At 36.8% G+C, this 144,179-nt stretch overlaps 4 protein-coding genes across 4 annotated transcripts; 3 read left to right on the plus strand and 1 right to left on the minus strand.

Moving 5' to 3' along the window:
• The first annotated feature begins 32,472 nt into the window (after positions 1–32,472).
• Positions 32,473–45,645, plus strand: LOC126812055 (tartrate-resistant acid phosphatase type 5). Its single transcript, XM_056098910.1, has 6 exons — positions 32,473–32,539; positions 35,644–35,861; positions 39,458–39,582; positions 40,132–40,293; positions 42,865–43,012; positions 44,529–45,645. The coding sequence occupies exons 1-6, from the start codon at positions 32,491–32,493 to the stop codon at positions 44,775–44,777; spliced, it is 951 nt and encodes a 316-aa protein (XP_055954885.1). The 5' UTR covers positions 32,473–32,490; the 3' UTR covers positions 44,778–45,645.
• Positions 45,646–48,800: 3,155 nt separating this feature from the next.
• On the plus strand, positions 48,801–61,634 carry LOC130010762 (tartrate-resistant acid phosphatase type 5-like). The gene is made up of 6 exons (XM_056098772.1): positions 48,801–48,956; positions 54,226–54,443; positions 56,689–56,813; positions 58,068–58,229; positions 58,747–58,894; positions 60,436–61,634. Exons 1-6 carry the CDS (start codon positions 48,908–48,910, stop codon positions 60,682–60,684), a joined length of 951 nt encoding a protein of 316 aa, XP_055954747.1. The 5' UTR covers positions 48,801–48,907; the 3' UTR covers positions 60,685–61,634.
• Positions 61,635–63,075: 1,441 nt separating this feature from the next.
• Positions 63,076–64,431, plus strand: LOC126812046 (L-rhamnonate dehydratase). Its single transcript, XM_050538217.2, has one exon. The coding sequence runs from the start codon at positions 63,109–63,111 to the stop codon at positions 64,399–64,401; it is 1,293 nt and encodes a 430-aa protein (XP_050394174.2). The 5' UTR covers positions 63,076–63,108; the 3' UTR covers positions 64,402–64,431.
• A 63,656-nt stretch (positions 64,432–128,087) lies between these two features.
• Positions 128,088–131,757, minus strand: LOC126812049 (RYamide receptor). Its single transcript, XM_050538221.2, has 2 exons — positions 130,990–131,757; positions 128,088–129,999 (listed from the first exon to the last, which is right to left on the minus strand). The coding sequence occupies exons 1-2, from the start codon at positions 131,719–131,721 to the stop codon at positions 129,652–129,654; spliced, it is 1,080 nt and encodes a 359-aa protein (XP_050394178.1). The 5' UTR covers positions 131,722–131,757; the 3' UTR covers positions 128,088–129,651.
• Between the last annotated feature and the right edge of the window lie 12,422 nt (positions 131,758–144,179).

Here is a 144,179-nt window from a genome sequence, read left to right on the forward strand (position 1 = left end):
TGTCTGACTCATTACCACAACAAAACATCAATCAAGCTTTCCTCAAATTTAAAACCAAAATCAAATAATTTGCACGTTTTATTTATTTCCTTTTTATTGCTAGCCATATTTGCATACCACTCATGATGTTAATTTATTTTGCCATCCCTAGTTGAATTAGAACCCAATTTCTTATCTGTTAAATACATTTCAAAGAAATTTGTCAAGAGAACTTATCATGAACTGTTGGAATATCTGAACAAACTTCATGTTAGATTAGCATAGCTCTTAGTTGCCACCTTATTCATAATCCAGAACTTTAAAATATTGATTGAAACTGGAGGAAGAAAGTGTAAGTTTATGTCTTATGGCTGATATTCAGTCGTTATTTTGAAGTATGCAAATATGGTATGCTAGAGTACTGTTATTTGGTAATATGCCAGTGAAGACAATGGATGACCCAGACAAAGCATTTCATCCACCTCAGGCCAGTTGTTCAATGTGGTAGTGGGTCAGGCAAGGCTCACGGTTTTAATTTTATTCGCTTTTTATTTATTTTACATTTTTTTTAAGAAGTCTAGTTTGAAATATTTCTAACATTGAGTATTAGGTTTGTGGTGGCTGGTGTTCTATGTTGCTAAAGTCTGTGTGTTTTCACTTGCATATTGCCAAATAAATGTTGCCAGCTCCAAATGTAGAGTTGTCATCTTAAATAGTTTAGGTCAGCGTTTTAGCTTTTAATTACTTAATTTTGTTTGACAAGTTGAAGAAATTTAAATAGTTTAATATTAGTTCAACTATGATTTTATTCATTTCCCTTAACCCTCAGGAAGTCAAATGGTATTAAATGGTTGTTTCCCCATTGGGCTTCATTTTTGGGGAGAAGAAATATATAAATGGCAATGCTTGCAATCTTAAATGCCAATACAAAAGGTTGAAATTTAATTGTATAATTCATTAAAATTATTAATACACCGTTATGGGTACACATTATGTGCAATTCATGCCAAACAATATTATATACAGCTACTGTACCGCATATAGATGTGCCACATTAATTACCACATGCATAATAATGTAAGTCTTATGCTGCATTTGAAATACTGGGCTATTGCTGTTTGAGATATTTTATATTGTTTTTTTGCTAAATTTACATTTTTCAAGATTAAAGAGCACATAAAGTGAACATATATAAGTGATGTTTGCTTGAATCCAGTGTAATTATATGACCAGCTCATCTCTTTTTATTCACACCACAATTCATTAATGTGTTTAATTATTATTTCTATTTTCTATGTCTCGTATAAATCAACTCAAAACCATTTTCTGTGGTTGCTGAACTCGAAGCCTCTTCTTCAGAGCATTCAATGTTCGTGTTGAAATATAGAAAGCTCTATGTTTATTATTTTAGGTCTTGTTACAGGACTAACAAACAATCTGTTGTTTTATTAAATGGATTAAGAATCGGCAAGTTGTTAATGAGCTGTACACATTTCAAATAATGTAATATACCCTTGTGAAAGTTATGGGATATCTCCCTAGTCATGAATAGATTTGTTCAAAATTTAGATCATCAAGTACAAACTACTATTATGCTTATAATTTGTGTGCTCTTTACATTTTGTAACATCATTTATTCAAATGATGTTTTTTAAGGGGATAAAGTAATCCTTCACATATCTAACAAATCATATATTGTATCTGACAGATCTCATAATAAGATATATTTCAAAAGAACTACCAGTACATAAGAATGATATATAACTTGGATCATATCCTTCTTCTGAAAGCAGTATTTTAAACTTGACAACTCCTTGAAATTCAACATCCCAGCCTTGTACACATTGGTTAAAAATAGTAAAATTATATATAATAAATACTTGATAAATATGATGTACATATGCTTAATACTGGAGACCATAGAAAACAATATCCAGTGATTAAAATAAATGAAGAAGTACCATAGTAAAAATATCAGAGAAAGTGGAATGGTATATGTTAGAATATAGAAATAAAAAATAAAACTTGCCCTCCATAATACTCAATATTTGAAATGTTATAATATTCTGTTGAATTGAATTAGATTCTTATTTGCATATTATTAACAATTTTTTTTGTAGATACCGGTAATAATTATATAAGCTAACAAAAGGAGATTTATAACCACATTGTTATATTTAGTCCACTGTATTCATTTGGATATTATTATGCAATTGTTATTTTGTTATCTCATACCTATAGCTTTTAATTCGTACGTTATTTATTATGGATATTTAAAATGAGAATAGTTTTTGTTTTGATAAATTGTATATAGTTTGTGAATTGGATAGCAAATGATAAGTATACAATTTTTCTTTTGAGTTGCCCTTGTGCCAAATCTTTGCAATTAATGCTTAGAATTTCCAATCTACTCATACTGGTCGGTAATTTTATTTTTCCTGTGCATTTTAAGATTAAGTTTTAGTCCTTTTGTGTGAACTGTTCAATGGACGTCATATTATTCTGGTCACAATTGTTTTGTATGTTCTTACTTGGTTTTAGTCTGGTTACTGATTACATTATGAATTTATTGTGAAGACCAAGATACATGTGTCATTTCTTTTTCTGTAACTTGAGGAAATTTCCCCCAAAGTGGGTTTAGGTGTAGCTTGTTTTTGATACAGGATGTGCACTTGTTGAATAGGTTGTTGACACTTTGAACTTTTTAAATACATGAAATGTAGTATTAGGTGTTCTAAATTGAGGGATTGGTTCTATTCTTTTACAATAAGTTGCTTTTTTGAAAATTGAGTGTAGATTATTGGATACATTGAGTGAAAAGTAAGAGGTTTGGTCTATACAGCCAATATTTGTATTTGATGTGTTTTTAATACATTAAGACCTAATAGTGATTCCAGTGATACATTTGCTTGATTAAAATCGAATACACAGCATTTAATTTAGAAGTTAGTCATCTATAATTTTATATATGGGGATTGGTTTTGAATGGATTGAAAATGGCATATCAGATTATGTGCAAGTGGTTATTGGAATAATAATATGTGTAGCATAAAGCTTTCATACTTAAAAAATAAAATATATAGACTATAATACCTAGCCAGCCTTAAAGGGCAGTCAAATAAAACAGTATGCACATTTACCCGTTGAGACATCTATGTGGCTGATGTCTGAACAATGAAATCAGTAGTGTGAGAACAAACAAGCGTATATATATATGCCACCCTTTGAAATGGTATGAACTTGGTAACCAAATATTAGAAGTATAGAAATCATTAGCAAGTACAAAAGTCTGGTATTATTTAACAGTACGAACATCTATAATGTACACATTAATACTGAAGGATTAAGGTGTTTTAACAGATGTTTAATATAGTAATTATAAATATACAATATAAATAATGTGTTATTTACTCAAATAGTATAGGCTATTCAAATACAGTAGAGGATTAATTAATCAGTAATTCATAGACAATAGAAAGATCGTGATATTTTATATTCGAGAAATCACTACGCAATTATTTTATGGTAAATACTTTAATTTCTTTAATATTGTGTTCCTAAATTATTGACTAGTCATCTTTGGCACATTTGCATAAAACAACACTATACATTTATCTAACGTGAGATATTTCCAGTATTATTCATTATATTAGCCATCGTTCTATTTATCCTTAAAACTGCACTACTAAGAAGATTACTTAAATTTTAAGTTATTTTCCTGTAGTATTATCAACTAGTAGATATGTTAGAAATTTGACAATAAAAAAAGAAAAATAGACAACTTTTATTGCAAGAGTTTACTATTCATACTTAAAATATTGCGAACTATTATATCGGATAATGAGAATGTCATGTAGGTTACATGTAGCTATATAACTTATTCATATACAGTAGAAAGTATTTTTTTAGAATGTAGATGACCACTAATAGTTATTCAGATAGAGTACTTTAAAAAGATCACCTGATTCAGCTAGGTACTATGTTAATAATGAACGTAAGAACTGGTTATACTGTAATTAATGTGTACTGATTGTATGTGTATGTCCCTATGTATGTTGTTTTATTGTGTTGTGTTTTGTCAACTGACGTTTTAGCTGAAAATGTTGGTTCATATACATATAAACGATTATACACTTAATGATATTTATACTGTATAATGATATATATTGAAATACCAGGAAGCTGTAGTTGTCTTATTGAATCTATATGTATGTCTAGCATTGAATATGTAATTAAGTACTGTAATCAGCATAGTATGATTGCCATAATATATCATAAACTCCAATAAAGGTTTCATAATCTTAATCATTTATTTCTGTTTTGAATTTTTTGCTGGAAATGATAGGACATTGCATAGTGTGCTTTGACAAGTTTTACATTAAGGAATTGCTTCTAGTTTTCAGTTGGAAAATTGTTCCTCTTTCACCAGGTTGAGAGAGCACATTATTGCAAGGTGGGGACTTAGAAAAAATTACAGCCAATCATGCATTTCATTAATATGCCTTTTAACAGTGGATTGGCGTGAGATTGAGCTCAGGCTTGCAGTGATGACAAATAATATAGTGCCACCCTTAAGATCGTATCTCGCATAGCCCCCTCACTTTCTCTAGAACTTCAAATAACAAAACATATGAATTTGGTTAGTGGTCAGTAATGAGTTAAATAGCACCTACGTACAATTTAACAAGTGTTTACCGGTAATTTGATTCAGGTCCTAATAATGCATCATGTAAAATACATAACATATAATACAGAATAGAGATAGATGCACATAGGTTAGCATGTGTGTTTACTCAAAGATCCACTACCTACTGGGGATACTTGGTTAACTGTGTCCATTATGTTTTCAAATTAAAGAGAATAAACTCTAACTAAACCAAAGGTTGACCATATCACTACCATGGAAGCATACATTAAACATCAAGATGAAGGAGACTATCATATGATAAGATAACTCTTGTCAAAGTTCCACGCTTTAAGTATAACCAGTGATTGTATTCGATAATAATATAATGGTCATTATGTTTCAAATAGGTTAATTGTCAATATTGAAAAGGGTTAAATTAAAACATTTTGAGACATTTTTTAATTCTTCTCAGAAAGGATGCTATTAACTGGAATTGTAAAGGAAAAGTCTGGATCTGGTCCACTTACTATTCTGAAGAATTGAATGCTTTGTAAGCTAAAACAAATATTGTATTGCCTGGTCCAATAGCTATAAGACAGAGGCACCTATATCCAATGGCTTAAACATTGGATAGAGAAATTATTAATACATATATATTGACAGAACTTGACCAACTTGGGCTCTTGTTACTATTTTTATGTAGCTCGAAAAAACATTCATTCATTGATAGGCTACAAGTTTTATTTCCATAAATATTGTTCTATTATAGTTTCTAGAGAAAACCGAGATTCTTCGTTAATACGCAATCTCCAACCTGAAGAAAAGAATCGCCAAAATTATATCCAAGAATTGATTAATACTGAACAGACATATATTGATGACATCTCATTTGTGAGAGAGGTAGGTTTAACTATCAATCAAAAACGTATGCCAGCATGTCTTCCATGTCAGGTGGAGCCACGGCGGCTAAGTGGGTAAGATGCTGGCCCGCTAACCTGGAGGTCGCGTGTTTAATCCCTGCATTGGCTAGTCAAATTCATCGGGATTTTCCAACGTGGTTTCCCCTTGTCAGTGGTGCAGGATGGAATGCCTGACAAGGACTGCTGTCTAGTCGTTCGGATGGTACGGAAAACCGAGGTCATGTGTATATATATTGGCGTGCACATGAAAGATCCCTTGGCAGTTGCAATTCGATATAAGAGTAAGTCATAGTTCCGCTGCCCGGGCAAAATTTCCCTCATAGCAAACTGTATGGCGTATGCACATCTTGATTAGCCCAGTCAGAGCAGAACAGTACGACCTTAAACACCATTTCATTTCATATCATTTCTTCCATGTGAGGTGTGTCTCTACAACAAGTACCATTAGTTCATAACTTAAAGATACATTATGGGAAATTATATAAAGAGCTGGCAGTTCTCACTGTAGTAGTTAAAAACTAGATAATGTAAAGGGAATTTGCTGAAAATTTCAGTCGAATTGACCAACTTTGAACTGAGAATTAAGCAATTGAATTTTAGGCCTAGCCTTCCTCATCATTACTAAATTTGGTATGATAAAAAAACATTTTTTTTATTTAATCATCGATGGGCGTTGAGCAGCAGATCGGATTCCAATCCAGTAAATATCGTAGGCTAGCGATGACATCAAGCTATGGTCTGGATAAGTTAATTAATGTCTAGTTAATAATTTAGATAACATTTCAGGCCTAAAGAAAGACCTGCAATAGGCAGATTTACCTCTTGCATAATGTATGTTTAAGAAAAGAAACGCTTGGGTCAAGTTAATTTTGGGCTCTTGCTCGATTATTTTAGACATTAAAATTAATGTAATCTCTGTATATAATTAGGTGTTCCAGTATCCATTGGTAGATGCTAAAGTTCTAACACCAGAAGAATCTCAACAATTGTTTGTAAATTTACAAGATCTGATTATAAGTAGTACAAAGCTCATCAAGTAAGTGGTTAATTGTACTATTGATGTAGAACTTGTATACACACTGTTTTAATTATCAGTTATTGTTTGTAAGTCGTTCAGGGGGTTGGAAGGTCAAATGGTTAGCATGTGCACGTTTTATCATTGAGTCAACTGGCGATGTTTTGATTCCCCGGTTTTACATGACAAGGAGTAGGGTCGCCTGTCCAACTTCGTGGGTTTTCTCCAGTTTCCTCCCACTGCTAAAGACTCATACGTGCAAGTGGATTATTGATTTAAAATTGAACCATATGTTAGTCTCGAAATGACCTTGTTTGTATTGCGTGGCCGTTAAACTCCCATTTCTCTCTCTCCCTCTCGCGTGAGTCGTTCCTCATTCCAATGAACTTAAATTCTAACTGATTTTAAGCAATTGATCAAGCTAAGCATTGACATGCTTTTTGAGTATTTAAAAAGAAAAAGGCATTTGTAGATGATAAAGCCAATTGTATATGTTCCAGATCTTTACGTGTAAGAAGAAAGATGAGTGGTAAAGGTAAAGCAATACATATGATTGGTGATATATTGTGTGAAAATGTAAGTATATGTTGGTTAATTCTTGACTACTTTAGTATAAATTATGGACCTTTTTTATTGATATCTAGGGGGTTGGATGGCTAAATGGTTAGCACGTGTGCACTGCATCATAGAGTCTGTCATTGAGTCAACTGGCGTGGTTTCGATTCCCCGGTTGTACGTGACAAGGAGTAGGGTTGCCTGTCCCATTTTGGTGGTTTCTCCGGATCCTGTGGTTTCCTCCCTCTGCTAAAGACCCCTACGCGCAAGCGAATTATTGAAATAAAATTTTTTAAAAAAACCATATGTTAGTCTCGATATGACCTAGTTTGTGTCGAGTGGACGTTAAATCCCATTTCTCTCTCTCTGAATAATAAATTAGCTGACTTGGATGGAGGTTTTGATTCTAATTAAACTGGTAACGCTATTATTTCTCTTTATTCCAGCTACCACACATGACGCCATATGTACGTTACTGTAGTTGTCAACTAACAGCAGCAGCTCTACTCCAACATAAATGTGATACTAGTCCTGATTTTAATGAAGTGCATAGGGTAAGTCAAATAATGTATTGTCAATTCTTTAAATGACATCTAGCAGCACGGTTAACTATTTATATAACAAAACACAACACAAGGTATATATGGATATAACTACTTCTCGATTACGTTTTCAAGTTAACGTGACCTGTATGTGTTACGAAACGTTGTTATTAAATAATTGAGAAGTAGTTGTATTGATATATACCTTGTATTGTGTTTTGTTATGAATAATGTAGTGTCATCGATATTAAACTGGCTAGATCTCTTTGATTTGGGTGAGGGGGTTGGGTGGCCGAATGGTTAGCGCAGGCACGCTGTATCATAAGGACTGTCCTGTCTTCGTGTTCCGGACAATAATTCTCCGTTTCTATAGGGCTGAGATTTCAGCTGATAAGCAATTGTACAGCAGATGTTTAGCTTCTATAATTGTCAAATAGTAGTCAATTGTTTCTGTGGGCCTGTTAAAGGCTCAATACCACTCTTTTTGTAACTGAATAATATGTCCCAATCTTTATTCTGGTCAACAAATTGTACTATTTTACAATATTCCAATTAATTGATGATACAAATTTCATCTTAACACACCTAATTTAAAAAATTGGAAAAATTCAACTAAATGATTTGAAAAGCTTTTCAAATGTGACTTGGATTTAAAAATATTTTTGAACCCTCTGGACAAGTAAAATAGGATTTAATGGATAATTTACACAACAGGTAGGACACTAACACATTTAGTACTTAGAATAAGGCTATTTTTTATTTTCTGGATCTGTCAAGCCAGCAAGAGTGTTATTGTCCCTTTAATTATAAATATTGTATCGGAATTATAACATTGATACTGTTTGATATTTATCTCTCAACATTTTTATACTAGTACCATTAAATCTTTAATGACTTTACATCGATTTTAATTTCAGAAATGTATGCTGGATCCAAGAACTAAAAATATGCCTTTAAGTAGTTTCTTACTGAAACCCATGCAAAGAATTACCAAATATCCGTTAATGATAAAAGAGGTACAGTATATATAGAGAATCTCCTACAAGTCTTTTTTGATATCAAAAAATATCAACATAAGTCAATAAAGTAAAAAGAAACGAGTCTTTGCTGAGTTTTTTTTTTTTTACTTTATCAACAAGTGTTGATATTTTTTTATATCAAAACAGACGAGTACGAGATTTATTTATCACCCAATCCTTTCTTACATGCACAAATAGAGAAATATAATTCTTTGCTATAGATTTCACTTTTACTGAACCTGATTTCATTACAGCATAGTGATACATTATTTTTTGACAGCAATTTACCTATTGCAAAGTCCTATATATTGACCCAGTGTTTCCTTCAAGGTCAATTAAATAAAAATAATTTCTTTTTAATAAAAAAAGAAGTTATGTTTTATTAAAAAAAAAAGGGACTCCTTTAAAATAGAAGAAAGTAGTTCCTTCTTAATTGACCAATCAAATTCATGTAAAGCGATATCTCCAAAGGAGATATCGTAATAGATTATGAAATTTATCACACAAGCGATATCTACTGTAGAATGTATTATTGGGTGATAAAAATCAGTGTTCAATATTTTATAGTCTATGAGAATTTAATTTGTATATGCCGACAATCAAACATAGTCAAACACCTACTGTAGGTTTCTTGTTCCTTATCCTTGCATTAAATCTTTCTTAAGAGTCTTGGCAACAGTTAACAAGAAAATTGCTCAGTTTTTTATCAGTCAGAATAAGAAAGAAAACAAAATAGTTTATTTTCGAGGAATTTTGTTGAGAACACTGTTATCATTTTAAAAATACATGTGGGTTTAAACAGTATTTATTTTGAAGATATTATACACTGGACCTGCTTGATTTGTCCACCGATAGATGAGCCGGTTTCTACTACGGCATACGGAGGTCAGGTTACCGTATCGAAGCAATTCAAGTGACCCGGCTGATAAACAATGTGGCGTCGGATAATGTTATAACATTAAACCGGTTACATGACATGTTTTAATCAAAAACAGTATTCTTGATGAAAGTGCCCGCAAAATAAGCAGAAAATTATTATTAGTAATATTGAGAAAAAATAAATGACATATGAACTTCTGGTTTTACGAAGCTCAAATTCAACTTCAAAACATTTGGTTTAATTTTAACGCTTTAAAATTAGTGTTTTATGGCATTCCTAAATAATGTGAATTTTATCTCGTTGACATGTTCACCATCTTGCGCCGGTGTACGCCGCAGCCGAACTTTTGTTGACTTCCAGTGACGTCAAGTGACCTTGCGCAAAAACTGCCAAACTGTGGTCAGCCGGTATTGACAAATCAAGCAGGGCCAATATAAAAGCATAGGCTACAAAAACAAGCCAAAGAGGCTTATATTAATTTGCTTCATGTTGTGTCTAATAGGAAAGAATGATAAAAAAAATTCTCACTCCTGTATCATTGTAATCTACAAATGATTTTATTGTATTTTATATAGATATTAAAATATACGCCTGATAGTCATGCTGATCATCAGAATTTAGTTGATGCTTTGGCGAGAGCAGAGGAGTTGTGTAGTCAGGTTAATGAAGGTGTGAGAGAAAAAGATAACTCAGATAGATTAGAATGGATACAGAAACATGTCCATGCTGATAGTTTGCCGGAGGTAAACCCATATACATATATTGTCCCCCTTTATTGTAGTTACACTTATTTATCAAGCAAGAAGATTGAATTGAAATGAAATGGGGTTTAATGTCCTACTGTTCTGCTCCGACAGGGCTAATGAAGACGGGCATACGACATACAGTGTGCTATGTGGGAAGATTTGCTTGGGCAGCAGCACTATGGTCTACTCTTATATCGAATTCCAACTGCCAAGGGATCTTTCATGTGCATGACAATGAATACGTGGGACCTCAGATTTTCATACCATCCAAACGACTATACAGCTGTCTTTGCCAGGCCCTCCCTCCACCACAGACATGGGGAAACCACGTCGGAAAATCCTGATGAACTTTCTCGGCAAGGATATTGAAGGATCCTATCTTAAAGATGTGTTCGTTTTGGATAATTATGTCATATTGTTTACCCCTAAATCTTCATGGTGTCACGGAATATTCTGATGGAACTGTTTATTGTCAATGTTTAGACTAAAGACCTTAGCCATACCAATCAGCTGCTAAAAAAAACAAACTTATAAGCAACACTAAGCATATCACACACATTGAGCCCAATAAATTAAATATAAGCATGAAAAATTGAAAAAGATTGTGAAAGAATAAAACCTATTAATAAAAGTTAATTGTTTGCCTTTTTTTTCTATTTCAGAAAATTACATTTAATTCTGTCACGAATAGTGTTGGTCCCAGAAAAATATTACATTCAGGTGTTCTTTATAAGGTTGGCTAATTTATCTATTACCAATCAGATTAAATACACATCTATATTTCGATTCGTTTTTTTTATACCTTCGATGGCCTACACTACATGAAGATCTGGCCGGTTGTACTGGAAGGTCGCGTCAGGGGTCATACGAGTGGCTTTTGACTCTATGATGTCAGATATTGATTAATCAATCAGCGTTGACATTTCTAGTGGTTAACCCACAGTTCCGGGTATCGCACGTCAAGAAGTCGTCATATCAGATGGTTTCATTGGCTAATCGCTCACACTATCCAGAACACAGGTTATATAACAACTCTTCCAGATCCTAGTGTAGTAAAGACAAATAAAACGAAACTTTGAACTATAAAAAACGAAACGAAACAGGATCTATGTTTTAATCAGATTGATCTATTACAGTACAAATAAAATAGCTTCAAGTAAAAAAAGTTTAGAAGCAACACAACTATTTGTGGAATTAGCCTGTTCGAAAATTGATAATATATTTTTCCAGAATCTTAAAGATATTCTAAAAGATTCAAATACTTTTTACATGTCTTTAGCAATATCTAATTATCTCTTGTATTCTAATTTCAGGTTAAAAGCAATAAAGAATTAATGTGTTTTTTATTTAACGATTTCTTACTGTTAACACAACCTTCCAAATCTATAGGAAATAACGCTTCTACTCTCATGTTATATAGTTCCAAGAGCAGTATTTACTTTAAAATATATAAAATCGTAAGTACTTTCATAGTAATATTATCTTAATTTTTTAAACAATGACCACACAACTTGCAATTGTCCTATTCAACTCATTATCATATGTGCAATACAGTGTGGACTCTTTCTGAAATGAAATGAAATGGGGTTTAACGTCCTACTGTTCTGTTCGGAACTGGGCTAATGAAGAGGGGCATACGCCATACAGTGTGCTATGAGGGAAATTTAGCCCGGACAGCGGTACTACGGTCTACTCTTATATCGAATTCCAACTTTCAAGGGATCTTTTACGTGCACGCCAATGTGTACATGGGACCTCGGTTTTTTGTCCCATCCGAATGACTAGACAGCTGTCCTTGTCAGGCCCTCCTTCCTGCATCACTGACAAGGGGGAAACCACGCCGGAAAATCTGGATGAACTTTGTCGGCCAATGCAGGGATCGAACACCCGACCTCCAGGCTAGCGAGCCAGCGTCTTATCCACTTAGCCATCGTGATCCCCCGACTCTTTCTGATACTACTCTATTGTTTTATAGACTTTCTGCCTTTGATTATCTGTCATTGAGTGAACTGGCGTGGCTTCGATTCGCTGGTTGTACATGATAGAGTAAGGTCGCCTGTCCAACCTCATGGGTTTTCTCCGGGTCCTCCAGTTTCCTGCCGCTGCCAAAGACCCCTACACGCAAGCGAGTTATTGAAATAAAATTGAACCATATGTTAGTTCCGAAATGACATACTTTGTGTCAAGTGAACGCTAATCCCCATTTCTCCCTCAATCTCTCGCCTTTGATTATCGCTTAGAATTTGTTATTATAAACGATTCCGAGCGTAGATAAATGTTGTTCGAGAAAGAAAGATTAACTGACTTGATTGATATTGAACATAAAACTATGCTCTATTGTCATTTTTTTCAGCCAATGTTGTTATCTGATATTACATTACGTAAACCGACAGAAGAAGAGGCAGAACCGTGTCACTTTCAGATATGTCATACAGATCGTATATACAACTTAAGGACAATGACAGAGACAGAAAGGTCAGTGCTCTGTATTAATATATTTCATCAAAGATAAATTAGTCCCGAAATGACCTAGTTTGTGTCGAGTGGACGTTAAACCCCATTTCTCTCTCTCTCAAAGATAAATAATAATAACAAAATATTGTTCTTCATCTGAATATCTCCACATAATTGCTTGTTAGTAAATTGGGAGTCATGGTGGTTAAGTGGATAAGATGCTGGCTCGCTAGTCTGGAGGTCGCCTGTACAATTCTTGTATTGGGATTTTCCGACGTGGTTTCCCCCTGTAATTGGTGCAGGACTGAGAGTCTGGCAAGGAAAGCTGTCTAGTCATTTGGATGGGACAAAAAAACGAGGTCCCGTGTACACATTGGCGTGCACATAAAAGATCCCTTGGCAGTTGGAATTAGATAAAAGAGTAGACCGTAGTGCTGCTGTCCGGGCAAAATTTCCTTCATAGCACACTGTATGGCGTATGCCCGTCTTCATTAGCCCAGTCGGAGCAGAACAGTAGGACGTTAAACCCCATTTCATTTCATTTATTCATAAATTTTGTGGAAATAAGGGTTTGGTTATGAATTTAAGGAATCCTTATGTTGGTTCAAATGCTCTCAAAATTATTTGAGACATTATTAAACAGTAAATATTCAAATGGAATAAATGAACAATACACGGTATACCTGTATCTAAATATTAAATTATAATTTTTATTTAAAAGGGATTTATGGGTGAAACAATTGGAAATGGCAATACAACAACACAGAAAAACAGTACAGAAAAAAATAGAGAGGGCTCACTCAAGTAAGTTACTTGATTATAACTTTTATAAATTGATTAAATACGGCTATTTTATCATCCTTAATCTGAACAATCTGATTCAAATACAGATCTATATTTCGTTTTGTTTTTTTATACTTTCAATGGCCTACATGACCAGTTGTTGACTTTTCTAGGAATTTACCCACAGTTCCGTGCAGAGCACGCCGAGAACTTGAAATAACAGAACATTTCATTGGCGAATTTCTCAGATTAACTAGAGCGCCTATTATATGAAGATCTGACCAGTTGTTGACGTTTCTAGGAATTTACCCACAGTTCCGTGTAGAGCACATCAAGAACTTGCCGTAACAGACCATTTCATTGGCTAATTCCTCACATTAACTAGAGCGCCTATTATATAACAACTCTTCCAGATCCTAGTGTAGTGAAGACAAGTAAAATGAAATTTTGAACTATAAAAAAAAAAACGAAACTAAACAGGATCTGTGTTTTAATTGGATTGGAATCTGAAAAAAGATTAATGTATTGATCAGATCTGGAAAGAATTAATTACATATATCGGACAAAATGTCCGGCATTCTTATAAATTTATGATATACTTTATTTGTGCAGGATATGTGTTAATAAAAACACTGAAAAAAGACAAATTGTTGCCAAACAACTTGACGGACACCAGAAAAAATATGCCAAATTTCATGCCAGACATTTTCAGTTACACATTGCTTATTTCGTGGCTTCAAGCTAATATAGGGATAGACCAGGGATGGGATTTCGCTTGTATATTCCAGACATGTCCGCGCTATTATACGAACGTCCTAAATTGTCCAACCAGGAATATGCCCAATTGGACATCAAGACATGGTGAATAATATTCAAAAATCCAAAATTAATATTAAGATCCTACAAGAATACTGACTGTGATACTGGGGCATGTGCTGATTGATATGAATAGTTGTGACACACAGTACTAATGTTGCCATATCGTTGCGTTTCTGGCAAACTGACGAATCGGATATATTTAAGTATTGATAATTATGCGTTTGAAATGTGCCTTCTGTTGTTATTTCTGTAACCATCCAATAATAACATTGCGTTCGGTGTCCTGATGTATAAAAATGAAATATTAAATCACAAATGAATGTTATTATTTGATGTCCACAGACATAACAACAGAACGCAAATTTCAAACACATAATTCTCAATACTTAAGTATATCAGATTCGTCGGTTTGCCAGAAGAGCGACAATATGTTTATAGATAATAAGCCCTGTTAAAAGACCTTTTGAATACATAGGGATTGGTTATTTAAGCTTAATGTTTCTTCCTTCCATTGTTAATATATGTGACTTTTACTAGCCTCAATGAGAACAAAGACTGTGGGTAGATTATTGGTGATTATATTAGAAGGTATAGGTCTTCAATCAGCTCATGATACTGGTAAGACTGTCTTGCGTGCCTGTGTTACCTAGAAACAATCTGATCATTTCATCACCATTCTTCTCACCCTTTATTAGTTTCTTGTGTTTTACTGAATGATATTCACTAGTTATTTACTCATATCATGGTACCAGGTCGAGTTAGTACAGTATATATCATAGCTTGATTTATAAGAATCATGTATTCAAGGTTTCTTTAGTAGAATATTTACTAGTATTATAACATATAAATCTTATCTTGTACTACCCATCGAACCATTGACCGACGACGGTACAGCATGTAGTGTAACATCTCCTCTTATTATTATAGACCCACTTCTAGTTTCATTGTGTAAAACAGTTAAGGGCGTTGCCATGTCTAACCTATGGTAACTTCGCAATTAGTTTTAGATTATTTTTAAAATTAGTGCGAATCTTAGACATGGCAATGCCCTTAAAAGTGTTTTAAAGGCTAATCTTGGTCTCAGTTGTTAGTTAAAATTTAATCTGTTGCAAATACATCAATTAATGAGCATTTGAATATCGGTGCATACCGATCATAGACACAGATCATTGGAATTAGATTTATAGACTTTGTGACACACTGAATATATCAATTACAAATAAATTTGACGTGTCTGGAAAATTTGAACCATTGAGGTCGGTAATATTAGTTTTTTCATCTTTTAATTGAGATTATACAGGGAGAGTGGGGGGGGGGGTTCTTTTGCTGGTGAATTTAAACAAGAAATGGGAATTTAGCAATTTGATGAATTAGATTAAATCATCTGAACTGAAAACTGCCAGAGACTGTCAATTACATAGTGTTTATTTCTAAAAGTTAGAGGAAACTGAAAATGAATGTTTTTGTCTTGCATGGTAGAATCACTTTCTAAATGAATTGCGTTGGAATGAAGAGATCTACTAATTATCCTGCACAAAAATGATTAAAACATCCTAGCTGTATATATACCAGTACAGTATATATTTGAGTTTGTTTATGTTTTTATTTTACGATCATCAATGGTATGATATAGTTTTGTTAATCTAGCCTTGTAACTGCTGACAAACGTACTGGGCCCTTATTCACAAAAACTTAAACTAAGATACAATCCAAATTTTAAGAAATACTGCAATTCAATTGGCTGACCAATATGCAAATTGGATATATGCAAATTGATTTTACTGGTCAGCCAATCGAATTGCAGTATTTCTTAAAATTTCGATTGTATCTTAGTTTCAGTTTTCGTGAATAAGGGCCCAGAATACATAGAACCCTTTGAACAAACTATGGCATTGCCCAGATTAATAAAATTCCACCTTAACATCCGGTGAGCTGCTGGCAATTGATATATCATTAAAGTATCGTTTAAAGTATGCATTATACATGTAAATGCAGTAGATATATTTGGAGACTTGCTGATAGCAGCTGAAGCGCTAGATTATCGAACCTTTGCAGTATATATTTTATCTACAAAGAAATCCTGTATATTAAATGTTTTAGTCAAGCTTGTTTCTAGAGTATTGGCATGGATTTATGCGAGTCTGATTTAATAGGGGCTGTCCCAGATTGCACAGGATACTGTAAATAAAAGTGGGTTTAAATATGTAAATTAAATACTTTAGTTACTGTATCTGAAAATTTCAAATCTAAATACTGAACCATACAGACATGAACGCTAATTGTTTTGGTAAAAAAGGATATAAACCAATTGAAGAAATTCATTCTGCAATTGTATGAATGACTTGATAATCGTGACAATCTCTCACCTCTGTAAGTTTCAACAAGTATATATTAGACATTGTTATCCAGGCATCTACACATTTTGAATCTTGGGTAGTAATGGCTAACGCCTCATGGAAACTGAAAGATTGTGTTTATTTGAAAAAAAGAATTGCAAAGTACAAATCTGTGAACAATTCGTCAATAGGCAGACAAAGTGACTTATCGTCAATAGGTTACGGTAGGAAGATAAGTCACTTCGTCTGCCTATTGACGAATTACACAGAACTATGGTAAAGGTTGCACAAGTCTTTCACCGCAATTGAAATAATTTTGTTCACTAAAATATATCTGGAACTGCTCCATTAAAAGACACTATCTGATTTCACCACTATGTAGATAAAATATATTATTGTAGTTAACCTTGACCTTGCATGTACATGTTAGTTTATTTGAGTTTTTATTTTCTCAACCTTGGTAGTGAGGCGAACACCGGGGGTAGGCCGTTTACTTGTGGTTATTATAGAAGGATTTAACCTTAAAGCCAGTGATCAGAATGGTAGGCATGTGTTCTTTAACATTATAAGTGGACATTTTTCTGTAATTTTTCTTAACCCATTAATCTGTGATGTCATCAATTATCAAATCACCCACTACCATATCAACTTAATGCATCACTCGGCAAACATCGGCAGATTCCGTTTCTCTACATCTAGCCTCGGCTGTATAACAGTAAGTGATATGTACCTAAGCCTATACAATTGCGATGCGGCACCAGTTTACTTATTAGGAAAACTTGCCGCTTTTAAAAAGAAGTTATCAGAAGTGCGTCGTTTGAAGCATGTGTAGAATTTTCAGTGCAAAGTTGTCCTTGTTTGAAGAAAACCGGATAAACTTGAAAGAAAAACAGTTTCAGACTTTGAAATATTTGTATGATAAAACATTCTTCAAAGGTGTCGTCATGGGCAACGCCATTGGTAATCCGGGAACTTGAAAGTAGTTCCAATGGCGGACTTCGTCAAACAGCTAAGTCTAGATGTAGGGTACTGGAATCTGCTGAGGTTTGCCGAATGCTTAATGCATGTTCACCATCAAGAATACAATGATTGTGTTGAACATAAGAGAGTGATGGAAGGCTATTACATTAAAAGTATATCAGAAATTAAAACAAATTTGAAACAAACATCCAAAGAGCTTTCAGTTTTAAAAAAAATAAATGAAGCATGGAATGGTTTGATATGTAATTACTGGACGTTAGTGCATACTTCGAAATATATCACATTGTTGTGAAGGCATATTTAACCCGTTAAGTGCGTAGGTAGTTATATAACGTCCTGGACAACTGCCACTCACTGTGTGTAGCCTTGGAGGTATTTTCCCCAACCTATTCTTAGAACATAGTACATAGTTCTTCGTCAAATTAATTACACAATAGGGGGTAGTTAACGTTTTAAAAACGTCACACTTAACAGGGTTAAAACAAGCTAGTTCTCCTAGATGAAAGTCTTATGTTAACACAACTTATATACAAAATTTCCAGTAAATACTTAATATGAACAAATATGATTGACCAAATTATTAATAACCTTTTGAAAGAGTTTACCATGTGTGTCAGGTGGAGTTCAAATCAATTTCAATTTGACTCCAAGAATTTTCAAACTTATTGTTAAAAAACCACTAAGAAAATCTATTTGTTAACATTAGATAACAAAAACAGTGTAATTATTTAATCTAAGATGATAAAATTAGAATTGTAAAGCTTCAAATGTACAATTAACATAGTATTTTTAATAAACAGCTTACAATTTCCATTGTATTTTCAACTGGCATGGTTTCAATTCCCCAGTTGTACATGAAAAGTAGGGTTGCCTGTCCAACTTCGTGGGTTTTCTCCGGTTTCCTCCCACTGCTAAAGACCCTAACATGCAAGCGAATTATTGAAATAAAAATGAACCATATGTTAGTCCCGAAATGACCTAGTTTGTGTCAAGTGAACGTTAAACCCCATTTCTCTCTCTCCCCCCATTGTATTTTAGTGCTTTAAATAAAAGAAAATGATATGAAAAGTTTCCACTTATAATGTTTGATTTAAATTGTTGGTTGTAGTCTGGATAAAGGGATATTGCCAAATATTTCATTTAACATTTATTAATGTTAATGCAAAATAGATTGAACTGAATTGATTTCAAACTTTTCAGATGTATAGAACATTGCAGAAATGTAATGTTGCTAACACATTTTGAGAATTATTTGGCACTGTCAGTTTTAACTACTGCTATAACATTGTGTGTGCATCCTTCATTTTCATCTGTGCATGAAAAGTATAGAATTTAATATATAGACATTATCATTTCATTTATTGTTTTCATGGTGTAGATAAAATCTGTACATTTACTCAATGCAAAACTGAAACACATCAGTTTATGAAAAAAAAACCCAATCAGAACTAGAAAAATTTGAAGATTTTAATTGTATGTATACACGTATTTTGTATATCTTATTTCCAAATGATTTAAAAAGTAAAGATTGTTTAAATACAGTTATCATGAAAAATAAAGACGATCCAAAACCTGTCCATATGACATTTATGAAAGCTAAATAAACTTAGATTTTGTACCTGATTAAATTTAATACCATAATTTATTTCTTTCCTAAAGGCAAGAGTGATCCATACTGTGAGGTTAGCATGGGATCTCAAGAACACCGTACTAAAGTTGTTCCAGGATCATTGAATCCGAAATGGAACAATTCCATGCAATTTACAATAAAAGATACCAATCAAGACGTGTTATGTATATCAGTATTTGATCAAGATATTTATTCTCCTAACGGTAAGATATCATTATAAAATTTTATATTTTGATTTTTGGTGAAATAAGCATTGTCCTACCCAACAGGTTAGAATAAGGGACATTGGTTATTAAAATAAAATATTTAATTTCCACAAGAATATGGAAGAATAACCTTCTACACAGAATTAACCAGTTCTATTCACTCTGAAGTATATCTGGGATATCTCCTTTTAAAAAATGATCAAAAGGAATTATATTGAAAGTTTAAAAAAAATATCAAGACTGGTTTAATCTGTTGGTCTTTCAGATCATGTTGCAAAGTGATCTTAATATATTTATCTAATTTTTTTTTATTCAGATTTTTTGGGTCGCACAGAAATCCGAGTTAAAGAAGTATTAGCTGAAAGTAAGGCAAGAAGAGGTCCCATTACCAAAAGGCTTTCTCTATTAGAAGTAGATTCAGGCGAGGTTCTTGTTAAATTAGATTTACAGTTATATGAAACGTAGTTATTACAGAGGTTGTAAATGGTTATAAATTTAGATAATTATTATTAATATGCTATATTATAGACAAATTTTATTTTCATTAATATATATGCACTAGTCAAATTATCCTCAGATCTGTAAATAGAGTTACATGTATATAAGAGTATATGACCCTGCTCAGTCCTTCTTTGTGCATTTGATATTTGATTTAACTTTAAACATACATTATGCAAGAGCTAAATCTGCCTATTGCAGTTCTTTCTTTAGGCCCGAAATGTTATCTAAACTATTAATTAGACTTTTATTAAAATGATAATCAACTCTCGATTATTATCGGATATCTCTGATATTAAGTAGATTAGAACGGTTCAGCCATATTTAGATTTAATTTAAAAATGGTGAAGCGAGGCTAAGCTTCGAACAACCAGTGCAGTAGTTGCAATTAATGCACACATCTTGTCAAACCTTCAAAAGTTAATATCTTCGCTTGTAATGAAGCAATTTGAATGAAATTTCCACTATATTCATTTTGCATTATCTCTTTTCGAACAATTATAGTAAGAGTGGCCAGCTCTTAATCTAAATCTTACATAATGTATCTTTAATTGAATTATCATTTACATTTATCAACAATTTAATTTGTCATATTTAATGAGGCAAATTTTGTACTGGATAATTTGGAATGAGTATAAAGTTAGAGTATGTATGAATATTTTTAGTGCTACAAATTCATTTTACACAAATAGAAACAGATTGTTAAGGTAATTCAATTAGAGTGTTCAGAATGACAGGAAAAATGATCACTGTTTTAACAATCTGATTAAAATACAAATCTATATTTAGTTTCCTTTTTTTATACTTTCCATGGCCTACACTACATGAAGATCTGACCGGTTTTAGCGATAGATCGCGTCAGAGGTCATATGAAAGGCTTCTGACCCTATGATTAACCAATCAGCATTGATGTTACTAGTGGATTACCCACAGTTCCATGCAAAACACGCCTAAAGCTCGCTGTAACAGACCGTTTCATTGGCTAATCCCTCACACCATTCTGAACACGTAAATGATAACAACTCTTCCAGATTCTAGTGTAGTAAAGACAAGTAAAATGAAATTTTGAACTGTAAAAACAAAAAGAAATAGGATCTGTGTTTTAATCAGATTGTTGTTTTAATTGATTAGTTTAATATATAAAACAGTGGATGTCCATAGCATACAGTAATGAACTCTTTCATTTGAATGGTGGTATAATTATGTAAAATGCTCTCATTTTAGAGAGAGAGAGAGATAGAGAAATGGGGTTTAATATCCACTCGACACTAACTAGGTCATTTCGGGACTAACATATGGTTGAATTTTATTTCAATAATTCACTTGCGCATTGGGGTCTTTAGCAGTGAGAGGAAACCAGAGGACCCATAGAAAACCCACGAGGTTGGACAGGCGACTCACTCCTTGTCACGTACAACTGGGGAATCGAAACCATGCCAGTTGACTCAATGACATCCTTATGATACAACATGCACGTGCTAACCATTTGGCCATCCAACCCTCCTATCCCATTTTAGAAAAGGTTTAATAAATGTTCACATATCTATGTAAATACATACTGTTTATATATTGGCCAGTGTTTTATGTAGGTACTTATATTGAGTTTTATAAACTCCAGCATTAATGACTTATATTGAGATAGTGTTAAATGTCTCGGACTGTTATTACTTAAAATCTACTGTAATCTCTCTCTGTCGTTTAAATATATTACTGCTGACAAATTTGAAATCATCACATAATTATCAACAGTCGGTGATTTCCGGCTTGAATTTGAGCACCAGTCCTGTATTCAGAGTACACATTTGCGTGCTGGAAAACAACTCATGTCATGTTGCTGAACAAATGGTACAGGCAGTACTGTTACAGCAGCTGTTAAAGGGGAAGTACTGTTACAGCAGCTGTTAAAGGGGAAGTACTGTTACAGCAGCAGTTAAAGGGGAACTGCAGTCTCTGTCATTTGTTTGTATTTTATTTATAAACTAATAATAAAATATAGTTTCAAAAATGCTCAACTCAAATACAAATTATTTTGACTTTTGAATAACAAATTATAACACCGGCTGTGACATCACCAGAATATCTCTCAGTTTTTATTTACAAACAACACCATATACTCTTGCAATAATAGTTATTCTCTTCCCTATTTGTTATGTGGGGCTTATGTTGACTTTGCAACCTAAAGTAACTAGTTGCAGTCAGTTGCAAGTGTGTTTATGTCGATTATATCAGCAACTGAGGAAAACTGAGAGCGACCGAATTTGGAGCACTTATGTCGATTCGGAACCGATAGCAATTACAGTTAACACATGACTTAATTTATTCATCATATGATCAACAAAATGGCGAATAACTTAGAAGAAGCACCCCAAAGGCATGGTTGGTCTTGCCACAATTCTATTAGTATATTATTGTCGACATCATCAACATTTGAAAAGTGGGTGTCTTCGTTCAATTGCATTTACTTATGCCAGTTGCAAGGACGCTCATGTCAACTGCAACTAGTTGCAGCGAGTTGCCGAAAGTTGAACATGTGAAAGGCGCTCAGGTCGACCTTTTTTAGTTGCAGGCAGTTGTTTTCAGTTGCTCCCGTTTGCCGAAATGCAGTTGCTTTCAGTTGCAAGGTTGACATAAACCCCCCTTTAAGCATGCATGTGGCCTTGTGAATGTACAATAAGTTAATGAATAATGAATGATAAAACAAATGCCAAAGACTGGACCTCTCCTTTAAATTGAGAGTAAACATTTGCATAAGTCAGCGAGTTCCGATTTTCCTGGAAAATTCTATTATTGCATCGCGTCAAATAGGCTGATTTGAGTCAAGATGATAGGGGAAAGTATTTTGGGGCTCTATGCATGGAATACCTTACTGCGTTTTAGAGCATCAGTACGAAACTCTGAACATACTGCCGATCCGACTTGAGCAAAGGAAAAAAGTCGAAATTAGATCAAATGGACCAAACATTTTTATCCGAGTTGAGCAAAGATCCGACTGACGAAATCTGACTTACACGCAGAAATTTAATAAGAAAAACGTGCAGGATCAATTAAAGGGTCCAAACGATTTTATCCGAGTTGAGCAAAGATCCAGCTTATATGAATCCGACTTATGTGAGGTTTACTGTATATGCTAAAAAAAGATGTACATGTATTCCATATGTTGACCCCACCATGTTGCACCATATATTTTAAAAGTTATTTTTGCATCTTAGATAGATGATATTTTATTGTGCTAATGTTTATATAATTTCGCCATGCACGCATATATGAATAGTTTATTTGTTTGCAATTTACTAGTCTATCAGGTTTATTTCATTTATGTTTTCACAACTTTATTTCTAATGAGATTTTATTTGAATTTGTTTGATGCTCCTCCTCTTTGTGAACTAAAAGTGAAAGTAGACTAACCAGAAAACGAGCTGGCATGTGTGAAATTTCCCCCCCCCCCCCTCTGGATAAGCTTCCAGAAGAGATTGCCAGTTAAAAAACACTTTTGGACTTGTAAAATTTATGTGGAAGTCGCCAGTCTTAAGGAATCCCAACAAATATAACCCAACAGGGTATTTTGGCACCAAAGCAGTTATGTTTGGCTAGAAATGTTGCAATTACCTCATAGAATTCTAAATCTTTTTTTATATATACTTATTTTTAATGTGGTAGTTTTGTTCATTTTTACTTTGTGTTCTAAATTGTGCCAATACTTATTATTTCTAATAACATTACAGGATTTGTAGTATTTCATTACCTTGTACAAAAATCTGGGGTTTTTTTCCAGCAGATAACCATGCACATTTTATCTATATACCCTTTCTTGACTCTACAGTTTAGCAAAGTATTTTCTATCTATATGCCCTTTCTTGACTCTACAGTTTAGCAAAGTATTTTCATTTAATAGTATTGTTTTACTTGTTTGTAATCAATTAGTATTCAATAAATAATTAAACTTTGTAATTTGTAATTGAGAATCAAGAATTAATGAATTGTTCGTCATAAATTAAATGCCGCTTCTGATTGGTAATTGAGAATCAAGAATTAAACATACATTATGCAAGAGCTAAATCTGCCTATTGCAGGTCTTTCTTTAGGCCTGAAATGTTTTCTAAATTATTCAGCTTTCTCCGATATTAAATAAATTAGAACAGTTCAGCCATATTTTGATTTAAGCTAAAAAATGGAGGAGCGAGACTTAGCTTCGAACAACCAGTACGGTGGTTGAAATTATTGCACACGTCTTGTCAAACCTTCAAAGGCTAATATCTTCGCTCGCAATAGAGTAATTTGAATGAAATTTTCAAATTATTCATTTTACATGATCTATTTTCGAACTATTATAGCAAGAATGACGAGCTCTTTATCTAAATCTTACATAATGTATCTTTAATGAATTGTACTTTATAAATTGTATATCTGTTCTGATCTGTTATTGAAAATCAAGTATCAACCAATTGTACTTTATCTCTTCTGATCTGTTATTCAGAATCTGGCATTAATGAATCATACAGTATGAATTGTATGTATCACAAATTTGATCTATTTTACAATATATTTATGTCATGAGGTATTTTAGATCTGTCTTTTGTATTTTCTAATGAAAATATGTTTTATTTATATATATGAGAGAGAGAGAGAGAGAGAGAGAGAGAGAGAGTTAAATATCCTTCATGTATTATATTATTCCCCCCTTTTCTGTCATTATTACATGACCTTAGTATTTTGAATTTCTTTATATTATTACTGAATTTATTGTTATTATGGTCCCTTTTCAGAGTCAAGGTATTAAAAAATCAATCTTAAAAAAAAATTCATTTTGAGGTAGATATTTTCATATGGACAGAGTTACATGATGGAATATACTATTTAAAGAAAACAGAAATCCATTAAAAGAGCGACTCCAGATATTACTGGGTAGGGTTGATAAAAGGTAGCAGTCTGTTACACAGGGGTATTGGGAAGGCCTTCTTCTTATAACTCTGTGTAAGATGACTGATCTTTATAAAGTTCATATACATTCTACTATGATTTCACATCACATGGCATCGCTGATTGGCTCAATGCACATGCAATGTTTACCTAACGTGAACTGGTACGGGCAGAATGAGGCCTTTTTGCCTTGTACTTATTTTATATATCCATTTACACCAAATACTAAATATTTTTTATCCAGATACACTTCAAACATCTTTATTTTTTTTCTAATACTTCAAAAGAATGTTCTAGAGTTTAATTTGTGAGCTAATTAACACGCATCGGTGTCATCCCTCTCAGTAATATTAGCGACTTGGCGAATATTCACTGCTGATCAGTGTGAAAAGGTAGTTTAAATGTACAAATTAAATGCCAAAATGTGAAGAAATAGTGAGCTTCTCAGAAGGCATTGGGTTATTGGGATTATGTAAAAATTAACTGTGTGACATGATAATTGGAATGTTACGGCTATATAACATAGACAAGTTTGTAGACATGACTACTCAGGCATTTAGGGATTGATGTTATTGGGGATTGAAAATATAGAAACGGCATATGGAAACATGGATTCAAATTTTCTAAGAATTTTCTGCACAGAATTAAGCCATTTGATTCAGGAAAGTGTGTCTGGTACAGCTCCTTTATTGTGTCATTCTTACCCTGCATTTCTGTTTAAAGCAAATTTTCTCGCTCAAACAACTGCTGATTTTTTCATACAATTTTAAATATTGTTTGATGTGAAAGTGAAATTGTTTATTATAAATTAATATTGTATTCAAGATTTTTTTTTCTTGTAAATCATTTAACTAACATTTTATCAGTCTTAATAATAATATATTTGTTTGGAAAGTTGATTTTACATATTTAACATCAGTGCCAGAATTAGAGGTCAGATCTAAATATTAAGGCCACTTGCAGACTTGGTCAAGGTCGACAGGTTTAGGGCACATGATTGTTGCCAAGGATTGTAGGGTTAAGGTAAGGGTTGGGGCTAGTTCTTGGGTTAGGGTTAGCACTAGCCCTGTTTACATCTCGTGACCTTGAGGAAATCTGCAGGCGAACTTAATATTTAGATCTAACCCAGATTTAGATGAAGGGAAACACTAGGCTATTCCAATAATGGGGCCCCTCCCAATCCCTTACCTTCATGACTAGAGGAAGATGAAAGTTTGTTTTAAACCTAGTTAAGAAACACACATGTTTAAGACTACAATAGGGTAAAATAAAAGGGCTATGACAGTCTCAAAAATATTATACACCTTGAGAAATAGAGATACAGAAAAATACATGGCACAGTTTGTAACTCTGTACTGTGGGAGTGGGTATATTACTGTTACCACTCAACAGGGCACTGTTTAATAGGAAAATATTTTGGAGCTTTTGTGATTGAAGAGAGATAAAAGTTTTGGACCAACGACCTGTTTCTATTGATAGTCGATGCTTACCAGTTCTATGTTATGCTAAATCAGTAAGCTGTTGTCCACTTTCACCCAGTGCCGAAACCAAATCTGCTGGTGGACGTTCCTGGCATCTCTGTCTCTAGGGTATTTTCATTACTTTCATTTTGTCTGTATCTATAACTCTAGTCTTGTTGGGATGATAAATCACAGGATTCCGACCTTCTATCCGTATATATGCATACACCATGCCCAACTGGACAATATTATATAAAAAGAACAGGTATGCAATGCTTGTTATGCAGGACGGAGGTCCCGTGTACACATTGGCGTGCACGTAAAAGATCCCTTGACAGTTGAAATTCGATATAAGAGTAGGCCGTAGTGCCGCTGTCCGGGCAAAATTTCCCTCATAGCACACTGTATGGCGTATGCCCGTCTTCATTAGCCCAGTTCGATATAGTAATTTTCAGACTCTGACAATTTCAACTTTGCCTATTTTGGTCTAATCGAAAGATATTTCTGGATCCTTTTTTTAATCTAAACTGTCTCGTGTCGGATAATGTCAGGGGTTAAGACATGCTAAAACGAGAGCTAGATGACGGTTTTATTGCAAATTGGGAAAAGATTTCGTTGATTATAAAATAACAGTTCTCAAGGGTGTAGTTTATAGTATATTTGTAGGATGGCTGATGCAATATGTAATCTGGGATAATATCAATTGTAAACACAGTCAATAGCCTGTCGTTTATTTTGTAAAACCTGACGCACTCGATGCCAATCAATACTAGAGGATTTCCTTATTTAAACGTCGACAGTGACCGAAATTAAATCTCTCTGGGACCAAAATATTAAATCTTTCAAAACCGGACAGCTGTCTAGTCGTTCGGATGGGACGAAAAAAAACCGAGGTACACATTAGCGTGCACGTAAAAGATCCCTTGACAGTTGGAATTCGATATAAGAGTAGGTCGTAGTGCCGCTGTCCGGGCAAAATTTCCCTCATAGCACACTGTATGGCGTATGCCCGTCTTCATTAGCCCAGTTCGGAGCAAAACAGTAGGACGTTAAACCCCATTTCATTTCATTTCATTTATGCAATGCCTGTTGAAGCCTCGAATTTACCTGCTCTCGCTTCAGCACGTATTTTTTTCAACAATTCGTAATGTCAGGCAATCTAACCTCTACCGATTCACCAGATATGTTTTTTCTTCAATATAACCGTTTTAATTTGCATATATACTCCCAACCAAACGATATCATAACCACTTGTTTCCAATACGGATAGAAGGCCAGAATCCTGTGGGTAAATAAAGGAAATTGGTAGCTAACTGATAGGAGTGTGCTATTATATGGTGTCACTGATTTAGTGATTGCTAGTGTATTATAAAAGTATCATATTATCTAATTGTTAACAGTGTCACTGATTTAGTGATAGGGGTGTGATATTAATATATGAACAGTGTCACTGATTTAGTGATTTCTAGTGTATTATAAAAGTATCATATTATCTAATTGTTAACAGTGTCACTGATTTAGTGATAGGGGTGTGATATTAATATATGAACAGTGTCACTGATTTAGTGATTTCTAGTGTATTATAAAAGTATCATATTATCTAATTGTTAACGGTGTCACTGATTTAGTGATAGGGGTGTGATATTAATATATTAACAGTGTCACAGATTTAGTGATTGCTAGTGTATTATGAAAGTGTCATATTATCTAATTGTTAACGGTGTCACTGATTTAGTGATAGGGGTGTGATATATTAACAGTGTCACTGATTTAGTGATTGCTAGTGTATTATGAAAGTGTCATATTATCTAATTGTTAACAGTGTCACTGATTTAGTGATAGGGGTGTGATATTAATATATTAACAGTGTCACTGATTTAGTGATTGCTAGTGTATTATGAAAGTGTCATATTATCTAATTGTTAAAGATTGTTTGTTAGACTGAATAAATCTCGGTTAAAGTTAAAACTATAGAATTTGATGTCTTGTCCCCACAGCATTTTGCGCAAACGAACAAGGTACTAATATTCGAGTACAGGAACAGCTATTGTGTAACATAATTAGATAGGGATGTCTGTCGGGGAAACCCAGCTGTGTTTGGTCCATAGACCTCAAAGATCCCCTCACCCCCATCCCCCCAAATGCAACAGAACCCCAAACAAACATTGGAATTAACACATCAAACCAAATTGAGATGAACAGGAACATCTCATACAGTACAGAACATTCAATGACAATCAAATATGCAAGGGAGGGTTCCAAAAATCCATCCCGGATAAGTGGTGAAGGTACCACATGCTACTAAGCTGAAATAAACAGTTACACTCTAAGTATAAAATAACATAACATCCAAATTTGTATAGCGCAATAAATACTCGTAATATGAGTTCCAAATGCGCTTACAAAGTTATACATTTTTGGCATCATTTCATCCATAGTGTTGTATGAACTGGTTCGAGTTTCAGTCTTTTTATTGAAAAAGCAGACGGAGCTTGATTCTTTAATATGAAGAGGTAGTGTATTCCACAAATGAGTTGAAGAGTACTGGCAGGGCCGGCGGAACCAATTCTTGATTGGTGGTGGTGGGGAGGGGGGGGGGCTACCGTCCTAGGACTTTAGGCGCGGCTCTCGGTTGTCTTTTTCGTCGGAAACGCTTTATAAGTGATTTCTGGTTAGTAAAATTACTCAGCATTGAATTTGTATGGGGTTTTTTTAATCCCTTACCATGAAAGCACTGCAGGCGATGGTGATTTCCTGTGATGTTGAACTGGACAAATATATGCATAATAATACCACGGTTGTGGACACTCTATAGAGGTCACGGGTTTTATCCGATTTTGATGAAACTTACAATGTCTGTTTATAACCCACAGATCTTGGTTTCTGTCGATATTGGCGCATATCGGACCGTAACGTCTTGGATTATGGCCCTTGATTGTATGAAAAATCACACTTTTAGCTTGTGGGTCCTCTAGAGGTCACAATTTTTATTGATTGTAAAAATCGTTCAAATATACCACAGTTACACCATTACGACTGAGTTCAAATTTAATAGCAGTAATAATATTTAACTTTTCGGTTATTACAGCAGCTTTAGATATTACATTCGTTTTATTTTTTAAATTGCTTTATCATTAACTATACCGTTAGGAGTGTCATCTTTTGGTTTAGTACAAAAAATATCTCTGAAACACGCGGGTTAGGCAAGAACATGATACTAACAGTAGTTTCATTTTACTTTTACAAGGTTCTGATAATTTTGACAGTACCTACAAAGAGTCGATTGCTGGGTTTGAGACGGCGTATGATGCACTGGACATTCTAAGAACAAGCAAATGCCACACAGTGATAGACCACATTCCCCAGTATTGGGAGCGCCAATCAGCAAGGCCTGGGAAGGGACTTGGCAGGTGGTCTGAACAGGCATCTGAATAGGTACATTCAGATTTCAAAGCCTTATGGGTTGGAAGCGGTTATAAAAGGAACCTGATTCATAAGGATTACGATAAAAAAAACTATTGGAATGTGTGATTTCATATTGTTCTCAGCACTTGTAACGTGTGCATATACTCACAAGGTGCCAATTATATTTTCCAGACTCCCAGTGACGTCAGAACTTGGCGGGAGTATCCGATTTTCACATAATGTCTCGTCTGTGATAAATGGTATGGATTATACTATATTGCTTAAATTGTTAATTAATTTCAAGAATTAATGTCAGAATATCGCGGAAGAAGTAAACTTTGTATTTTTGGGGTTTTTTTGGGTTTATTTTGTTTCTTTTATTTGGCATATTTTCGAATTTAGTCTGTAGAAGATTTTCATTTTTTTACTTCTGAACAGCCTTGGGTATGTGTTCAATGAAAATGCAAACAATATGCCGTGGAATTTTTTTTACCCTTACGTGACTTCTTTACCCGAGGAGCCCAACCCTTCAAAGATTCTTTTATATTGCGCTAACAAAGGTTTTCATAGAAAGGGGGAGGTCGGGGGGTCGAATGCTTCTCACCAAATTTGAAGGAAAAAATCGTTAATAACTGTGGCCATTTTCGTGTTAACAGGCCCACTGTTGACGGACGACTTAATACGTCCACACTTATACAGCTTGGTTTGAGATTGGTCAGAGGATTGAAAGAGGCAGAACAACGATTATTCCAATGTAGATTATAACTACGCCAAAATATTCAATATAGAGTTTATCTATCTGATCATTATTCAATCGAAAATTCCTTTCTGGAATTTTTCGTGAATCAGCAGGTCTTCGACCAACATTTCTTTGTCTTACAGTTTTGGCCATTTATGGGTAAAAAAATTCATTTTCGCCTGCATATTCCATTCTACACGGATTGTTATTTTATTTATTTATTTTTTTGTTGTTATTTTGTCGTTTGTGAATCAGCTATTTTAAATTACTTCCGCATTGTCTTGGGGATATGGGTTTTGTTTTTGTGCATCGCGAATGGCGCTTGAAACCACTGATTTTAAAATGTTCTTAAATGTTGGATATTGGGATCCCATAGTTTCATGGTAAGACCATGGATATTGTTGGATATTGGGATCCCATAGTTTCATGGTAAGACCATGGATATTGTTGGATATTGGGATCCCATAGTTTCAGGGTAAGATAACAACATCTTATGCTATTTTTTTTTTTTCGAAATAAGACAGATCAAATTAAGCCAGTATAGATATGTAAAATGGTTTGTATAGATTTAGTTAACATACTATGTTTACATAAGTGTCATTGATTATTGGATTAAAAAACTCCGCCTGTCGCCATAAGTTTTAACATGAATTTCATTGACTTTTGGAATAAAAACAACCCCACACAATAACATACCAGTAACGGTCAGTATAAGTAATTCTGAAACGCAAACAAACAATGTTTTTATGGTCAACTTTTTGCCGCGGGAGGGGGGGGGGCTTCGCCTCCACTGCGTGAGTCATGACGTAACTTTATGTAAACATATTTGGTTCAATTTGGAGCTTTGTTCAAAATGTAACGATATTGTTACGCAGTTAGCTATTGGTTGTTAATTTGACTAATTGACCAGTCATAATTTGGAACAGAACTTTGCTTACAAAAAAGCAGTGTTTAGTGGGATTAGCTCTAACCAAACGAAACACTGCGAGGAGTATGGTAAAAGACGGGCATACGCCATGCAGCGTGCTATGAGGGAAATTCTACCCGGCCTACTCTCAACTGTCAAAGGTTCTTTTACGTGCACGCCAATGTGTAAACGCGTCCTGCACCACTGACAAAGAGAAGCCACGCGGGGGAATCCCATGGGACTTTTTCGGCCAACACGGGGAGCGAACCCGTTAGCAAGTAACATTGTCATACAATTGTATATAAAATAATAGAACAAAATGAAATGAAATGGGGTTTAACGTCCTACTGTTCTGCTCCGAAATGGGCTAATGAAGACGGGCATACGCCATACAGTGTGCTAAGATAGAAATTGTGCCCGGACAGCGGCACTACGGCCTACTCTTATATCGAATTCCAACAAGGGATCTTTTACGTGCACGCCAATGTGTACACGTGACCTTGGTTTTTTGTCCCATCCGAACGACTAGACAGCTGTCCTTGTCAGGCACTACAACCTGCATCACTGACAAGGGGGAACCATGCTGGAAAATCTGGATGAACTTTTTCGGCCAATGCAGGGATCGAACTACCGACCTCCAGGCTAGCGAGCTAGCATCTTACCCACTTAGCCACCGTACCCCCACCCCCCCAACCCGAAAAAAAAAATAATATAACCCATTCAATCCAGTTAAACTGATTGTTAAACGTACGATCATTTTTATTTACCGCCATAAAACGGTTTAACGAAGGAAAAGGTCATGCACTTTCTACATTAGTCCAAATAGGCAGGTTTCTGATTCTGACCACCAATCAGATTTTCATAATTTATTTAGATTTACTACAAACGATTATATTATATTCTCGTATTGATTGCATTCACTCACAAAAGATTTGTCAAAAGCTTTATTCTGTACCAAAGGTCGATATTTTCCAACTTTCTGTGTTTGAAGGGAGGTATAACAAGTTTGTATTGATTGAGCACAGCTGGTTTTGGGGACAAAAAGAAACTCAGTCATACCATACATGCAAGAATGAAGAACAGGTTCATGTTTGTAAGATACTTAATATGTATAAAATTAGGTAAGTTTTTCAAGTCTGTAATAGATATTTAATCGCTTAAGATATTTCACACTCCTTCTTCATGTTGTATTCATGTTATCTTAACTAAAGATAAAATCCAAATTTTAGTAGATACTTCAATTTTGATTGGCTAGGGTTAGCATTGGGGCTAGGTCCAGGGTTGGGATTAGTGCTAGCCATGTTTACATCTCGTGATCTATGTCGAAAAACTGAGCTGGCCTTATCATTTAGCACTAACCGCTCTCTAAAGAAAATCAACGTAAAAGCAGCAGCAGTTTACATAATTATTCAAATTCTGTAATATTGTACAGTTTGTACATTATGTATATGTATATAATTGTGATTAATTTTTAAATTATTTGGCTATTACTCTGAGTCGACTGGCTTGGTTTCGAAATCCGGTTGTACGTGACAAGGAGTAGGGTCGCCTGTCCAACCTCGTGGGTTTTCTCCGGGTCCTCCGGTTGTAATAATATTGCTAGAATTTTTGCTCTTGAAATAAGATGCCTTTATATTTCATTAATTAATATCTTTGGCAAGTTAGTAATTTCAAACATATTCACATATATAGTGTGCACTAAATCAACTTAGTCTGTAATTGACAGTTGACATATAAAAAAGAGCTCTTTAACCAAAATATGTCAATTATTTACCACCAGGATTACACGTGAGTGGAATTATTTTAATTGCATCATTTGATTTAAAGTAACCAATCATTTTGTTAATTACACAAGTTCAGGGCCATGATCACGTTTTATGGTGCATGATATTTATATACCTTTAAAAGAAACCGGGGAACCCTGTAAGTCAGACTTGCATTAGATTCCAGAGATCGAGGGTACATCTGAGTTCCTAGACAGCCGAGAGGCTGGATAGGGTGGAGAAGTGGTTTTAGCTATATAGTATTGTAATTTGTGCTATGCTTGTATACCTGTATTCAGTTATATGCTATATAAAATGTAGAAGCGAACTATGCATTATTATTCCTGGTAAGACAAACGTCTTAAGAAACTGTAAGAAGTAAATACACAACGTGAAGCTGAAGTAAAGACAGCTAGAGACAAATTCTAGACGATCACAAGGCTACAGAAATATGTAGTAAGAAAAGATGCATGGGTCGTATGTAGGATGTGGCGACCGGTTTGACAATGTACGCTCTCCACGTCAGACAAAAGACCCATGGTGCTACACGGTTTCCTCCAACTGCTAAAGGCCCCTACGCGCAAGCGAATTATTGAAATAAAATTAAACCATATGTTAGTCCCGAAATGACCTAGTTTTGTCGAGCGGACGTTAAACCCCATCCCTCTCTCTCTCTCTCTCTCTTATTTATGAAATTTGTTTACGATCTTGAGAGGAAGATGTGATTAAAATCAATACCGGTATTGTAATGTGATTATACGGCCAGCGTCAAGGTTTAATACAAAATATGGATTTGTATAACAAAAACATTCCATTTTGACTGGCATAATTAATTTAAATCAATTTAAAGGGACTGAAACATATCCATAATATTCCAAGTTAAAAACACGAATTAAAATGTTGGCCAATTTCAATGAATATTGATGGGGATCCCAAATTCTAATATTTAAGACACGATGAACATTTTAAAATCAGTGGTTTCGCGCGCCATTCGCAATGCACAAAAACAAAACCCGTACCCCTAAAACAAAGCGGAAGTAATTTAAAATAGCTGATTCACAAAGGACAAAATCCCACCCCCCCGACCCTCCCAAAAAAACAACAAAAAAACAAACCGTGTAGACTGGAATAAGCAGGCGAAAACATGCTAAGATCAAACGTATCATTTAATCAATAAGGAGAGTTCAAAAGGTGATCAAGGCTGGCGCAGGCAACACCAGCTATTGAATTTGATGGCTCTATCGATAACATAAAAATGAAGTGGAATGAGATTAACTGTAGGATTTCCTTTTGACCTGTAACTGCCATGGTTGTTCGGACTTGGTTTTACACATTTTTCACTATATATATTTTTCAACTGATTCTTAAACAATCCTCTACTTAAACTTCAGTTTTTGTCTTTCTCTGCTAGTTCAGTATTTCCTCGAGTCAGTGCAGAAAGATTGAACACCTTCCAGAACTTAATATAGCTTAACATATCTGACCAAACGCTAGTATATTCCAATAGAGGGTGTGGCAATACTTTGTTCTATGTTTGTACCATCATATTCCAAATTATCCAAGCCATAATCAGGTCAGAGCAAGGCATTTAAATGAAATTAATGAATTTGATTTGACAGAATTTGATTACCATCATTTATGGCAAGGTTTGGGATCTACATTTATTGCAAGGTGTAACTGCAATTCACGTCAAATGGAAAATTTATTTTATCCGGCGAAGATCCCTAAAGCGCATAATACCCCTTTAAACTTCATAATACCCTCATCAGACCTGGGTGGCGTCCTTACTGCGCTGCAACGGCAACGGAAAATGGTCTCAGAGCGCGTAAACATCGCCATATGCGTCGTAAAAGCGTGGTGGAAACGCCAAATATCGTGCTGTGGTCTCCATGATCGCCAATGATCGCCGAATCTACGGGTTTGTTTTGGGCATGTTCAAATGAAATGAAATGTGTTTTAACGTCCTACTGTTCTGCTCCTATACTGGGCTAATGAAGACGGGCATACGCCATACTGTGTGCTATGATGGAAATTTTGCCCGGGCAGCGGCAATATCGCCTACTCTTTAATCGAATTCTAACTGTCAAGGGATCTTTTACGTGCATTCCAATGTATACACGGGACCTCGGTTTTTCGTCTCATCCGAAGGACTAGACAGCTGTCCTTGTCAGGCCCTCCGTTCTGCACCACTGACAAGGGGAAACCACGTCGGAAAGGGCATGTTCAAAGCAAACGCCAAGGTTCTGCGATCTGGCCTGGAAAACTGTGAGAACTCGACTTTTTTCAAGATTGTAATTTTTGGGGACATTTTGCCGCGTTGTCTTCACGTTTGCCGGCGACCTTGTGTATTTTCTGGTCGCCGTACGGTCGCAGCAGCGCAGTAAGGACGCCACCCAGGTCTGACGGGAACATTACACACAAATACATACTTTATTTTTAATATCGTCTTCTCATTTTAAAAGGATACTTGATAACCAATGCTAACTCCCAGAGTCTCAAATTCTTAGTGATTGGGGACTGGGGAGGAACAGACAAGTTTCCTTACACTACGGTAGGACAGGTTAGCACAGCAAGGCAAATGGAACAACTAGCTGAAAAGGAACATCCAGAATTTGTATTGGCTCTGGGTGATAATTTCTATAATGATGGAGTAGAAACAGTCGATGATCCCCGATTTCAGGTAAAACTTATACCCAAAACTATCAGACAAGAGAAAGTTGACACTCCGTGTACATGTTCCATAAAAAGACAAAGACAGTTTTGATCTTCCAAAAACTCTTCATCCAGAGCTTTAAGACTAACTTAAAAACATATTTATTTCAAAAATGTTTTTGAACTGTTTTGTTGTGAATGCGCTTAGAAACACTCATGCGTATTGAAGCGCTATATAAATCGAATAATAATAATAATAATAATAATACAATTTAAACGATGAATATTTTATTGAGAGGAATGTCTGATGTCTGGAGCAAAAATCTAAACATTAACAATAGTGTACTTCCCATAAGCCAGTGTTAAACATTAACGATACATTATGGGATATTAGATAAAGAGCTGGCAGTTCTCACTATAATAGTTAAGCACTAGATAATGTAAAGGGAATTTGCTGAAAATTTCAGTCAAATTGATCCATTCTGAACCGAGAATTTAGCGATTGAAACTGGAAATGGTTGATAACACTCGAATCCGGTGAGATTTCCAACTAGGGTATAGGGGTGGGTGTGACTTTGTGCCCTCTGTTCCGAAAACGCGCCCCCTCAATGTACGTACTATGCAGCATTGATCAATCCTCCTTGTTCGTTGGCTTTAGTACTCATTTGGACAGGAAACCAGCTAACGACCTATTGTATGACTGGTATCTAATTTCCTCCGAATTCGATTTTAAAAAGTTTGCAGTTTGCAACCATGCATTTATAATCGTAATCCCGCATTTAAGCCAGGATTAAAATTTCCAGGGCCGGACGGGGTAACTCTATGCCCTCGGACCAACAGGTTTCGCTCTTTATAGGATATCTATGCCTTTGCGATTCTTGCAATAAAACTGATCCCAGAGGTGCTCTATCGGGTTTTATGCCAGGATAACGTGCAGGCCAAGGCAGAGTGTGAACGTTAACATTGTTCAAATAATCACCAACCAGTCCGACGGTATATGGACGGGCATTATAATGCTGCAAAGTGGCAACCCTGTGTTGCTGTTGCATGAATGGCACTGCCACAGGTTGCAGCACTTCATCTCTGTATCTTTGACTACCCAGGTTCCGACGGATGATAACTATGGAAGGGTATCGCTGCCAGTATTAAATGCTCTGCGACAATGTCGTTTCAATTGAGTATATGTAAAAAGTACAATGTACAAATACCTCTAATGATAAAGTCAAAATACCTCTAAGGCAAGAGTTAAATTATGTAAAACGTCAAATGTTAATTGTTAAATGACAAATGTTTTGTGGGAAAATGCTTTTTTTTATGTGTCTACAATTTTACATTTCTCCCATTACATTATACATTTGCACTGTGCCACATCCCATTTGTCCTTAACGCTTTCTACATAGCAACTTTCGCACAGCATCAACTTTCATATGCAAATGTAGCATATCACGTGACTTATTAATATATACGGAAACCCGGCCCACTATAAACCAGCACACTATAAGGATATTCACCGCACGATATCAGTAAATCAAGCTGGCACACCATACGGAACTATCTAGACGACCGTCCGTAATCATGAATGTGCCAGTAAATAATTGATAGATTCAAACGACCAAAGAAACATACTTTCCAGTAATTTATAACACAATAACTGGAATTTCGTATTAATTCCCGTATTTTGATATTTTAAACACCGCTCCCCCCCCCCACTCTTTCCGGTCTCTCTATAAACAGAGTTGAGTACAGCCTAATTAACTTTGAGCCATTAAAAAAACCCAATATATAAGCATTGTACCCAACAAATAAACAATATATTTAAAGAGAGAAATGACTACACATTTGTTAGTATGGACATAGAGAATTTTTGATTAAACCCCGTATCTTTATTTTAGTTTAATCTAGTCCCCCCACTCTTCCTTCGCTTCAACTTTAATCTTTTTTTGTAAAGTTAAGCAAATATGAATGTACCAGAAAATTTTTTGCATATTTGGAAAGAGCAATCAGTGATTCGTAACATGGTATCTGGAATTTCATATTTAGACCAGAATTTTTACTTGAATACCCCTTTACTAGTGTGATATTTATTGGATTTGAATTATGAAAATATGATTGTACCAGAAAACTATTTACATATTTACAAACAGAAATGAACGTGCTTCTCACTAATATGTAACATGATACCTGGCATTTCGTATTTGGACATTGCACAGCCCCCACACCAACCCCCCCGTAATCATGGTAAAGTACCATCCAAAGTGTCAAGGTAAGGAATTTTTTATTGTGTGCTAGGCTGATTTCCTGTTATTGTGTCGTGAATATCCTTGTTCCGGCTTATAGTGTGCCAGGTTTCCGTATATGTTAATAAGTCACGTGATATCCTACATTTGCATATGAAAGTTGATGCTGTTCGAAACATGCTATGTAGAATGCGCGAAGGACAAATGGGATGTGGCAGAGAGCAAATGTAAAATGTAATGAGTGAAATGTAAAATGTAGACACGTCAAAAAAAAGCATTTTCCCACAAAACATTTGTCATTTAATACTTAACATTTGACGTTTTACATTTAACTCTTGCCGTAGAGGTATTTTGACTTTATCATTACCGGTATTAGGACTTTGTACATTGTACTTTTTACATATAATCATTGGAAAATACAATGTAGCAGTGCATTTAAACATGCATTATGCAAGAGCTAAATCTGCCTATTGCAGGTCTTTCTTTATGCCTGAGATGTTTTCTAAAGTATTAATTAGACATTAATTAACTGATCCAGGCCTTAATCAACTCTCGATGGCATCAGCTTTCTCCGATATTAAATAGATTAGAATGGTTCAGCGATACTTTGATTTAATCAAATATGGAGGACCGAGACTTAGCTTCGATCAACCAGTACGGTGGTTGAACTTGTTGCACACGTCTGTCAAACCTTCAAAGGCTAATATCTTGCTTGCAATAGAGTAATTTGAATGAAATTTTCAAATTATTCATTTTACGTCACCTACGTTCGAACTATTACAGCAAGAATGGCTAGTTCTTTATCTAAATCTTACATAATGTATCTTTAATATTGGCAGCGATACCCTTCCATAGATAACAAGCCTTGTTCTCTGTTGTTCACAAATCCCTCTCCATTTCATAACGCCGCCTACATTATTGTATAGATAAAACAATTTCTTTTTAAAAATGTATTTCAAAGCATTTAAATACACATTATGCAAGAGCTAAATCTGCCAATTGCAAGTATTTCTTTAGGCCTGAAATGTTATCTAAATTATTGATTAGACATTAATTAACTTATCCAGACCATAATCAACTCTCGATGTCATCGCTAGCCTGTGATATTTTCTGGATTAGAATCATATCTGCTGCTTAACGCTCATTGATGATTAAATCAAAAAATGGATAATCGAGACTATGTTTTTTATCGTACCGACTTTAGTAATGGTGATCGAGGTTAGACCAAAATTCAATCGCTAAAATCTCTGTTCAGAGTGGAGCAATTTGACTGACATTAAATTTTCAGCAAATTCCCTTTACAGTATTGAGTTTTTAACTATTATAGTGATAACTGTCAGCCCTTTATCTTATCTCCAATAATGTATCTTTAACCTGTATGTTTCAGGATACATTTGAGAATGTTTATACAAGTGCCGCTATAAATATACCTTGGTACCTTATAGCAGGCAACCATGATTACTATGGCAATGTTTCAGCACAGATCGCCTACACAAAAGTGTCCAAACGATGGTAATTATTTCAACGTCTTATTTCACACCCCCAAACAACTAACGACCTTCCTTTCTAATAACTTAGTAAATAAAGACCATTGAGCCAGTGGACATCCTTTCCCGAGAAAGATGCTCCTAGAAGGTCGCAAAACAAAATCCAAATCCAAAGATATGTGAACGTCTAACTGGTGCAATAACATTGTTCAGAATTTACTCCTGGAATATTTAACGTAATCTGTTTGAACATTTTGAATATCAACATTAGTATTAGAGAGATGGAACAGTATCAATTAAATCACGATGGAGGCGTCCTTATAACCAACTGGCAAAAGAGGTACCCACGTCACGTCCATGTCTTTTTCATGGTGTCATCTGGTAGGCCTTATAAGGGTGAGCCTTTTATCGATCCTGTATTTATATGAAAATGAAATGAAATCGGGTTTAAATGGGGCCCCGACTGTGCTAATTAAGACGTACACAGGCCATACAGTTTGGATTATTATATCAGGTCATTCAATAACGCCGTGAAATGATGAATTAATCGAGTGGTATTTCTTCTGTAATATAGGAACTTTCCTCATCTGTATCATTCACAATCTTTTAATATACCTGGAACATCTGATACCATTGATATACTGATGATAGATACAGTGTTGTTATGTGAAACAGATGACAGAGAACAAAGGGACAATCAATGGGAATGGATTGAAAGAAATCTCAAAAATAGCAAGTAAGTTCAGTTCTATTTGTATCTGTATTATTCAACAGGCATGGTCAACCTATTTAATTAAATGTTCATACTTACTTGTGAAAACTTACACCCCACCCCGTGCTTTCGTCGAGTGGTTTTTGTGGAGAAAACACCCAAAAGCAAAACACTGGGGCCCACGCAGATCGTTTTTAGTGGGTGGTTGAGTGGAGGGATACGAGTCACTCGGCAAACCTCGGCAGATTCCGGTACCCTACATCTAGCCTCGGCCTTATAATGGTTAGTGATATGTACCTATACAATTGCGATGCGGCACCGGTTTACGTATTAGGAAAACTTGCCGCTTTTAGAGAGAAGTTCTCAAAATTGCGTCGTTCGAAGAGTGTGCGGAATTTTCAGTGCAAATTTGTCATTGTCTAAAGAAAATCGGATTAACTTTGAGAGAAAAACAGCTTCAGACCTTGAAATATTTGTATGTTAAAACATTCTTCAAAGGTAATCTGGGAGCTTGAAAGAGGCTAGATGTAGAGTACTGAAATCTGCTGAGGTCCTCCCAAACTTAGGCTGCCTGTTTACAGTTAGCTCCGCCTGAGAACAGGCCCTAACCTAATTAACCGACATTTTAATACCAAAATCGACGATTTTAGCCGAAAACACTGAGTATGCCATTAGAAATTTTTAGAAGTATTTATTTCTCTTCTATTTTCTTATTGACTGAATGTTTATTTAGCCGTTGTGTGTATGAAAGATGTCAAACGGATTAGAGCCGAAGCACAAAATATCCCACTAATTATTCAATATGGCGGCGCCCATGAAAGATACGTTCACAGTAGCGGCTTTGTTTGCGAAGACAAATTTAGGAGTATTTAACTTTGAAAGATAAACAGATTGAAACTCTTAATGCAGTTTACAATGATAAAGACTGTATTGCAATATCACCCATTGGCACTTAGTATGTATCGCTTTTACCGAAGTAGCAGAAGTCGACATTTTGCTAACTTGACATATTTGTTTACATAAACCACGTGCTTCGGTTATAAAAAGCAGTATATGCGTCATTGGCAGTAAAGTCGATAAGTCCCACCCCAAAATGATCACGTGAGCGTTTTAAATGGACGGCATTTAGCGCAGTGATACATTTTCGAGGTATGAAGTAGTGCATCGCCGCGTGCAGTATGTGCTGAGGTTTGCCGACTGGGATACGAAGTGATCCGCCATATTGTTTACACTGACTACACCTTCCAAGATGCCGTTTGACAGTCGCGTCACCAGACGTCAAAAGTCACCGACTCACGTGATTACTATATGTAGCCTTTGTCATAGGGGTACTCGATTGAACGTTCCGGAATTGAATTCTCTCAATCTCAAAAATAGTAACAATCGAGTAAAAAGGGGTATTTCGGGCTATACAACGCATGCGTCGACTGGATAAGTAAATATCAACCAACCATGCAGCCGAAACATATTCGTCGTGTTTAATTACGTCACGATTCTACTCACACCACCTCCGTAGTCGGGACTGATAGAACTGTGACAGGACTGAATTCCGCGTCACTCAGAGGATCACGCGGCTAAGTGCGTAAGACTCTAGCTCACATGCCTGGTGGTCGGGTGTTCGATCCCTGCATTGGCCGAGAAAGTTCATCCAGATTTTCCGGCGTGGTTTCCCTTGTCAGTGATGCAGGACGGAGGGCCTGACAAGGACAGCTGTCTAGTCGTTCGGATGGGACGAAAAACCGAGGTCCCGTGTACATATTGGGGTGCACGTAAAAGATCCCTTGGCAGTTGGAATTCGATATAAGAGTAGGCCGTAGCGCCGCTGCCCGGGCAAAATTTCCCTCAAAGCACACTGCATGGCGTATATGCCCCGTCTTCATTAGCCCAGTTTAGGAGCAGAACAGTAGGACGTTAAACCCCATTTCATTTCATTTCATTTCCGCGTCACTCGGTGGCAATTCTGTCAATTCGGGAATTCTGGACTGTGAATCGAGCACCCACTTATATATATATTTCTATGGTTTAAAAACTGTCATAGTAATTAATGGGAGACAACTCCATTTATAGTAGGACTACTGATATCCTACACTATCCATTTTCAGTTATGCATTAATAATTGATTCTCAAACACAGTACACTTTGATGAATACGGAAAGCACTAAACCATATTTACTGCGTGTGTAATACGGTTAATGCGAGCAGTGGCCACATTCTAAAGTTTTGCCAGAACCTCAACCGATAATTTTGGTGCGGATCGATTATTCCGTTCCGATGCTTCCTTTTCCGAAGCGGCGGTGGGAGGTCTGTCATTCAGTCAGCTGGCGTGGTTTCGATTTCGCGGTTGTACGTAACAAGGAATGGGTTTGCCTGTCCAACCTCGTGGGTTTTCTCCGGGTCCTCCAGTTTCCTCTCACTGCTAAGACCTCTGCACGCATGCGAATTATTGAAATAAAATTGAACCATAATAATGTTAGTCCCGAAGTGACCTAGTTTATGTCGAGTGGTCGCTAAACTATCGAGTTTCAACGTTCCCTGTCCTTCTCTCGAAAAAATGTGGACGTATCGTGTATGTCAACCGCTTGTTTTCTTTTTCAGTGCCAAATATTTATTCACTGCAGGTCATCATCCTATTTATTCTATAGGCTGTCATGGTGGAAGTAGGTGTTTAGAAGATAAACTGCTGCCATTACTATATAAATATACAGCTAATGGTCATTTCGCTGGTCATGATCATTGCTTACAGGTAGGTTTAACTATCTACTTACCTAACAGTGTTCATCATTCTGTACACGTAGGTTTAGCTAAAATTTAGCATCACATCAATATATACTAAACAAATTCTGGAGCCTCCTGAGTTCAGTACTTGTTTTCTGAGCTCAATATGATTACCCAATTGATTAAAATACAGGTCTATATTTCGTTCCGTTTTTTTTTTTATATTTTCGATGGCCTCTACTACATGAAGATCTGACATGTAGTGCGAGGTCACGTCGAGGGTCATACGAGCGACTTTTTAACCTACGACATTTGATTAACCAATCAGCGTTGATGTTTTACTGCAACAGGGGATTTCATTGGCGAAACTCTCACATCAACTATATCAACTCTTCCAGATCCTACTGTAATAAAGACAAGTAAAAGGAAATTTTAAACTATAAAGAAAGAAACGAAATAGGATCGGTGTTTTAATCAGATTGGATGATTATCCAAATTCTAATAAAAAGCGTCCAAACGCAAGAAAACAATAGCATATTATGTTCCTCGCTTAACTGCACAACTAAAATTATCATATTAGTCTGAATTAAAACCTGCTGACAACGATGGCAACCACGAGGCCTGAAGCTTACGACAATCTTCTGCTATGAACATCTGAACATTAAAATCAAATTTTCATTTTCTTCTGAACCAAATCTAAAGTACCTATCATGTCAACCACTGAAGTGAAAATGAAATGAAATGGAGTTTAACGTCCTACTGTTTTGCTCCTAAACTGGGCTAATGAAAACGGGCATACGCCATACAGTGTGCTATGAGGGAAATTTTGCCCGGGCAGCGGCGCTACGGCCTACTCTTATATCGAATTCCAACTGCCAAGGGATCTTTTACGTGCACGCCAATTTGTACACGGAACCTCGTTTTTTCGTCCCATCCGAACGACTAGACAGCTGTCCTTGTCAGGCCCTCCATCCTGCATCACTGACAAGGGGGAATCAACCACTGAAGTGTTAGAGTAATGTAATTATAAACTTTCAATATACAACTTACGAGTACTTAAACATACATTATGCAAGAGCTAAATCTGCTTATTGCAGGCCTTTGATTGCATAATCAACTTCCGGTGCCATCGTTAGCCTGCAATTTTTAATGGATTTGAATACATTTTGTAATGGATAATCGATATTTTGTTTTCATACCAACGTTATTAATGACAATCGAGGCTAGCCTTAAATAAATGACTAACATCTCGGTTCAGAGTGAAGCAATTTGACTGAAATTTTCAGCATATTTTGTTTTCATTATCTATCTTTTAACTATTATAACGAGAACTGTCAGCTCTTTATCTAATCTTACCTAATATCCCTTTAACTTGACGTACGCTTCGTTTTACAGCAAATGGGCGTTGACTGTGGTGTAATTTATTCTAATGTATTATATGATTAGTATTTAAACCAAATGATCGACTATTCCTTATCCCGGGTAAACAAGTTTAGACACTAGACCTGCTAATGAATTATCATAAAATTTTATTTTTTCCACAGCATTTACAGACGAGTAAAGAAGACATAACTTTAGATTTTATCGTTTCTGGTGCTGCCAATGATATTGTTAGTGACACTCAATATAAAGAGGAAGTTCCTGAAAATTATTTAAAGTTCCATTTTGGCGATAAGGACAGTAAAGGAGGATTATGTTTTATAGATGCCAACTCTGATAGACTCAAAATAAGTTTTGTGGAGGCCAATGGTGATGACCTTTATCAGACTACTATCTTTCCCAGGTACATATGAATATGGCGAATAATGGACCATTAAATACAAAATGTGGCTAGATTGATTTGGTACTAATGTTTGAAATCCGTGTAAAGACAAATTGATTAGGTTGGTGGCTTGATGCTTGAGGTGTTGGTAAGCCTAAATATGCGAAAAATAAATCAAGAAAGATAACTCGAGAGAACGGATCAAATTAAGAAAATCAATGAAGTAAGAACAGAGAGAGTGAGAAATGGTGTTTAACGTCTACTCGACACAAACTAAGTCATTTCGGGACTAACATATGGTTTAATTTTTTATTTCAATAATTCGCTTGTGCGTAGGGGTCTTTAGCAGTGGGAGGAAACCGGAGGACCCGGAGAAAACCCACCAGGTTGGACAGGCAACCCTACTCCTTGTCACGTACAACCGGGGATTCGAAACCACAGGCCTTATGATATAGCGCGCGTACGTGCTAACCACTCGGCCATCCAACCCCCCATCACAGGTAGACATTTTAGCTTGAAAGCACGAGACTTGGTATTAGCGACGATCGAGGAATCTGATAGGCTCACAAGCTGGGCTTGTACCCAATCGAAATTAGTGCCGAAAGATGTACGTAGTTAAAGCAAGATCAAGCCTTCTATTGAAGATGTTGCTGATCCTGCTGTGGGCTATATGCTATTAGTATAAAAATATTATTCATGTACAATAAAATATCCGTGATCAATTTACTGAAATGTAAATACTATATTGTTTGGATAAAGTGGTATTTTTCAAAATTTAAATTAAAACCCTGTCCAGAAGCCTAATAGAGGTTGATAGCTTGTTCATTGCCGTTCCTTTGGTTGGCTATATGGAATATAATGATATTAAAATAAAGATATTTTTCATGTACAATAAAATAACTGTGATCTATTTATAGAAATGTAAATACTATAATTTTGAAATTAAAGAAACTTGTTTTGGTAAAAGTGTTATTTTTTTAAAATTTTAAATTAAAACCTTAGAACAGTGTTTAGAAGCCAAGAAGAGGTTTACAGCATCAGATCTGGTGCAGATAGTGCGGTCGTTACAGGCCCCGTCAAATATAGCTCACCTCACACACAATGAAAATGTTGAGTCTTTTTTTAAATTGTTTCTTTTCTAAAGTCCACGATCTTGGAAAAGCTCGATAGATATGTAAAGCTAATCAGACAGTACACACTGTCTTCTTCAATGTCTATATTTATCCCAATCGGATTAAAACATAGATCCTATTTCGTTTCTTTTTTTATAGTTCAAAACTTTGTTTTAGTTGTCTTCGCGACACTAGGATTTGTTACATAACAGGCGGTCTCGTTGATGTGAGGAATTAGCCCATAAAACAGTCTGTTACGGCGAGTTCTCGGTGTTCACTGCATGGAACTGTTGGTAAGCCACTAGAAAAGTCAACGCTGATTGATTAATCAATATCTGACGTTATAGGGTCAAAAGCAGCTTGTATGACCCCTGACGCCCCCCCCCCCCAGTACAACTGATCAGATCTTAATGTAGTGTAGCCATCGAAAGTATAACAAAACGAAACGAAATATAGATCTGTATTTTAATCAGATTGGTTCATATTTTCGAAAGTAGATTGTATTAGCTTGATAACGTTGAGAGAATACTCTACGAAACGTCGCCTTAAATACACTAGTAACTGTTTTCCATAAGTATGTGTTTTGTTGTTAGATTAGTGCTAATCATATATTTATTATACGATTTTAAGACCAGTCATATTTTGGAAAGCTGACTAAATTTTAAACTAGGATTTTTATAAACTTTGATTAGCATAATCATGGAGTTGATCATTGTTCGAGAATACAATAAAATGTGATATTCTGTAACGTTGACTTGTACTTAATCTTTGGCTCAGTGAGCCAAATATTTGTCATCTCAGTGGGGTAGTTGAAGAAAGGATTAAGTCCATGGATATGCCATTATGATGCATTCAGTTATGCAGTTATGGACCAAAATAGGGGTTAACGTCCTTCTTATCTGCTTCTGTTTGCCATCAGAGTATTTTATCAATGACAGCAGCACTACGGACTATTCTTATTTCAAATTCCGACTGTAAGGGTTTTTGCCCACCTTCCTTTCTGCACCACTAACAAAAGGTAACCAAGCGGGCAAGAGAGTAAGGATCTTACCCACTAAGCTCCCTTAATTTATTTTTAACACCATATATTCACCCTTCTCCATAATTCGCACACACTCTTCGCATATCCAACTTATACTGTCGGTTTATAATTATTTCCGATTAACGCTCCCCCCCCCCCCACCAAAAAAAACCAACAACCAAGTGCAAGAAATTTTCGAGGATGACGTTCCTGAAGCAACGACCGAGAGTTTACAACCCTGATATGCTGCACGGAAAAAAGCCCGCGGCCTTCTTGTTTTTGCTACTGACGCCCCACCCCACCAACTCTGGCCACGGGCCTGTTCACAAGGGTGGATACATGGTTTTTCAAAATGGGTGGGGTTCAGCCAAATCAAAGTCTCATCGAGCGTATCGAAGACAGATTATCTGGTGACACTTCCAGGCGATTATGTAGAGAAAACAACACAAGGCTAGAAATGACATTTGTTGCATTAAAATAGTTTGTTTTAAATTCTTTGTTGCCGTTTCATATGTTCACACAATATTTCCAACAAAGCGATGTATGAAATGAAAAACAGCCAAGTTCAAAACGGAGCTAACTTAATAATTGTATTTTAGATCTTTGAAGCTTGATAATTACAAATTTACTGTTCATGTTTATATATAATAAACGATAATATATTTAATATATCTCATGAAATTTTATGTAATTGGCACACAGTTGTATGTATCAAAATTGCAAAAGCAGTATCTAAACGGCCAATTAAATTCCATTGAAACATGAAATAGTATCTAAACGGCCAATTAAATTCCATTGAAACATGAAACAGACACAATTTATGTTTATATAATGACATACATACAACTTTATTATTAAATGGTAATTACATTTTCCAGGTGACTGGCCTACGTCTGGGGTCTTATTTAAAGTGCCAATCTCGATTATATTTTGGAGAATAAAACTGCTTAATTTTGTGTTAAAAGCCCTTCCCGGGCAAAATTTCCCTCATTGCACACTGTATGGCGTATGCCCGTCTTCATTAGCCCAGGTTAGGAGCAGAACAGTAGGACGTTAAACCCCATTTCATTTCATTTCATTTGTTAAAAGCCCTTAAAATCCTCTACCTTTGCGCCGAGCAACTAACTCAATATACGTGATACATTTTCAAACAACTTAAACCCGTCTTCATCTGGTGTCCCAAGCAGTATTATACGGTGTCTGGATAAAAGCAGACTTTTATTTTATAAAACTAAAATTTAGGTGAAATGTACCTTTCGTTATCAAGTTATACAGCACGTGGGCCATATACGTGCAAGCGAATAATTGAAATAAACCTGAAACAGATGTTAGTCCCGAAATGAACCAGATTGTGTCGAGTGGACGTTAAACCCCATCTCTCTCTCTCTCTCTCTCTCTCTCTCTCTCTCTCTTTTCTCTCTTTTCTTGTTAATAAATTTAGATTTACTACACACGTGTGGCATTTAAAGGCTCAATACCACTCTTGTAACTGAATAATATGTCCCAATCTTTATTCTGGTCAACAAATTGTACTATTTTACAATATTTCAATTAATTGATGATACAAATTTCATCTTAACACGCCTTATTTAAAAATTTTGAAAAATTCAACATAATGGTTTGAAACGTCTAACGTAAACCTTTTCAAATGAAACTTCAATTTAAAAATATTTTCGAACCCTCTGGACAAGTAAAATAGGATGTAATGGATAATTTAGACAACAGGTAGGACACTTAAACATCTAGTACTTAGATAGAGATATTATTTATTTTCTGGAGCTTTCAAGCCAGCAAGAGTGTTATTGTCCCTTTAATATATATTATTTTATTGATTTAAACCCAACGAACTTTAAATAACTTAGTAAATTATTCACTCGAAAAGATTTTGTAAAGGACTGTTCTGTACAAAATGGATCGATCAACTTTTTGTATTTGAAGCGAGTTATAATCATAATCCAGTGGTATTTATTGGTGAGTGATCGCGGTAAGCATGGCAAAAAGAAACCAATTCATACTGGATATACAAGCATGAAGAACACTTTCAATTTAGTAATATACTTAATATGTATAAAATTAGGTAAGTTTTTCAAGTCTCTAATTGATATTTAATCGTTTTAGATATAACTCACTCCCTTCTAAAATGTGACTTGTTCAATATGTTCCAGCATTAAATAGAATATGTGTCGAATTTAATATAAAAAGAGAGAGAGAAATGGGGTTTAACGTCCATTCGACACAAACTAGGTCATTTCGGGACTAACATGGTTTAATTTTATTTGAATAAGTCGCTTGCGCGTATGGATCTTTAGCAGTGGGAGGAAACGGAGGACCCGGAGAAAACCCACGAGGTTGGACAGGCGACCATACTCCTTGTCACGTACAACCGGGGTATCGAAACCACGCCAGTTGACTCAATGACAGACTTTATGATACAACACACACGTGCTAACTATTCGGCCATCCAACCCCCCGGAATTTAATATACTATGGTTCTGATTTTGATAGTTAATTATTTTCACAGTTCTCTCCGCTACACATTCATTTCCCGCAAAGTACAACCATTTTCATTGTAAAAAATGACGTAGCTGTAAAATAACCGTTGATTTCAAAACCTGAAAATAATCAGGGGGTCACGGCGGCTAAATGGGTAAGAAGCTGGCTCACTTGCCTGGAGGTCGTGTGTTCGATCCCTGCATGAGTCGAGAAAGTTCATCCAGATTTCCCGGCGTGGTTCCCCCTTGTCAATGATGCAGGACGGAGGCACCGTGTACACATTGGCATGAACGAAAAAGATCCCTTGACAGGGACGCTAAACCCCATTGCATTTCATTTCATTTCTGAAAATAACCCAGACATAAAATGCAAGTCACGAGTTAAATAAAATCTCATTATTATGGTATCTACAATACTCCCGTCAAAATTCAAAACCTAGTAACTCACTTTTTTTTTTAATCAAAATTGAGTTAGGACCAAATTTGTAGTTACTAGGGTATGTGCTTCCTGTTCTTGTACTAGATATTCCAATCTTTTGATTTTGTAAGCAGTTACACCCATGACACAACCTAACAAATTCCTTCATTTGCCTAGTATGCCACAGAAAAACCTAGTAACTCAATAGTCAAATCAATGGATAAGCTGGAGTTTAATATTCATTCATTACGTTTTCCTTTGTTTTCTCAAAAAGAGAAAAACGTGAGTTACTAGGTGTTGCCTTTTGACGGGAGAATATCACAATTGATAAAATGCTTGATAAACATTTTCTGTCTTAACCCGAAGAAGAGATTTAGAAGCAAGTAACCCCAGTAGAAATGCATACTCATTGCCATGGAATAAACCGTTTACATAATCTGGTAGGACCCCCAATATACCTGTTAACTCTTTCTGATAGCAAAATTAATAAAAGTGTTGTTGTTTTTAATATCTAAAACTAATTTAAAAGTACATAAGGAACAATATAAACTCGTTTACAAAGAGAATTTAATGACATTGTAGGCGGAAATCCTGCTGTCTCGCAAATTTTCCCAGTTGTTTTCTTGTTTACCAGCGGCTGTGATTTAAATCAATACCGGTATTGTAATATATGATTATACGACCATTGTCAAAGTTTGATACAAAATAAAAATTCGTATAACAATAACATATTTTGACCGGTATATCTAAATCAATTTAAGTCGGATTTCTTTTGATTAAATAAACATTGAACACATTTAGAAAGGTACAGCATTTATCTTCTATACTAATATTTGTGACTGTCGTTTGTCTGTCTGTCTGTCTGTCTGTCTGTTCGGGGTTGGCGGCTACACTAGGTCTGCCCCGAGTCTGAAATTTGGGGTATAGGAGTAGCTCGGACCGGGGAGTAACATAGGCGAGGTGGCATTAGTCTACCACTTCCGGTTTCGGGGTTATGACCCCCCGAGCGAAGCCGGGCATTCTTCTAATTTGTGATAAATTGTTGGCTTTAGAGTACATTTTGAAGTGATTTCTTGGACAAATTTAGGATGACTGTTACATTTTACCCAAATTTATCGATGAAAAAATATTTTGGCTAGAAAAAGATTTTTACTTAGTTGTGCCTGAACAGTAGGTTATCCATTACGTTGCCTTCTGTTGAATTTATGTTACCAGTGACGGCGATCTCTAGCACTAATTCCTCTTTAAAATAAATCCAATTTTCCCCAAATATTTAATCCATAATATATTTATGCCAATAAAGGATACCGAATAAACCCACTAGCTTTTCGTGTAGTAGTATCATAATGTTTTAATGACTTGGAGCGGCATGGCGTCATTTTGGTGAAGTCATCGACGCCATGTTAGTTAACCCAAAACAGCGTGTCTCTTAACTAATTTGACACTATGTCGGTCTGTTCCGTGTAGGTGGGCAATGTGAAAAATAAATATGAAATATAATATTTCTTGTAAAAAACAAACAAACAAAAAACAACAACAGAAAAAATAAATTATTTTGCCTTCTAGTCAACAAAATAAAGTGCCTGAAATCCCATTACTTTTTTGGTCTGAAGCCAATCTGCATTGTGCGACAGTTTTCGGATTTTAACTTAAACATACATTATCCAAGAGCTAAATCTTCCCATTACAGATCTTTCTTTAGGCCTGAAATGTTATTAAAATTAATAATTAGACATTAATTAACTTATCCAGACCGTAATCAACTCTCGATGGCATAGGATTTCTCCGATATTAAATAGATTAGAACAGTTCAGCCATATTTTGATTTAAGCTAAAAAAAAAATGGAGGAGCGAGACTTAGCTTCGAACAACTAGTACGGTGGTTGCAATAATTGCATACGTCTTGCCCAGCCTTCAACGCTCACAATAGAGTAATTTGAATCAAATTATTCATTTTACATTATCTGTTTTCGAACTATTTAGCAAAAATGGCTAGCTCTTTATCTAAATCTTACATAATGTATCTTTAACTAATGGATAAAATGAAATGAAATGGGGTTTAACGTCCTACTGTTCTGCTCCTATAATAGGCTAATGAAGACGGGCATACGCCATACAGTGTGCTATGAGGGAAATTTTGCCCGGCAGCGGCACTATCGCCTACTCTTATATCGAATTCCAACTGCCAAGGGATCTTTTACGTGCATTCCAATGTATACACGGGACTTCGGTTTTTCGTCTCATCCGAAGGATAAAACATTTAAAGTCAGTGTAATAAACACCGTCTGGCGTCCCTCATTTATTTGTTTTATTAGTTTGTCGGGACGTAAATTTCTGTGAATTTAACTGATTTAGGTCAGATACGCAGTGTGTTGAATTTATTTCGCAGAACCGTATAATTAAGGTTATATTTGAGCACATTGAGTTAGCTGTGTTTACGGACTGAATTAGCGCCCCAAAGATATTCGCCGACTGTGCGCTTTACAATCGGGAATTTTATTTCTGCCCCCTGTCCACTGTAATCTGAAATTCAGATGGGCACATAGTGTGATTTCGGTTCCAATACCATAAAAAATAAGGCTATAGTTTTATTGGAATTGCTGGTCGCTTAATTCAAGGGCTAAATTAGCATCTTCCAAGCTTTGCGACTTTTGGCGACCGGCTAAGCCCGCTCGGAGGAATCTAAACGGGAATTTTATCGGCCCTCCATTTCTGTCCCCTTTCCCCCTGAAAAACCAACGCCAGATAACCACCCTGCTTGGATTCAGTCAGATTAAAATCCGGCCCAAGAATTTGGTTCACGGCAAATAAAGATGGCGACTGTCTGGTTATATAAATTGGTGGAATTGAACCATTATTGGACTGGTTTTCGTATTAAAGATTCAACTTTCACTCAGATTTTATTTAAAACAAATGTATTGTAATATTCTTCTTAAATACGCGGATTTCAATTATTTTCAAGGGGTTGCGTTTAGGGTAAAACGTCATATAATTTCCCTCAATTATCTCTAATAATTAATGAAGCACATAGGCGTGCTGAGACCTCCGAAGTGGGGTGGGCAGCACTTTGGGCACTTTGAGGGTGGGATGGGTTGCGACAAGTGCTAGAATCGATTTGAAGTATATCTGAGCCATGGCAAACCATACCATGACAATTGGTTGAGGGGGGGGGGGGTATGATTAAGTCCTGAATATGTAAACATGGGCATGGTTAGCAACATTCAAGAACTAAACGACATACGAGTAAAGAAAAACTCAATATTTTCTATAATACTTGAAATTAAAAACAGGAATTAGAATTCAATATTGATACAAGTCAATTAATATTGATACAAGTCAATTAATATTGATACAAGTCAATTAATATTGATGTTGTTATCTTGCCATGAAACTATAGCATCCCAATATTCAATAATTAAGACACAATTAACATTTTGTAATCAGGCCCCGAGTTCACAAAGCATTCTCAGACTTAAGTTGAGAATTTACTCAAACTTGTTCACCTTATTTTAACTAAAATATAGCCCTTTATAATAATTTTATTGTTTGAATGTATCAGATACATCAATAAGAAACTATGTGCAAAGTTTTGTATTTCTGCATCAAAGATATTTGTCATAAACAGTGATTGAAAGTTGAGCAAATTCTCAACTTGTGTCTGAGAATGCTTTGTGAACTCGGGGCCTGTACACGAGTCGTGTACCCTATGGTATCGGGTGCCATTTGGGAATGAACAAATAAAAACATGTCCTTAGAGGTAATTAGTAAAGACAGATTCACTAAGCAGATGGTGTGCTTTAACACTGAGGTTCTTGCCTGCAGTCTGATCAGCACCCAGCTTACTTCTGGCCTGGTGGAAATTCCCCGGTTGTACGTGACAAGGAGTAGGGTCGTCTGTCCAACCTCGTGGGATTTCTCCGGGTCATCCGGTTTCCTCCCACTGTTAAAGACCCCCTACGCGCAAGCGAATTGTTGAAATAAAATTGAACCATATGTTAGTCCCGAAATGACCTGGTTAGTTTCGAGTGGACGTTAAACCCCATTTCTCTCTCTCTCCCTTTAAAGTTGATAATGCACAGAAGCACATACATTTGTTGGACTAGGAGCTGGGTGACACTCTTCTAAAAAATCTAAGGCTCCGCCAATTTAAGTACTACCGACAGGAAACTTGGCATGGCTGTTCCTTTGACAATTGTGCATAGATGGGCGGATTTTGATTTTTGATATGACGTCTCAATTCATAAATGGCCGTGATGACGTCACACGCTGTCCCTTGTCCATAGTACGCTTGATAACGGTGAGAGTATCCCCATTAAAACGTTGCAGTTAATAAACCTGCATCCACAAAGTTATCTGTGTTATATAACAAAAAGCCTTTAAAAGATAGGATATGTCTGTTATTTTTTTTTTTAAATGTCGTGTTTTTATTTTAAAAGGATACTTGATAACCAGTGCTAACTCCCATGGTCTCAAATTCTTAGTGATTGGGGACTGGGGAGGCACCTCAGAGTTTCCCTACACTACGGAAACAAGTGTTAGCACAGCAAGGCAAATGGAACAACTAGCTGAAAAGGAACATCCAGAATTTGTGTTGGCACTTGGTGATAACTTCTATTTTGATGGAGTAGAAACAGTCAATGATCCTCGATTTCAGGTAAAGACCTATATTAAAACTTGATTCTTTATACAAGCGTACGTTATAGGTGATACCATAATACATGGAGAGCCCAGGGGAAGAACGATCTAAATAAATCATATTTTTGTCTTTTCGCATAAAGACGAGAATGTTTGACGCGAACAGAACAACGAGTGGGTTTAATTACAACTTCTAAATGATGTTTAATACGAACCATAATTACCAGTACAACTGACTTCAACTTTCCAGGCAAATTCATGTTAAATAAAGGGTGCGATGGACTTGTATTTGTCCGGGAGGCCATTTCAGAAGGGCCTTGGTTCGATGTAACTCAGATCGTTTTTACCTGAAATAGATTGTTGCACAGAAAGCTTATACAATTTGGTACCCGATGGCGCCATTAACTGGGGTTCATTGAAAAGGTGACTTAGATCGTTCTTCCCCGGGACTCTTCATGTACTATTCTGCCATTACATAGCGGAGCTGCGGGGGCTCAATGATTAAGGCGGTGGCTCACTAACCAGAAGATCCCGGTGTTGGTCGAGTGTTTTCCCTTTATCAGTGGATGCATGCTGGGATGACAATCCGGGGTCCCGTGTACACATTGGCGTGCACGTATAAGAACTCTTGACAGTTGGAATTTAAAATAAGAGTAGGCCATACCTAGCACCACTGTCCGGGCAAATTTACCCCACAGCACACCAGCTTCATTTGTCCAGTCCGCGCAGAAAAGTGGGACGTCAAACCACAAGTATGGAAGCCTATAACTACCATTCATAATTTCTACTTTTCGCCTCTTCAGAACACGAAAGTCGAAAAGTAGAAGTTACGACAAAATGTGAGGCGACAAGACGGTATACAAGCCAAAATCAACTCGAAAATAGGAAATTAAGAAATAACACACCGCGATAATAGCGCCCCCCGTTTTTTCTTAATTCTTACTTTTCGACTTGCATTTTGGCTTGTATACCGTCTTGTCGACTTTCGATTTAGTCATATTTTTGTATTTATTGATGGTAACTTCTACTTTTCGACTTTTCGACTTTCGTGTTCTGAAGAGGCGAAAAGTAGAAATTATGAATGGTAGTTATAGGCTTCCATACACAAGTGGCTTATTTTCCAAAACAAGAACCATTGAATAGAGTCGTCTCCCATGCACAATACCAGCTGTCATCCAAACATGATTTCCTTGTTGAACGAATAGGTGAAATTAAATTGGATTTAACACATGCTTTTCTGCAACATCCGGACTAATAAAGTCCCGCACACGTTATGCAGTGTGCTATGAGGGAAATCTTGTTAAGGAGACTGCTTCCGACTACTCTTTTACAAATTCCAACTGTTCCATATAAGAGTATGCGATAGTGCCGCTGCCCGGGCAAAATTTCCCTCATAGCACAGTATAGCCCAGTATAGGAGCAGAACAGTAGGACGTTAAACCCCATTTCATTTCACAAATTCCAACTGTTAATGGCTGCTAATGGGGACCTCGGTTTATAATCCCGCCCGAATGACTAGACACTGTTTCCATGTCAAACCCGCATCTTGCATCACTGATAGGGGAACCCCAGGCATGGTAATCCCGGGGAATTTTCTCGGCCAACACCAGAAACGAACGATTCTCCTGGGCCCTGTTTCTCGAAATCTTAACTAAAGATAAAATCAAATTACTAAAATTTTGATTTTATCTTAGTTAAAATTTTGTGAAACAGCCCCCTGGTTAGTGAGCCCAAGCCATATTCAGCGAGCCACCGTGGTTCCCTTTTTGAACAAATAAATGTATCCGAAAAATGAGAGAGAGAGAGAGAGAGAGAGAGAGAGAGAGAGAGAGAAATGGGGTTTAACGTCCACTCGACACAAACTAGGTCATTTCGGGATCAACATATGGTCCAATTTTATTTACATAATTCGTTTGCGCGTAGGGGTCTTTAGCAGTGGGAGGAAACCGGAGGCCCCGGAGAAAACCCACGAGGTTGGACAGGCGACCCTTCTCCTTGTAACGTACAACCGGGGATTCGAAACTACGTCAATTGACTCAATGGCAGGCCTTATGATACAGCGCGCGCACGTGCTAACCATTCGGCCATCCAACCACCCTATAGATAACGAAACGAAATATATACTGTGTTTTGATTTTCTACACAGCATAAGACTATATAGAACGTTGAGACGGCGACTGTGTTATTAACAAGATTTCAGTGAGTTTTTAAATAGAATCAGTTTGTATATTACTCTGTTTTCAACGCCTTTAACTATATTGCAGGATACATTTGAAAATGTTTTTACAAGTGCCGCTATAAATATACCTTGGTATCTTATAGCAGGCAATCATGATTACCATGGCAACGTTTCAGCACAGATCGCCTACACAAAAGTATCCAAACGATGGTAATTATTTCAACTTCTTATTTCACACCCCACAAACAGCTAACGGCCTTCCTTTTGGATAACTTATTAAACATACATTATGCAAGAGCTACATCTGCCAATGGCAGGTCTTTCTTTAGGCCTGAAATGTTATCTAAATTATTAATTAGACATAATCAACTCTCGATGTCATCGCTAGCCTGCGATAATTACTGGATTATAATCCGATCTGCAGCTCAACGATCATTCATGGTTAAGTTCAAAAATGGGTAATCGGGCCGACTTTAGTAATGATGATCGAGTCCATCCCAAAATTCAATCGCTAAATTCTCGGTTCAGAGTGGATCAATTTGACGAAATGTTCAGCAAATGCCCGTAACATTATCTAGTTTTTAATTATTATAGTGAGAACTGCCAGCTCTTTATCTAATCTCTCATAATGCATCTTTAAATAAAGACCATCGAGCTCGTGGACATCCTTTCCCGAGAAAGATACACCTAGAAAGAGAGAGAGAGAGAGAGAAATGGGGTTTAACGTCCACTTGACACAAACTAGGTCATTTCGGGACTAACACATGGTTTTAATTTTATTTCAATAATTCGCTTGCCCGTAGGGGTCTTTAGCAGTGGGGGGAAACCGGAGAACCCGGAGAAAACCCACGAGGTTGGACAGGCGACCCTACTCCTTGCCACGTACAACCAGGGATTCGAAACCACGCCAGTTGACTCAGCGCACACGTGCTAACCATTCAGCCACCCTAGGTGCACCTAGAAAGATAGCAAAAAAAATCCAAATCCAACGATATATGAACGCCTTTCCTTATTAGCAATTTGAACCCAATTGGCGCTATAATATTGTATAGAATTTACGGCTGAAATATTTAACGTAACTCATTTGAAAAGTTGGAATATCAACATTAATATTGGAGAGATGGAACAGTTATCAATTAAATCACGATGGAGGCGTCTTTATAACCAACTGACAATAGAGGTACCCACGTCACGTCCATGTCTTTGTCATGGTGTCATCTTGTTTAAATAGGGTAGGGATTTTTATCCATCCCGTATTCCGAGTTTATGTTTTTATATTAGGTCTTTCAATAATACCGTGAAATGATGAATTAATTGAGTGGGTTTTTTTCATCTAAGTCTTACGCACTTAAAGACCGTGACTCTCGATCCTGTATTTCCAGTTTGGATTATTATATCAGGTCATTCAATACCACTGTAAAATGATGAATTAATCGAGTGGTTTTTGTTTCACTTGTAATATAGGAACTTTCCTCATCTGTATTATTCACAATCTTTTAATATACCTGGAACCTCTGATACCATTGATATACTGATGATAGATACAGTGTTGTTATGTGAAACAGATGACAGAGAACAGAGGGACAATCAATGGGAATGGATTGAAAGAAATCTCAAAAATAGCAAGTAAGTTCAGTTCTATTCATAGTTAAAAAAGAATTAAAGAATTTATTGCGTGTATAATACAATTAATGTGAGTAGTGGCCATATTCTAAAGGACGAACCCTGTCGAGTTTCACAGTTCTCTATTCATGTCTTGCAAAATGTGGGACTTCGAATTCTGTCTTATGGTTTGGATTGTTCGTACTTGGTTTTATTTTATTTACTTGTATGACTTGGGGGGTTGGATGGCTGAATGGTTAGCACGCGCGCGCTGTATCATAAAGTCTGTCATTTAGTCAACTGGCGTGGTTTCGAATCCCTGGTTGTATGTGACAAGGAGTAGGGTCGCCTGTCCAATCTCGTGGGTTTTCTCCGGGTCCTCCGGTTTCCTCCCACTGCTAAAGACTCCTACGCACAAGCGAATTATTGAAATAAAATTAAACCATCTGTTAGTCCCGAAATGACCTAGTTTGTGTCGAGTGGACGTTAAACCCCATTTCTCTCTCTCTCTTGTATGACAACTGCTTGTTTTCTTTTTCAGTGCCAAATATTTATTCACTGCAGGTCATCATCCTATTTATTCTATAGGCTGGCATGGTGGACGTAGTTGTTTAGAAGATAAACTGCTGCCATTACTATATAAATATACAGCTAATGGTCATTTCGCTGGTCATGATCATTGCTTACAGGTAGGTTTAACTATCTACTTACCTAGCAGTGTTCATCATTCTGTACCCGTAGGATTAACTATAATTTAGCATCCTTTTAATAAATACTTAACCAACAGTGTTCATCATTCTGAAGTGGAGAATATACCTTCTCAGTTCAAGATGATTAGCTCAATTCCAATAAAGAGCGTGAATGAAATGAAATGAAATAGGGTTTAACGTCCTACTGTTCTGCTCAGACGGGGCTGATGAAGACGGACATACGCCATACGGTGTGCGATGAGGAGGAAAATTCTAACCACCAATGGCTCTTTTACGTGCATGTCAATGTGTCCACGGGACCTTGTTTTTTCCTCCCATCCGAACGACTAGAAAGCTGTCCTTGTCAGGCCCTCCGTCCTGAGCAATGGCACGGATGCGTTGAAAACAAAGCTCACGATCGGCTAGATCTAGTTGATAAGGCCAACTTCAAGTTTGGTCAAAGGACACGAGATGTAAACAGGGCTAACGCTAAACCTTACCTACAATCTCGCCAACAATCACGTGCCCTAACCCTCTTTACACCTCAGCGACCTTGACGAAAATTGTGCTGACTTTAACAAATAGATTCAGCCGCTCACGACCCCAATGTTATTAGCTATGCGACACTTAGAAATAATTAACTTTTACCCTGTGCGATTTTAATTACCTTACGTGTCGGTTACGTATGTTAAAGGGGAGGGGTACGGGGTTTCTAGACAAGTGATTACGAAAGTCTTCTAATATCTCTGGTTCGGACAAAATGGTGCCGTTTACTCATTTTAATACCCATTTACACTAAATAGGAAATACTTTTTACCTACAAATACTTGAAACGGCTTTATTTATTTTTCTGATACATAAAAAAAAATGTTTTAGAATTTAATTTGTCAGAGGAAAAAAGTTAATATTTGTGGCTCATTAAGTCGCATCGATGTCATCCTTATCAGTGATTGTAGCGGCCTAGCGAAAATTCACTGCTGATCAGTGTGCATGGAACTAGGTCACTAACAAGAACACGGTTCCGATGATTGTTTACTATTTGCAGTTCTTCAGGCTGTGAACCAATGACTTGTTATTGGAACGCAATTTTACTATACATCTTTCAAATGGTTCAATCGATTGCAGGTTATTATAGGATTGGTATTTAAACTGAATGGCCGACTATTTATTTAATTGTGATAAGGTTTAGACACTAGACCTGCTAATGCACACTGATCAGAACTGATTATTCGCTAGGCCGCTACAATTTGCACTGATGGGATGATATTGGTGCGGCTTAATGAGCACGCGATATTAACTTTTTTCCATCTGTGAATTAAATTTTAAAACATGTTTTTTAATCATTATAAAGGTGTTTGAAGTTTATGTAGGTAAAAACATAACGTCCCATGTAAACAATGCACGCGCCAATGTGCCAATGATTGACGCCGCGTGATGTGATGTCACGTGTTGAAAGTAGTTAACATTAGAAGACTTTCGTAATACCTCCTTGAAACAGATTGCTATTAATGATGTATCATAAAATTTTATTCCTTCCACAGCATTTACAGACGAGTAAAGAAAACGTGACTTTAGATTTTATTGTTTCTGGTGCTGCAAGTTACGTGGATAGTAATACTGACAATAAAGCGGAAGTTCCAGATGATTCTTCTAAGTTCCATTTTGGTGATGAGGACAGTAAAGGTGGATTCTGTTTTATAGATGCAAACTCTGATAGACTCAAAATAAGTTTTGTGGAGGCCAATGGTGATGACCTTTATCAGACTACTATCTTTCCCAGGTACCTATGATTATGGCGAATGATTAACCCTTTTCAACAAAAGACAAATTGATCAGTTGAATGGATGTGTTTTTGGTAAATTGGATTAGAATTAATCGGAATACATGAAATATTCCAAAGAATAAATCAAGTAAGATATATTGAGACAACGGACCAAACCAAAGAATAAATCAACTAAGAAAAACAAGTGAGAACTGTCTTACTGTCAATGTATGGGCTGGAACACTATTCCAGGAATATGGATGGCAAAACTTAAGGTCATAGCAAATAATATTTATTAATGTTGTAATACTCTTGATTAATCTGACTAACGTGGGGTCGGGTGAGGACGGGATGGGGGATAATGCCATCAACATGATGCATGTAGTTACCCATTGCTGTTCATTTGTTGGGCTATGTCAATCTAGCATTGAAATTGCCGAACTTGCAACTTATTGCAACACAAGCTTTTCTTAGTGTAAAATGGAGCATGGACTTGTATTAGCAACGTACTAAAAGTATACCTTAATAAAATTTTATGGAAAGGGTATTTTCGGGATGTTTTTAAAAGAAATTCGTAAAAAAAGTTAAAAAAAAAACCCCGGAAAATTGGCTTTTTTATGAATTGTGAGGGAAAATGAAATATTTATTGTAGCACGGACATGTATTAACAATATACTAAACATGAAAAAAGTATAATTTGTAAAAAAAGAAAGAGGTATTTTTGGGAACGTTTTAGGAGAAAATTGTCACAAAAACCCCGAAAAATATGGAATAAAATAAAAAGAAGGTATTTTTGGGATGGTTTTAAGAGAAAATTGTCAAAAAAACCCCCGAAAAATATGGAATATAATGATAATAGTATAAAGGTATCATGTACAATAAAATAACTGTGATCTGTTTATAGAAATGTAAATACTTTAATTTTGAAATTAAAAAACTTGTTTGTTTAAAGTGTTATTTTTTAAAATGTAAATGGTGACCTAACAACAATGTCCAACAGAGCTGCTGAAGGTAACACGGCAGTTACAGGTCCCGTCAAAAATAGAAAGCATCCTTCCTCGACCCGAAAAGTTGGATAATGTTTTGTAAGTCTTCTTTCAATTTCTATGCATATCCACTTTATTAGACCCTCTATGCTTTATTTAATTTGTTCGAAAAATATCAAATTTTCAACGTTTTTATCCACACCAAAATGTATCCAGAAGGGTTATTTAATATTTGATTTAGTAAACAAAATATCAACATTAGACAATCTCTCGGTTGGGATTCAATCCGATTTAAAAGAGGTCCATTAAAATAGTCCACCCGCTTATTCAAACGGGGTATAGACAAAATGGTCTTAAACCTAAACGAACATAACTTTAAGTCAAACTCAACCCCTTAAAAGCAAAATCGTCGATTAAATATCATTTAACAAGGCTCCAGTGATATGTATTTAGATTACTTTTCCTGAATATAAGCTAATTGAAGAGAGTTGGAAACATATGCAACCATTTAACGCTCCACTTTCCACCCGGACTGGGGGGTTGGATGGCTGAATGGTTAGCGTTCGCGCGCTGTATCATAAAGTCTGTCATTGAGTCGACTGGCGTGGTTTCGAATCCCCGGTTGTACGTGACAAGGAGTAGGGTCGCCTGTCTAACCTCGTGAGTTTTTCTCCGGGTCCTCCGGTTTCCTCCCACTGCTAAAGACCCCTATGCGCAAGCGAATTATTGAAATAAAATTAAACCATATGTTAGTCCCGAAATGACCTAGTTTGTGTCGAGTGGACGTTAAACCCCATTTCTCTCTCTCTCTCTCTCTCTCTCCACCCGGACTAATGAAGACAGGGCTTGCATTTATGCCTAACAAACAAACAAACATAACCGCCAAAGATAAAGAGATTCTCTTTAGGCCAGTGAAGGTAATATTATATGCAAACATTGCTTAATCCCCGTATGTGACTGTAATTTTATTATTCGCCAAAGCGATAACCTTTCCACCTTTAAATATTTTAAATGAAATAAGTTTTAACGTCCTACTCTTCTGCACCAACATATATAATGAAGACGTGCATATGCCATGCAGTCTGCTATTGAGAGACATTTTGCCCGGACAGCGGGCTTTCCGCTTCAACTATTCTTCGAAATTGAACTGCCAACGGATTGTTTTACGTTCACGGTATTAGGATTTTTCGTCCCACTCGTACGACTAGAAGAGATTCGTTGCCAGGAACTCCTTCCTGTAGCAGAAACTTTCTGGTTAATGAGCCACCCTGCCTGTTTTACGTAAGTATACACCCGCCCTTGTATTATATTCGACAATTATTTGACTATTTCAAAACTGTTATTATCATATAACCTAATTTGTTATCAGTTTTATCTCAACTTAAAGCCGCTGATTATGTCTGGGTCAAGGAGAAAATATACCCAAAAGATAGTTAATTAAGTTTTCACATCGAAGGATACCTAAAATGTCTGAAGAACACGTCGGAATATTTCCCTTCATCAAAGCTCTACGGGCATACATTGTAAAGGGTTCCAGCGGAGATCAAGGGGCGGATTGTCATGATGTAGATGACGAACATTGGATAAATGGAGCTGGCACGCCTATCGCCAACCCAATGTCTGGTTATCCACAGTATGCCAAAACAAGAAAATCTTGGGGAATCAATGCTTTAGGTACTTTGATTGTAGAAGTGGAGTCTGATGATGGTAATATTGGTGTAGGTGTGACAATAGGTGGAGAGCCAGGATGCTACATAGCTGAAAAGCACCTTAGTCGGTTCGTAGAAGGACAGGATCCGCGGAATGTTGAGCTAATGTGGGATCAGATGTTTCGTGCTACACTGAACTATGGTAGAAAGGGCCTACCATTGCAAGTGATTAGTGCTGTGGATATTGCTATCTGGGATTTATTGGGCAAAATACGCAAGGAACCAGTTTATGCTTTACTTGGTGGAAAGACCAAAGATCGTCTACCTGTTTATTCGACTACCGCCAGGCCAGATTTAGCTAAACAGTTTGGGTTTGTGGGTGCAAAAATTCCATGTCCACATGGACCAGCTGAGGGTGATGAAGGCTTCAAGAAAAATGTTGAATTTTTCAGAAAGTGGAGAGAAACTGTCGGCGATTCCTTTCCGTTAAGTCTGGACTGTTACATGGCCTTGACCGTACCTTATACAGTAAAACTAGCTAAAGCTTTAGAACCATTTGGACTGAAATGGATTGAGGAATATCTTCCACCTGATAATTATGATGGTTACAACAACGTGCGGGAAGCACTGAGGGGTTCTAATGTTCTTCTAACAACTGGTGAACACGAGTACAGCCGCTATGGTTTTAAACAACTGTTGAGTTCAAGATGCGTGGACATCATTCAACCGGATATTACGTGGCTAGGTGGAATAACTGAAGCGAGGCGAGTTGTAGCTATGGCATCTGCTGAGGATATTCTTGTTATTCCTCATGGTTCTAGTATCTATTCTTACCACCTCCAATATGCATTCTCAAATTGTCCACTAGCTGAATATATCAACCTAAGTCCTAAAGCAGATACTATTGTTCCCTACTTCGGTGGAATCTTCACTGATGAACCATTGCCGGAAAATGGATTTATTGATCTTCCTGATCGACCTGGTTTTGGAGTTACGCTTTGCAGAGATAATTTGCACCGTCCGTACAACAGAAGTGAGGATGATTCAGCCAAACAAGCTAAACTGAACATTAATAGAGAAGTTCCTAAACAGGCTAAGATGCCATTTTAGACAAGTTACCTATATGTTGTATGCATTATATCTTCCTATATCGTAGTGACGTTAAAGACATCAATATGTATTAGAATTAAAGAAATTTCATTCATTCCTTTTAAGAGAACAGCAGTATACTAAAATCTTGTGTGGTTCATGTTAATGCTACTAAACGAGACGTTGTTTCCTGGCTGCAGCACCTACAAATTCCAAGTTAATTGGGGAGGGGGGGGTCTAGTGGTTTAACGCGTGCGCGTTGACAGCATAAGATCTGTCATTGAGTCAACTGGTGTGGTTTCGATTCCCCGCTTGTACGTGACAAGGGGTAGGGTCGCCTGTCCAACCTCGAGGGTTTTCTCCGGGTCCCCCGGTTTCCTCCCACTGCAAAACACCCCTACGCTTAAGCGAATTATTGAAATAAATCATTGAACCATATGTTAGTCCCGAAATGACCTACTTTGTGTCGAGTAGGCGTTAAACCCCATTTCTCTCTCTTATTCTCCAAGTCATTGAGAGAAACGCATTGTAATAGGTCTCGTGTATACACTGGCATGCACGTAAAAGATCCCTTTGCCGCTGCCCGGGCAAAATTTCCCTCATAGCACACTGTATGGCGTGTGCCCGTCTTCATTAGCCCAGTCGGATGTTAAACCCTATTTCATTTCTGATAATAACTGCCCAATAGTTCACGTCATGACGAAAATGTGAATAAGCTTCTCCAAGATAATGCAGAGACGAGAACGTTTATATGAATAATGTTAAATTATGACCTGACAGTTTGACAAGTAGCTAACACAACGACTAATATGATTGTTAAATCAACTATGGCACGATGAATTAATTATTAACTGGATTTTCAGAAACACAATAGGACATTAATAGTTCTGTCAGTGTGCTATAGTATTTGGGATGTAATTGCATTTAAATTCAGGTGATCACGGTGGCTAAGTGGGTAAGACGCTGGATCGCTAGCCTGGAGGTCGGGTGTTCGATCCCTGCATTGGCCGAGAAACTTCATCCAGATTTTCCGGCGTGGTTCCCCTTGTCAGTGATGCAGGACGGAGGGTCTGACAAGGACAGCTGTCTAGTCGTTCGGATGGGACGAAAAACCGAGGTCCCGTGTACACATTGGCGTGTACGTAAAAGATCCCTTGACAGTTGGAATTCGATATAAGAGTAGGCCATAGTGCCGCTGCCTGGGCAAAATTTCCCTCATAGGACATTTAAATTTAAAGATTCATCTAATGCTATAAGGCTATGTTTACAAGCTGGGTTTTAACTATTTCTCTAAACAAAACCCTGACACCTCTCTATTTTGATTTATTCACCAAGAACATTAATAATAAGCAAGAATGTGGTGTCGGTGTTAATTAGGTAAATGCATTCACTGGGTTCATGATGGTCTTTTCCTGCTTAGACTTAGCAGTGATGAGCAATTTCATTTGTGAATGCTTGGGGGTGGTGATCAAACTTAGGTTATATTTTAATTACGTCAAGACCTTAAAGAACCAATCTCGATTATATTTTGGAGAATAAAACTGCTTAATTTTGTGTTAAAAGCCCTTAAAATCCTGTGATACGTTTTCAAGCAACTAAACCTGTCCGTCTTCATCTGGAAAATAACGTGTAGTTGAAAGTTAGCTTCGTTATAAAGTACAGCACGTGAGTCATGTACTGTATAGACCTATAAAAGAGCGACAATAGATTATCAGGTATCCCAACGAAAAAATTGACCCGAAGTCTTAAAAGAGTTACGTGTCCAAATAAGTGGTTTTAACGTTCACGTCCAAATGACTCAACATTTTGAGCTGAAATTTTGAGACAAGTTAAATACATCATTACTCTATATTTTGGCGTTTAAATTACATACCTACACGGACTTTTATTTCTGCGACTCTGTTAAAATCGGAATGGTCCCTTTAACCGAGTTCGATAAAGATCATTTTTGCCTGGGATAAGCAACGGGATTGCTCCAAACTTTGGAGCCCGATAACTTAGATTCTTATTGAGTGAGAGCGGGGAAACGGCGTATTGTTTCATAACACCAGTATCTTGACTATGTAGATGATGCGCATTTCGCATTGCACCGACTTGTTATGGCTATTCCGAGGGCGGGTTAGAACGATTAACCCCTTCTTATTGACCGGAATTTTCGAGAGACAGTCCCTTCTTGAGACATCGTATTTTATACATTGATCGAAATCTAAATTTTAATGATCTGTTCAAATATGTATCCCATATCTTCTGACTTGTATGTTGTGTTTACAGAGAGAGAGAGAGAGAGAGAGAGAGAGAGAGAGAGAGAGAGAGATGGGGTTTAACGTTCACTCGACACAAACTAGGTCATTTCGGGATAAGCAACGGGATTGCTCCAAACTTTGGAGCCCGATAACTTAGATTCTTATTGAGTGAGAGCGGGGAAACGGCGTATTGTTTCATAATACCAGTATCTTGACTATGTAGATGATGCGCATTTCGCATTGCACCGACTTGTTATGGCTATTCCGAGGGCGGGTTAGAACGATAAACCCCTTCTTATTGACCGGAATTTTCGAGAGACAGTCCCTTCTTGAGACATCGTATTTTATACATTGATCGAAATCTAAATTTTAATGATCTGTTCAAATATGTTTCCCATATCTTCTGACTTGTATGTTGTGTTTAAAGAGAGAGAGAGAGAGAGAGAGAGAGAGATGGGGTTTAACGTTCACTCGACACAAACTAGGTCATTTCGGGACTAACATTACTTCAATAATTCGTTTGCGCGTATGGGTCTTTAGCAGTGAGAGGAAACCGGAGGACCCGGAGAAAACCCACGAGGTTGGACAGGCGACCCTACTCCTTGTCACGTACAACCGTGTACAAAACAATATCATCTATGGATATCACAGGTTGATACGTGATATATCATTTTCTTTGTGCTGAACTTTGAACATAAAGGCATGAAATACATCTGGGGGAAACAAAATACAATAAGCTAATAAAATTGTCAAAACCACTTACGACATATTTTAATAGATAACACAACATTAATGGGGTGGTTAAAAAGCCCATCATATTCTCATTTTAATAGTCATTTTGTATTTGCATTGGGAATTGTCATACACAGTAAAATGGAAAGATCTGCTTTCGACAGACATGTCTAATGAATGTTCTCTCGTATAAATGATTTAGTTAACGTGTCTTTGAAGTAACCTTAATTATCCCAAGTCGACCTTTCGCGAATACTTTACATTTGTTTCAAGATTTTTAAATTGTAATTCGACCGGCTTTACTTCCTTTTTAAGAGAAAATTTCTTGCCTTTTCGCCATTTTTCATATCAGATTTCTTAATTTCCCCATAGTTGGTTGATCGTTATATCACCTTTCAGATCCTTATATTTAAAGCTACAATTTCATATTTTTAAGTTATATTTTTAAAATTTATTAAAATAAAGCCTTAAAATAGATGGTATCTATAAACAGTCCTACCTTGTTAAAGAATAATCCTATTAATCCTATAATTTCCTATTGCCAGCTGAGAAATTGGCAAAAATATCATTTTCAGCATTAAATTCAAACGTTTGAACATAGCTATTCCATGGAGGTAATAGGAAAACAAGGGAGGTAATTGTGTTATTATTTCCTGTGTCAATGATTTTTAAGGGTGGGAAATAATGCCCATGATCGTATAATAGTGAGTTGATAACCTATTGAGCAAAAGACATAGAAATAATTATGTTTTGACTTTCTTAGAAAATATGAAATTCTCGCTTTAAGCTAATTCAAAAACGCCTGCGTTTTTAAGCCACGGTAGCGGAGAGTTCACACGTGATATAAGCCAAGTCAGCTGTATTATTTGACTTCGTCGGTTAGAGTTCAGACGACCAAAATAAGTCGGCTTTTAAAAAAAAGCCTTCTCAAAGACAGGTCATGAGTTTGGTGTATTCAAACTAATGTATTTACCATAACTTTGGTTTTAGACACCAAAGTTAAGCTTGCATAACGATCGTCGGCGTTTTACAACCAGTTCAACTTAATAAGATTCTGAACAGCATACACGTCCCCTTGTCCGAAGAGAGCAAATCCCACCCCTCAAACTTATTATTGGCCGCGACGGCCGTGATGTAAGTCTATTTTCTCCAGGTGAGAAATTCTAATATTTATTTTAAAAACTCAATACCACTCTTGTCGTAACTGAATAATATGTCCCAATCTTTATTCTGGTCAACAAATTGTACTATTTTACAATATTCCAATTACACCGTAATTGATGATACAAATTTCATCTTAACACACCTAATTTAAAACAATTGGAAAAATTAAACTAAATGATTTGAAAAGCCTGACGTAAAAGCTTTTCAAATGTGACCTGGATTTAAAAATAGGATTTAATGGATAATTTACACAACAGGTAAGACACTAACACATCTAGTACTTAGAATAGGGCTATTTTTTATTTTCTGGAGCTGTCAAGCCAGCAAAAGTGTTATTGTCCCTTTAAATATTCAGTTACAGACTTTCTGAGATGTGTAACTTTCCTGTAATGTCCACTTCTCCCAACCGGTGTTGAGTTATATGTATATTTATTGTACTATATAATAAGTGTAATTTATTCAATTAAAGAGTCCAGGGGAAGAACGATCTAAGTCACATTTTTGTCTTTTCGCATAAAAGGTTTTTGGACGAGAATGCTTGACGCGAACAGAACAACGAGTGGGTTTAATTACAACTTTAAAATGATGTTTAATACGAATCAATTACCAGTACAACAGCTGAATTCCACTTTTCAGGCAAATTATGGTTAAATAAAGCATACGATGGACGTATTTGTCCAGGAGGCCATATCAGAAGGGCCTTGGTTCGATGTGACTCCGATCGTTTTTACTTGAAATTGATCGCTCCACAGAAAGCTTATACAATTTGCTACCAGATGGCGCCATTAACTGGGGTTCATTGAAAAAGTGACTTAGATCGTTCTTCCCCAGGGCTCTTCGATTGTATGCTGCTCCCCTGGGTGTTTTTATCTTATCTTATCTTACTTATCTTACTGGTCTAATAGGGTTAACTTCCTCATGAACAATGCCTTAGAACATATATTACCAGATGAAGGCGTGTAATAATACTTGTTACCGGATGCTTTAGTGCATTATTGATCTTACATGTTCATCTGTATTAATTAGAAATCCGAATTTGACTTCTACTGTCCCAGCACACTAGACCTTTAATTAAACAGCTTTTAGTAGAATAAAGACCAATGGTGGAATTGGAAGACCTACGGGCTTGAAAGTCGAGACAACGAATGATTAATTACTTCTATCAACCAGCACTATCAAGGGCGTGAAAGTCGACACAAGGACTGATTAATTTACTTCTATAAACTCACAGCATCAACATTTCTAAGTGTAATCCAGCTTAATACTTCATAGTAGTAACCTATACGATAACAATACGCTCCTTCACTAATTCACGCCAACATATAACTATCTATAACAGACACTTCTCATCTGTATACTAGCCTATAGGGACTATAAACAGATCTCATTTTACTCTCCCAATAGACATATCAAATCTCGTGTTGTAGTGATATATTATTTGATATCTAAATGATAAGATCAGTGATATGAATCTGTGCGACAATGTCAAACTATGTCAGTTCAATATTCATTTTAAAGAGAGAGAGAGTGAGAGAAATGACGTTTAACGTCCACTACACAAACTAGGTAATTTCGGGACTAACATATGCCTTGGCAGTTGGAATTCGATATAAGAGCAGACCCTTGTGCCCCTGCCCGGCGAAAGCACACTGCATGGCGTATGCCCGTCTCCATTAGCCCAGTATAGGAGCAGAACAATAGGACGTTTAACCAAATTTCACTTCATTTATTACTACTGGAAATCTGAAGGGTAAGTCGATGCGACTATAAAAAGCGCTCATCAATGATGATAACTAACCTGCTTTTGATAATCGTTTAAGTTGTCAAAGAACGCGTGTCAGTCCTTAATTCCCTTAAAGATGGGTTGCCGCGTACAAACTGGGTGATTTAATGGTATATATGGACCAAAAACATATTCAAACTAATTAATTTGTCATAATTTTGCTTCAAATCCTTCTCAAACATTATAATTGCGAAGAATGCCCTGCTATTAAAATTCGATCAAACCAGGTCATGTTTACATCACGTCTTGGGAGTCAGAGGAGAATTCATTGCATACATAAGACGATGTTGTCTTTAATCGCTTACTATTTATTACAAATATCGAATCCTAATTAAATTCTCGGATTATTCACTACCCGCGTCTTTTTCCGTCATTTTTATCTCAGAAAGTATTGTACGTCTAACTCTTCATAAAGTTTATCAACTTGTACATCAAGCGCTCAATGTTCGCTTGTGACCTTTCACATCACGCGTGCTGAAGTTCCTAATCGTCGGGCTGTTGATTAGGGGAACCCTTACATTTTTGTCCTGTATACGCTCCATGAGTGTTTTTCGGGGAATCCAGTATTCTTCTAGTAAGATTGGATATCTTTTCTTTCCATATATACCAAAATTGCGGCTTTTATTGCCATACATTTATTGGAAATAACTACCCGATAAATACTTTTCTGGGAACCCATCTTTAACTTTAAATGATTATTGCCATTCGGATGCATTGGGGCTTTAACGGGTCTAAGAATGAAAATATATCTTCTAATTACAACAAAGTCTGTTAACGACAAACTAGGGGAAATCCCAGGCGTAAAGACACATTTGAGGCCGACTAATGAATGCCTTGAACATCTATTTTATACATTTGCACCATGGCAACAACGGTCACCCCTTTAAACTTTCAGTGTAATAGTAATTAATGTTAGAGCATGAGATTATAGATATTGGATACAAATACTAATATAACAAATTAATCAATTTTAACTTTTAGATTGATTGGCATTGATAAGGAAAGTGATTTCGAATGATATGTTTTTCTCATATAACGGATCATAATAGAGAGAGAGAGAAATTGGGTTTAACGTCCACTCGACACAAACTAGGTCATTTCGGTACTAACACATGGCTCAATTTTATTTAAATAATTCGCTTGTGCGTAGGGGTCTTTAGCAGTGGGAGAAAACCGGAGGACCTGGAGAAAACCCACGAGGTTGGACAGGCGACCCTACTCCTTGTCACGTACAACCGGGGATTCGAAACCCCGCCAGTTGACTCAATGACAGACCGTATGATACAGCGCAGCGCGCACGTGCTAACCATTCGGCCATCCACCACCACCCCCCTCCCCGGATCATGATAGTGTGCCTTGAAGTTCGGTATATTTTCTTTCATAAGGACAGAAGTAAAAATTAACAATCATGCGGGTCAGAGATCGGGTTCATATCCTGATGTGGGTTAAAGTAATGATAGATGACTAGTTTCAGCAGTCAAGCCCGGCATCTAGTATTTTAATCAACACGGGGTCGTACATAATATGTATAGCAGTTAAGAAGCGTGCCTAATTCCGCGCAAGGTGACGTTTCGCCAACGACTATCTTTTCTGTTGATGGAAATAGCTAGACGCATAATTTAATTAAGTGTAGAGTAGAAGAATGGGTTGTTCGCTTTTTACTTGATTTTTTTTTCGGTGATAAATGAAGCTTGATGACCCTTTGGGAAGGTCACAGAATATATAATTCCGCCTCACAGCAATTACGAATATTCCCGTTGTCTGTTCTTTTTGAGATAGTCTCCATAAATTTAATTATTAAAATGTGTGGATAGAGACAAATTTGTAACTTGCATCCAAAAAAACATTACTGTTGCGCCAAAACATCATAAAAAGATACATTAATTAGAAATGGTTTCCCTTGGTAACAAAAATATCTATATTGAAATGATCGTTCTGTTAAAACTTAGTAAAAAGAAACATGAAATCTTGGCGACATTTGGTTCCTTGATGTTACTGTTGATTTTTTTTTTCATTATATAAAACTTGCTTTCTGCCAAATTGTTTCAATTGAATGTACTAATTGAACTGGTATACACAGGTAGCAATTCTATGGAAAACAATTACTGCTTATTACTGAGTGACGTTTCGACTAGTTTAGTCAAAACGTTGCCAGTAATAAGCAGTAATGGTATTAATAATCAACAATTTGAGCTTGGACCTCATTAGATTCAGGGGTGTTGGGTGGCCGAGTGGTTAGCGCGTGCGCCTTGTATCATAAGGACTGTCGTTGAGTCAACTGGCGTGATTTCGATTCCCCGGTTGTATGTTACACTCGTGGGTTTTCTCCGGGCCCTCCGGTTTCCTCCCACTGCTAAAGATCCCAAAGCGCAAGCGAATTATTGAAATAAGATTGAACCATATGTTAGTCCCGAAATGACCTAGTTTGTGTCGAGTGGACGTTAAACTCCTCCCCCTCTCTCTCTCATCTCATTAGATTCGCAAATTCAGAAAACAAACAACACCAGGTTTACGAAATCACACCAAGAGATTTAAGCGAATGACAACTCAGAATTTCTTAAATTAATGTTCTTGAAGTACAACAGCGGAAAGCGCACGACATTTTCTCATAAAACTACAGGAATACTTGCGAACTAAACTTATTAAAACCTTTAAAAAGTTTTATGGCCGTCATATTGACTTGATTGGTAAATATAACATGCCTATTATTCTAGATATATTTAATTGACGCGTAACTATCTCCCTGATAATGTCTGTCTACTACATCGTTAACACTGTTCATCACGTGCATTTTGCATACCAATAGTCCATTGGCCAATCACGCTATTTTACCGAGATTTCGCCTAATAGTTTGGATGCAGCTATGGCGGGTGTGGCGCCAGGCAGGGTAAGCTTACTCTTCCGGACACCTGTTACCACTGTTTGTCGTGTATTTTGTACACGGTGAACAGTCCATATGCTGATTACACTATTTTGCCTTATTAAGACCCGGTCCCAGTGGCCGATGGACACAAAACGTATGCAAAAAGGACACAGCGGACGAACAAACTTTCGGGGGTGGCTCCATCCGTTTTCATCCGCTCCAGAAATGGACAAAATTGACGACAATTTGCGAAAACAGAACGGAGAAGAACGAACGTGGGAAGTATGTAGCGGGGGTGTTAAATGGATGTTCATCGGAAGCCTAGCGGATGAAAGTGGATGGAAGTGGATGACAGCTCCGAAGGGGTTAGGCAAACTCCAGACATCCTTCAATATACCAGATACATCCCAGATACAAACGCTTTGTCCGTTTTGAAAACTTTATATACGAGATACATACGCTTACATCATTTCTATTTCCGTGCTACTAACGATGTATAGAGTTCAGTTCCATGTACCTTATCTTTCCTCCCTCTTTCCGTTTTCAGCTGGAGCGGATGTGAGTTGCGAGGATGCCCAGAGGATGCAGAGTGGATGCAGTGGACGTTTAACGGATGATAACGGACACGGAACGTTTGGTGCTCGTATATGTCGCGCATTTACATCGAACACGGCAGAAAGTTCATCCGTTATAAAAGTTTTGTGCAGTTTAAAACTTTTTGCGCGGATGAAATCAAAGTGAACGGATGCTCGATGGATAGAGCGTATTTAACACGTATGCAATGAGAACACAACGGATGCATGACGTTTTCAAACGGAGGGCACGTTTTTTTCCCCGTTTTACATCCTCTTTGCATCCGTAAGTGCAGTGGGACCGGGCCTTTACACTATTTTGCCTATACCGTTTTTTTTAGGACTTCGAATTTCGTCTAATGGTTTGGATTGTTCGTACTTGGTTTTATTTTATTAGGTAATGAAAGAAATCAACTACTAACTACTTTATCAACGTACGGCGGGAAGATTCTAACTTACCTTAATCAAGTCTAAAATTAAGTCCTGGCCAAATTATTGCTTGCATCGTGTCTCAGTCAGATTTAGCTAATAGTATAGGTCAACTCATTTTTAATGAGGAGAGCATATCTAAAGTCCTCCAGATAGTTGCATCTATGAAAGTTATTTGCAGATTCAAATGAAATCTATATTGACAAAGGCATGAAATTATATTCGACATTTAATGACATAGTTTTAACGAAATGATCTTGTACGAAATGTGTTCAAAGAAACGTCTGGGGTGGGTGTGTGACTTTAAAGAAAGAGAGAGAAATGGGGTTTAACGTCCACTCGACACAAACTAGGTCATTTCGGGACTAACATATGGTTCAATTTTATTTCCATAATTCGCTTGCGCGTAGGGGTCTTTAGCAGTGGGAGAAAACCGGAGGACCCGGAGAAAACCCACGAAGTTGGACAGGCGACCCTACTCCTTGTCACGTACAACCGGGGATTCGAAACCACGCCAGTTGACTCAATGGGGGTGACTTTAAAGAATTTCTAATTTTTATTGAAATGTTTTTTGAGCAAATGATTTCTTGTTTGTTTTGACAATGAAATACAATAAAAAAAATTAGTTGATTATATTGAAACATTAGTGGTTTTTTTCTACTTGTCATGCGAGTCACCTTTTCATGTCACGCAAGTCACATACAAAATCTCAGTTCATCACAAAACTTAACAAAAAAACACCACATTGTAACAACATGATGCTACAGCTGAACAATTTAGCTTCACATACATATATTATAAGGCATATTCCTATATTCTAATTACCTTTCTACTAAACGGGGAATCGGTATCATTGCCCATGAATACACTGCAAATGCATGTCACTCGAGTCTCAACTCAATATGACCACATTGCACAAAATTTTGCCAAAGAAAGTAATATTTAAAGTGTTTCTCATGTAACAGAACACAAAAACTTTACTTGGGAGTAGTTTTTATGGAAACAGATTATTAGGTTTCATGATATTCATATTTAAAAAAATGTGTTGAGTAGAAATGTCGCGCGAGTCACCACGGAACTACATCAGGAACATAAACACTAATGTCAACACGGTACACTATATTCCAACCATTTCGCACTTCTGTCTCTGCTTGTCTCTTCTCCTCTCCACTCGTCTGCGTTTCTGCTAACTACAGACTTCCTGTTACGAACTGGTCCAAGATAGCGGCACGGAAATCTACTCTGCAAATTTTCTAAGAAAAACAGCCAAATAAGAAGAAATCTCTTTATAGAAACTACTATGTTACATAACTTCGGATATCTGTTTAAGTACTGTAATATTTGTGAAGTAATCAACATAGGGGGGAACTAAGCACGTGCTTCTTGTTGGCGCCGCATTCCAGACATTGGAAGCCATCGGTTTAAACCCTAGGCGAAAGTATCGAGTCAATAATATCCCTCAACTTTCAAAGAGGAATAGTAAGACCAGAAGTGGAGGAACGAATCCAGCCTCAGGGACCGACGGGGGAGGGGGAGGGTCGTCGAAAATATGATAAAATCGCTTGTGAAAAAAGTGGACACTTTGGTAACTAAAGACAATTTAAAATCTTAAAATCACTCGAAACAAAGTTCGATACGGAAATACAAAGAATTGAAGGAAGTGTGGAAAGTCTCAAATCTGAGGGGAGAGAAATGAAAGGAAATGGAATGGGGTTTAACGTCCTACTGTTCTAGTCCGAACTGGGCTAATGAAGGCGGGCATACGCCATACAGTGTGCTATTAGGGAAATTTTGTCCTCAAAGATTTGCCATTCAAAGATCATATTGCTAATATAGCCTATGAATTGAGAAAAGAAAACTTTTTGAAAACACGAATAAGAGATAGTGGAACACAAATGATTTTAGAAACGAGGAAAACAAAAGAATATAGATGGACGATACATAAAACAGCTTCAAACGAAAACTCTTCTACCTAGAGTTGTACGTGGCAAGGAGTAGGGTCGCCTGTCCAACCTCGTGGGTTTTCTCCGGGTCCTCCGGTTTCCTCCCACTGCTAAAAGACCCCTACGCGCAAGCGAATTATGTAAATAAAATTAAACCATATGTTAGTCCCGAAATGACCTAGTTTGTGTCGGGTGGACGTTAAACCCCATTTCTCTCTCTCTCTCTCTCTCTTCTACCTGGAATATAATCTGATACATGTGTGAAACTTATTGAACTGACAAACAAGTTGTTTACACCAAATTTTGTGCTCCTCACGCCACCCCTTAATGTTTACACGCTTAAAGGAGCTAAATCGCTAACATTTGGGACCTAGAAATTGACAAAAGTGGGTCGCAACGCATATAATACTGTAATATGAATGTATATAAACTGATTTACATTCAATGGTTTCCGTTTTTACTCCAACTTCAAATCAGTTATGTTCGGCAAAATAAGCCAGTAGTCTCAAGCGAGTGCAAATTTCTAGCGTCTGGTTATTCCAGTCTACATAGGCCGTTTGATTTGGTGCAATGTGTCTAGCCTCGTCCCTCGAGTCTCTTGATACAACTGGGGCTGAAGCGCATTATGGTACACGATTCGTGTACCAATTGGTAAAATGTTTATTTTGTCTTAAATATTGGATATCAAAAGCCCATCTTTTTCCGGTAAGATCACAACATAAATGTTGATTTAATTTGACAAATAAATCGTGTTTTCAATGTTGAAGATTTTGGATGATATTGAGTTAGAGACTTGGCTACTTTAAACATACATTATGCAAGAGCTAAGTCTGTCTATTGCAGGTCTTTCGTTAGGCCTGAAAGTGAAATGTTATTCATTATACATTAATTAACTTTTCCAGACCATAATCAACTTTCGATGACATCGCTAGCCTGCGATGTTTATTGGATTAGGTTCCGATTTGCTGCTCGACTTCCATCCATTACTATGTTTTTTTTATCGTACCGACTTTAGTAATGATGATCGAGGCTACGCCGAAAATTCAATCGCTAAAATCTCGGTTCAGAGTGGATCAATTTGAATGATATTTTCTGCAAATTCCCTTTACATTATCTAGATTTTAACTATTATAGTGAGAACTGTCAGCTCTTTATCTAATCTCCCATAATGTATCTTTAATTAGGCAGTATGTCCTTGTACAGATCACTCTAGTATTACCCAACGCAGACCAACAGTTACATTAACTGTCCGGGGATCACGTGGCTAAGTGGGTAAGACGCTGGCTCGCTAGCCTGGAGGTCGGGTGTTCGATCCCGAGAAAGTTCATCCAGACTTTCCGGCGTGGTTTCCCTTTGTCAGTGATGCGGGACAGAGGGCCTGACAAGGACAGCTGTCTAAACCTTCGGATGAGACTAAAAACCGAGATCCCGTGTATACATTGGAATGCACGTAAAAGATCCCTTAACAGTTGGATTTCGATATAAGAGTAGGCGACAGTGCCGCTGCCCGGGCAAAATTTCCCTCATAGCACACTGTATGGCGTATGCCCGCCTTCATTAGCCCAGTCGTAGCAGAACTGTAGGACGTTAAACCCCATTTCATTTCATTTCATTTCATTACATTATCTGCCCAACTTTATCGAACAATAGATCGCACAGATCAAAAAATGATTTTGACATAGAAACCCCTGTCACTGAGTCACTTAGTTATTTTGAAAATATGAATTCTTCCCTCTAGACCATATTACATTACCTACATTTATAATTAATGCACTGTAGCTATGTAATGGATCATGTCCGAAGACTGTCCATTATGTGTTAAATCACACAAAATAATGGATAGTTTCATAAAACAGCATCCATTTGTAACTTTACACTCCATAGCAGTAGTTCAGTTTAACCATGTCTTCAAGTGGAGGGGACATTTTTATTACTCAATCTAAAACAATATTTAATGATAGCACTGATGATATAGATAAGACAACCTGTTGAGTGACGTTTTAGACATACAGGAAAATCAGTTAATGAGTTTTCCTAAGTTTGATTTGGAGTATAACCCATATTCTGACATTTCTGACGGGTATGCAAAACCGGATGAAAAACCCAGTACAAGTAGGTTTGCTGAACCTCTTCCTCAATCGGACCTAAAAAAAACTTGTAAGCACTGGATTATGCCAGCAAACTGAACAGAAGGCGAAATGGGCAGTAAATTACCGTGTAAAGATTTACTTCAGATGTCCCTCAAAGAAATAAACGAATATCTGAGTTATTCTATTGCTGAGATTAGGAATGTATCGGGTAATGAGTACAGACCAAATACCCTCTATGAAATAATTGTGTCTATACAACATTTCCTGCGACAAAATGGAATATTTGTGAGATTTCTAGATGACATCGAATTACTTGAACTGAGGAATGTGCTAGATGCCAAAATGAAAGATCTTTCAAGGAAAAGTACTGGATAAGAAAGAAAACAAGCAGACATTATAACTGAACAAGAAGAAGAAATCTTATGGAATAAGGGATTACTTGGAGAAAGTAACTCACAAACTTTTTTGGATACTCTTGTTTACCAATTTGGTCTTCATTTTGCATTGAGAGCTGGTAAAGAACATCGAAATTTGCGTGTTGGAAGATTTTCCAAGCTATCACTTGGTACTGACGGTGGTAATAGGCGTTATATTCAGTATAGTGAAGATGTCTCTAAAACCAATCGGGGCGGATTAAACCATCGTCGAGTAGAACCAGAATTTACAAGAGCTTACGAAAACAAACAATGTCTAAAAAGATGCCCAGTACATCTGTATGAAAAGTACATAAGTCTAAGGTAATTTTTCTATTATATGGTTTGAACTAAAATGCATTAAACTCCTTTTATGAGAGTTCTTTTACGTTTTGGGGCCATTACGGCGCTGTCTTGCTGACCTGGATGTCCACGGTTCGATCCCGGTGTTGACCGAGAAAGTTTCCCCGTGTCAGTGATGCAGGACGGGGGGGGGGGGCTGGCAAGGAAGAGCGCCTAGTCGTTCTGATGGGACGAAACCCGAGATGCCATGTACACGTTGGCGTGCACTTAAAACAACGCTTGACAGTTGGAATTTGATATAAGATTAGGTTGTAGCAACGCTGTTCGGGCAAAATGTCCCCCATAGCACACTGCACGACATGTCCGTTTTCATAAGCCTAGAATAAACAGAAAATTAAAACATTAAACCACTTTATTTTATGTTGATTTACAAATTTTCCAATATTTTTTTAGGCCAACGGGTGGAATATCTGACGCATTATACCTAAGACCAAAGAAAACAGTGAATTCAGATGTTTGGTATTATGATTCTCCAATTGGGATTCATACACTACAACAAACCATTAAACGACTATGTTATGCTGCTGGGTTTCAGGGCAACTATAGCAATTATTCCTTGTGAGCAACAGCTGATATTCGCTTATATGCAGCTGGAGTACACGAACAGCTGGTTGCTGAAAAGACTGGACATCCCTCGAGTGCTATTCGCGCTTACAAGAGAAGAAGTGACAATCAACAGTCCGATTTAAGTAATATTCTTTGCGGTGAAAAACGTCCTAAATTAGAAGTATCAAAGCAACAAAACCCGGAATTAAGTGTGTCATCCCATAGGGAAATTAAAACTGATGCTACAGACCTATCTATTCATGTAAAATTTTGAATTTTTGCCAATTATGTTTGTGTTAGATTTTTCGAAGAAATTAAAAGCTATTTTTGCTGTGGTTTCTTTTTAATGTATTTTTCCGTAAAAGATACATTTTGGGAAATTCGATAACAAGTTGGCAGTTCGCACTATAATAGTTAAAAACTAGATAATGTAAAGCCAATTTGCTGAAAATTTCATTCAAATTGGTCCACTATGAAATTCAACTCATCACTGCTGTCATGTTCCTGAAGCAACGACTGCGAGTTTTACAACATCTGAACGTTGCTTGTTCACTTCACAATTCCCAAACTTATAGCTATGTTATCTACAGACACGCGAGCAGTAGCGTCCAAGCAGAGGTAGTGACATCGCGACCTCCACGGAAAACTTGACATTGAATGAACCTTGAACTTTGCAACTCGATTATCACATTTTAGTTTGAAAGCGCGAGACTTAGTATCCGCGACGATCGAGGAATTTGATATTCTCACAAGCTGGGCCTGTACCCAATCGAAATTAGTGCCGAAATATGCAGGGTATTACGTGGAGGCCTTGATAAGATGTACGTAGTTTAAGCGAGATCTATTGAAGATGCATTGCTGTATGATTTCAAATTCGTTAACACGATAAAAGCCGAGATATATGAAATAAAACAAAAATATGCAGCGTTAGTCTATGAGAGAGAATACGTTAAAAACTGGCAGGATGAACTGGCAGAATTAACAATTGATGACCAATTGTTTGTTTGGTTACTATACGTATGAGCAAAAATAATTGCGTACGCATCATATAAGAAAAAAGATTGAATTAAACAAGAAAAAGAAATTGAAGATAAAATAAATTTAACAGAAAGTCTAATAGAAGAAAATCCTAACAGCCAGAAAGTATTCGAAGAATTTGAGGTACTTAATGCAAAATTAGTTAATATCGGGAATGAGAAAATGACAGGTGTTATGATAAGATCATGAGCAAAATTGTATGAAGAATGAGAAAAGTCTTGAAAATCTTGAAAAACGAAAATTACAAACAAAAATATTTTTGAACTAGAAACAAAGGATGGACAAACAATCAAAGATCAGGCTAAAATCTTAAATGAAGTAAAAACATTTCTATCAAAATTTGTATAAAAATACAAATATGACTAACGATAATAAACATCTATCCGAACTATTAAATAGCTGCTCATTCAGAAAACTAACAGTCTTCGAAAAAGAAAGTCTCGAATATCAAATTGCACAAGACGAAATGCTGACGGCGCTAACGCAAACAAAAAATAACACAAGTCCTGGCTTAGATCAGTGGTTCTCAACCTTTTCTTTTGCCAACGGCACACCTTGGAACATATGAAAAAATAGTGGCACACCTGGCTAAATATATGGAAAATATACAGCATACTACCATAGACACAGACGAATCATAGGCACATAGAATGACTCAAACTAATTAAAGAAAAAAAAACCCAGCTATGTCAGTGAATACTCAATTTGGAACACATGATTTTTCGCATTTTCTTAGAGTGCTGTTCAAAATTTCGCGGCACACTTAGGAAGAGCTCCTGGCACACCTGTGTGCTGCGGCACACTGGTTGAGAATCACTGACTTAGAAGGATATGGTATTGAATTATTTAAAAAATAATTTGGAAAGATATTGAAAAGTTTATGTTAAGGGCAAGAAACCATGCCCTCCAAAGTGGTAGTCTCTCTATAACACAGAAATGGAGAGTAATTACATGTCTACCGAAACCTGGTAAAGCAAGAAATCATATTAAAAATTGGAGACCCATTTCTTTACTTAGCGTCCCTTATAAGCTTTTCTCAGCATGTATAGCAAACAGATTAAAATCAGTTCTAGATCACATTATTCACGAGGACCAAAAAGACTTTATTTCAGGACGATTTATAGGCGAAAACACAAGAATGATATTTGATACTATGTCTATGTTAGAGGCTCAAATCAAAAAAAAAAAAAAAAAAAAAAAAAAAAAATCACGAATGCTCTTAATGATTGATTTTGATAAGAAAAGACATTTGACTCGATATCATGTAAATTTATCTAAGAAACCCTCAAACTGTTCAATTTTGGTGAGTCAATAAAGAAGTGGATAAATGTCTATTATAACCATATCATGTGTAACACAAGATGGAAATCTATCAGCCTGCTTTAATCTTGGAAGAGGCTGTCGACAGAGCGACCCCCTATCTCCAAATCTCTTTCTGCTCTGCGCGGGGTGCTAGGCATTCTTATAAGAAGCGAAAACCCAATACAGGGTATAACTTTATCCGAAACAGAACTAAATATTTCACAATATGCTGACGATACAGTTCTTTTTTTAGATGGCTCAGAAAGATCTTTAAGATCAGCACTAGAAACTTGTTTTGAAAAAACAAAAGCAGTGTGGATAGGTCAGAAAGTAAAAACCTGTGAAAAATATGTTGGGTCATTTCATGTCAAGTGGCCCAGGGGTGGGAAATCTACCCCTCGAAAAAATCTGGAAAACATATGTTATTGTGCAAGTAAAAAATAGAAACTGTGCAAAGTTTGTGGTCTGTAGCTTGAAAATTGTTGAAATAAGTATTTCTCGAATGGGAATTCCACAAAAATTCTAAATCTACTCTTATTTTTGACATTCGGGTGTGTTTTAAAAGTGAAGACCTTTTGACTTTGAATTTGACCTTGTAGAGCTTGAGATGAACTTGGCGTCATCAACAGATAACACATTCTGGAATGACGTCATTTGGGCATACCATGATTTCCTGAAAGGTTTACTTTATGACAATAATACTGAAATCAGTGAGCAACCATTATGGTATAACTAAAATATGAAACGTGACCATGTTCAAAATGGGTTTAATTTCAGATTTGATATCCCACGAAGGAAAGTTTTATAAATATCAAGAATTGAAAGACATTTACAAAATTAAAGGTACAGTTCTGGACTATTATAAGGTAATGACAGCAATAACAAAATCATGGAAGAAAAAGATAGAATTATCAGAACCATAAATGATAGGACCAATAAAACCTTTAGTTCTTGGGACTTTAACGAGGCTAAAAAGGGCTGTTCAGTTTTTCAAAAGCTATTTGAATAAAAAATTGAATATAATAAAAAAAAGAAAGCTAAATGGATACTGGTCATGAGGTTAAAGATGAACCTTGAAAGAATTTTTTTATGATTCCATGGAAATGCACTACAGAGACAAAACTTATAGAATTCCAATTCAAAATTGTAAACAGAATTCTAACCACCAAAACATTCTTGTTCAAAAACACAATAACAGAAAATAATCTATGTTCATTTTGTAAGCAAGTGCCAAAAAACATCAAAACACTTGTTTTACTCTTGTTCTATCTCACGAAAACTGTGGACGGATTTAAAAGAGTGGTTACAAATATATCAAGATGCGGACTACTCTAAAGCTAACGTTTTATTAGGAAACCCTAATCCATCCATTCTTTAGAATCATGTTATTTTAACAACAAATTATTATTAATATACATAGATGTACTAAAAATGATTCAAAACCACCATTCAAAGTTCTCTTAATAAATTTTAAAGAATATTACAAAATTGAATAGTTTCTTTTCCAGGAAATACAAAAATTCCAACAAAAATGGGGTCCTTTAATTGAAAATATTAACTTAATAATATAGGGTCTACAGTTCATGTGAGAGTATTATCTTCTCAAATCTATATAATGTCTCATATTGTAAACATTAAGATAATTTTCCTTTTGTCTTAAATAGATAGATGTTTAGGTCATTGACTCTCTTTTCAGCTTATATTCACCGTTTATTATCTATTATTTAAACATGACAAAATAATATCCCTTTTCAGTAAGCACATGGTCTTATATACATACTCTCGTATATCTAACTGCAAATTCTAATTAATTAAGAACATTATCATTTCATGTGGAAATTATCACGTCCGTAATATCGTAGATTAATAACGTATGGGGTTTAATGAGTTCGCACATGTGGATTTCAAATTTGTTTTGTGCATTTAAATAAATACTTTACATGTATACAATATAATCTTAAAATTATACGAATTATGGAGCACTTTGCCACATTTCTCCTTGTCAAGGAACAACATCTAGTTGATAGGATGAGACAATAAACCGGGGTCCAGAGTACACTTTGGCGTGCACGCTAAAAAAAAAATACCTTGGCAGTTGGAATTCGAAGAGTAGGCCATAACGCCACTGTCTCGCGAAATATCCTCATAGCACACTGAATAAGAGATAAAGATCCAGTACTAGGGGATATTCACGCAAACGCGGTCGAAACGGTAGTCACTTTGGCATTTTTTAAAGCTGCAATTTCATATTTTTAAGTTATATTTTTAAAATGTATTAAAATAAAGCCTTAAAATAGATGGTATCTATAAACAATCCTACCTTGTTAAAGAATAATCCCATTAATCCTATAATTCACTATTGCCAGTTGAGAAATTGGCAAAAATATCATTTTCAACTTTAAATTCAAACGTTTGAAGATAGCTATTCGAGAGGGGGGGGGGGGTGTGTAGAAAAACAAGGGAGGTAATTGTGTTATTATTTTCGGGGTCAAAGGATTTTTAGGAGGGAGAATATTACCTATAATTGTATGATAGTGAGTTGACAACCTATTGAGCAAAAGACATAGAAATAATTATGTTTTGACTTTCTTAGAAAATATGAAATTATGGCTTTAACACTAGGTATGTTTTCCTTATACATCTGTCTACAGTATCACTGGTGTCATCAGGTTCTCTTCTGTTGTGCTTGTAGATGTTGGAGATCAAGTTGTGTTTGTAGATTCTCTAACTGAAAAAAAGTGTGCCGAAAATAGCTATCGAAACTCTTCCAAGAATATCTCCCCAAAAACCCTGGACTACAGGTATCCGGTTTTAACCTACATATTCACACTTCGGAAAATTCATTATTCAATAGGTATGGGTCACTTAAGGATAATAACTCTAATGCATGTGTACCAAATGATTCAAACAGGAATTATGATCGAACAAGTTAGACCTGATCTTTAAAACAGTATTCATTTTCAAAAGTGGGCGATGTTGTTTTGTACTAAAATAGAAGGTTTTCCCTGTTACTAAAAAAAAAGATGTATTCATACGCAAGGAATATAGTTCCAACATGGCTGACCTAGAACATACATGTAGTGCTGTTATTCATTCCATACTAAGCATATAAAGAACCCACCCAAACGAGAATGTAACAATAGACTGCACGTTAAAGAAATGAAGTAAAATGAAATGGGGTTTAAAGGACAATATTGGTGTCAGTCATTATCAAATATGAGATAGAACTGGTTTAACACGTTCCAAATATAATTTTAACACAACAATCGTCGCTACGATAGATGCGTAATCAAGGTTTCAACAAAAGGAAGTGACGAACGCAAAAGGAAAACACGAGTTGTCCTTTTATATAACTGACTGAAGTGACGAGTGATAACAGCTACACGGGCGAATTTCTGCTCACCAATAATTCCTTCGAAGACTAAACGTTGTTATATGAGACTGTGAGAGGATATTTGACAATTCAAAACAGAAATTTACTGTCGCTAGAAATGAGAAAACGAAAAAATATAGAAAAAGTGCATGCATTACCATGTTTTTATTAAGTATATAATGAATAAATACACGTGAATGTACAGATTGTTTCTATTTTTCTCGTGTTTTCTTATCTAGTGACATTCAATTACTTTTTTGAATTGTCCGATATCCTCGCACAGTCTCACATATCAACTTTGGTCTTTGAAAGAATTGTTAGTGAGCAGAAATTGGCCCGTGTAGCTGTTATCACTCGTCACTTCAGTCAGTTATATATAGAAGGATAACTCGTGTTTTCCTTTTGTGTTCGTCTCTTCTTTTTGTAAAAACCTTGATTACGTATCTATTGGAGCAATGACCTCCGTGTTAAAATTATATTTGGAACGTGTTTAACCAGTTCTGTAACATATTATGTGATAATGACTAAGACCAATATTGTCCTTTAACGTCATACTGTTCTGCTCCGACTGAGCTAATGAAGACGAGTACCATCCTTGCTATGTGTTATGAGGAAAATTTTGCCCGGACAGCCGCGCCTACACTTATATCGATTTCCAACTGGCAGGGGGTATACACATTATCGGTCACCAAGTCCCACAACATATACTGAATATGAAAGTAAATTGTTTTATCCCTCATTATACACCTGGAATGTTTGTTTTTTCTGTTGTAGTATTAAAAGGTAGGCAAAGCAATAAATGACTGAAGATTCTATTTTTTTTCTAAAATTCCAATTTTTACCTAAATTTCGTTTCGTCTAGTATATCCGACATTCCTAAATATGGACGTTGACCTATATTTAGAGTCTCATGGAGGCGAAAAGGCAACTTAATAGGAGGGGACGTATTTTTACAGCGTGTTGTGTCGCTCATACTGACTCTAGCGAGGTAAGCAAGGTCTTGTTTTCTCACTAAGATGTTCCTATACATTGTACAGGCGTTCACACAGATTGACACCCCATCGTTTAGCAGTAAAAAGTTGCCCAGTAAAATTGACTAGGGTTGAAAAAACTTTCGACAAGGATTCAATAGGACGGTTCCTGAACGTGCAGGACGAGTGTAATGAGACCTACGTTCAGAGCTGAACCTTACTGACCCAAGCTTATAATTCATTAATATTGCGTGTCAGAAACTTCCACATGGAGAAAACACAACAATAAAATTAAAAGTTGTCAGTCTTATAGTGGGATGAAGATTAACGCTTGAAAATGTGACCAAGAATCCCTGGACTGTTCCATTATCGTCTAATGTCTGTGAGTTGGTTCTTGCATTAGAAATCGATAGTACTTCCTTAACCACAAGCGACATGATGTTCCTGGTTATAGGAACCGAATGTCTTCCATACAGGTTATGCATGAGTCTTCACACTTTTGTTGACACATCTAATTATTCTTTATACATCAGTTATAATAAATCTGCGGGGGTTGAGTGGCCGAATGGTTAACGCGTGCGCGCTGCATCATAAGGTCTGTCATTGAGTCAACTGGCTTCGATTCCCCGGTTGTACGGGACAAGGAGTAGGTCACCTGACCAACCTCTTGGGTTTTCTTCGGGTCCTCCGGTTTCCTCCCACTGCTAAAGACCCCTACGAGCAAGCGAATTATTGAAATAAAATTAAACCACATGTTAGTCCCGAAATGACCTAGCTTGTGTCGAGTGGACGTTACCCCCCCCCTCTCTCTTGAACAGTAGGACGTTAAACTCCATTTCATTTCATCTCTCTCTCTCTCTCTCTCTCTCTCTCTCTCTCTTATACCTCAATGAATAACTTATATCAATAATGTTGTCATTAGTTCGAATGAAATTCGGGAGGTAACTCTCACAAGTTTTATTTTTGTTATAAAATATCCCCATATCGGTGACCCATAGAATGTTCAAATGTTTCGGTTCCAGGAAAACGATCTTGATGCGCAAGTCCGAATTTCGATGATCAGCCGATAAAATCTAAATACACCCAAAGATGTCAGAAAGATGGACAAATCCGATTTTTGACTAAATTTCTTTCTGTGAATGCCCGACAAATGTCGGCATGTGTAGTTAAAATTTGAAAATCTCTGACCAGCTAAACGTCTGCAAGGTGAATTCTTGGGCAAATGAATTTCCAATATATTACTCTAGCCGAACGATCCCATAGGAAGTTTATACATGAAAAAAAAATTATCAAAATCTTTTGACCTGTGAAGCGGTTACAATGCACTACCACATACGTATATGGGCTGTAAAAATTAAAGAATGATAAATGTCGGCAAGCACAGCGGGAAGAGACAATTTGTTCGTTGCAGACTGTGTAATAGTAACGTTTGGAATAGTTCCTTTAGGAACGGTCTCGGATCGGACGCTGACCTCTGACCGTTCCTGATCGTCCCTATTAAGCTGCAGTACGAAGATACCCCTCTTGCCCATTTCTGTTCTAAGGCTATTTTGGAATCTTTACCTTCTTTCGCGGCCCTTTCCAAACATGCCTTCCTTAAGCCTGTTTTCCACTAGGCGAATTTTTTCGCCGCGAAAGATTTCGGGCAATCGCGCTTGTATTTTCCACTACACAAGCGATTGTAGGGATTGCAGCAGAATCACCAACCATTCTCATTTCCTGTTCATTATTAAGAGTTGCTATGCTAGCCAGATCAGAAACATTCAAATTTCCATTCTTCATCATTTGGTTTAGGAGTAAAATGTTCAGTTCAGCCATTTTGTTTGCGGGGAGAAACGAGAATGGGGTGGCCTTGGCCTCGTGAGTTGTATTACCACGTGAGAGTTTACGGAATTCTGATTGGCTTGCTCCTTTTTTCGCGGCAGGAAAGTAGAAACTGGTCGAACTAACTTTTTCGCAGAGAAAAGAAACAGCGAAAAGTGTGGAAATTATACTGCACATGCTTGTTCTCGAAAAAATTCGCTTCGCGCGAAAATATTCGCCTAGTGGAAAACAGGCTTTACACCGCAGGCCTGTAACGTGCTGCACTGACAGCTTTCACTGCAGTATCTTGATGTATGTTGGACAAAATACGTCAGCATTTTCATTTCACTTTGGCATTTATTTATTTACGTATAATATACCCCTTGAGCGCGTAAACATTGGGGTATAGAGATACTTTTTCTTTTGAGGGATCACGGTGGCTAAGTGGGTAAGACGCTGGCTCGCTAGTTTAGAGGTCGGGTGTCGATCCCTGCATTGGTCGAGAAAGTTCATCCAGATTTTCCGGAGTAGTTCCCCCTTGTCAGTGAATCAGGACGGAGGGCCTGACAAGGACAGCTGTCTAATCGTTCGGATGGGACGAAAAACCGAGGTTCCGTGTACACATTGGCGTGCACGTAAAAGATCCCTTGACAGTTGGAGTTCGATATTAGAGTCGGCCGTAGTGCCGCTGTCCGGGCAAACTTTCCCTCATAGCACACTGTATGGCGTATACCCGTCTTCATTAACCCAGTTTGGAGCAAGCAGAACAGTAGGACGTTAAACCCCATTTCATTTCATTTTATTTCACCTTTTCTTTGTGTTTATGTTGGCAATCGTAATATAAATCTATTTTGAAGTAATACCCGTCCTTGTTTTTCTAGATTACATGCTATAAAAGTTAATTAAGACGTTCTTGTAATTGTGCTACCTCAATTCAGAAATGAGCAAAAATCAATGACTGAATGACAGTAGATGTTTTACTAATTAGTTTTGTACAGAGGTTCAAAAAGTCAACCAGAAGATGAACGTTAGGATGGAAAAAAGGTGACTATCATTATAGGACACTCGAAACGTACGGAGTACGGAAACCGTGGGCGTATAATAAACACCTTGTAGTAATTATCATATTGAAATATTATCTTAGTTAGCTGAACTCGGGATGTTGAATTATAATAGGAAATGTCTAAGCAGATGTATTAGAAGCCTATATTAGGCTACTAATTCAACCAGGTGAATTATTTATGTTAGGCTTTTAACGTATTAGACCTGATCTTCCTTAAATTTCTTGAAATTGCTATCTTGAGACATGTTGTCTACGGCATATGCGGCAAATTATATTGTTTCCCCCCTTCTTGATCTTAAGAAATCCTATATTTGTAATCATATCCATTAATAAGGTGCCCCACACAGTCGGAAACGAACTCAAATGATAATCTATAAATTGATAACATAGCATCTTGGATGCACGCGAAATGCCAGTCATAGCTTATAAAATGAAATGAAATGAAATGAAATGGGGTTTAACGCCCTGCTGTTCTGCTCTGAACTGGGTTAATGAAGTACACGCCATACAGTGTGCTATGAGGGAAATTTTGCCCGGACAGCGGCACTACGGACCACTCTTATATTGAATGCCAACTGTCAAGGGATCTTTTACGTGAACGCCAATGTGTACAGCTGACAAGGGGGGCCCAACACGGAAAATCTTGATGAACTTTCTCGGCTAATGCAGGGATTGAACTCTAGACCTCCAGGCTAGCGAGCCAGCGTCTTACCCATTTAGCCACCGTGACCCCCGTAGCCTATAAAATTCAAGACAAGAACATGCTATTGTCTACATATCTAACAAATAATGAAGCGCTAAAAAACATCTAAACCAGTCCGAATTACAGAATTTTTGTTTGAATTTGATATGTTATGGATCAAAATAGCTTGGAAGTAGAAAGATTAAATTGTGCCCCCCCCCCCCCAAGGGGCAGCAATTTTAGTCTGATTCAGATTAAACGATACGTATTTATCTGTTAAGTATTAAAAGATCTTGGAGTAGTTCGATTTTATTACACATCAGACTGAAATATATGGACACTGAATTGACAGTTCTCGCTATAATAGTTAAAGATACATTATGCAAGATTTAGATAAAGAACTAGCCATTCTTGCTATAATAGTTCGAAAGTAGATGATGTAAAATGAATAATTTGAAAATTTAATTCAAATTACTCTATTGCAAGCGAAGATATTAGCCTTTGAAGGTTTGACAGACGTGTGCAATGATTTCAACCACCGTACTGGTTGATCGAAGCTAAGTCTCGGTCCGCCATATTTGATTAAATCAAAGTATCGCTGAACCATTCTAATCTATTTAATATCGGAGAAATCTGATGCCATCGAGAGTTGATTAAGGCCTTGATCAGTTAATTAATGTCTAATTAATACTTTAGAAAACATTTCAGGCCTAAAGAAAGACCTGCAATAGGCAGATTTAGCTCTTGCATAATGTATGTTTAAAAAAAGCAATAGATAACGTAAATAGAATATGCTGAAAATTTCAGTCAAATTGCTTCACTCTGAACCGAGATATTAGTTTTTGAATTTTAGGTGAGCTTCGATCATGAATACTAAAGTCGGTACGATAAAATACATTTTTACGTTTAATCATCCTTCACAAAATGTATTCCAATCCGCTAAGTATCGCAGGCTGGCGATGGCATCGAGAATTGATTATGGTCTGGATTAATAATTTAGATAACGTCTCCGGCCCCCAAAAAGAGACCCGCAATAGGCAGATTTAGCTCTTGCATAATGTATGTTTAAGCAAAATATAAAATATGTATAAAGCTTTTGGGCCCTCTGGAGTCCACAATTTATGTCCGATTTATAAGATGATATAAGATATTTATTTGCATATATCACCTTTCGTTCTAGAGACTATAGTTTTAACATTTTTCAAATTTGCTTTGAGATGATGAACCCCGTCGATAATCGGCGTTCCGGGGTCGAAAACTTTCTACATGCAATGGAGGTCACAGTTTTTAACACATCTTTGTGAAATTGGGTTGGTTCAAGAAATGCCGGGTATTCGTTAAAAACCTTCTGATCTCAATAGGAGCTACATTTTTTTAACAGATTCATCTCAAATTTGATGGGTAACATTTGGGTCATGAGATGACGAATCCTACCTATATTCAGCATCCCAAGACCTTCCTTCCGTTATCCCTCAAGAGACCATTGCAAAATGTGGGCGAATATTGCATCGATAATCGGCGTTCCGGGGTCGAAAACTTTCTACATGCAATGGAGGTCACAGTTTTTAACACATCTTTGTGAAATTGGGTTGGTTCAAGAAATGCCGGGTATTCGTTAAAAACCTTCTGATCTCAATAGGAGCTACATTTTTTTAACAGATTCATCTCAAATTTGATGGGTAACATTTGGGTCATGAGATGACGAATCCTACCTATATTCAGCATCCCAAGACCTTCCTTCCGTTATCCCTCAAGAGACCATTGCAAAATGTGGGCGAATATTGCATCGATAATCGGCGTTCCGGGGTCGAAAACTTTCTACATGCAATGGAGGTCACAGTTTTTAACACATCTTTGTGAAATTGGGTTGGTTCAAGAAATGCCGGGTATTCGTTAAAAACCTTCTGATCTCAATAGGAGCTACATTTTTTTAACAGATTCATCTCAAATTTGATGGGTAACATTTGGGTCATGAGATGACGAATCCTACCTACATTCAGCATCCCAAGTCCTTCCTTTCCGTTATCCCTCAAGAGACCATTGCAAAATGTGGGCGAATATTGCATGGCAACCGCTTGTACTTTTTTATTTATGTTAAGATTTACAATGCTAAAACCTTTATAGACTGCTCGGATGACTTAGCTGCTGTGGGCATGTGTTTCATTGCCTGGCAACCTTTTTTTCGTGGGATGACACTCTGTCTTTGTGTAAACGTCTACGTCTATAAATGTATCCAGTAACTGATTTTGTGATTTTGTGACACAGTCAACACCGTACGAAAAAAAAGAACAAATAGTATACATCTTGATTCACCACAAATCGAAATAACACATTAGTCCGGCAACAGGTCGACAAACCTGGAAATATAGTCCACCTAATGTTTTTTGATGGATTATATATCTCCAGCACGTGTAGATTTAGAATCCGGATGATGCCACCCTGGCACCCTTGGGGAAATTTAAATATTCGAGATGGCCGCCATGGGGAATTTTCTGTTTTTTTACTTCAATTTAATGGGGTACAATTCGGGACAAATTCTCCCGTACCTCGGTATGAAGGTGATTTCTTTAAGAATTTGAACCGCTTGGGGTTTGGCAACTGAATTACATGCTATCAACAGTGCTCCATAGTTGTCTAAACAGCAAATATTCTATGAGTTCTAAGGAGGATTTCCTTTGACATTTGGACTCACTCATCTGTTTGAATCAGAGTTAATGCCCAAGAAATTGAAAACCGCCCCTCAGAATGATGCAGGTGTGCTTCTATTACACGTAGTACCCTGGCATGCTCTTCCGAGTATATGGGGTGCTTACATATGTCCCCGCAAGCAACTTCTGTGTTCTAAAGGTGTAATTATCTCAGTTGATTTTCAACGTTTTGAGCTTAAAGTAGCTAAGTCCGTAACTCAATATCATCCAAAATCTTCGACATTGAAAACACGAATTTTTTTGCAATTTAAATCAGCATTGGTGTTGTGATCTTACCTGGAAAAGATGGGCTTCTGATATCCAACATTTAAGACAAAATGAACATTTTACCATTGGTACACGAATCGTGTACCATAATGCATTTCAGCACCATTTGTAACAAGGTGCTCAAAGAATGACGTTAGACATATTCCACAAGTCATGTCAAACGGTGATATCATATACTTATTTGGAGAGCATGCGCAATAAATAATATCGGTGTTGACTGGAATAACCAGACGCTAGAAATTGACTTGCGGTTGAGACTTCTGGCGTATTTCGCCGAACATAACTGATGACAATTCACAGTAAAACGGACACGATTGAATGTAAAACAGTTTATATAAATTCATATTACATTATTATGTGTGTTGCGACTCATTTGTGCCAATTTCTATGTACAAAATATTAGCGATTTAGCTCCTTTAAAGTATCTAATTTATTTGAGAGCACAAAATAAACTGTATTAAACGACCCAACAGCACCATATTCTTTAAGACACAAAAGCATACAAAACGTAAATTACAATATTGCTAGTTCTCTATTTCATATAGGGGAATAAAAACGCCAAAGATATATTTTGATTCAGAGTGGTAATTCAATTAATTGATGTTCATTAATATATCTAAACTACTATGAAAATAATTTTTTATCATGACTTCAATTACTAAAGATTGATAATTTTTTTCAAGTTGAGCCAAGCTGGTTCTAACACACCCACCACTTATTGCTTTTAAATAGGGTGCAGATACTACGTCACACATCGGCGCATCGTGTCTGCCAATACCCCAACAGGGAGGCACGCGCTGTCTGGGATACTGCCGCTGCACTTTACTCTTTGACAGAAAAGGAGTACTCTGTTGGTCGAGAGACCATATCTTTAAAGGGTCAGTGCTAAATGATAAGGTCAGCTCAATTTTTCGTTATAGGTCCCGATATGTAAACAGGACTAGCGCTAATCCCAACCCTAACCCTAGAACCCAGTGCTTACCATAACCTACAATCTCGCCAACAATCACGAGCCCTAACCTTATTTACAGATCAACAACCTTGACAAACATTGAGCTGGCCTTAACCAATGGCTTTAGCTATCTTTAAAGGCTCAATACCACTCTTGTTGTAACTAAATAATATGTCCCAATCTTTATTCTGGTCAACAAATTGTACTATTTTACAAAATTCCAATTAATTGATGATACAAATTTCATCTTAACATACCTAAATTTAAAAAATTGGAAAAATTCAACTAAATGATTTGAAAAGCCTGACGTAAAGCTTTTTAAATGTGACTTGGATTTAAAAATATTTTTGAACCCTCTGGAGAAGTAAAATAGGATTTAATGGATAATTTACACAACAGGTAGGACACTAACACATCTAGTACTAAGAATAAGGCTATTTTTTATTTTCTGGAGCTGTCAAGCCAGCAAGAGTGTTATTGTCCCTTTAAAGGTCGTACCTAGAGAAGAAACATCCGGATTTGATCATAACATCATGGGCATCATACTCACCAATTTATCTTGTAATTAGCTATTATTATCTTGATTCACGCTGTATCAGTATGTGTTTGATGTCGCTTACAGTTAATCCATACCAACAGACAATAATTATCCCCAGCCATATAATTAAACCGTTACAAAGATTAAATATGTAAAAGTTATTAATGGAACCATGCATCCGGCCGTGAAAGATAATAATTATCAGTTTACTGATAAATCTTTTCCTCATAACTATATAGTCGAAACATGGACGTCCTTGACGCTATGATTGTATTGATTACTGAAAGCATCTGTTATGTAATTACAAGATGAAGTGTGTTTTGTCTTTAAGTATAGTATTGAATTTGATCAACCAAGCGCCTTTGTAAAGTTAGTTGGCACGAAGATCAGAAATGGCTAATCTCGCGGATCTCTAGCCATGAAAATACAGTTGTCAGGCGATCGCTCATCAAAGACAAATTGGTTAAATCAAGAGGTCAGACTAAAAGGGGAAGGAATTACCAATGTCACTGACGTGATTTATAAGGTTAATTAAGTTTTGAACAACCTTCTTTTTATCTGTGACCTAGGTCCTACATGCATATGTATTAAATAAGACAACGTAAACTGCTCAATCACCATCGTTGCTTTTTTGTCGTAACGAATAGCAATATTGTATTGGAAGTGTCATTCAGATATCATCTTGTTGCACGATGTTCTGACAGAATGAGTGAAAGTCTGGCATCTGATTTTAAGTGTGTAGTTCCTGTTCTGTTTGGACGATAGCGAAGACGAAAATGAATGACATTAATTGATATGATCTGTATTCAAGACACTTACAGGGAGACTCTTGGTATATTCAAGTCGAGAACCCGCGCTTACCGACAGCTTTACATAGCTATCTATTGTTACTGGTACCGAAGAAATGACCGAATGGTTCGCGCCTGTGCGCTGCATCATAAGGTCTGTCATTGAGTCAACTGGTGTGGTTTCGATTCCCCGGTTGTACGTGATAAGGAGTAAGATCGCCTGTCCAACCTCGTCGGTTTTCTCTGTGTCCTGCGGTTTCCTCGCACTGTTAAAGACCCTTACGCGCAAGCGAATTGTTGAAATAAAATTGAACCGTGTGTTAGTCCCGAAATGATCTAGCTTGTGATGAGTGGACGTTAAACCCCATTTCTCTCTCTCTCTCTCCCTCTCTCTCTCTTTCTCTTTATGCGGTGTCTGTGATTCTCCCAAAACGGCGAACACCAAAAAAAAGGGATAATGCGACATGATGTTGATGATCGGGATTATTTTATTTCCCGCGTATTGTTTTTATTCACAAGAGAAAAAGTTGAAGTGTGTTGAACAAGACATTAGAGTTTTTTTGTTTTTTTAAATTGAAAAAATTTGTAGATGCCACCAAGCCCAGAACTCACATTAGCTATAATTAACATCAGATAAATTTTTATTCAAACTAATCTTGAAAGTCCAAATTTTTAACAATCATCCTAACGCCAATTAAAGTGAGCAATTAACTGAACACGTTTTGTTTGATTTTTATGACAGCTAGATTTAGACACCCACATTCTCCTAGAACTCGGACATTAATTGAAGTACTTGTGTATAACACAAGAAGAAATTTACAGAAATTTGAACATGTTCAATATCGGATCTACACTTGAATTCCCGTATAATTAGTCAAATTACGGAATCAAATCTCTTAAAGGGTGTTTCACATATGAACGACCGACTTTTATGATCAGGGCCCTGTTTTTTTCGAAATCTTAACTAAAGATAAAATCCAAAGGTTAGTAGATACTTCAATTTTGATTGGCTAAGCACTGAAATCAATGTAATATTATCCAATCAAATTACTGAAATTTGGATTTTATCTTACTTAAAATTTCGTGAAACAGGCCCCTGGCCATTACTTGGAAGCAATGCCATTGCAGTTTTTAGCGTAATATTAGTGATGCATATGCTCCAATATAGTTGGGATTAGCAACAAGGCCCAGATAAAAATAATAAGGTACATATTCCAACTATCACACTAATAATACCGCTGTTCAGATTTTCGAGTTATTAAGATTTACTTTAGATTAAACCTATCACAGATTAGTTCAAGTGTGATGATTTTAGATTGTAAAGTACCGACACTATCAGTTGAGATCACGGGATCATCAGTACAGAGCGGCAATAATATATCTTGAACCTATTTAATGGTCAATAAATCACCAAATTGTTCAGACCTATGACTCACGCTGTCGGTCGCCATATCGCAATCCACCCGCAGAACATACAACCTTGGCGTGCAACATTGCAAGTGTGAAGTTTTCATTTCTGACCCCAATTTTCCACAAATCCATATTTACTGGAATATATTCCTTAAACATACATTATGCAAGAGCTGAATCTGACTATTGTATGTCTTTCTTTAGACCTGAAATGTTATATAAACTATTAATTAGACATTTATTAACATGAAAAGACCTTAATCAACTGTCGATGCCATCTTATGTGTCAGATTTTCACTGGATTTGAATCCGATCTGCTGTTCAACGCTCATTGATGATTAAATCCAAAATTGGATAATCGAGATTATGTTTTTATTGTACCGACTTTAGCATTGATAATCGAGGCTAGGCCTAAAATTTAATCGCTAATATATCGGTTTCGAGTGAAGCAATGCGACTACAATTTTCAGCATATTTCCTTCACATTATCTAATCATCCATAATGTCCCTTTAATACATGATGCATTTAATGATAGACACCTTTAGAAAACTAAAGTTTTCCAACTTCGGCTACTTCGGATGCATTCACTAAATAAACCCAGCAATTGTAATCGTAGGTGAATTGAGGTGTTATGGCGATAGCCGAATTATGACACTCCATGGTGGCTGGACACTTTAGCCAGGTTTGACTTGGCAAAAGTTAAATTCGCATGGAATGCGTTATTATTGGGATACAAAAAGAACATATAAACGTGCCTTTATTGGGAATAAAAATGTGTGGTATGGTCGAACTCCGCCTCACAAATTTATGTCAGATAAACTATGTTTTTTATGGTAATAGTGGGCGGTTTTTATTATTGCTGTTTGTACAATCACTGTTTTATGATATTAGACATGATGTGAAATAGATTTTATGACAAAGACTATTCTGTATCTGACATATTTCTACCTACATGTAAATTTATGTGTATTCTTTAGGGTATGGTAAATGCTAACAGATCTGTTAGACTTCGGACTTAGGAGAAAATTTTCTATGTATTTAGGGGATCACGGTGGCTAAGTGGGTAAGACGCTGGCTCGCTAGCCTGGTGGTCGGGTGTTCTATCCCTGCATTGGCCGAGAAAGTTCATCCAGATTTTCCGGCGTGGCTCTTCCATGTCAGTGATGCAGGACGGAGGGCCTGACAAGGACAGCTGTCTAGTCGTTCGGATGGGACGAAAAACCGAGGTCTCGTGTACACATTGGCGTGTACGTAAAAGATCCCTTGACAGTTGGAATTCGATATAAGAGTAGGTCGTAGTGCCGCTGTCCGGGCACAATTTCCCTCATACCACACTGTATGGCGTATGCCCGTCTTCATTAGCCCAGTTTGAAGCAGAGCAGTAGGACGTTAAACCCCATTTCATTTCATTTCATTTTTTGCACAGACCGAATTCAGTGATAATTAATCTTTGCTTTATTTTGATTTGAATAACCACCTGCTAAAGACCCCTACGCGCAAGCAAATTATGGAAATAAGTTGAACCATATGTTAGTCCCGAAATGACGTAGTTTGTGTTGAGTGGACGTTAAACCCCATCTCTCTTTCCCCCTCTTTAATGCCATAGAAATTAACTTTCATACAATATAAATGCGCATATATCATAGATTGAAATTTTCCTTCCATATGACCTTGCTTTACGGTCAGCAATTATTATTTCCAATACTGTATAAGATATTTGTTTACCAGATTAACAGGAAACTTGAGCGGAAACTAATTATGACTCCAACAATTTTCTCTCAGGTTTTAAAAGAGCGGTATGGAGACAAACACTTAGTTCCCCGGTTGTAAGTGACAAGGAGTAGGGTCGCCTGACCGACCTCGTGGGTTTACTCCGGGACCTCTGGTACCCCCCCCCCCCCACCCCACTGATGAAGGCCCCTAAGCGCAAGCAAATTATTGAAATAAAACTGAACCATATTGTTGGTCCCAAAATGAACTAGTTTGTGTTGAGTGGACGCTAACCCCATTTCTCTCTCTCTCCCTCTCTCTCTCTCTCTCGCTTTACGAAGCCCCTTGATGCAAATAATCACCGTGTATTGAAATACAAGGTGCTTCAATAACAATGCTTAATGGGCTGGATTATATTAGCCACAAGCCTACCTAGTAATTAGTTAAGGTACTATCCTAGTAAGTCTGTCATTGAGTCGAATGGCGTGGTTTCGAATCCCCGGTTGTACGTGACAAGGAGTAGGGTCGCCTGTCCAACCTCGTGGGTTTTCTCCGGGTCCTCCGGTTTCCTCCCACTGCTAAAGATCCCTACGCGCAAGCGAATTATTGAAATAAAATTAAACCATATGTTAGTCCCGAAATGACCTGGTTTGTGTCGAGTGGACGTTAAACCCCATTTCTCTCTCTCACACACTATCCTAGTAAAGACATAAAAGGACGAGCATCTCTGATATCACGTTGGCCAATGATAAACTGTGATACTTGGATTGTATGATTGTCACTGGATATTGTTTGTATATATATATCATTAACCACCTGTTCGTGTATATAGCGATATATCCCATATTATATTACACACTCTATATTATAACCCATATACCTTAGTCAGCTATAATGTGTTCGGGCCTAAAATTCCCATATGTTCGGGGGGGGGGGCTGAATGGTTAGCACGTGCGCGCTGTACCATAAAGTCTGTCATTGATTCAACTGGCGTGGTGTCGAATCCCCGGCTGTACGTGGCAAGGAGTAGGGTCGCCTGTCCAACCTCGTTAGCTATCTCCGGGTCCTCCGGTTTCCTCCCACTGCTTAAGACCCCTACGCGCAAGCGAATTATTGAAATAAAATTAAAAACCATGTGTTAGTTCCGAAATGACCTAGTTTGTGTCGAGTGGACGTTAAACCCCATTTCTCTCTCTCCCTCTCTCTCTCTCTCTCTCTCTCTCTCTCCCATATGTTCGACCCATGGCGCATGTCCGTCTTCTTTACCCAGTTGGCGAAGAAAACCTAATTGCATTTCATTAAAATTCACCACAACTATAAAGATAGGTTGTCAGGCAGCTGTTTATCAATCTAAAGTCAATCTGATGATAACTTTGGTCTCTAGAGCGGACCACAAGGATTTCTAAAGTGATCAAGGGCCATAACTCTGGCAGTAATTATCGGAAATCGTTGAATATGAATAGGATTCTTCGTCATGACCCTAAACACTGTGTATAAATTTAAAGTCGATTGAATATTAACGTTAGCGTCTAGAGCGCCCACAAGCAATTGTGGACGCCGGACCGACGGATCACGGACGGACTGGGGCGACGACAATATACGACCACATTTCAATGCGGGCGTATAAAAATGAAATGAAATGGGATTTAACGTCTTACTGTACTGCTCCGGCCACAGCTTTACTATAAAGGGAGTCCGTTTCACATTCCCCACAATCAGATTGTGTTGAAAACACAAACAAGTTTGTTTGAGATAAATCACAATATTCTACAATAAAACGCACGATTCCTTTCCCATTGTTTTTCCACTAAATCGCGAAAACACAATATTATGCGTTGATCTTTGCTAGAATGAATTTCTCCGGGAAGAAACAAACCAATTGACTCATTCATTAAATTTAACCTTGCCACTATGGAAGGGTATCGCTGCCAATATTAAATGCTCTGCGACAATGTCGTTTCCATTGATTATATGTAAAAAGTACAATGTACTAAGTAGTAATATCGGTAATGATAAAGTCAAAATACCTCTAAGGCAAGAGTTAAATGTAAAACGTGTTAAATGACAAATGTTTTGTGGGAAAATGCTTTTTTTGACGTGTCTACATTTTACATTTCTCTCATTACATTTTACATTTGCGCTCTGCCACATCCCATTTGTCCTTCACGCTTTCTACATAGTAACTTTCGCACAGCATCAACTTGCATATGCAAATGTTGGATATCACGTGATTTATTAAGATATATGGAAACCCGGCACAAGCACACTATAAGGATATTCACCGCACGACAAAGAAATCAAGCTGGCACACCATAAGAAACTATCTAGACTACCGTGCGTAATTTTGAATGTGCCAGGAAATAACTGATAGATTCAAGCAGCCAAAGAAACATACTTTCCAGTAATTTATAACACAATAACTGGAATTTCGTATTAATACCCGTATTTTTATATTTTAAACACCCCCACTCCTTCCGGTCTCTCTATAAACAGAGTTGAGTAGCCTACTTCGATCCATTAAAGATACATTATGGGAGATAAGATAAAGAGATGGCAGTTCTCGCTATAATAGTTAAAAACTAGATAGTGTAAAGGTAATTTGCTGAAAATTTCAGTCAAATTGATACACTATGAGCCGAGAAATGAAATGAAATGAAATGAAATGGAGTTTAACGTCCTACTGTTCTGCTCCTAACCTGGGCTAATGAAGATGGGCATACGCCATACAGTGTGCTATGAGGGAAATTTTGCCCGAACAGCGGCGCTACGGCCTACTCTTATATCGAATTCCAACTGTCAAGGGATCTTTTACGTGCACGCCAATGTGTACACGGGACCTCGGTTTTTCGTCCCATCCGAACGACTAGACAGCTTTCCTTGTCAGCCCCTCCGTCCTGCATCACTGACAAGGGAGAACCACGCCGGAAAATCTGGATGAACTTTCTCGGCCAATGCAGGGATCGAACACCCGACCTCCAGGCTAGCGAGCTAGCGTCTTACCCACTTAGCCACGTGATCCCCATGAGCCGAGAAAGAAGGTGAAATTTTTGCATAGTCTCGGTCATCATTACTAAAATCATTAATATAAACAGCATAGTCTCGATTATCCACTTTTTAAAATTTAATTACCAATGGCCGTTAGCGGCATATATGAATCTAATCCAACCAACATCGAAGGCTAGCCTTGACATCGAGAGTTTATTATGGTCTGGATAAGTTAATTAATGTCTAATTGATAATTTAGATAACATTTCAGGCCTAAAGAAAGACTTGTAATAAGCAGATTTTGCTCTTGCATAATGCATGTTTAAAAAAACAACAATATATAAGCATTGTGCCCAACAAATAAATAATATATTTAAAGAGAGGAATGACTATACATCTTTTAGTATGGACATAGAGAATTTTTGATTAAGCCCTGTATCTTTATTTTAGTTTAGTTTAGTCCCCCCCCCCCCTCTTCCTTCACTTCAACTTTAATCTTATTTTGTAAAGTTAAGCAAATATGAATGTGCCAGAAAATTATTTGCATATTTGAAAAGAGCAATCAGTGATACTTAAAGGAGCTAAGTCGCTAATATTTGGGATCTAGGAATCGACACAAATGGGTCGCAACGCATACAATAATGTAATATGAATGTATATAAATTGATTTACATTCAAACGTTTCTGTTTTTACTGTAATTTTTAATCAGTTAGGTTTGGCGAAATACGCCAGTATTCTCCATTGAATTTCAATCTCTAGCGTCTGGTTATTCCAGTCTACGCCAATATTATTTATTTGGCTTGCTCTCCAGATAAGAATATAGCGTCACCGGTTGAAATGACTTGTGGAATATGCCTAGCCTCGTTTTTCGAGCCCCTTATTACAAATAGCGCTGAAAAGCATTATGGTACACGATTCGTGTACCAATTGTAAAATGTTTATTTTGTTTTTAATATTGGATATTGCAGAAGGCCATCTTTTCGCGGGAAGATCACAGCATCAATGTTGATTTTTTAAACCGACAAATAAATCGTGTTTTCAATGTCGAAGATTTTGGATGATATTGAGTTAGAGACTTTAACATGGTATCTGTATCACATGTTCAGTTACTAAATGCCGTATAAGGATTTCGACAAATGGGATGTGGCAGAGAGCAAATGTAAAATGTAATGAGAGAAATGTAAAATGTAGACACGTCAAAAAAAGCATTTTCCCACAAAACATTTGTCATTTAACACTTAACATTTGACGTTTTACATTTAACTCTTGCCTTAGAGGTATTTTGACTTTATCATTACCGGTATTATGACTTTGTACATTGTACTTTTTACATATAATCATTAGAAAAGACTTTGTAGCAGGAGTGGAGTTTTAAACATTGATCTTTTTCATAAATTTAAACAAAACAAAAATTGTGTGTTTTCTTAAATTTTATTTACACCCCCCCCCCCCAAAAAAAAAACAAACAAACAACCCATTACATTCCAATATATAAGGAATTATATCGATTATTTAAAGAAGAAAAATAAATATCTTGGACAGATATATCGCTTCGTTTGGTCTAGCAGATTTTCTTTTAATAACAGATAAGATATTTTGCTGCGGACATTCAACAGATATTTGAGCTCACCGAATCCTCATCAGAATAAAATCACAACATCCATTCTGACTTGCTTATCCGTTTTGCCAACAATCGAAAAAGAAAATCTCTACTGAGTAAACCATAGTACATTGATATGAAAGGAGATCGCCAGTCAACAAGCAAGATAGCCTTTACATCTTTCAATACCAAATCGTTTTATTTATTACGTTTGGGGATAGTCTACAGAAATCGTAGACCATAAATAGTTTACCATATTCATCGTCTTTCTGGGGAATGGTTCCATGTCTACCATAGTGATGAAATTGTCTGTGTTTCAGTTTATGAGAGAGAGAGAGAGAGAGAGAGAGAGAGAGATGGGGTTTAACGTCCACTCGACACAAACTAGGTCATTTCGGGACTAACACATGGTTCAATTGTATTTCAATAATTCGCTTGCGCGTAGGGTTCTTTAGCAGTGGGAGGAAACCTTTAAATGTAGAAGCCATAATAGAAGATGGATCTGTGGGGGTTTTTTTATTTGCTTCCCACGAAACCCTTATTACTATAATATTCTCTTATGTAAAACATAATGTGTTTCTAGGGATATAAATAATAATTATTTCATATATATTGCGATATCTTGTCAGATCAGTATCCTGGTTGATAAATCCTCTAGACACATATATAACCCTTATCATGGCAGCATTGTATAACCTAATATCGGTTTATGTAGAATATAAATTGTAATACAGACAACAGATACGGATTTATTTCTCACATTCGTCCATTAAAACTCTTATGTTATCCAACAGTCAAATAATTACCGTAGCGATCCAACTAAGATTAAGTAATACTATCAGCTACTGACTGAATCACTATCAAGTCATTATTTTATACAGAAACCAGTTTAGCTAACGATACATTTATTTCCATTTCGATATTAAACATACATTATGCAAGAGCTAAATCTGCCTATTTCAGGTCTTTCTTTAGGCCTGAAATGTTATCTAAATTATTAATTAGACATTAATTAACCTATCCAGGCCATAATCAACTCTAGATGGCAGCGCTAGCCTGCGATCTTTAGTGGATTGTAAGCCGATTTACTGCATAACTTTCCTTCTCGATTAGACGATTAAATGGATAATCGAGACTATGCTGTTTATCGTACTGGGAATTTCAGTCGCTTAGTTCTCGGTTCGTAGTGGATCAATTTGAATGAAATTTTCACCAAATTGCCTTTTTACATTATCTAGTTTTTAACTAGTATAGTGAGAACTGCCAACTCGTTACCGAATCTCCCATAATGTATCTTTAAGATTAAAGCCTGAATAAGTAATTGCGGCCATGTTATATAGTCACCATACTCCTCGCTGTGTTTCGTTTGATTATAACTAATCCCACTAAACACTGATTTAACGAAGGCAAATTTCTGTTCCACATTATGACTGGTCAATGATCCGATTAACAATTAATAACTAACTGCGTTACAAAGCATTAAGGTTAAAACAGAGCGCCAATTTGGGCCAAATTATGTTTACATAACGTTACGTCATGACTCACGATTTTGTTATGCCCAATTAATTAACCAATGCATAGCAGAATATTGCAGAAAAACTAATTGCGTGACAAACAAGGCTATCAAATCGAAAACAATATAAACAATACTGTTTGGAGACGAATATACTTTCACCGTTTTTAATACCTTAAATCACTGTCCAGGGAAACACAGATTAAACGAAGGGCGGTCATGTTGCTGTACTTGGGATAGATTTGATTGAACGAGAAGTAATAGTTATATACCTTGTTTTCAAGGTGTATGGGTTGATACACCGTCTCTTGTTTGAAGGGGGCTCCGAGGCGAATACACCGTCTCTTTTTTGAGTGGGGCTCCGAGGCGAAGCCGAGGAGATCTCCACTCAAAAAAGAGACGGTGTATCAACCCATACACCGAGAAAACAAGGTATATAACTGACTTATACTAAATACTTTTTCGAGAAATAGAGATTTTTTCTATTTTTCCCAATTTCAAAAGCATTTTTCATTTCACAAATTTATCAAAGTTTTTCCATTTAGAGCCCCCCAATTATCTCATCGCAAACGCTTATTTCTACTCAGGTAAATGATGTCAGTACACTGCACGTGCATTTCACAGTTTAAATCAGGTAAGGGAAAATGTTCATAACAGGGATATTGATTGGTTGAGAAAAGCAAACGTCATCCAATCATTTTGTACAATACATGTAGCCATTTCTTGTTGTTTTGCCAACATCCTGGCAGAAATGAATGCGGGAATTCGTCGAAGAATCCTACTTTATAATGTCACAGATATATATTTCTAAGACCGAGAATATCAGTTCTGCAAGAGATTTCAATGATCGCGAAGATTTAGAAGCCCGATCATTCACAGAACAAGAAATTAAAACCATGCAGATGAGTCGAATTCTGCAAAACACGAGGAAAAATACCAATTGCATAGGAATATGGTGACACTTCGAGATCAGTACAAAAGATTGGATTTTAACTTTTTTGATAAGCAAGGTACATTTGCTAATTTCCGCACAGATCAATTCATTAACTTCGCGAGGTATTGACATCCACTGACAGACAATAACAAGAACAGCCATTAAATGAAGACGAGTTGGAATTGTAGAGTTCTCAAGTTTGTAGTGTAGAAAATGCCAATGGATTAATTTATACTATACTATTCAAAAAAAGTAGGGGATATTTGATTTTGGGGGCATAATACTAAAATATGCAAATGACTACGAAAAAAGTCACTATAGAACCTAACAGAAGAAACATTTCCAGTTACATGTGACGCCCAAACGCACCAATAGCTACCGCATGGAATGCAGGTGATGCTTGGGATCATCATGGGGGTCCAACCCAAGATTTGCACGACTCTGACTTTGAATGTTACAGTCATTGTGGCATTGAATTCCAGGGTGGAAACATCAGTTTAATTGTTTTAGTGACCAGAAAACAAATTTTGATATGCGTCGGCCTACCCAAAATGAAAGGTTACGTGCCCTTGGCATGCTACAGATCGGCACAACACAGGCGGTTGTGGCGCGGACGATGAATGTTTCTTAGTCTGTCATAAGCAGGCTATGGTCCAGATACCGTGATACACAATCTGTACAGGACAGACCACGCTCAGGTCGACCAAGGGCGACAACTCAAGCCCAGGATCGATTTATCCGTACCTTGGCCTTGAGAAATCGTGTCATCACAGCAAATCAGATCAGCGCTCGTCTTCAAACAGACACTGGTGTGAGAGTGAGTGGCCAGACGATTAGGAATCGACTGCATAGGGGTCACCTTCGCGCCCGACGTCCTCGCGTGATCCCTTGTTTGAGAGATCATCACATTCAGGCAAGACGTCGTTGGTGTAGGGATCGTCAACCCTGGGATAATCGACGCTGGAGCAATGTGATGTTTTCAGATGAGTCAAGGTTCACTGTTGATTTTTTGGACAGACGTAGGAGGGTGTGGCGTCGTCGAAACGAGCGCTTCCAAGACGTTAACGTCATCAGACATGATCGATTTGGGGGTGGTTCTGTTATGGTGTGGGGAGGCATCACTGTTGCTGGAAGAACGGCTTTCGCGCGACGTCATGGCCGCCGTTTCATCTTCCAGGATGACAACGCAAGATGTCACAGGGCCAGGATCGTTACAGGTTACCTCCAACAACAGAACATCTCCACATTACCTTGGTCAGCACTGAGCCCCGACCTCTCCCCCATCGAGCATGTCTGGGACATGCTTGGACAGAGGTTACGTCAACGTCAACAACGTCCTGCCAATGTCCAAGAACTTGCTGCTGCGTTGCAACAGGAATGGGACAGTCTGGACCAAAATGACCTTAGACGTCTCATTAGGAGTATGCCACGTCGGATCAATGCTTGTTTGGCAAACAGAGGAGGATTTACCCGTTACTGACTTGGTTGTGATGCTGTGGTAACTTTGCTGTTTGACCCCGGGTATCATTTTACCCTTATAATGGTCAGTCTGTGCCTTACTTAGTCTAACGATCATTTGGAATAAATCGATGAATGTGAACTTCATTTCATTTTGTCATTTGTTTCTTCGTCAGTTTCATTAGGTGACTTTAATGACACTTAAAAATCAAATATCCCCTACTTTTTTTGAATAGTATAGTAATATATTTGGATTACGTGCTCCGGATGAGCATAAACCGCGACAAAATGTGAAAGTTTTTAGTGTTGAAAATGCCAAGAGATTAATTTATAATAGTAAAGTATTTGGATCTTGTGCTGCGGATGAGCATAAGCCGCGACAAAATGTGAAAGTGCGACAAAATGTGAAAGTGCGACTAGATATCAAAATGTAAAGAAAAGTGAGACAAAATGTAAGAATCTGACTGAGAGTGACGCACATTCGAAAAGTGCTGAGACAATTGAAAATGATGACTCTTTTACCATATCATGTTCAAAACGGGTTGTAGATGTTCAAATAAATATGTAAATCGTGATTTTGTTATTTTTGTCCCTTTTCAACTGATACACGGTCACTTTTCGTTAGTGGCCGTGTATCGGTGTATATCCTCCCATTTTTATCAAAGAGTCGAAAAAAGTATGGGTATAAGAATAGACACACTCGATCAAAAGCTCAAGTATCAGAAGCTAATCCAGCAATGGCCAGAGAGGGAATATTGTGTAGTCACCAGTAGTATGTTGTTTTCATAAGCTTTAAAAGTAAATCCACTTTTTACGACTAAAATAAATAAATCATTAATAATTCCGCCGTATTAGTTAAAATAGACAAGATTTGATATACTGTCGAAAATGTTAGAACTTAATTTATGACTCAACTCTACCTCAACTTTGGTAACGTCAGGTATTAGTTTAAAGCAGTAATTCCAAACTCATTTCCATTTTGAAAAGCTCCTAGGACCTCCCGCATCTGCATTTACCCTAGTATAGACGATGTTGATAGTCATTCTGATAAAAAAAATATGAGACAACATCATCCTAGAACGATTATTGTCATTCCTATTAATTTGACTCCGATATCAGCTACTGAAATTCATTGCCCGAATGTCAACAATTTCACCCCCCCCCCTCCCTCACTTCTTTTCACTTTTGATTTCGCGGATCCCCCATTGGTAGGTTCGAGATGTCTCTGAAACTGGGAACAAATGTCACAGTTTTCGGTATACAATTTTTATCCGGGAATATCTTTTCACCTACCAACCTACTATATTAGTTGTGCCTTTTCCTATTATAAATATAGGTAGAAAGGCAGCTGTATGAGCAAGATTTACCTCTGCATATCGTATGTCCGTCTTCATTAGCACTGTACTGTTAGTGCACAAAATGTAATATGTTTAACACAATTTCGTTACATTTTCAATTAGGAATTTCCTCGTTGAAAGATTTTGGATGTTTCCACTAAACAATATCGACTTGGTCTACTATAACTAGGTAGCCTAATTGGGAGGCATGTTACTGTTTACTTATCCTGCTTATATTGGGGTTGTTGATAACTAATAACACATATAATGTATATCCATCTACCTTCCAAAACATATACTAGGGCGCAGGTAGTTGATGACTGGCTCTTTTTGTTACCAATCGTGTATGTTCCTTGTGCATTAGATATTTGACCTACGATGGAACTTGATGTGGACTAAATCTATTTGTTAAGGCCAGCTCAACTTCAAGGTCGCTGAGATGTAAATAAAGTTAGGGCACGTGATTGTTGGTGAGATTGTGGGTTAGGACAAGCATTAGAACTAGGTCCAGGGTTAGGTTTAGGGTTGTGATTAGCGCTAGTCCTGTTTACATCTCGTGAACCTTTGGCAAAACTTGAAGTTGGCCTTATCAAATAGAGAGAGAGAGAGAGAGAAATTGGGTTTAACGTCTACTCGACACAAACTATGTCATTTCGGGACTAACATATGGTTCAATTTTATTTCGATAAGTAGGGGTCTTTAGCAGTGGGGGGAAACCGGAGGACCCGGAGAAACCCCCCTTTTCACTTTTCAAGGCAAGTGAAGGATGAGATAGTGAGGACTGACTTGATCTCGGCAAGGGACAGCACTCTATTATTCATGGCCGCTTCAACATTGATAAATAAAGTCGACAACCCGACACCACGACATTTTTACGCGACAATACGACATTTTTACGAGACATTGCGACATTTTTAATGTCGTGGTGTCGGGTGAAAATGTCGTAGTGTCGGGTTAAAAATGTCGTGATGTCGGGTTGTCGTGGTGTCGGGTAATAATGTCGTGATGTCGGGTTGTCGCCTTATGAAGGGCGACACCACGACATCACGGCATGATACCAATCAGCCACCATTACAATCCGATCACTTGAAATGCAATAAGTATGTGTTTGATTGACTGATTTTGACAAAACTTGAAATACATCTCCAGTATATCAGCCCGGCATGTAAATTCGATCAAATACGTTTACTGGAGTTTGATTTAGAGATATCCAAAGCTAATGAATATATCTTCATAAGTTTCGATATCAATGCCACTTACGTACACATTATATTATCATGTTTCAATATGGAGTGTTACATGTGTGTACATTATACAATCCCTGTAATCTATCCTTACTATGAGAGTCCTGTTTTGGATCAGTCATTTCAGCTTGTATTTGGTATAGGCGGAGGACTGGGAAGTCCTAACTAGCTTAGTTTTCAAAAGTCGTTGCAACTCACCGCTGTGGAAAGTTTTAATATTTATTTCTCGAGAAATAAGCCTAATGTGTTGTAAAAAAAACTGCCACACTCCAATTTATGTGCCAGAAACTTTTTAAACAAATAATCTAAACGACAGCATTTTTTGTCCTCGCAATAATAAAAGTAGTGAGACGGCGAGCTTTCAGCCAATGAAAATCTAGTAAATAGCGAATAACAGTAAATACACGTGACCTTAAGGAGAATTTAATCGATCACTGTCGTTGTTTTCCTATAATATAATTAGATCGATTTTTTTTAGCCAAACTCGTTGTAAATCATATTTCTAATGAAAAGAAAGTGCGCGCTATTAATACTGGTATTTACCGGTGTCGGCTAAGATGTAATAAGTGCATAAATGTGAAAGATTTAGGTCAGCAATGACTCATTGGGTAGAGTGTCCAACTGACAGCTGCTTACCACTTGGCGATTATGTGCCGTGTTTTCGGACCCTCCACCCCATCAGATGGACAGTTTTCCCCGATGCCAGACAAGCTTTACCCCTCTTACCCCCGTGAAGCCGCTGTCGGTAATACCTGACGGGCTTGTCCTCTCTCAACAAATTCTTAGCTGTTTGTAGCCTGTGTAAATGTGATGAATCAATTTATTATTTTTAAGAAAGTATACGACACTGTGGAATTAATTTTTGCATGCATCGTGTTTAACGTCCCACCACAGCTCCGAGTATTAAGATAATTTGAGAAGGGTTGGAAATGTTTTTTGATAGCAATGATATAGGCCTATATATAATCGAATATAAATATAGATAATTGTCAAATATCAAAATCAATCAAGGTGTGTGAAGCTATATTTTATTAGATGCTCTCTTCCTACTGTATTTGTCTTTGCGTGTGTAGACATACATACTTGCATTGTCGAGTTCACCTTAATATTAACTGGTTAGAATAGATCCCCTAAGCCCACACTTCCTCATCTCTAATAAAGTTGACACTGTAGCATCCATATAATATAACTATGCATAGATCAAATGCAAGGCCCAGCACCCCCCCCCCCCCTCATACACTGCTTAATCCCCCACCCTCCATAAAAGGTTGGAAATACCTTTTAATATCAATATACCCACAAAACGGAAATTCCTAAAGCCCGACCACATTCATACCAAAGGCACCCCTAATAAGGTTTGACAATGTAATAACAATTAACTGATGTTTTGTGGACAGTTATTTGTGTTTGCTAAATTATGACTCTTTGAAATTAATTCATAGGTATAATACAGGTTGTGTTCTAATAACTGGCTAAAATGTCCCTTGTTTGTCCATTCCCCTATTTAAAAAAATATATATAGACTACTTGGTCTTGCTCAAAGAGCGGTCTATGGGAGTTTTAAAAATACATTTTTTATTTAACTTTATTTATTAAAGATAATTGGATTATAGAGCAGGCAAACCCACTCTCCAAAAAAAAAAATACAAACAGATATAAATATTACAATCAAAACATAATGAAATTACAATAATAAATCAAATACATAAATATACACATATATATATTACATACACTCACACACACATGTACACACTACACATACACTAATTCATTGATAATTAACATCAAACAACTGAGAAAAAATGTACCATAATAGACTAAAATAAATATTTATGCTGCACATGTCTGATATATAAAGAAATAGTTAAGATTTTTAATACATGTAGTTCAAAAATTAAACATTAAATATTACTGTAATGACTTTAATTGACAAAAGTTCTGATTTTAATGAAAATGAATATGGAAAAAAACAGTATGTACAAGCTATGTTGATAAGATATGAATTTATAGGCTTGAATCAGCATACAATAGGTATGTAAAAACATATATTCAAAGTCATTTTAAAATTTAATAAAACATGTTGATTTTATTCTATAATTATACTAAATCATTCATGGACTAAAGTGTACAAAATATGCATAATGAATTTGTTATGGTTAATATATGTTATAGCGAGTTCAATGATAGGTTCAATATTGTCAAAGATTACTTGAATTGTAAAACTGTTCAAAATTTAAACTCGACTAATGATACAGATTTAAAACATTAGTTTTACTATAAAATAAAACAAAATTATAATCTGATGGAATAACTTGATTTTAAAAATATCAGAAATCAAGAGAAAAAAAAAATCACTAAACTTCAGCCGATCATAAGGGACAGAGTTATAAACTATGTGAGAATGTAGCATTCAACTGAGGATAAAATCCATGCTCCCATATATTGCTTTAGTTTTAGTAATGCCAGGTTAAAGGTGTACAAAGAATTGGGGATAGAAAATCATTTTAAAGAAAAGGAAAAAATAATAATACTTTTAAAACAGATATTTGTTGATGTAATAATGAAAATATATATATTTATTTTTTTTGATTGAGAATGTATTGATTATTATTATAGTTTTTACATTCAACATTCTTCTTCATCATCATGATCATCATCATTATCATCCATAGCCATCTATGTGGGTGTAGGTGTGAAATTTTGACAGTCTTTACATCCACATAGATCTGTACAGGAAAGAGCAGCAACTTTACACGAACATCTACAATTAATACAATTGTGTGATAGATTAAATTATCTTTGCTCAATTAACAATATATTACCAGTAATATAGTAACTTAGCTCAGACTTCCTGGGTGAATATTAATTTCTAAACTATAATTCTTGCATGATATTTATACTAGAATATATCGCCTAAAACTACGAAGCCCAATTAACCGGCCCACTAGATCCCTACATCTAAATTTTTTTTGAGCAATGCAATCTCTAAATGAAATCAAAATCTAAAATTGCTCATTTAAATTCCGCCTGTAGGATCAATAATCTTTGCAGATCTTTTCACGGCTTAGACTAATTGCCTTTGATTTTTCTGTCAAGGCTATTCCAAACTATGCCCCCACAAGACGGCAGGTTTTGTTTTAGACCAATCACCGACGGAATATAAATTTGACAAAGTTCCATGGAACCTGACTAAAATGATTCTAATAAGAATGTAATTTTAAATATTATGTGCTGTACTCCATATTTCTAATATTACTTTATTGAAAATGATATTTCATAACCCTTGACATTGTAATTAATGACTAATGTAATTTGTTAGTTATGTTTCATAAAAATGTTTTGCCCTTCACCAGTTTAGGCTTCGGTTTTGTTTTAAAACTTGAAAGTTTGCCCACCACTGGTTTGCGTGATACCATGTATTGTGAACAAGTACTTTATATATTTCTTAACAACAACCAACGTGAACACTCACAGCCTAGAAAAAATTTAAATACTAAGACTAAGAAAATAATAATAATAAAATAACTAATAATAACATACAAACATACCTTCGAACACATCTCGATACGTGATTGCAATGTTTTTTTTCTTCTCCATCCAAAGTCTGCCACTGTTTTGAATATTCCACACAATGCCTCCAGGTGTTGTCGTTAAAAACCAGTAACTTGCAGGGCTGTGTTGCATTCTGATGAAAAAGGCACTTCATTTTTCTGGTCAGAATGCCAGAAAAATGATGATGATGAGTTAGTTGTATTTTACGTCCGCTTCCACCGAGGTGATATCGCAGACAATGACATGTTATGTGTACAAGGTGCATTAATATACAATGTGATTAGTGAGAAATAATCGGATAATTAGGTTTTCATATATATGTACATAGGACAATAAACAACAGTAGGATAACATGTGCAAAGGACGAAACAGGTGCCAGTAGACATTCACATGCATGCGATTTGACGGAACAGACATGGACAAAGACGGACATTTTCACAGACATAGACATATTATGTAAATATATATATAGTTTGGGTTGGTCTGGTCGTTCTGTCCGGTAGAATGACAGGGCGGTGCAACTCTACCTTGGGGCTTTGTTGGTGAGTATGAGTCCTGGTCCATTCTTCCTTCCATTTGGGTATGTTGTCCGGTATGGTGGCGTTGTTACATCTTTATTTATGTTATTCATTCCTTTTATTGTTGGTTCTCTGATCCAGAAAAATGTGTCCTTGTTGACTATTAACGCCATGATTGAATGATCGGGGCTAATAGTTTTCTTTATTTTGATTGGCCAAAATGGCACTCGGCATTGATCATAGTGCGTATTCCTACGCGTGTATTGTTTATTTTTTAGGTGATTAGGTTAAAAAGAATTCCATTTTTAAAAAATAATTATTAAATACTGGCACATGCTGAATGTGTGGAGATCTGGTTTTTTTTTAAAATGAGTACAAAGAGACGTGTAATTTAAAAAATTAAAATCTCCCACAGAGGTTGTTGCAACGAACTTGAACGATAAATGTCTTCGGTCTTTCGCCTAGTAGGGTCAACATAATGACGAAAAACTACTCAATGCCGAATGTCACATTAAGCTTCAAATGAAAAAAAAACCCAACAAAATCTTGGGCGTTTGTGATATCTTGTACAACCACGACCCGAATTGTTGAGCCAATATGACATAGAGCAGTTCCGCATTTTAGTGGCCAATATTTTGAGAGTTTTTATTTCATTTCAGCTTGGTCATTTTCAAAGATCTCAATATCCTATATACATGAATAGAGTCAAGTAGACAATACTTTCGTCTTGCTTTTCAACTATTCATTTAATAAATCTATGTTAAATTGACACGCGTGGTGAATGCAAAATTAAAATGTCTATAAAGACGTTTGATATTATCAAGGCAGATGTGTAGTCATGATATTATCCACAACAGAATATATTAATGCTTGATCATCCAGACATAACCATAATGATAATTCAGCAACCGACAATGACTTATATATAACGACTTCTATTTTTAGATATAGCAATTGTTCTTCTGTGTAAATCAATCATTTGAACAGTCACTTTCATGAATTAATGTCTGTGTTTAGCCGGTCAAGGATTCAACTTAAAAACTTTCAACCTGTCACATCAGAACCGACTAAGATGGGAACGCATTGATTTGTGATTTTCAATTTGAGCAGCCTCATGTATGAAGTAATGTCTATGTTTAACAGGCCATTGGTTCAACTTGGAAACTTTTAAGTAATAACCTCAGAACCGACCTACATCGGAACACATTGATTTTAGATTATCCGACATGATTAAAATCAAATATTTACATTTTCTATGATATTGACAAAATAAGCGAATGTAACACTATTAGTGTATAGTAGTACATCAGTTTCGTGAATATAGAATTTATTTACATCGGGAACAAAACATAAAACATTAACATAAATACAACAGGAACATAGACAGAGTACATTACCCCCCCCCCCCTCACACACACATACACACACAACTGCCAAAGCAGCGACTGAACTTAACTGAGTCTATAAGCTCAGAGTCTCTATTCCGTGTCCCTAAAAACAGGAATGACTAGGTTTTATATAATTTCAAACAGAAGGGAAACCGGATACGAATATCGTATAAGGACATGAAATGAAATGGGGTTTAACGTCCTACTGTTCTGCTCTGCACTGGGATAATGAAGACGGGCATACGCCATACAGTGTGCTATGAGGGAAATTTTGCCCGGGCAGCGGCACTACGACCTACTCTTAAATCGAATTCCAACTGTCGAAGGATCTTTTACGTGAACGCCAATGTGTACACGTGACCTCGGTTTTTCGTCGATCCGAAGGACTAGACTGCTGTCCTGCATCACTGACAAGGCGGAACCACGCTGGAAAATCTGGATGAACTTTCTCGGCCAATGCAGGATCGAACGCCCAAACTCCAGGCTAGCGAGCCAGCGTCTTACCCACTTAATCACCGTGACCCCATCTTTTAAGGAACCGGGTCTCAAACCACAAGGTCACACAGATATATATGCAATTTCATATGCCAAATGATATCGTATCGAATTAGCTGACCGGTATGAATTCCATCTAAGAAACGGCATTGTCAATAACATGTGGTATTTATTAAGTCTGTGATAGAGAGAGAGAAATGGGGTTTAACGTCCACTCGACACAAACTAGTTCATTTCATGACTAACAGATGGTTCAATTTTATTCCAATCATTCGCTTGCGCGTAGGGGTCTTTAGCAGTGGGAAGAAACCGGAGGACCCGGAGAAAACCCACGAGGTTGGACAGGCGACCCTACTCCTTGTCACGTACAACCGAGGAATCGAAACCCCGCCAGTTGACTCAATGACAGACCGTATGATACAGCGCGCGCGTGCTAACCATTCGGCCATCCACCCCCCCTCCCCCAAGTCTGTGATTAAAACACAATAAGTGCGTGGGTATGAAGTGGTTAGAATCCTATAGCATACACTACCAATAACACGTGGGCTTCAGTGCGTCTAAATAAGTGTTAGTATTTTATATGATAGAATAGAGTCCAAATTTGATAAAAGGTATCACACGAATAATATATACATAAATTTCAGATTTAATATGTATGATATGCCTGCCTTATACAATTACGAAGCCTTGACACGAATATTCGTTAATGGAAATATACATATTCTCCTAAATAACCAAGAGTTGATAGCCCTAGTATGTCCATTAGTCTTTGCTAACGACTGTCAACTACCTTTTATTTTGACCAGGAAAATTACTGTAGTTAAAACAAAGAAAAGCAAAGGGTACTTCCCGATTTAAGACAACTCGGAATGTTTTAAAGACTAACCGGTGACGGTAATATATAACCACAATCAAATGTGAGCGTAGCCTATAAAAACGATTTTTCTAGATTAGTTTTTTTTTTATATATATTTTCGTTATTTCCTGTAACACGCCTATCGCAATGATGGATAAAATTGTGTAATCAATACCGGTTATACATCACTCCTACTTGATACGATTAACCCATTGAGCAATAATCAAGGGTTTTTTTTCTCCATTTCCACAGCATTGATCACTTGAAAAACGTGAAATTCCAACCCCTGTCTTGTAACACTGCCACCAGTGTTGAGGACGTTGACATGACGTTTTTTCAATAATCTTACCAAGTTGAGATGGACATTTCTATATAAAAATTGTTCTCTTGCTAAATAACATTTAAAGAGGGTTGAATGTACACATGGTTTATTAAACATTTGATTCCATTTATTCAATAAAATGAGTGGTTTTCTGTTTGGGACACAGACGTATACAGGCATATATCTCCACCACTTCAATCAATGGCCGACCTACAGTTTGCGGGAAATGAAATGCGGTTTAACGTCATACTGTTCTGCTCCGGCTGCGCACATGAAGATGGGCATACGCCATACCTTGTGCTATGAGAGAAATTTTGCCCGGACAGCGACAGTACGGCCTACTCTTATATCGAATTCCAACTGTCAAGGGACGTTTTTCTTGCACACGAATGTCTCATCCGAACGACTAGACAGTTGTCCTTCCCAGCCCCCCCCCCCCCCCCGTCCAGCTCCACTAACAATGGGAACCACGCCGGAAAATCCCGATGAACTTTCTCTGCAAACACGGGGACCGGACCCACGACATCCCAGGCTATTTGTTTTTTATAAAACATACTTTGTTGACCTCATAAATGTTTAGAAACGTGTTTTCTTTAAAATAATTAGTTTTGATCACAGATTGTTTAAAGTAGTCAAGTCTCTAACTCAGTATCATCCAAAGTCTTCAACATTGAAAACATGAATTATTTGTCAATTTAAATCAACATTGATGTTGTGATCTTACTGGGAAAAGATGGCCTTCTGATATCTAATATTGGCTCACAAATATTGATCTGAAAAATACCCAAAGCAAAACCATTTGTTTACCAATCAAATGAAATGAAATGGAGTTTAACGTCCTACTGTTCTGCTCCTAACCTGGGCTAATGAAGATGGGCATACGCCATACAGTGTGCCATGAGGGCAATTTTGCCCGGACAGCGGCACTACGGCCTACTCTTATATCGAATTCCAACTGCCAAGGGATCTTTACGTGTACGCCAATGTGTACACGGGACCTCGGTTTTTGGTCCCATCCGAACGACTAGGCAGCTTTCCTTGTCATCCCCTCCGTTCTGCATCTCTGACAAGGGAGAACCACGCCGGAAAATCTGGATGAACTTTCTCGGCCAATGCAGGGATCGAACACCCGACCCCCAAGCTAGCGAGCCAGCGTCCTACCCACTTAGCCATGTGATCCCCTGTTTACCAATCAAGGTTGATCATTAAAGATTGTTATAATATCCACAGTAAACCTGTAACAATTAAGGTTGAATTTTAAGATTGTGACTATTTGTAACAAAATCTGATATATAAAAAGCAAGGTTGAATGTTAAGATTGTTATAATAGCTGTAGTAAACCTGATATATAAAAAGTAAGGTTGAATATTAAGATTGTTATAATATCTATACTTGCATAGTGGCTGTACACTAAGTTCGCAAAAATGCCTAGAACATACCAAGTGTGTTAAAATGTCCATCAAGAAAATTAAATATTTTATGTTTGTAACTGTGGCCGTGGACCTAACTGATTAGAAATTAAAGTAAAAACAAAAACGATTGAATGTAAGTCAGTTTATATACATTCATATTACATTATTATATGCGTTGCGACCCATTTGTGTCCATTTCTAGGTCCCAAATATTAGCGATTTAGCTCCTTTAACCTTATTCCGTCCATGATTTGGAACATGGAATGAATTATTTAAGTGTTAAAGTTTTTGATTTAGATAAATTCGACCAAGACGCTCTCAGTTATATCTGTATCTTGAAATAATCTGAAATGGGATGACAGTTAGTTTTATTTTAGATCGATGACTTTGAATTTAAAGATAATATCCACCTACACGAATCTGGGCATGTTAATCTGAACAAAACATCGGTAAACCTACAACCTAAAAAATGTATCTTTTGGCAAAAAATCAACACGCACGTAGAGATCTGATTATTACATGTATTTGGTAGACTCACAACACGAGTTTCCTTTAAAAGCCAACTGTTGAGTTATTCCATTAATGTGTTAAAAAAATGACGACAGAGAAATTGAATGTAATATTGGCGAACACCATTTACGGTATTTACCCCTTACCACATCCTCTAACACAAAAAAGATAAATTATTTAAACTGATAATATTGATCGTCGGATTGGTGTATCATTTTCACAATATTCTTATAATTCTTTAAAATAAAATAAAACCAATAACGAACAATCCAAACCATCAGACAAAATTCGAAGTCCTAAAAAATGGTATTGGTAAAATAGTGTAACCAGCAAATGGACTGTTTACCATGTACAGAATACATGATGAAAAGTGGTAACAGGTGTCCGGAAGAGTAAGCTTACTCTGTCTGGCGTCACACCCACGATGGCTGCATCCAGACCATTAGTGGAAATCTCGGTAAAATAGCGTAATCAGCAAATGGACTGTCTATATACACAATGCACATGATGAACAGTGGTAACAGATGTCTTAGACATGATTAAGAAAATACTATAAGCGTCAATCAATTAAATATATTGAAATTAATAGCCGAAAGAGACATGTTAAATTTTTACTAATCAGGTCAATATAACGGCCATACGATTTTTAAAAGCCAGAATAAAAGGAACAAGCTCTTGCTTATCGAACTAACTGTTACACATACACTCCGTAAGCAAGTGCTAGTGGGATGTACTACTAATAAATGGAAAGTTGACAATCGGAAAATCAAAGTCATCACGTTTATCCGTTTATCATATAATTTAACACTAAGTTTGTGGCAATTGTCAAAATCGAGACGCAGAGCCAAGTAGGAAGCACAAATATTTCTATCAGCAGTGTTGTTAATTTCGAGCTCATCATGATATATGACTTATAAATAAACACTAAATTTAGGATTATTCAGTGATAGAACATCGATATATCGATAAGTGAAATTAAAACATCTGACTAATCATTTAATTGTTTTTACGAGCGCCTGTATATAAAATGAGGTGGATGACCATTAACATTATGGGTCGTGTTGTATAATAGTGGGGTGGTGTTTAATAATATTAAGGGTGGTGTTTTATAATATTATGGGGTGGTGTTTTATAATATTATGGGGTGGTGTTTTATAATATTATGGGGTGGTGTTTTATGATATTATGGGTGGTGTTTTATAATATTAAAGGTGGTGTTTTATAATATTAAGGGGTGGTGTTTTATAATATTAAGGGTGGTGTTTTATAATATTAAGGGTGGTGTTTTATAATATTATGGGTGGTGTTTTATAATAGTGGGGTGGTGTTTAATAATATTATGGGGTGGTGTTTAACAATATTAAGGGTGATGTTTTATAATATTAAGGGTCGTGTTTTACGATATTATGGGTGCTGTTTTATAATATTATGGTGGTGTTTCATAAAAGTATGGGTGGTGTTTTACAATATTCTCTTAAAATAGTATCATGAAACACCATTTATCTATACTTATATTTGTGACTGTCGTTTGTTTGTCTGTTCAGTGTTAGTGGCTACAATAGGGCTGTCCCGAGGCTGATATTTGGTGTATAGGGGAAGCTCGGACCGGGGAGTAACATAGGCCTGGTGGCGATGGACTACCACCGGAATTCTCCAAGTGATCAAAATCAATAACTGACAGTAATTATTTGAAGTCAATACTCTCCAAAATCTCGGCAAGTTATTCGGAAGATAACTTTAAAATCTATAGCACTTGCAAGATTTTAAAAGTGATTATTGGAAATCTGTGAAAAGCACCGGTTTGGTAGCTTAATAAACATTATGTATTAGCTCACAGCCAATGAGATAATAATCGTAACCTCCAGATCGCCAGCACGGTTCCTCAAAGTGATCCAAAGGTAATTATCTCAAGGGGATCACGGTGGCTAAGTGGGTAAGACGCTGGCTCGCTAGTCTGGAGGTCGGATGTTCGATCACTGCATTGGCAGAGAAAGTACATCTTGATTTTCCGGCGTGGTTTCCCCTTGTCAGTGATGCAGGACGGAGTTGGAATTCGATATAAGAGTAGGTCCTAGTGCCGCTGTCTGGACAAAATTGCACTCATCGCACACTGTACGGCGTATGCCCGTCTTATTAGTCCAGTTCGGGACAGAACAGTAAGACGTTAAACCCCATTTCATTTCATTTCATTTCTTTGTCTCAATTTTAAGACAATAGTGTGTTTAATCTAATCTAGTCTCCGGAGTGTCCACAGCGGCAGTTCATCGGAAATTATTTAAACAATAAAGCATTGTCTTCTGACAGTGCTTCCTCCTACACGAAACAATTATTCACATTCTACAAACAGGAAAGACCAAATCTTCAGTCGTCTACAGATACTACTTTATTATCTTTCTTATTAATGGTGCCCATATGTGGAATAAGCTATCAAGAACAATCAGAGAAAGTTCAACATTTGTTAAATGTCAATCGGAATTAAAACCACATTTGTTTAAAGATACATTATGGGAGATTCGGTAAGGAGTTGGCAGTTCTCACTATAATAGTTAAAAACTAGAGAATGTAAAGGTAATTTGCTGAAAATTTCATTCAAAATGATCCACTATGAACCGAGAACTAAGCGACTGAAATTTTCCCCTAGCCCCGGTCATCATTACTAAAGTCAGGACAATAAATCGAGAAGGAAAGTTATGCAGTAAATTGGTTCACAATCCATTAAAGATCGCAGGCTAGCGCTGCCATCTAGAGTTGATTATGGCCTGGATAGGTTAATTAATGTCTAATTAATAATTTAGATAACATTTCAGGCCTACAGAAAAACCTGCAATAGGCAGATTTAGCTCTTGTATAGTGTATGTTAATACTACAAACTGTGATGTGACATTTGTAAAGCGGAGAGAGAGAAAGAGAGAGAGGGGGTGTTGAACGTCCACTCGACACAAACTATGTCATTTCGGGACTAACACATGGTTCAATTTTATTTCAATAATTCGCTTGGGTGTAGGGGTCTTTACCAGTGGGAGGAAACCGGACGACGTGGAGAAAGCTTACGAGGTTGGACAGGCGACCCTTCTCCTTGTCACGTACAACCGGGGAATCGGAACCACCACAGTTGACTCAATGACAGACCTTATGATAGAGCGTGCTCGCGCTAACCATTCGGCCACCCAATTCCCGAAGCGCAATAGAAGATGAATAATAATAATAATAATAATAATATCGCTATAATATACACTCACATCTATACGCCCTTTGAAGATCTGTTGTTGTTCTTAGAGTTTAACGTCCGCTTCCACCGAAGGTGATATAGCAGAAAAATTGTCTTATTTTCATTTTTATAATCTTAGCGCATGCGCAGCGCAGAGGTTTTTCATGTGGGAGGAAACCGGAGTAAACCCACGAGGTTAAGAAGGTGCCCCTATATCCAAACCACATACGCTCAAACCAGGGATCGAAACCACAACCGCAAGCCAGGGGTGACCGGCTAGCTAGAGGTCGAAGCGTTACACTTTAGATCACTACCCCCCCCCCCCCTTAAAGATCTACTGCTGTCAACAAAGACGGTCAAAGCTTATTTTTGTTACATTAGTTTTTTCGCCCTGGTACTGTATTTGTAAGCGAATAATATCTTCTTGAAACCCCGTTCGTACTTCTTTAGGGATTTGAATCTTCTAATTTGAGACGGTATGATAATATTTGGGCAACTGTTTCAGCGTTTCGCTTACTCAATATTCCAACTTGAATGAACAAGATAATCTCAGCCTTTATTTTGTAAACTGCACTACCGTTCTCGAACAATATTTTCTTTATTCTTCTTTAATTTCAATTTGTGATACCGATTTCGTTGTAGTTTACTCGACTCAAACAGGTCATAAAAGACATTTATCATCCAATAATACATTCTACAGTAGATAACGCTTGTGTGATAAATTTCAAAATGTACTGAGCGACCTCTTCTTAGAAGATATCGTATTACATGAATTTGATTGGTCAATTAAAAAGAAGCTACTTTTTTTATCAAAAAACTAACTACTTTTAAGGTCCAGTAATATTGTTGGAGGAAAGTTCTCAATCAGGGGCGTGCTGGCAGGGAGTTTAGGAGGACAGTGCGCACGCGAAAAATCATACATACACAACGATTAGTAAAATATATTATGCTGACGTGCAAATATCTGTCACCTTAACTTGAAATGGTCTTTGATACATGTATTCATGCCTCGATATGTATAAGATGCAATTTATTATTTGGATAGAAATACATTGTATTAGCATTATATTAAGCAGACCTGTCATGAGTGTCTTGTGTAGTACAGTAGTATGTCTTATAGTCAAAATAGCAGCATAAATTTGGAAAATATGATAACTAGATTTTTCCCAGAAGTGCTTGCAAAACGCGTTTCCCGTTGTCAAATTTAAAAAATTTCTGTGGGGAGAACCCCCCAGACCTCCCTACCAGCGGCGCGCCTATCGACGGGCCCATTCGGGGCCCGTCCTCCCGGGCCCCTTCGAGGCCAGCACGCTCCTGTTCTCAATTACAATAAATGTGTTAGGGTGATAAATAAAATCTCCTACTCGTCTTTTTTTTATATAAAACATATCAACACTCGTCGATAAAATATTCGTAAGAGATTCTCTATATAGGTTCAAAGATCCGTAATAGATGAATCAATATGGAAATATAATAAATAATATTTACTTTCCCCAGATACCATGTCCAGAGTAATCAATAAATCTTAATTCAAATTACATAATTGAGTTTAGAGAGAGAAAAATACATGTAAATCAAGCGTTAGATTTAAATTGGCTAACCAATAAATGTATTAATAAATAATGCAATTTATTTTCTAAACTACCGTTTAAAGCACGGCCAACATTATTACCGTCAAGGATTTAATTATTATGAATGATATGTTATATGGACTATAAAATGTAATTTGATACGAAATGAGCCGTACGGTGTGCTATGAGGGGAATTTAGCCCGGACAGCGGCACTACGGCCTACTCTTATAACGAATTCCAACTGTCAAGAGATCTTTAACGTGCACGCCAATGTGTAAACGGGACCTCGTTTTTCTGTCCAATCCAAACGACTAGACAGCTGTCCTTGTCAGGCCCTACGTCCTGCATCACTGACAACTTTCTCGGCCAATGCAGGGATCGAACACATGATCTCCAGGCTAACGAGCCAGCGTTTTACCCACCGTGACACCTCGTTCAAACATATAAGTTTTCAGCAAGTCCCCCTATAAAATGTAATTTGATATAAAATACGTTCGGCGTAGATATTTTAGGATAGAATGCTGATAGACAATCTAGACCCTATATTTGGGGCACAAATGCACGACAACCATCGATTTCAAATCGTGCGGACTCTTTTGAAAATACAACAATATTACTTGTTTGGTCGTCCGTAACTACACCGGAACAAAATTGTCAAATTATTTCAGTATTTCATAAATTTTTGACCTAACTGCATTGGGGCTTCGTCTCAACGACACCAGTATTTGCCTGCATAGAGAATATTTAGTGCTCGCTTTTTAACGATTAAATTGGGCATGTTGTTTGGGTGGTAATTTATCTTGCTTGTTCAGTGTTGGCTTTCTATAAAATGATAATAATAATTCAAAATAAATAGTGGACGATAACACCAACGTTGTCTCTCTCTCTCTCTCTCTCTCTTCCTCTTCTCTCGTCTTCATTGGCCCAGTTCGGATCAAAACAGTAGGACGTTAAACCCCATTTCATTTCATTTCTCCCTCTTCTAATCAGGTATATTGCCCTGTATATCATTAATTTGATTCTAAACGGATTCAAATTCCATACAGTCATTTAGAGCCACGGGCAGTCGTGAGCGCTATTTACACCTACACGATTCTAAATAACATTTATTAGCTTCTCAATTTCCATGAGGATATACATAGTGCGAAACAATACCTTCTCAAGGGTTTTAAAAAGATATGGAAATAGACCTCGATAAGATTCTGACTCAAGAGGTATAAACTTTTACGCCTGAAAGCGATAATTCCATAATCTATACAATTTATTTCATTTGAAGGAGACAAACAAATCATTATTATGTAGAGTTAATGTAATTGTACCACTTGATGAATTCACTGCGGTATAGATGTCGCTAACGGACTAGATGGTGATTGAATCAACACCACCATAGATTATAGTATTAGGGATATCTTGATCCGCCGTAATAAAATCATTATCTTATGTCTATATAGAATCGATCAGTGTCTTGCCTCACAAAATCCTATCAATTTACTTAGTATTTCTTTCTGGCTTTACAATAAACACGCCCTTGGACCTATGGTAATTGGAAACGTCATGTGAACATAATTGGGATTTTGTACAAATTAATTGGGATAATATAGCAGATTTAATGTATAATGCTGCTGAATCCTAGTTCTGTTTTCTACTGTTCATATATCACCACTCTTTATTAAAGATATTGTAACTAATCCACCCATACGTCAACCACATCATTGATTCTGCGTTCTCAAATGAAAACAATATTTTTTAAAGAGAGAGAGAGAGAGGGGGGGGGAGAAATGGGGTGTTAACGACCACTCGACACAAACTTGGTCATTTCGGGACTAAAATGTGATTCAATTTTATTTCAATAATTCGCTTGTGCGTAGGGGTGGGGTCTTTAGCAGTAGGAGGAAACCGGAGAAAACCCACGAGGACAGGCTACCCTACTCCTTGTCACGTACAACTGGGGAATCGAAACCATGCCAGTTGACTCAATGACAGACTTTATGACTGAACGCGAACGCGCTAACCATTCTGCCATTTACCCCCTCCCCCCCCCCGCCCCCGCCCCGCCCCAAACACACATATTTTTTTAAAGACCTTGTTTCTTGTTATAAGCAATTTATCAGTATGGCGACAAATTCTATTTTCTGGAAAATAATTGTTCGATTTCCATTCAAGTTTACTTGCCAATTTTTTATTTTAACTTTTTTCAAATTCCAGACATCAAATATATGCCACTAAATACCAAAACAGAACATGATAGATATACAGAATTGAATGTAATCGCGCTGTAGTCACGGCTAATCTAATCGACGGAAGTCAGGCTAAAAGTTAGACGGATATAGCTGGTACCCGACTAGTTAGGAAACTCGATTTAATAGTCCGATGCTGTCATTCTTACATTTAATATGTCTTCGAGGCCATTTAATGGTTGCCACTGTAGATGTCAATCAAGAAGATTGCTAGATAATGTTTAGATTGATATAAAATGTGGTATGGTAGAAACCACAATATTAAACCCGTTATACACTCCAAATAATAACTGATTGACAAGTACAGTAGTTATAAAAATCGCCGATTTGGTATGTGATGTTTATATTAGATCTATCGCATTTTATCGGCTATATATAACTACTGCTAAAAAAAGATGCATTTGCGGGGTTGGGATGGTCCAGTGGTCCAATCTGATTAAAACACAGATCCAATTTCGTTTCGTTATTATAGTTCAAAATTTAGATTTTACTTGTCTTTCCTACACTTGGATCTGGAAGCGTTGTTATTTAACTCGTGTTCTGCCCGTGCGCAAAAAAAAAAGATTGCACGAGATGCACATGAAATACCCAATATTCACGTGCAGCATTGTGTGTGAGCCCTTTAAAAGCATGTTTTCAACTTAATGTCAATCTGTCGTAATTTGTTGTTGGACGTGTGAAGGAATCGAGCTAGAGATGCCGAGACTTACTGAAAATCAACGGAATGAAGCCATGGGAATGTCCAGGGTTGGCATGTTTACACGTGCTATTGCCAGACACTTCAATTGTCATCAGTCCACTATTGTAACGTTGGTGGAACGTGTTCGAGTTACTGGATTAACACGTGACCGTCAACGTCCTGGTCCACAACGCGTTACAACCCAGGTTCAAGACCGCTACATCCGGTTCACTCATCTGCGTGACAGATTCCGGCCAGCGACTCGAACAGGTGCAGCAGTCGTCGGAAGACAAGGACCAGTAAGTGTCAACACCGTAAGACGTCGTCTAAGAGAAGTAGGACTCTGTGCACGAGGACCTTATGTTGGAGCTATCCTCAAGGATCATCACCGTCAGCGGCGTTTGATATGGGCTCAAGGACACCAGACACCGTTTTAGTATGGACTACCTGGCTGCTAACAACATCAATGTCTTGGACTGGCCAGCCATGTCTCCGGACATGGCACCGATTGAACATGTCTGGGATGAGATTGGACGCCGTCGGTATCGGAGACCACAGATGCACACCATTGCTGCTTTAGAAGCTGCTCTTTTCCAAGAATGGAACAATTTGCCCCAGGCCTTCTTTCAAACATTGGTAAATTCCATGCGACGTCGCTGCACAGCGTGCGTAAGAGCCCGTGGAGGACACACGCGCTACTGACATCTGTGTCGTACTTTTGATTTTGACCCCTCTGACTTTGTACCGTTGATTACAGATTAACCACCCATAAGTGTACAAATGTGTTGTTATTGATGTGTTCCCATTTGAATATTGTTCACAATAAGAAGCAAAATAAATAAGATATGTTTACAGGATCATTTTGTTATACGAAAAACTAAGTGATGCATTTGAATATTGTTTACAATAAGAAGCAAAATAAATAAGATATATTTACAGGATCATTTTGTTATACGAAAAACTAAGTGATGCATTTGAATATTGTTCACAATAAGAAGCAAAATAAATAAGATATATTTACAGGATCATTTTGTTATACGAAAAACTAAGTCATGCGTTTTCCATGGCGCTCAGTATACTTACGAAAAGACGTCAGTCTGATTAAAATACAGATCTATATTTCATTTCGTTTTTTTATACTTTCGATGGCCTACACTACATGAAGATCTGGCAAGATGTACTCGAGCGGCTTTTGACCCTATGACATCAGGCATTGATTAGTCAATCAGCGTTGGCGTTTACCCACAGTTTCGTGCAGGGAACACCAAGAAGTCGCCGTAATAAACGAAATTTTGAACTATAAAAAACGAAACGAAATAGGATCTGTGTTTTATTCAGATTGGAAACGACGTATACTTTAAAAAAATTTAAAATCATACAAAATCGATAGCCAGCTTACTCTTTGTAAGCTAGACAGTTCATTAAAATTCAGAAAACTCAATTGATAAGTTGCTAACCAATCAGACAACTTCGATCCATAATCTTGACAACCTAATAAAGCGGAAACCAAATATAGTTATCAAAAGGTGGGTTGAGTCAGAAACGATTCTGGGACTTGCTGAAAATCTTTATGTTTGAACAAGTCTGCTTAACAAGATTTCACGATAACGTTCAAAGTGGTCCTCTGAACTGGTTCACCATCGACAGATGTTTTCACAAAAAGGATGTAGTTCCTTTTATAACGACATTGTGTAACATGGTGTCGAAACTCTCAATCTGATCTATATTTCTTTTCGTTTTTTTATACTTTCGATGGCCTACGCTATATGAAGATCTGACCGGTTGTAGCCATAGGTTGCGTCAGAGGTCATACGAGCGATCTATGACCCTATGACATTTGGATTACCCACAGTTCTGTGCAAAACACGCCTAGAGCTCGTCGTAACAGACCGTTTCATTGGCTAATGCCTCACACTATTCATAACACATCAATGATAACATCTCTTTCGGACCCTAGAGTAGTAAAGACAAGTAAAACGAACTATAAAAACGAAACGAAATAGGATCTGTGTTTTAATCAGATTGCTAAACGCTGGAAAAGATCACCTGAAGTTGTTGACTATCAATAAAAAGGTAAACACAAGACATTGTACGGAACATATTATTCACAATGATTTATTCAAGCTTTATCTCATGATAGGTTGTCGATTTTACAATGACGTAACACTTATTGTAATGACGTAACACCTATTGTAATTTACTACACTAAAGGCAGAACATACGTAAAGCGAAGCTGAACTGAAACCTCGGGTTATTTGTGAAATTGAGCACAAATTCATTACAAAATACCATAAAATTGTAATTCATACTTTTTGGTTTAGGTTAAAATAAAGTACAATAGTCAATTGGATTCATGGGATGTGTTAAATGGATTCGTGATGAAAGAGGCTCTATACAATTATTGTTTTCTATAAGGATTAAAAGATGCATTTTGTATTTAGATAAAGAGTTGACCGTTCTTGCTAGTGTAAAAATAGATAATGAAAATTTCATTCACATTACTTTGCTCTCAGTTATGAAGTTTTGACAAGAAATAGCGTGAATAGTCTCAATTGTCAAGTACCATTTCTACGATAATATACAAAGTTTCGATTTCCCATTTAACTAAGACGTAGCAGGCAATGTCTAGTCCACTCATTATCTCAGTCATTCAACGGTCTGGAAAGTTGATTATGGGCTTGTCATGTGAATGCATGTCTAAATATTAATTAATATACCATTTGAAGCTTGAAAAAATACCTGCAATTGGCAGATTTAGATCTTACATAATGCATTTTTAACTTAAAGTAAGTTCTTGGCTTACTGTACCGACACTTGTACACATACTCGATTACATCTCAACACTCAAGAAATATTTCAACACATTGTAATCCCACAAAACAAATCAGCATATAAAATCCAATGAAATAGAAAATTTTCTCTTTGACCTAAATCAAATAGGTAATTCGTAGCTCTCCCACCCCAAATGAACAATCTGTCACTTATTTATTATAATCGAACAGTGAATAATAATCACATCATGTTGGGCCACCATTAAAATGGATATAAAATGGGGTTTCAGGCCCAGCTCGCCCCTCTTTGCTGCATCGAACGGATCATTAAAAGTAATTAAAGAATTGCATCTTAACCTATAAGACAGAATTTGAATGTCCAATCGATGTGCACACCTCTAAAACACACAGCATAAAATAGAATACCATTTAAACATACATTATGCAAGAGCTAAATCTGCCTATTGCATGTCTTTCTTTAGGCCTGAAATGTTATCTAAATTATTAATTAGACATTAATTTACTTAACCAGATCATAATCCACTCTCGATGTTATCGCTAGCCTGCGATATTTAATGGATTAGAATCCGGTCTGCTGCTTCTGATTAATTCAAACAATGGATAATCGGGACTATGTTTTTTTATCGTACCGACTTTAGTAATGATGATCGAGGCTTGGCCCAAAATTCAATCTCTAAATACTTGGTTCAGGGTGGATCATTTTGACTGACATTTTCCGTAAATTCCGTTTACATTATCTAGTTTTTAACTATTATAGTGCGAACTACCAGCTCTTTATCTAATCTCCCATAATGTATCTTTAAACTATTCTAATAAGCACAACAACATTCATTCACTTTAAATAATAAAGAGCAACAACTGTGAACAGGAAACCATCGGTTTGTGGGTTTAGGAGTTCAATATGCCATTTATAATGAGTATCTTAAATTGAGATTGGAGCTGTTCGTTTTTTTGGCAGAACTATGATGACTATTATATTCGCTGTAGTTAGACATTTTATAAGAGTTGTTCCTTGAGCTTGTACATAAGTAAAATATTCGTTTTATACCTTCTCTGAAATTCGGGTTAATCCAAAAGTACACTAATGGGTTATAACACGAGTGACTCATGGCAAGCCAATGTGCACTCATCCACACATACATCATATATGGAGCATCAAAAATGTGCGGATTTTGATCTCCAATGAGCGTCAAAACATGTAGAGGGAGCCAGCATACAGCATAAATAGTCACCACTATTATAATCATCTTGACCAACTGGAATTTAAAGAAAAATATTTATATAAGGTATAATACGTAGTACAATTCATTGAATAATACATGCAAAAATATGTCATTTTACAAAATTAGCTAAATAACGTTATCGGTCATATTCATTTTTAAGCTTAAGTTGAGAGAGTTGTTTTACCTTATAGGTCATATTCATTTCTATGCCTATTTTTTTTTTTAAAGCAATATTTTTATTCAGATTTGTATCTGAATAGGGATTGGGGAACAGACATAGCCTATATTAAACCCCTCTCCCTATACATTGACAGAGTTCTTATTGGTCATATTCATTTATATGCCTGTAAGTTGACAGAGTTGTTTTACCTTATCGGTCATATTCATTTTTATGCCTAAGTTGACAGGGTTGTTTTACCTTATCGGTCATATTCATTTTTATGCCTAAGTTGACAGGGTTGTTTTACCTTATCGGTCATATTCATTTTTATGCCTAAGTTGACAGAGTTGTTTTGCCTTATCGGTCATATTCATTTTTATCCCAATTTGACAGAGTTGTTTTACCTTACCTAAGTTGACAGAGTTATTGTTGCTACAACCAAGCACTTTACTTCCACAATCGTGATTTATACGGTTGTTAATTATTAAGCGAGTGCCCGGTTTTCTTAATTCATTGAAGATACGTTCGATTTGGTATATAAAGCTATCAGATTTAATGTGGTTTGAATATTTTATTTTCAATTATTGTTTCGTTGAAAGTGATAATGCCTTGGTAAGCAATAAATGCGTGGTTTTGAACATTACACGCAAGTAATCCATACTGAACACATTGTGATTAGCGAGCGGGATCAGTGCCTTGTTTCTCAAACTTTTAGTAAATACGTCCATTTTGATTGGCTAAGCACTAAAATCAATATAATATTATCCAATCAAATTAATAAAATTTGGATTTTATCTTAGTTAAAATTTAGTGAAACAGGCCCCTGTATTTCAAAATTAAATAATTGTAAAAGGTCTACATACCCTCCGTTTAGAAGCCGCCATGCGCTGATCTCTTCCTTCTACAGCCTCACCGGGGGTTTTCTTAATCCACACTATATAACCTATTCGTGCATTTGTAACCAGTAGAACAAGCAGGGGCACAAAATACTGCAGCAGCATCACTACAATACTGTAGATGTATTTTTGGGCTGGGTGATTCCATTGCTCTAAACATTGTCCCATGGCCGATGGGTGATCTGTTATGTTGGAATAGGATATGGTTGAGGTAACAGCGGTGGGAACTGGCAGAATGAATGCTAGAATCCAAGTCACAATAATGATGTACTTGGCGTGTCTTCGCGACAGCTTGGGCTTTAATGGATACACAATAGCCACATACTTATCCAGACTCATTGCCACCAAAGTAAACGCACACAGCAGCACAACGACGATCTGCATGTATGTAACGAGCGGACACATGATGGTTCCGAAAGGCCAGTACATGAGAATAAAGTTGGACACAAACGTAAACGGGCAACATATAACAGCTTTGACAAAGTCACTAAAGGCTAAATTCAACAAAAAGAAGTTTGTAACTGTTCTCATCTTGCGACTTGACAGAATTATATAGCAAACGGCTAGGTTGCCACCAACTGCTACAAATATAACCAGCGAATACATCAACACCGTCACTACTTTAATATAATGTAGTTGTCCGGAGGAAAAGTTGCTGTACGATATGGAAATATTCTCTGGTAGTGTAAAGTTATCCATTTTGAAGCTATATTCACTGCATAAACTGGATTGATATTTGACGTCAGTATCTATATCTTTTCAATCTGAAAGTATAAATTATAATTTTATATAAATTAATAATAACAAAAGTCGTATTTCTATTGCGCTGGGATTACAACCATGTGGTGTATTCCCACGACGGCGCCGTTACAGAGCGTGACCAAAATAATACTTCCCACGAAGGCGCAGATATGGACTTGTCGACTTTCTTTTGAAGAGAGGCATGTTGTTATTAGGACCCAATTAACAATGTTTAATTTTATGAATTTATGTTCACTCTGAATTTTATTCACCAATTGGCAACTAATGATAAAAATCATTCAAGTAGTGTTCACAAATTCGCTCACTCTCAATCAGATCCAAAAATAACTGCACTGACCGACTACGTAACAAACCAATGGGCGAGGGTGAATATGCTACTCATCAGTGGAACCACTTCCTCACAAGGAACACAGAACCAACAACACTCTGGAAGGATGGCATTCAAGGATCAAGACTCTAGTTGGTAAAGTTCATCCGAATGGTTTTGAAAGGATCACATTTTTACAAGAGCAGAATACTAATGAAATTAGAATCGTACAGTACGCCAGGGGACAGGAACCACCAAGGAAGAGACATAAAGATACCCTAACCCAAAGCGAGCTCCGGGAAATAAAAAGTAGACACGAAGAAGAGGAATTAACTTTAGTTGAGTATTTAGACAGGGTGTCTTATTTGGCGAAATTTTTGTTTTTATTTCTTAAAGTCATATGCCAAACATGTTAAAATGTTAGTTAATTAGTCACATTAGGAATTATGAAAGTGTAAAATATTATCATAACAATCTATAAATCCATTGTTACATTAAACCATTGTAATCCCTAAAAACTGGATTCCCACGAAGGCGTCGAAAACGACTCCCTTTTATCGGCTACGGTCAATAACTGCGCCTTCGTGGGAATAAACCAACTATGTGACTGTAGACAATGAAGTCATTAACAACCTGGCCGTCCATAAGGTTGGATTTTAATCCCTTTTAAAAGCCTGTATACTCTCACGGTCATACTATGACAGATAGGGCTGCTGAGAAAAATGCACGATCACCACGCTTTGGGTGGTTGAGGGCATCGTTAGTAGACTTTCATCAGATAACTTGCGGAGCGGACAGTAATAAAATGGAGCAGCTTCCATTAAATTTATCCATATACTAGCAGGATACCCGGCTTTGCTCGTGGGTCATAACCCCGAAACCGGAAGTGGTAGACTAACGCCACCTGGCCTATGTTACTCCCCGGTCCGAGCTACCCCTATACCCCAAATTTCAGACTCGGGGCAGACCTAGTGTAGCCGCCAACCCCGAACAGACAGACAGACAAACGACAGTCACAAATATTAGTATAGATTTAATTATGGTGTTCTTTATGCAGGTTCTACGCGGGTTATAGTCATGTATGAAGCACATCATTCAATATTGTCTTTAGGGGGACCTACAATTTCGGTTCGCAACAATAAAAAAAACCCAAAACAAAACATTCTTGCTTCTTCGTCTCATGAACGTAAACACTGCATATGAATTTCGACTCAAACGGGCGATAACATAGTTTAACGGGCTTTAAATGGAAATCGGATTGGGCATTATTGGCTTTTGGTATGCTGCTATTCCTTTGACTATATACTCATGTAAAATTAACGAATGATTTTGTCTGTTTCTTGTAACATGCGTTCAACTGATTAGCTGAAATGTCGTTAACGTCATTACAGATATGCACCATTATCGGTTCGTGACAAGTTAATAAGAAAATATGGGTCTAACATCTTTCTAAATCTAGAAAATCTAGGCTTAACGGAATGATATGTTTGGATTCTAAAAGTAGCCAACAAAAGCTGACGTTTACTGTTCCAAGGGCCCGAATTAGGTATAGCGACCATTAGCAGTTATAAACATGTACCGAATGACCGATAGAATAAGGACTTGATTTTTCTTAGCAGATAATTTATACCAATTCAGTACTGTAATATACATGAAATGACAAATTCTGTCGTCAAAAGACCATTAAATAAATTTTGAAATTCATACGATTATGTAAGAATTCCATATAGAAAAAATAACTGAATTGGGAATTCCTAGGCTCTGTGTGTCGTCGGTCTGTCAGCAGGCATGAGCTATATCTTACCACATAGTTCGCCTAACTGCCAAGAAATGAAATGAAATGGGGTTTAACGTCCTACTGTTCTGCTTCTAAACTGGGCTAATGAAGACGGCCATACGCCATACAGTGTGCTATGAGGAAAAGTTTGCCCGGGCAGTGGCACTACGGCCTACTCTTATATCGAATTCCATCTGCCAAGGGATCTTTTACGTACACGCCAATGTGTACACGGGACCTCGGTTTTTCGTCCCACCCAGTGCACAAGAGAAATGAAGAATTAGTTGGGTTGTTGAAAATGGACCATGCTCACCTTCATCATTATTTAATGAAGCAAAGATAATATAGAAGTTACTATTTGTAACAAGTTAATGACCAGAAACACCCGTTGATTCCACTTCCAATGTAAATTTTTATACCTTTACATCATTTCCTGTTACCATTGTATTACAGGAAGTCATGCTGTATATAACGGAACGGGGTCCAAGAAAAATATTAATTCTAATTTTAAAATCAATCAATTAGTCTTCGGGTGTTTAAAATACGGTTATTTAGAGTACTTATTGTTTTTAAAGAATAACATGGTAAAATAAGCAACACTGCCATCTTCATAAAGGAAATGCCAGGCCGAGTAAGATAAAACGGTAACATTAGGTCGTCTGTCTTTGTAATTGTCTTTGTTGCAGATATGTATACGTTAACAGTTTGCCACGAGTCAAGAAGTCATAATTCATTTTTGCATACCAATGGAAAATTAACCATTGTTAATGGCTTTTGTCATATAGAAATACACATTATATCCAACCAAAGGAACACGAACGTGTTGGAAATGAAATAAAATGGAGTTTAACGTCCTTCTGTTCTGCTTCAACTGGGATAATGAAGACAAGACGGGCATACGCCATACAGTGTGCTATGAGGGAAATTTTGCCCGGACAGCGGCTCTACAGCCTACTCTTATATCGAATTCCAATTGCCAAGAGATGTTTTACTTGCAGTACACCAACGACTAGACAGCTGTCCTTCCCAGGGCCCCCGTCCAGCACCACTAACAATGGCAACCACGCCGCCGGAAAATCCCGATGAACTTTCTCGGCAAACACGGGGACCGGACCCACGACATCCCAGGCTAAGTATTAGTAGTACAAAAACACAAGAGTCAAATATTGACTGGACACTTTTTACAAGGCCCTCCGAAATAGAATAAATAATCCTCAATAGAAGAAGGAGCACATTCACAGGGGGTTAGAAGAGCCAGGGTGTCTTAGTATGTAAGGTGCTGACTCACTGACCAGGATCTCCCGGGTTCGATCCCCAGTGTTGAACGAGAAAGTCCCTCGGGATTATTCTTTCTAGTTGTGTGGGCTGTGGTCTTGGGGAGTCACGGTGTCTAGTCATCCGGTGGTTCAAAATAGAGGCTCCGTGTACACATTGTCTTGTACGTTAAAGACGCCTTGACAATGGGAATTCAGTTTAAGAGTAGGCGAAAATGCCGATCTCCGGGCAAAATTCCCCTCCAGTCACAGCTCACTGCATGGCGCATGTCTGCCCTCAATATCCAGGTCGGTGCAGAATAGTAGAACTTTAAACCCCATTCCATTCATAAAGAGGGGATCAAGTGGCTAAGCGGGTAAGACGCTGGCTCGCTAGCCTGGAGGTCGGGTGTTCAATCCCTGCATTGGCCGAGAAAGTTCATCCAGATTTTCCGGCGTGGTTCCCCCTTGTCAGTGATGCAGGACGGAGGGCCTGACAAGGACAGCTGTCTAATCCGTCGGATGAGACGAAAAACCGAGGTCCCGTGTATACATTGGAATGCACGTAAAAGATCCCTTGGCAGTTGGAATTCGATATAAGAGTAGACCATAATGCCGCTGCCCGGGCAAAATTTCTCCCTCGTAGCACACTGTATAGCGTATGCCCGTCTTCATTAGCCCAGCATAGGAGCAGAACAGTAGGACGTTAAACCCCATTTCATTTCATTCATAAAGAGCAGCCTTCAACGTATTCGGTGGTACACGGGTTTAGAAGATATTAGGTGTCAGCTAGAGTTATTTTATAGAGCGGGACGATTTATCCAATACTACCCCAATATCACCACATACTACCCAATACTAAAAGATAATGATGCAAAATGGGCATACCACTTGAATTTTTCCAAAAATAGCGAGTTATATCCAACGAAATGTACGTCAAATGCGATTACCGATGTCTAACTGTTCCATTTGCCTCCCTATATCACCCAAAACAAGCAAATAATAACCCAATACTACCAAATACATATCAAATACTACCCAATGTTATCAAATAACAACCGAATATCGGCAAATAGCAGCACATCAGTATAATTACTGCAACGAATATTCGATAATTTGCAGATAATTGAAATATGCGTATGTTGTGAAATAGTTTGAAATATCCGCTAATTAAATTTCAAGTCCATTTAATGGGCAAGAAAAGTTTCGGGTAGAGATGACATTTCATTGGACATAACAGGCCTCGAAATGTTTAAAAAAAGCTACCTGTCGCAAGCGACAGGTAGCTTTTCTTCATACCTGTCGCTTCAGTAAATAACCTGTCACTCTCAATTATCAAACTCAAAGACTAATCACATCACACATATCCATACATGTAGGTACACACGCACGTGGTTAGGTCTTTGACGTACATTGCTCTATATAAATATCGTAATATGAAACCATTTTATTTCTTCGACATCGGATTGCCTAAAAGTTCTTGAAAGTCGGCGAATTTGCTTTGGTTCAGCGACTCGAAGATTCGTACAATTCTATCATCCGTATCCACGTGAATTCCGCAAAGTATCATGGTACCACACTTCCGTACTAAATCGAATACTTCACCGTTGAGTTGTAGAATTCAGATTTTAAAATATCCGTAATAAATTGAATATCAAAACACAAATGACACCTGTGCATGGCACCGTATTTACATCTACCGCGTGCGAAGGACAGATAACGCCACCTGGGATTCCCTTCTCACATATCCGAACTATATTTACGCTGCAAATTATATTTATATATGAAATATTTTTCCGACCTGATTTTTTGATTTTGTCAAATTGTCTTATAAATTATTCATAGCCTTTATTTATGGAAATTGTTTAAAACTTTTTAAATGATTAAATACACCAGGCAACGAGCCGCGTGCATTTCCATTCCAACCACTACTATATTTACTGTGGTGTAGTTACGGTAGAATTATTTCAGGTGACTTGGGGGTGCGTTTTAATTTATTTAGATATAATACTCCATAATGCTATAAACTAGTGTCAAGCAGATGAAAACAAGCGTAGATGGTGTGAAATTCATTGATATAAAATTGTCTACTTCCAAACTGTGTGAGTAACTGTAGCCTACGACAGAGCGAAATGTAAACAATGCAAATGGCGGCTTTTCGCGGTATTTCCGTGCTTAATTCTTGCATTTAGAAACAAATAATTAAATGTACAGGTAGTTTTATTTGCTACCTGTCAGACGAAAAAATCGCCTGTCGGCGACAAGTAGACAGGCGAACATTTCGAGCCATGACATAACCAAAACGGCGTGAAGTTCAAACCTTTTCACGGATACAAGTACTTGCCATGGTTCATTTTTCATTATTCTATCTGCTAAATACCAAGTATTCTAAATTTATCTAAAAAAATGAATTGAAATGCCAGGATAAACTGGAACTAAATGGCGTATCCTAAACAAATTATCCATGTTCGACCTTGGAATGTATTTCCTTGACAATGCTATAATTGGATTTATTAGATAATTGATTGTTAGAGTGAAAATATTAATAAGAATGACACGAGATTAATTTGATAAACAGGCTAATTATAAAAACATGTATTTGTTAATATATACGGAAATGGCTAATAAACTCAGAGTGAAAATATTAATAAGAATGACACGAGATTAATTTGATAAACAGAGTAATTATAAAAGATGTGTTTCTTAATATATACGGAAATGGCTAATAAACTCAAAAATAATCGAGACGTGTCCCGCCATTTTCAGATCATAAAGTCTGACAATCAGTTACCGAGAACTTTTGTCCATCGTGTTGACAAACATTACATGTCAAAATGTAAGGGAGTGATGGAGCGAGAGGCACCGTTTGCAATAATTGTTTGATAGGATTTCTCCACATGCCCTTTAAACAATCACACCAATCATTAAACAGTGGTGCTCTTAAGACTCAGCTTGACAGACTACTGGAGTATGTCATGCTGCCTTCACAAATGAGTTAATAAATTTTGGTTAGAACATTCCAAACACATATGCAACCTAAAGGCAAACTGTAGATAAATTATGCTATTCAGAAATAGTTTAATACTGACCGACGTTTCAACTAGGTCCCTCTAGATTCAACTATACATATCAGCTAATCGACACTTACCCAAGCCATCGGCCAGGGTTAATATATTCTGTGACACCAGCAAAGCTGTGGTACGCGGCGCTGTGTCAAAAGCTCGGGATCTTTGAGATCAGATGAGACTTAGTCAGAATGGTTCAGAGATAGTAGAAATTTGTCGAAAACTGAAACACAAACTCTAAGTTATTAATGTGTGCACGGGACCTCGGTTTTTCATACCAGATGTTCCGTCCTCCACCACCGACATGGGGAAACCACACTGAAATATTCCAAGGACCTTTCTCGGCCAACACCAGGATTCAAACGGGAACATCCTAGTCACTGGGTCAGCTCGTTACTGACTAGACCATCGTAACCACTGGATTTGTTTACCTCCGAGAATATAGTCGTTATCATCTCTTTTTTAATCATAAAATGGTAGAAATCGGGAGATGATTACATCGATCCTTTCCAATTATTATTTCTAAAAAAATATTTATGAAAATGGACTGACCAATTTTCCCTCCAAAAGATCTACATCAATGATTGATGAGGGTTTTTTTTTTACAGCGTTACGAATGATCAAATTGGCAAGTCAAAGAAGTAAGGTTAGTAATATAGCCATTTTATTGCACGCCACTGACCTAGTTTGTGTCGAGTGGATGTTTATCCCCATTTTCTCTCCCTCTCTCTGTAATTTTTCCATCATCATAGAAAACAATTCTAAGAAATCAACCATTATAGGCACAGGCATAGCCCTTGCTATCTGAACAATATTTAGAATCAAATAATCCCCTACTAGACAGTGGAAGGGGGGGGGGCGAATGGTTAGCACGTGTGCGCTGTATCATAAGGTCTGTCATTTAGTCAACTGGCGTGGTTTCGATTCCCCGGCTGTACGTGACAAGGAGTAGGGTCGCCTTCCAGTCTCCTTGATTTTCTCCGGGTCCTCCCACTGCTAAAGACCCCTACGCGCAAGCGAATTATTAAAATAAAATTGAACCATATGTTAGTCCCGAAATGACCTAGTTTGTGTCGAGTGGACGTTAAACTCCAGATGGTAAAAACACGTCGTTTCATTTTCAAATTTTTCATCCGAGCACTCCAGGATTAATGACACAGTCTGTAGTTTCAATACGTACATCACCAACCAGCACAGAGTTGTGCAAAGACAGTTTTGTTTTCGAAAAGAATATAGCCCCTGTTTTGTCATCATTGAGATTGAGGAAGTTAAGACATCATCCAATTACGAAGGTCTTCTATACACGCCTCTAGTTTTTGTTTTTCAGATCACTATTTATGTGACTATTATTGATGAGTATCTTGGTTTTATTTTCGATTAATTCTATTTTTGTATTAAATTCGAGTAATTGGGGTTTTGTGAGATATTAGAAGTAAAATGATCCTCCCAAAGATATCATTCTTATCGAGTTACTTATATCAATCAGAGATTAAACTTCTTGTAGTCCCAGGGAGTTTCACTTTGTAGGTTATCCAGCTGGTTGAGAATATTGTTTTTGGGCTGTTAAACCCCATTTCTCTCTTCCTCTCCTACTAGACAGTGCAACAAATTTTAAAATTTTGCATAGAGTACATACAAACTAACCCGGGTTTTCTAAATAGCCTGCAGCATTTTTATAATGATTAGAAATTATTACTTGGGCTAATTACGATTTTTCACAATAACAACCGGAAATTAGAGAAACATCTTAAGTGGGGGCAGATGAGCGTATTTATTCGTCCGATTCACGGCGACGACGATTCTGCTCGGCAAACCATTCGCCCGATCAATTGTTCGTATCTAGGATGTTAGACATTTTTCGCCGGCAATCAAATTCGCTCGTGTGTCCGTATCCAGACTATATTCTCGGGCGAACCATTTTTATAAGCCAATCGAAGACAAAATTGATATCACATGATCCGGGGACCGTACGTAGATTTTTGTCAAAATTTATATTTTTTACGAAAGCTTCTAGTGGAATTTTATGATTTTTATGATGTTTTTATAAAATTTTAGGATGTTTTTATAATGTGACTCCCACACTCTCGTACCCCCGGCGTCACAGATTGTCAACACTTTTTATAATTTCATTAGCGACCCCCCTCCCCCCCCCCCCCAATATATATTTCACGGCTACGCCTCTGCCCGTTTGTGATCGGCCGTAAAAAAGCGCTGGCGGTCAGGCGAAAAATACGCTCGTCTGCCCCTAGCATAAGTTGACTTTAATATTATGTTTTGGTAAACGTAATAACACACCTTGGGATATTATTTCCGTTGATCTCCATGCATGTCATTAAACCTATCAACCTGTTGTGACATCTTCAGAGGATGATATCAAATAACAGCCCTAGGGACGATTATCAGATATTTTAATCCTCTGATGACGTCCCAACAGGTGTATATCACTTTGCAATGAAAAAGGATACAAATTCTTTCTTTTAATTAACCTTTTATTCACTTCTTTGTACAATGGGGATCACGCGGCTAAGTGGGTAAGACGCTGGCTCGCTAGCCTGGAGGTCGGGTGTTCGATCCCTGCATTGGCCGAGAAAGTTCATCCAGATTTTCCGGCGTGGTTCTCCCTTGTCAGTGATGCAGGACGGAGGGGCTGCAAGGAAAGCTGTCTAGTCGTTCGGATGGGACGAAAAACCGAGGTTCCGTGTACATATTGGCGGCACGTAAAAGATCCCTTGGCAGTTGGAATTCGATATAAGAGTAGGCCGTACTGCCGCTGTCCGGGCAAAATTTCCCTCATAGCACACTGTATGGCGTATGCCCGTCTTCATTAGCCCAGTTCGGAGCAAAACAGTAGGACGTTAAACCCCATTTCATTTCATTTCATTTCTCTGTACGATGTTGTCAAATTAATCGGACGACGAACTTTGCCAGGCCCATATTACTTAGTTTCTTCATCTGACCACCAAGAACTTGTCTCTAACTCTCAAATTCTGGATTGCATATGATATCCACGTCAGTTCTATTTGCAATCGGTAACTATGAAAATATTTCTATAACTAAATACGGAATTCGGTGGGTAATATTCACCATTTTAGTGTAATACTTCCAAGACGAATCTTATATACTCTATATACTCTTGTATACTCTTTTCTTCACACAGGATATTTCGCGCACTTTCGTGTTTATTATTCCGCCACACTGACCAACTGTTAAACGAGTTCCCAGTCCACTGATTTCTGCGTAAGATATTTTTATGGGCACGAAATTGTTGGCACATTCACTGGCATCGTTTTGTCACTCGAAATTGAAAAGCGTTTATCATTTTTATCTTCCTCATAATCCGAAATATCTGAGTACATTAAATCCTTGTTAAATATTTTCTGCATAAATTCTGCACTTTGACTAGCTTTGAATAATTCGTTTTCTTTTCCAACGAATTGCTCGGGATCAATTCCTCGTCCGAATTGACAAAACGAATGTCATTTTGTGAACATATGGTTACTAAAATGTAGTGTAGCCTAAGTGCAACTTACGACTTGTTTTCTTATTTTTGTCGTATCAGTAGCAGGGACAATATGGGCTAAACCATTGTCTTATAGGTGAAATCAATTAGGATAGATTTAACATTGATGTCGGTGTGTAAGACAAATATTACCCTAATACCCTCGGTCGATATGTGAAATAACCCACGGTAATATTTATCTCATATAAACCCAGGGAAATCACGTTGTCTTGAATTATTAACAAGTTTTTTTTTATTACGTTCTATTTGTGTCAGTGTTGTTTGTTTGACTGGAGTTTTGTGTTTTCACATCCGGGGCCTGTTTCACGAAATTTTAACTAAGATAAAATCCAAATTTTAGTAATTTGATTGGATAATATTAGATTGATTTTAGTGCTTAACCAATCAAAATTGAAGTACAATGTATCTATTAAAATTTGGATTTTATCTTTAGTTAAGATTTCGAGAAACCGGGCCCTGTTGTATAGTATTGTTTTATGGTCGAGTGCGAGACATTAATTAATATATTGTAACAACAAGAGGGCCGTAGGCCCGAGTGTTGTTTCAATATATTACGCAATGTATTAAGCTCGAGACCCCTAAACGACATAAAATACAGACACCCCGCACGTGCTTTTACAGTGAAATACGTCACGCGAGTCCAACATTTCACTAGTTTAAATAATTTACGATTAGCAAGTTGCCCGTACGATTATTAGAAATAATGGTACGCCAACATCAAAGGGTGACGTCACATCTGTATTTTAAACCTTATTATATGGTTTATCCTTGGATACAATAAAACATCAGACCCCTGTTTTCACAAAGCATTCTCAGAATTAATTCAAAATTATTCACCTTATTTCAACTAAAATATAGCCCTTTATACACCTTTTGTTAACGTATTGTATCAAATACATCAATAAGAAACCACTTGAAAAGTTTTGTGTTCCTGGGGAAAAAGATATTTCTCATAAACAGTGATTGAAAGTTGAGTAAATTCCTAACTTATGTCAGAGAATGCTTTGTGAACTCGGGGCCCGAATTTCGTTATTTCAGGGGTTTTCTTTCAGTATTTAAAATCTTTGATTAAAGTTACAATTTCATATTTTTAAGTTATATTTTTAAAATGTATTAAAATAAAGCCTTAAAATAGATGGTATCTATAAACAGTCCTACCTTGTTAAAGAATAATCCTATTAATCCTATAATTCACTATTGCCAGTTGAGAAATTGGCAAAAATATAATTTTCATCTTCAAATTCCAACGTTTGAAGATAACTACTCCATTGTAGAGAATAGAAAACATGGGAGGTAATTGGGAGGTAATTGTGTTATTATTTCCGGTGTAAATGAGTTTTGAGTGTGAGAATGACACCTATGATCGTATAATAGTGAGTTGACAACCTATTGAGCAAAAGACATAGAAATAATTATGTTTTGACTTTCTTAGAAAATATGAAATAGTAACTTTAAGGTGTTCGCCAAGAAATTTTTATATCCCAAAACAATAACCTCTTAAATCCAACAGAACCACAGTCTTTCTATGGGTGCTTATTTTGTGGAACAAACTACCACTTATCAGAGGAATAGGTTCGTCGTATACAGTCTTTAATTGAGTATTTTGACTCAATTCGTTAACGTAGTTAGCTCTGACCCTTCCACCTATATGTTTCGTAGGCTGTAATAATCTACTCGTGAAATGTTTCAATAATTTTAGATATATTATGAATTCTTAAACATACATTATTCAAGAGCTAAATCTGCCTATTTCAGGTCTTTCTTTAGTCCTGAAATGTTATCTAAATTATTAATTAGACATTAATTAACTGATCCAGACCATAATTAACTCTCGATGTAATCGCTAGCCTGTGATATTTACTGGATTAGGATCCGATTTGCTGCTCAACTTTCATTCATAATTTAATCATGAAATGGATAATCGAGACTAATGTTTTTTTATCGTACCGAAAATTCAATCGCTGAATTCTCGGTTCAAAGTGGATCAATTTGATTGAAATTTTCCGCAAATTTCCTTTATATTATGTAGTTTTTAACTATTATAGTGAAAACTCGCAGGTCGTTATCTAATCTCCCATAATGTATCTTTAATTACTTCCAGGTATAGATGATATATTTTTAATGATTGCTCTATAGTTTTTTCTCCAGTTGACTTTGAATCTGAAGGTTACACCTTGACTATAACTGATGTTTATAGTACGGGTTGTATAATAATCTTGCTGTTTAACCAAATCATCAATAGTCTACTTATATAACAATATTAAAACAAAATTTGGTCTGTGTGTGTGGGTATATTTCTTATTGATACTTCATACAAAATGTAATGTAACCACTGAGCATCACAAGATCATTGGGCGCTATAAATTCAGTGTCACATTAAAGGAGCTAGATCGTTATTTTTTGGCTCCTAGAAATGGACACAAATAGAATTACATTCAGATGTTTCTATTTTAGTGTAATTTCAAATCAGTTC

This window comes from Patella vulgata, chromosome 2 (assembly GCF_932274485.2).
Source record: "Patella vulgata chromosome 2, xgPatVulg1.2, whole genome shotgun sequence".
Classification (NCBI taxonomy): domain Eukaryota; kingdom Metazoa; phylum Mollusca; class Gastropoda; family Patellidae; genus Patella; species Patella vulgata.

What these genes read in the sequence shown, in the direction of transcription:
- LOC130010762 (XM_056098772.1), top strand. Translation starts at nt 48,908, where the DNA reads ATGAAGAACACTTTCAATTTAGTAATATACTTAATATGTATAAAATTA. An exon ending in CTTAATATGTATAAAATTAG is followed by an intron (nt 48,957 to 54,225) that starts GTAAGTTTTTCA and finishes TTATTTTAAAAG; the next exon opens with GATACTTGATAACCAGTGCT. An exon ending in ACAAAAGTATCCAAACGATG is followed by an intron (nt 56,814 to 58,067) that starts GTAATTATTTCA and finishes CTTGTAATATAG; the next exon opens with GAACTTTCCTCATCTGTATT.
- LOC126812049 (XM_050538221.2), bottom strand. Translation starts at nt 131,721, where the DNA reads ATGGATAACTTTACACTACCAGAGAATATTTCCATATCGTACAGCAAC. An exon ending in TGGCGGCTTCTAAACGGAGG is followed by an intron (nt 130,000 to 130,989) that starts GTATGTAGACCT and finishes TTTAAATTCCAG; the next exon opens with TTGGTCAAGATGATTATAAT.
- LOC126812046 (XM_050538217.2), top strand. Translation starts at nt 63,109, where the DNA reads ATGTCTGAAGAACACGTCGGAATATTTCCCTTCATCAAAGCTCTACGG.
- LOC126812055 (XM_056098910.1), top strand. Translation starts at nt 32,491, where the DNA reads ATGAAGAACAGGTTCATGTTTGTAAGATACTTAATATGTATAAAATTA. An exon ending in AGAAATCTCAAAAATAGCAA is followed by an intron (nt 40,294 to 42,864) that starts GTAAGTTCAGTT and finishes TTTCTTTTTCAG; the next exon opens with TGCCAAATATTTATTCACTG. An exon ending in GTCATGATCATTGCTTACAG is followed by an intron (nt 43,013 to 44,528) that starts GTAGGTTTAACT and finishes TTTTTTCCACAG; the next exon opens with CATTTACAGACGAGTAAAGA.